Source organism: Nicotiana tabacum, chromosome 15 (genome assembly GCF_000715075.1).
Source record: "Nicotiana tabacum cultivar K326 chromosome 15, ASM71507v2, whole genome shotgun sequence".
Classification (NCBI taxonomy): domain Eukaryota; kingdom Viridiplantae; phylum Streptophyta; class Magnoliopsida; order Solanales; family Solanaceae; genus Nicotiana; species Nicotiana tabacum.
Window position 1 is genome coordinate 134,882,316 of NC_134094.1, and position 143,875 is coordinate 135,026,190.

Here is a 143,875-nt window from a genome sequence, read left to right on the forward strand (position 1 = left end):
GAACCTGTGTGGATGACAGAATATATTACTCAGAAGCCATCTACTAATTCAGTTTTGTATCCTATTGAGAATGTTGTCAACTATGATAGGTTATCCTCATCTCATCACATCTATCTTGGAGCTTTTTCAGCAATCACAGAACCTCAAAATTTCTAGCAGGCATCCCAAGATAAGAGATGGGTTGAGTCTATGCAGGCTGAAATTCGAGCTCTACAGGAGAACAACATCTGGGAACTGGTTAAGCTACCACCAGGAAAGAGACCTATAGGATGCAAATGGTTCTACAAAGTGAAGCTTAAAGCCTGTGGTAAGATAGAAAGGTTTAAATCTGGCTTTCATCAAAGCAGTCTGGATCACTCTTTGTTTATCAAACAATAAGGGTCAGACATTGTAGTAATTCTAGTCTTTGTGGTTGACATGCTAGTAACAGGAAGAAATTTACAACTGATTGAAGCCACCAAAAACTCTTTGCACCACGCATTCAAGATCAAAGACTTGGGAGATAGTTTTTCTTTGGAATGGAATTCAGCATATCTAAGGGAAGTATACCGATCAACCAGAGAAAATATGCATTGGAGATAATCTCTAAGTTAGGGCTCACAGGTGGTAAGCCACCATGGACTCATTTAGAGTCAAATGCAAAGTTGACTGTGCCAGAGCTTGATAAACTGATAGGAGTTGAGAATGATACTTTGCTAACTGACATTGGACTATATCAAAGGCTCATTGGAAAGTTTTTGTATCTGACATTAACTAGGCCAGACATAGCATTCTCAGTACAAACACTTAGTCAGTTTTTACAGAGTCCAAAGAAGTCTCATTGGGATGCAACATTGAGAGTGGTAAGATACATCAAGAGAGAATCAGGAATGGGAATTCTGTTAAGTAGCAGTAGCAGTAGCAGCAATAGGTTGTGTGTATACTGTGATGCTGACTGGGCATCATGTCCCAATACAAGAAAATCAGTGTCAGGTTAATAAGAAGAACACAATATCAAGGAGTTCAGCTGAATATAGAAGCATGGCAAGCGCAGTATCAGAAGTAGTATGGTTGACAACACTGCTGAATAAGTTGGGGACAAACGTAGAGTTGCCAATTAAAGTATACAGTGATAGCAGGACTACATTGCAAATTGCATCCAACCCAGTATTTCACGAAAGAACGAAACATATAGAAATAAATTGTCACTTTATCAGTCAAAAGATTCAGGAGGGATTGATAAAGATAGAATGTGATGACCTAAAAGGTCATCTTATGTTTTAGAACTCGGTCAATATTTTTGTAAACGGGCTCGGATCTATGTTTTGATAGTCCCGGTGGGTCCGTATCTAATTATGGGACCTAGGCGTATGTCCGGAATCAAATTCGGAGGTCCCTAGCTTGAGTTATGAATTTTTGATGAAAATTAAAAATCTGAAAATTAATTATTTTTAAGAATTGATTGATGTTTGGCATTATTAGTGTCGGATCCATATTCTGGTTTCGGAGCCCAGTACAGGTTCATTATGATATTTAAGACTTGTCTGTGAAATTTGGTGAGAAACGGAGTTGGTTTGACGTGATTCAGACGTATAGTTGAGAATATTGAAATTTTAAAGTGTTCTTGAGAATTTCATTTGATTTGGTGCTAAATTCGGAGTTCTAGATGTTATTTTGGCGATTTGATCACGCAAACAAGTTTGTATGATATTTTTAGACTTGTGTTCATGTTTGGTTTGGAGCCCCGAGGGCTCGGGTGAGTTTCGGATAGGCCACGGGATGTTTTGGACTTTGGAACTCTGGTTTTTCTGCAGAGTCTATGTTCTGGCATGTCCTTCTTCGCGTTCGCGAAGGTACTCTCGCGAACACGAAGAGTAAACTGGGCAGCTGAGGATTTCTTCTTCGTGAACGCGAAGCGATGGGGGTATTACCATTCGCGAACGCGATAAGCCCATCGCGAACGCGTAGCGTTAGGCACTGGGGAGGGGCAGATAGCTTTTTCTTCATCACGAACGCGAACAATGACTCACGAACGCGAATGTCATGACTCAATTTCACCTATAGGTCGTGATGGTGCCCAACACTACAGCTAGGCAAGCCAACTAATAAGTCAAACGTACATTGGTTAAACTTTTATTTCAAGAAAATAATAAAATACCAACTTCTACCAATGTGTGTGCCAAGACCCGGTGTCACAAGTGCATGAGCAACTAGTAGATTATACAAAACTTCAAATATTATCTGAAATAAAATAGACAGAATATAAATATAAGAAGAGACATTGGTAACTGCAGAACGGCTCAGAAAAGAAACTCACCACTATGCCTCGGGATGACGTGGGTATGTGATGATAGGTCCTCCACTAGTACCTATCTCAGGTCCTGCACAAAAAGTGCAGCAAGTATAGTATGAGAACGTAAACAACGTGTACCCAGTAAGTATCAAGCCTAATCTCGAAGTGGTAGAGACGAGATGGTCGACTTTGACACTCACTATGGGTCAATAATAACTGAAATAAAACTAGGATATTTAAATCAGCATGATTTACAGATTTCACAATAATTTATTTAATCAGCAAAAATAATTAAATTCCTTCAAATATAACAATTCTCAATATATTATTTAAATTTCTTCAATTCAAATAGTTTTCAATTTATCAATTAAACCTCATTTACAGGAGTCACAATTAATTCCTTAACAAGAAAGAATAATAATTTATTAAATTCCAAGGATTTTTTAATTTATTAATTAGCTTCACAAGCTGAAATAAATTATTAAAGTATCGTGTAATTATTATTATTAAGCATGATTTTTGCCGAGGACGTACGGCCCGATCCACAGTGTCGTGTACACTGCCGAGGGACGTGCGGCGCGATTCATAGATGCATCTATCCTGCCGAGGCGTTCGGCCCGCTCCACAAGAAAGGAGGACATTTTCTTATGTGCCTCCGGAAGGAGAGTATATTTATTATAAGGTAAATTCAGGAGGAGAATAATTTCTTTTAACAATTAATTGATTTAAACAGAAAATCAAGCCTATGATATTTTCATCCTTTAATATCTTTATCTAACAATTCACAATATATTCATATAGATATCAATTAATATAAATAAATCAAAGAATATAATTTACACAAGTAAGGCATGCTTTGAGTCCTAAACTACCCGGACTTTAGTATTAATAGTAGCTACGCACGGACTCCCGTCACCTCGTGCGTACGTAGCCCCCCACAATTAGCAATAATTATTTAATTTTAATCACCTATGAGGTAATTTCCCCCTCACAAGATTAGACAAGAGACTTACCTCGTCTTGCTCCAATTTAATCCCCTATAAGGCCTTTTCCACGATTATCTAACTCCGTCTGGCTCGAATCTAGCCAAAATAATTCGATACAATCACTAAATATTATAGGAATTAATTCTATAAGAAAATACTACATTTTAAAGAAAAGATCCCGAAATTAATTAAAAATTCGCTCGCGGGGCCCACATCTCGGAATCCGGCAAAAGTTATAAAATCTGATAACCCATTCAATTACGAGTCCAACCATACCAGTTTCACTCAAATCCGACTCCGAATCGATACCGAAATCTCAAAAATTCGTTTCTATGAGATTTCTAAAAATTTCCCAAATTTAAATCTCAAAACACTAATTTATGGTGAAAACAATGATATACTTGTATATGTAGACCAAATTCGAGTTAGAATCACTTACCCCAATATTTTTCCCTTGAAAATCTGACAAAAGTCGTCTCTGCTCAAGCTCAAGTTCGTCAAAAATGACAAATGGAACAAATGCCCTCTTTTTATAAAACTGCCCAGAAGCCTTCGGAACTGGTCCTCGAACTGGGCCTCGATTGCGGCTTCGATCACAGGCTCAAGCCTGGACCTCGGTCATGGCCTCGATCATGGCATTGAGGTTGGGCCTTCGATCATAGCTTCAATCATGGCATCGAGCTTGAGCCTTCGATTGTGATCCTCGATCTTTAGTCTCGATCCTGGCTCTCGAGCCTTGCCTTCGATCATGGCCCTCGAGCTGGACCTTCGATCATGGCCCTCGAGTTGGACCTTCGATCATGGCTTCGATACACTAGCTCGAGCATGTACCTCGTCAACCCTGGGCTCGATACCTGGGCTCGATATCTGGGCTCGATCACAGTCCAGAATGTCCAACAGAAGAGGAAAAATTGCAGCAGCTTTTTAACTCAAATTTTTTATCCGTTAACCATCCGAAACTCACCCGAGGCCCTCGGGACCTCAACAAAATATACCAACATGTCCTAAAACATCATACGAACTTAGTCGAACCTCTAAATCACATCAAACAATGCTAAAACCATGAATCATATCCCAATTCAAGCTTAAATAAAAATAAGAGTTTTCAACTTCTACATTCGATGTCGGAACCTATCAAATCAACTCCGATTGACCTTAAATTTTACACACAAGTCATAAATGACATAACGGAGCTATGAAAATATTCAGAACTGGATTCCGACTCCGGTATCAAAAGTCAACTCATCGGTCAAACTTCCAAACTTAAATTCTTGTTTGTAGCCATTTCAAGCCTAATTTAACTACGGACTTCCAAATAAAATTTCGAACACGCTCCAAAGTCCAAAATCACCATACGGAGCTGTTGGAATCATCAAAATTCTATTCCGGGGTCGTTTTCTCAAAAATGTTGATCGAAGTCAAACTTAGCACTTTAAGGCCAACTTAAGGAATCAAGTGTTCTGGTTTCACCCCCAAACACTTCCAAATCTCGAACCAACCATCCCCGCAAGTCATAAATCATTACAAGCACCTACAGGAAGTTTTATTTTAGGGAACGGGGTTCTAAAAGTTAAAATAACCGATTGGGTCATTACATTCTCCACCTCTTAAACAAACGTTCGTCCTCGAACGGGTTTAGAATTGTACCTGGAGTGCTGAATAAGTGTGGATATCTGCTCTGCATGTCTTTGTCGGCCTCCCAAGTCGCTTCCTCAACTGGTTGGCCCCTCCACTGGACTTTTACTGCAGAAATCCTCTTGGACCTCAACTGGCGAACCTGTTTATCAACAATGGCAATTGGCTCCTCTTTATAACCCAAGCTATTATCTTGTTGAACTGTTCTGAAGTCTAACACATGTGATAGGTCGGCATGATACTTCCGGAGCATAGATACGTGAAAAATCGGATGAACTCCCGATAGGCTGGGAGGCAATGCAAGCTCATAAGCAACCTCCCCAACTCGTTTCAACACCTCGAATGGGCCTATAAACCTTGGGCTTAACTTGCCCTTCTTCCCGAATCTCATAATTTCCTTCATCGACGAAACCTTCAAGAGAACTTTTTCACCTACCATAAATGATATATCACGCGCTTTCTGATCCGCATAACTCTTTTGTCTGGACTGTGCTGTACGAAGTCGCTCCTGAATCAACTTTACCTTTTCCAAGGCATCACTTACCAAATCAGTACTATATAACTTAGCCTCACCTGGCTCAAACCATCTGATAGGTGAACGACATCGCCGACCATATAAAGCCTCAAATGGAGCCATCTCGATGCTGGATTGGTAACTGTTATTATAAGCAAACTCGGCCAAAGGCAGGAAACGATCCCACTAACCTCCAAAGTCAATCACACATGCCCTGAGCATATCCTCCAAAATCCGAATTGTCCTTTCTGACTGTCTATCGGTCTGCGGATGAAAGGCTGTGCTGAGCTCTACACGGGTCCCCAACTCACTCTGTACTGCTCTCCAAAAATGTGAAGTAAACTGAGGACCTCTATCTGATATGATGGAAATTGGCACACCGTGCAACCGAACTATCTCCTGAATATAAATCTGGGCCAACCTCTCTGAAGTATACGTAGTCACAACAGGAATAAAATGTGCCGACTTAGTCAACTTATCAACAATCACCCAAACTGCATCAAATTTCCTCAAGGTCCGCGGCAACCCAACTACAAAATCCATAGTAATTCATTCCTATTTCCACTCTGGTATGGTCATCTGCTGAAGTAGGCCACCTGGACTCTGGTGCTCATATTTAACTTGCTGGCAATTTAGACACTGAGCTACATACTCAACTATGTCCTTTTTCATTCGTCGCCACCAATAATGCTACCTCAAGTCACGATACATCTTCGTAGCACCTGGATGAATAGAATATCGAGAACTGTGTGCCTCCTCCAGGATCTTTTTCCTTAGTTAATCCACATTAGGAACACACAGACGATCCTGGAGTCATAGAACACCATCTGCACCAATAGTGACTTCCTTGGCACCACCTCATAGTACCGTTTCACGAAGAACCCCCAGGTGTGGGTCATCATACTGGCGAGCCTTGATCTGCTCAAATAGTGAAGATTGGGTCACAACACATGCAAGAACTCGGCTGGGCTCTGAAATATCCAGCCTCACAAGTCTGTTAGCCAAGGACTGAATATCTGAGGCTACTGGCCTTTCCTCTGCTGAAATGAAATCCAAACTACCCATACTCTCTGCCTTTCTGCTCAAGGCATCTGCAACCACATTTGCTTTGATACAAGATAGTAATATCATAATCTTTTAGTTGCTCCAGCCATTTGCGCTGCCTCAAATTTAGATCCCTCTGCTTGAACAAATGCTGCAAACTGCGATGATCAGTGTAAATATCACAAGACACCCCATAAAGAAAATGCCTCCAAATCTTAAGAGCGTGAACAATCGCAGCTAACTCCAGATCATGTACCGGATAATTCTTTTCGTGGGTCTTCAGCTGACGTGAAGCATATGTAATAACTTGCCCTTCCTGCATCAATACACAACCCAAGCCAACGCGCGAAGAGTCGTAATACACTGTATACATCCCCGAACCGGAAGGCAACACTAACACTGGTGCTGTAGTCAATGATGTCTTGAGCTTCTGAAAGCTCACCTCACAATCATCGGACCATCGGAATGGAGCACCCTTCTGGGTTAATTTGGTCAAAGGTGCTGCAATAGATGAAAAACCTTCCACGAACCGACGATAATAACCTGCCAAACCCAGAAAACTCCTAATCTCCGTCGCCAAAGTGGGACGATGCCAATTCTGAACTGCCTCAATCTTTTTGGGATCAACTTTAATACCTTCACCCGATATAATATGTCCCAAAAATGCTACAGACTCAAGCCAGAACTCACATTTAGAGAACTTAGCATATAACTTTTGTTCTCGCAATGTTTGAAGCACTACTCTCATATGTTGCTCATGCTCCTCCTTACTACGTGAGTAGATCAAAATGTCATCAATGAAGACAATGACAAATGAATCAATATATGGCCTGAATACCCTATTCATCAGATCCATAAACATTGTCGGGGCATTAGTTAAACCGAAAGACATTACCAGAAACTCATAATGACCATATCTAGTACGGAAAGCAGTCTTCGGAACATCCGAATCCCAAATCTTCAACTGATGGTACCCCGACCTCAAGTCGATCTTAGAGAATACCCTAGCACCCTGCAACTGGTCAAATAGATCATCAATACATGGCAACGGGTACTTGTTCTTAATAGTGACTTTGTTCAATTGGCGATAATCAATACATATCCGCATTGTTCCATCCTTCTTTTTCACAAATAATACTGGAGCACCCTAAGGCGATACACTCGGTCTGACAAACCTTTTGGCTAGTAACTCTTCAAGTTGTTTAACTCTTCAAGTTGTTCTTTAAATTCTTTCAATTCTTTCGGAGCCATGCGATACGGTGGGATAGATATAGGCTGGGTATCTGAAGCCAAGTCAATACAGAAATCAATATCACGATCAGGTGGCATACTTGGAAGATCTGACGGAAATACATCGGGGAACTCCCAAACTACAGGCACTGAATCAATAGCTGGAGTCTCTGCAGTAGTATCCCGAACATAGGCTAGATAAGCCAAACAACCCTTCTCAACCATGTGTTGAGCCTTTATAAAAGAAATAACTCGATTAAATGAACTAACAGGCGAACCCTTCCACTCCAGCTTAGGCAATGCTGGAATAGCCAAGGTAACAGTCTTGGCATGACAATCTATAATAGTATGATATGGAGATAACCAGTCCATACCCAGAATAATTTCAAAATCGATCATCTCAAGCAATAGGAGATCTGCTCTAGTTTCATAACCACAAAATATAATAATACAGGACCGGTAGATCCGGTTCACAACAACAGAATCGCTCACAGGAGTGGACACATAAATAGGAGTACTCAAGGACTCACAAGAAACGCCCAAGAATGGAGCAAATAGAGATGACACATATGAATATGTAGATCCTGGATCAAACAATACTGAGGCATCTTTGCCACAAACAGAAATAATACCTGTAATCACGGCATCTGAGGCCTCTACATCTGGTCTAGCCGGAAAAGCATAGAACCGAGCTGGAGCGCCAACTGGCTGGCCTCCGCCTGGCTGACCTCCACCCCTAGGACGGCCCCTACCCACCTGTCCTCCACCTCTGGGTGGTCGGACCACTGGTGGAGCAACTGGTCTGGTAAGCATAGGCTGTTGACCCTACTGTACTGGTCTACCTCGAAGCCTGGGGAAAAACCTCTGCATGTGACTGGGATCCCCGCACTCGTAACAAATCTTCGGTGCGATGGGCTGCTGACTAAGTGTCTGGCCCTGGGGACCTGAATACCCACTGTGAGGACCCTGAATAGCTGGTGGGTGGTAAGAACTCTCTGGGATAGCACTGAAATAAGGTCATACTGGAGCACCTCGAGGAGGTGGTGGTGCTGGATATGGGGGTCTGCTGGACCGCCCCCTCACGAACTGACCTCTGCCCCCGGACGGAGCACCTCTGAACTCTCCAGAGTACCTGAACTGCTTATCTCTCATAATCTGCTCTCGGCTCCGCTGACGTACACCCTCAATCCTCCGGGCTATCTCCACAACTAGCTCATAAGAAGTACCCATCTCAACCTCTCGAGCCATAGTGGCCTGAATACCAGTATGTAAACCGGCTACAAACCTTCGCACTCTCTCCGCCTTAGTAGGGAGTATCATTAGTGCATGGCGAGATAATTCAGAAAACCTCACCTCATAATCAGTCACTGACATCTGACTCTGCTGGAGCTGCTCAAACTGAAACCGCAACTCTTCCCTCTGGGAGGGTGGAATATACCTGTCCAAGAAGTCCAAAATCACCATACGGAACTGTTGGAATCATCAAAATTCTATTCCGGGGTCGTTTTCTACAAAATATTGATCGAAGTCAAACTTAGCACTTTAAGGCCAACTTAAGGAACCAAGTGTTCTGGTTTCACCCCCAAACACTTCCAAATCCTGAACCAACCATCTCCGCAAGTCATAAATCATTACAAGCACCTACAAGAAGTTTTGTTTTAGGGAACGGGATTCTAAAAGTTAAAATGATCGGTTGGGTCATTACAGTGAAGACCAGGGAAGGGTAGCCTACGCGAACGCGATCACTGTCTCGCGAACGCGAAGGCTTGGCAGCCCATACACTTCGCGAACACGACAGTGCTCTCGCGAACGCGATGAACAATGTCGCCCAGCACTTAACAGAACCCAAAAACGGGATTTTACCCAAAATCTCCTTTTTTGCAAAAACCAAACGGTGAGAGGCGATTTTTCAAGAGTCATTTCTTCCCCAAATTGTTGGTAAGTGATTCTAAACCATTTTCTTTCAATTACCCATTACATTTCTTGAATTTTTAACCTAAAATCTAAAGTTTTTATGGTAGAATTAGGGGTAATGGTATAAACTAGGGATTTCGAAAATTTGGAGATTTAGACCTCAATTTGAGGTCGGATTCCAAAACTAATTACATATTCGGGCTCAGGGGTGAATGGGTAAAAGGATTTTGGTCTGAACCTCGAGTTTTGATCAAGCAGGCCCGGGGTTGATGTTTTGACTTTTTGGAGGAAAATTTGGAAAATTTAATTTATGCAATATAATTGATTTCTTTAGCAATATTTGATATTATTGAGTCATTTTTTAATAGATACAAGTGGTTTGGAGGTGAATTCCAAAGGAAAAGCTTTGATTGAGAATTAAGTGGCATCCGGAGTGAGGTAAGTGTTGTGTCTAACCCTGACTTGAGGGAATTAGGAACCTTAGATTATTTGCTAAGTGAAATTCATGTGAGCGGCGTATATGTGAGGTGACGAGTATGTTTGCGCCGCCAATTTACCTGTTTTCCATGTTTCTCTATTTTTCTAATATTGTCTCATTCCTATGCCAAATTGCTACGTGTTATACTAGTGTTGTTCAATTTATCGTTCTTATCATGTTTACGGATTTTCTGGTGATAATTGAGTTTTTATTTCAAAGTTGAGATTGATGTTATGGAACCAAATGTTGAAGTAAGGTTTGTACTTGTTATTCTATCTCCTTGTTGTTATTTATGCATTGCATTATGGTAAGGGAGAGTGTTAATGCACGAAGGGTGATGTCGTGCCATATTGTGAGTATTAATGCACGAAGGGTGATGTCGTGCCATATTGTCAGTGTTAATGCACGAAGGGTGATGTCGTGCCATATTGTGAGTGTTAATGCACGAAGGGTGATGCCGTGTAATATTGTGAGTGTTAATGCATGGAGGGTGATGTCGTGCCATGATATGAGAGTTAATGCACGAAGGGTGATACCGTGCCGTTTCTATTGATTTTATGGTGAGATTGAGAGTAAAAGCACGAAGGGTGATGCCGTGCATATTTCCTTACTGTATTCACTATTCATGTTGATTCATGGTATATTGACTGCTCTGGTGATTATTTTGTTGTAGTTCTTTATCTTGTATTTCCTTCAGTATGTCCCCCTCCCGACATTTCCTGTTTAGTTCTTTATTTCTGTTATTTGCATATACACTGTTAAATTGTACAGGTTAAATTGTAGGTACCTTGCCTTAGCCTCGTCACTACTTCATCGAGGTTAGGCTCGACACTTACCAGTATATGGGGTCGGTTGTATTGATGCTGCACTCTGCACTTTGTGTGCAGATTTTGATACCGGCTCAGGTTGATCGAGATTGGCTACTGGTCCGCTGTCCGGAGACTCAAGGTAGATCTGTCGGCGTTCACAGACCTTGAAGTCCCCGACTATCTTTTATGTCCTACTGTTTTCTTTCATTCAGACAGGCGTATTTCTTTCACACTATTACTTGTAGTTAATTCTAGAATGCTCGTGAATTGTGACTCCAAATCCAGGTAGTAGTAATTAATACAGTTTTATGATATTCCGCACTTATTATATTTCATCTTAGTTAGTTATTGTTATTTACTGAATGGAAATAAGGAATTGGTTTAACGATTTTCTAACGTTGGCTTGCCTAGCAAGTGAAATGTTAGGCGCTATCACGGTCCCGCCGGTGGGAAATTTTGGGTCGTGACAGTTGCTATCAGAGCCCTAGGTTACATAGGTCTCACACTTCACGAGCAAGCTTAGTAGAGTCTGGAGGATCGGTACGGAGACGCCTGTGCTTATCTTCCAGAGGCTATGAAGTTTAGGAACAAGTTTCACTTCTTTTCTTCTCTGTCGTGCTATTTTGCTTTCTCAATGTTGATTGAACTCTTATTCTCTCGTAGATGGCGAGAACACATACTGCTTCCTCAGCTGAGAAGCAGCCAGAGCCTCCAGTGGCAGCTCCTACGCGGGGCAGAGGTCGAGGCCGAGGCCGTGCCAGAGGCCGAAGCAGGGGCACGGCGCAGCCTAGAGCCCGAGCAGCAGCCCCAACAGTGGAGCCTCAGATAGAGCTTGACGAGGAGGTTCCAGCCCAGACTGTTCCTGCCGGACCAACTCAGGTTCCGGAGGGGTTCATTTCTACCCCAGTACTTCAGGACGCTTTGGTCCGTTTGGTGGGCCTTATGGAGAGTGTGGCCCAGACTGGCACGTTTCCCATGGCACCAGCAGTCTCTCAGGATGGAGGAGGAGCCCAGACCCCCATCACTCCCGCTCCGGAGCAGATAGCTCCCCAGTATCAGGCTCCAGCAGCTCAGCCAGTCGGATTAGTTTAGCCGGTTATTGCGGCACAGATCGGAGATGGGCCAGCTATGTCTTCTGAGGCTTTATGGAGATTGGACAGGTTTACCAAGCTTTTTCCTGTTCACTTCAGTGGTGCTCCTTCAGAGGACCCCCAGAAGTATCTTGACAGCTTTCACGAGGTTCTACGGAACATGGGTATAGTGGAGACCAATGGGGTTGATTTTGCTGCATTTCAGATGATTGGTTCCGTCAAGAAATGGTGGAGAGATTACTTGTTGACCAGACCAGCTGGGTCGCCTGCTCTTACTTGGGACCAGTTCTCTCAGCTCTTCATAGAGAAGTTTCTGCCTATCACATTAAAAGAGGAGCGTCGCCCTCAGTTTGAGCGTCTCCAGCAAGGTAGTATGGTTGTTACTCAGTATGAGACCCGTTTTGTGGATTTGGCCCGTCATGCCATTCTTATGATTCCCACCGAGAGAGAGAGGGTGAGGAGGTTTATTGATGGACTTGCTCAGCCTATCAGATTGCAGATGGCTAAGGATACTGGGAGTGAGATTTCTTTTCAGGCGGCTACTAATGTCGCCAGACGAGTCGAGATGGTTCTTACTCAGGGAGGTCAGGGGTCTGACAAGAGGCCTCGTCGTTCCGGTGAGTTCAGCAGTGCCTCATCTAGAGGCAGGAGTACTTTTGGTAGAGGCCATCCTCCCAGGCCGTTTCATTCAGCGCTCTAGGCATCCCACGGTGCCTCAGGTGGTCGTGGCCCTCAGATGCATTATTCTGACCAGCTAGCATACAGTGCACCACCAGCTCCTATTAGTGCACCTCCACTCCAGAGTTATCAGGGTGGTTATTCAGGTCGACATGGTCAGTTTCAGGGTCAACAGTCACAGCAGCTCACAGCATCAGAGTTCTCGTGCCATGGTTCCGGCACCAGTTGTTGCACCACATGCTCAGCCAGTCAGAGGTAGGGGTCAGGCAGCCAGAGGTAGGGGCCAGACAATTAGAGGTGGAGGTCAGGCTAATGAGCTTAGTAATGAGCTTAGTAATGAACAATATCTTCATCCTAATGAGCTTAGTAATGATGGTCGGGCTAAATTAATAGTAGCATACATTATCCTAAGTTATAAATAACCGATCTAACCAGAATTTGTTATAAATTTTAGTGTCTTAAGTAGTCCACTCTAAATATAAATATTTCTAGTAACCAAACTAACAAATTTGAACTTTTTGGTTTGTAAAGATAGAAAAGTTAGATTCCTTGGATTATATAAAAATAATTTGATAAGATTAAAATTAGGTTTCAATAATTATTTGACCCAATTAGTTTTGGATGATAAAGAGAAACAGATAACATACTAATTTGTGAAGATGTTACTTGTTAGTCCTATTAGGATTGAAAGTTCATAAAAGTTAATACTCCAGGTAGAATTACTATTACGTGGGCACCATGTCTCGTCACAAAATTTAGAGAATTTTACTTTTAGTTGATTTCAAGTCCTATTATTATCAAATTTTTAAAGATTACGGTTTTATCCAACATTAATTATATTTTAAGACTATTTTGGTCCATCAATATTGTATTCATGCTTTTATAATAAACTAGTATCTATAAACGTGCATTGCACGTTAATAATGACACATGATGGTTTAAATATTTATTTATATGAAAGAACAGTAAATTTAATTAATGAGATAAATTTTATATATAATACTACAATATTTATCTAAATGTCAAAAAATATTGTTAGATTAGCATAATACGTGAATTCAAAATGAAAGGATATCATTAGAACTTACATAAATGATCAATTTTAGTCATGTTAAGTAGATGATTATGTATTGTAGTTTAAAGGTATCGAATGTGATGGTATCTTATCGAATACTTCTTTATAGACAGTATTTTTTTGTATATGTTTCCTTCTAATGCTTTGGTTACTCTGCCATAACCAGAACTCTTGCTGTCGATATTGATATCTCTCTTGAAACTACAACATATAGTTATTCTTATAAGAAAATATATTGTGGTAAATATAGTTCAACTAGTAAACTTGTCGCACTTTGTGTGATTATAAAGAACTCTTATATTTAGAAATAAATTGTTTACAATATTTAAATGGTTAAAAGTATAAAATAATAGGTTGTGAGGAGCTATTTTATTTATGTCCTAGTTCTTTCATATCATATTTGGTTTAACAAAGGAAAGGAGAAACATAAATAAAAGAGAAATTCATTTATTTATTTGTTTCGCATATGAAATTCAAAATTTACTTTGTTGATTGTTTGGTATAGTGCGATGAAAATAAAAGAGCAGGTTTCTCATATGGGCCTAATTTAGAAGTAAGATAAAAGTTTGAAAGTAGTAAATAAATGAGCTTCTCTTCTGCTCATCCTTCCTTTTTTTTTTTCACCCCTACCAAAGATGGTTCTAATTCATATGACTATATGATATTCGGTAGAAATTTATTTTAAGCAAGTTTAGATCTCATTGCATCTCTTAATTTTGAGGTTTTAACCTTTGAGATTAGATTAATGCTTTATTAGCACGTTTATCAATAGCAACAAAAAAATCAATAGCAACAAAAAAATCAATAGCAATCAATATTTGTTCCCCAAAGAATAATTGCTTATTGTTGGCCAAGAAACCAAAGTGTTTTTCATAAATAAATTAAAAAAATCTCAAAAAAAGAAAGCCTATTGTGTTTGGGTAGAAACTAGAAACTAAACAATTCAAACACAAATTATTTCCAAAAGTTCTTTGAAATTTTTCATTCTTTCTTTAGCGAAAGGTCTATCGGGAATCGCCCATCTTACATCTTACCCTCTCTAAACCCCACTCGTGAAAATTAACCGGTTTTTTTTGTTGTTGTTGTCATCTTAGAAACTTTTCTAACAAAATATTTTCAAAAATCAGTCCAAACACTAATATGTGGAAACGGTGATTGAGGTGGTGAAACAGGCAATGGCATGTGTTTTCAAATTGTTCTTCCTCCTTGTTCTTAAAAATATTTCTTCGACAAAACATTTTCAAAAAGTTCTCCAACGCTAATAGAACAGCACTCGTGTCCAAACGGTGATTGGGACAACAAAATAGATATTATCATGTGTTTGTTCTAAATAGTTACTTGCTCCTTATTCTAATTAATACTATATTTTTTTTTATTCTCATTTTCTTCCCCTTTTTTTCTCATTTTGATATCATTTTCTCACCTGTTAGTACCGGTTATTTATTAAGAAAAAACTAAAATCACTTCTCTAAATAGAGGAAAAAACCTTTTTCCTTCAAAATCAAAACAACATCCTAAAAGTATTCTGCCGTTTCATAAGATCATTTCTACCAATTAAAATGTTCATCATTTTCTTTTGTACAAGACCCACAAAAGCAAAAGGGTAGAAAACGAAGAGACAACAATGAATAAGTTGATTGTGCAGTCAACAACTACATTTAGATGAAGTTTAAACATCGTTTACCCGAAAAAATGGATAGAGCTGAATTTACACGTAGTTCTAAGGATACGTGATATAAATTGATACAAATCGAGAAAAATATGTAAATGAATATCAAAATTAGTTATAAAAGAAATGAATGCAAACCGAATGAACTAGTTAGCTTAAGCCTGAAAGTTCACTTGGGCGAGAGGAGAAAAATGTTAAAGTATAAAGAGAAAAAATTAATACCCCACTTCAGTTCCATCAAAATTTTAAGTGGAATTTTCTTGTTCAACTTACCCATTCTTCTTGTCCCCTTAATTAGTTTAAAAATTATCATTTAAGATTCTAGTTCTAGCATAATGAGACTATTTACCCGAAAAACGGATAGAGTTGAATTTATACGTAGTTCTAAGGATACGTGGTATAACTTGGTACAAATCGAAAAAGTAAGTAGAAATATATCGAATATTGATTGTATAAAGGAATGAAATACAAACCAAATTGAGTAGAGAATGATTTATAAACAAACAAGATGAATCAATGTCTCAGCTCAAAAAGGATAATCTCTACTATATATCAATGTAATAATCTTTGTGAGTGTATCAATGTTTGCTTCTCAGGATGTTCAATCTGCCTTTACAGAAACAATACTCACTCTTAATATAGTGGAAGAATTCTACTTTGGATATAATGAAAAATACATAGTGGGATCCCATGATAGATTAGTTGATTAGTTTTTCCTTGATTCCTGCTGAGATTCTCTTCCTGGTGCGGCTACAAGGCCTTTTTGTCTCTTAGATCGATCTTGGTCGGTCTCGGTATCAGTCAATATCTGGATCTCGAGCTCGATATTGACTCGAGCTCAATATTGACTCGGGCTCGGTATTGGTTGGTCTCTGACTTTTGAGTCCGATAACACTACTTCATGACATAGCTCGATATTGACTCGAGCTCGATATTGAATCGAGCTCGGTATCTTGAGCTCGATAACCTGGCTTTACTTCTGATCTCGATGTTACAATGACGACCTTTGATTCATCACGTTCCAGTCTCGACTAATTATACGAAGTGCAAACACGGATTTGACCGTATACAGATAGTCCCCTCGTTTCTCGGAAAGAATATGGCGAGAAAAGATATGATTTTTCAACGACATGACTAGATACACGCTGACGTCTGCATCGAGCCCGACTATGACGTACGTGATAAATGTCCCGTCGGTTCAGTTACCAAGGCATTAAATGTATGTAAGACGATGGTCGGCCACTATTGATATTGAACCGTCATCGCCAACTCTATAAATAGCTCCTCTGTTTACCATTTTTTACTTTTAAATTTCTAATCTCCAAATCTGCTAAGTTCTTTTTTTGCATCTTTTGAGTTTTTTATTTGCAAATCTGCGATTTTCACTGCTAACCCCTTCTTAGAACACCAAATCTTATCATATCCCTCTATTTTTAATCTTCAAATCCAAAATAGCGAAAACGTCAAAAGTTGTTCCTCAAAAAGAAAACGCTTCTTCATCGTTGTCGGCCGGTGATAAAACACCGGTGGAGCCACGACTTGAGGAGTGCGTTCCCGGGGTGCGTTCTCACTTCTGATTTTAAGACCAAAAAAGCCTCGCCGGTTTCCGGTCGATGCGAGCCAGTATCGAGGTATATGTGCTCGATAACTGAGGGATACCTTAAACAGGTAAGGAAAGATTGCAACTGGGAGAACAAAGAAGTGATAATCCTAGCTCCCGAAGAAGATATTACTACTCATGTGAAAGGGTTTTTAAGTGTTTACACTTACCCTTTCACGTTGGGCCCCTCGACCCTGTTGGTATTGATTTTTGCCGCCAATACTAAATAACCCTAGGCAAATCTATCCTTCTTTTTGGCGAAGAGTTATTCTGATCCACTTCTTCGTGAACAAAGTCGAGGGGATGCCTTTCACCATCTACCACCTCATCAGGTTAAACAGCCCCAGTGTCACGACCCAATTTCACCTATAGGTCGTGATGGCGAGCAACACTACAGCTAGGCAAGCCAACTAATAAGTCACTCGTACATTGGTTAAACTTTTATTCCAAGAAAATAATAAAATACCAACTTCTACCAATGTGTGTGCCAAGATCCGGTGTCACAAGTGCATGAGCATCTAGTAGATTATACAAAACTCCAAATACTGTCTGAAATGAAATAGACAGAATATAAATATAAGAAGAGACACTGGTAACTGCAGAACGGCTCAGAAAGGCAGCTCACCACTATGCCTCGGGATGACGTGGGTATGTGATGATAGGTCCTCCACTAGTACCTGTCTCAGGTCCTGCACAAAAAGTGCAGCAAGTGTAGTATGAGTACGTAAACAACGTGTACCCAGTAAGTATCAAGCCTAATCTCGAAGTGGTAGAGACGAGATGGCCGACTTTGACACTCACTATGGGTCAATAATAACTGAAATAAAACTAGGATATTTAAATCATCATGATTTACAGAATTCACAATAATTTATTTAATTAGCAAAAATAATCAAATTCCTTCAAATGTAACAATTCTCAATATATTAATTAAATTTGTTCAATTCAAATAGTTTCCAATTTATCAATTAAACCTCATTTATAGGAGTCACAATTAATTCCTTAACAAGAAAGAATAATAATTCATTAAATCTCAAGGATTTTTCAATTTATTAATTAGCTTCACAAGCTGAAATAAATTATTAAAGTATCGTGTAATTATTATTATTAAGCACGATTTCTGCCGAGGACGTACGGCCCGATCCAGAGTGTCGTGTACACTGCCGAGGGACGTGCGGCGCGATCCATAGATGCATCTATCCTGCCGAGGCGTTCGGCCCGCTCCACAAGAAAGGAGGACATTTTCTTATGTGCCTCCGGAAGGAGAGTATATTTATTATAAGGTAAATTCGGGAGGAGAACAATTTCTTTTAACAATTAATTGATTTAAACAGAAAATCAAGCCTATGAGATTTCCATCCTTTAATATCTTTATCTAACAATTCACAATATATTCATATAGATATCAATTAATATAAATAAATCAAAGAATACAATTTATACAAGTAAGGCATGCTTTGAGTCCTAAACTACCCGGACTTTAGCATTAATAGTAGCTACGCACGGACTCTCGTCACCTCGTGCGTACGTAGCCCCCCACAATTAGCAAAAATTATTTAACTTTAATCACCTATGAGGTAATTTTTCCCTCACAAGATTAGACAAGAGACACCTCGTCTTGCTTCAATTTAATCCACTATAAGCCCTTTTCCACGATTATACAACTCCGTCTGGCTCGAATCTAGTCAAAATAATTCGATACAATCACTAAATATTATAGGAATCAATTCTATAAGAAAATACTACATTTTTAAGAAAAGATCCCGAAATTAATTAAAAATTCGCCCGCGGGGCCCACATCTCGAATCCGGTAAAATTTATGAAATCCGACAACCCATTCAATTACGAGTCCAACCATACCAGTTTCACTCAAATCCGACTCCGAATCGATACCGAAATCTCAAAAATTCGTTTCTATGAGATTTCTAAAAATTTCCCAAATTTCAATCTCAAAACACAAATTAAATTGTGAAAACAATGATATACTTGTATATGTAGACCAAATCCGAGTTAGAATCACTTACCCCAATATTTTTTCCTTTGAAAATCTGCCAAAAGTCGTCTCTGCTCCAGCTCAAGTTCGTCAAAATGGCAAATGGGACGAATGCCCTCTTTTTATAAAACTGCCCAGCAGCCTTCAGAACTGGTCCTCGAACTGAGCCTCGATCGCGGCTTCGATTACAGGCTCGAGCCTGGACCTCGGTCATGGCCTCGATCAGGGCATCGAGGTTGGGCCTTCGATCATAGCCTCAATCATGGCATCGAGCTTGATCCTTCGATTGTGACCCTCGATCTTGGGTCTCGATCCTGGCCCTCGAGCCTTGCCTTTGATCATGGCCCTCGAGCTGGACTTTCGATCATGGCCCTCGAGTTGGACCTTCAATCATGGCTTCGATACACTAGCTCGAGCATGTACCTCGTCAACCCTGGGCTCGATACCTGGGCTCGATATCTGGCTCGATATCTGGGCTCGATCACAGTCCAGAATGTCCAACAGAAGAGGAAAAATTGCAGCAGCTTTTTAACACATATTTTTGATCCGTTAACCATCTGAAACACACCCGAGGCCCTCGGGACCTCAACCAAATATACCAACAAGTCCTAAAACATCATACGAACTTAGTCGAACCTCTAAATCACATCAAACAACGCTAAAACCATGAATCATACCCTAATTCAAGCTTAATGAAACTAAGAGTTTTCAACTTCTACATTCAATGTCAGAACCTATCAAATCAACTCCGATTGACCTCAAATTTTACACACAAGTCATAAATTATATAACGGAGCTATGAAAATTTTCGGAACTAGATTCCGACTCCGGTATCAAAAAGTCAACTCATCGGTCAAACTTCCAAACTTAAATTCTTATTTTTAGCCATTTCAAGCCTAATTTAATTACGGACTTCCAAATAAAATTCCGAACACGCTCATAAGTCTAAAATTACCATACGGAGCTGTTGGAATCATCAAAATTCTATTCCGGGATCGTTTTCTCAAAATGTTGATCGAAGTCAAACTTAGCACTTTAAGGCCAACTTAAGGAACCAAGTATTCTGGTTTTACCCCAAACACTTCCAAATCCCGAACCAACCATCTCTGCAAGTCATAAATCATTACAAGCACCTACAGAAAATTTTATTTTAGGGAACGGGGTTCTAAAAGGTAAAATGACCGGTTGGGTCATTACACCCAGCCTCTATCGAGATGGGTTAATAAAACTCCAGCGTCGGGCTACCAAAGTGCAGTTCTCGAGCATAGACGAGGACAAGGACCGAGGCTGGATGGACCGGTTCATTCGAGTGAGGAATTCCGACCTAATCCCGGCCGAGAAAATGCCATTTCCCAATGGAATTTGAAGCGTAAGTACAATCCCCAGTTAGTTCCTATTAATTGTTTTGCTCATTTGCTTCTTCTAATTGATATCCTTTTCCGTGATGTAGCGATCGCTTGGATGCCCGCTGCAATTCCTAACCTCAAGAGCTAGGTTCGGGACCTAGCTTTGACCTCTACGTATGTCGAGCGCTCATGGCGCGATCTATCAAAGGGCCGATGGGAGGCCAAAACTCATGGTAAGCCCCTTTTTTTGTGTCTTTGACGATTTTGTTTGAAGCATTTCTTACTTAATTTTCTTTCATACAGGTATTGGCAAAGATGCTGTCATGAGGCCCTTATCTAGTGAGGGGGAGACTTCGATCCCGGCACCGAAACCGGCAAAGGACATAGAGAGGAAAACAATCTCAACCCCCGAGGATCCTGAACCTAAGAAGAGGGCAGCTCGTAAGCCGAGGAAGAATATCATCCTCGTGACCGAAGACTCTGTTCGGCGTCTAAGGGATGAAGACGAAGGAGAGGAAGAAGATGACTCTGGGCTAGTAGCCCAGTAGGAATGAGCACCGAGGCCCCAAAAGCCATTGAATCGGTGAACTCTGTAGAGATTCCGTCTCGAGATGAGGGGGTCTCGGGAAGAGACTCGGGCGAAGTCCCCGAGTCTTCGAGGATTGAATATGCCTCCCACCATAATGAGCCAACGGTGGGAACGGCTGTAGGGGTTGGTCTCGAGGCCCCTCGAGATTCAAAGAACGCCTTAATTGATCCACTTGGGGCAATAGAAATTGGAGGCTCCCTAATGCTTCCCTCGTTTTCCAAGGAGATGATTCAAGAGGCTTAGACCTTGAAGACGCTCTCTATCGGAGGGGTCCACGGAAGGGAGGATCCCTTCCTTGATTACTTTACTGGGATCGAAGATGCTACCGGTCTAAGTGACTTGGAGGTCTCGAGGAAAGACCCGGGCGAGGCCTGAGCCTCTTCAACGAAGCGCAACAAGCTTTGAACCGGGTAAGCCTTAACTCTCAATGTTGGTATTACCCTTGTGTTTGTTTTTCTCTTTCTGTCTAACTTCTTTTCTTGTTTCTGCGTAGCCCTCAGCGCTTCATCGGGAAGAATTTTCTCGGTCTCAAGCTGAGATGAGTCGGTACAAGGCCGACCTTCGAGGGCTCAAGGAGGAGAGAAATGCCCATAAACTTCTCTATGTGCAAAGAGAAGAGGAAATCAAGGACCTCTGATGTAACGACCCGACCTATTATTTTTAGAATTAATGCCCCGTTCCACGACTTAAGGTCTTAAGCAACTTCGTATTATGTGTATTGACTTACGTGCGTGGTTGAATTCAGTTACCGGATGATTCGGGGTGATTTGGGACACTCGGTCCCTAAAACGGAAGCTTAAGTCTTAGGATTTTGACCATAGTCGGGAATGTATGAAGACGACTCTGTAATGGAGTTCCGTCGGTTCCGTTAGCTCCGTTGGGTGATTTTGAACTTAGGAGCGTGTCCGAACTGTGAATCTGAGGTCTGTAGCAAATTTAGGCTTGAAATGGCGAAGGTCGAATTTTCGGAGAATTGGACCGGAAGTAGACTTTTTGATATTGGGGTCGGAATACGATTTCGGAAGTTGGAGTAGGTCCATAATGTCAATTATGACTTGTGTAAAAAATTTGAAGTTATTCCGGATTGATTTGATGTGTTTCAGCACAAGTTATAGAATTTAAAAGTTCAAAGTTCATAGATTTTGAATTGGGGTATGACTCGTGGTTTTTGAGTTGTTTGTGGTGATTTGAAGGTTCGAATAAATTTGTATGATGTTTTGGGACTTGATGGTATGTTTGGTTGAGGTCCAGGGGGGCTCGGGTGAGTTCCGGGATGATTCCAGATCATTTCTCCTTGTTTTGTAACTGCTGGAACTGATATCTGGTATTGTTCTTCGCGAACGCGAAGGGTCTCACGTGTCCGCGAAGAAGGATTTTGGACGGCTAGGATTTGCCCATTGCGAACGCGATGAAGAAGCCGTGAACGCGAAGAAGGAGATGAGGAAAGCCTATGCAAACGCAAGTGGGCAGACGTGAACGCGAAGAGGAAATGGAGTTTGGGGCCTGCCTAGCGTTAAGCCTTCGCGAACGCGACTCGTGTCTCGCGAACGCGAAGGGCAAAGGTTGGAAGGCATCGCGAACGTGAAGAATGAATCTGGGTAGCACATTTTTGTGCTTCGCGAATGCGAAGCTATGCGCGAACGCGATAAAGGCACTTCTGGGCAGAATTAAAAGTCCCAAAACGGGGGTTTGAGTTCATAACTCAAAATCTAATTGGGAGCTCGGTAGAAGGCAATTTTTGGAGAGATTCTTGCGTGGGTTTTGGGGGTAAGTGATTCTTATCCAGTTTTGATTAATTTCCATGATTATGTCTTTGAATCCATCATTTAATTCGAATTTAATGGAGGAAAAATTAAGATTTTTGTAAAATCTTCCAAAAACGAAAATTTAAGATTTGGAGGTCGAGTTGTTTTTGGAATTCGATAATATTGGTATGGTTGAACTCGTATCGGAATGGGTATTCGGATTTCATGAAAGTTATGTCAGGTTCCGAGGGAAGGGTCCCGCATTGACTTTTGTTGACTTTTTGGAATAAAATTTTAAGTCGACGTATTATTATCCGGAATTGTTTCCGATGAATTTTAATGAAGTTATGCAGTTAATTTGGTTAGATTTGAGCCGTACGGAAGTCAATTCAAGCAAGAAGGCTATTTTGGAATATCGGCCTAACTTCAAAAAGGTAAGTGTCATGCTTAACCTCGAGTGGGGAAAATTCCCCTTAGCCATTGAGTCTTATGTGCAACTTGGGTAATTGAAAACCATGTACGCGAGGTGACAAGTACGTACTTGGTCTATATGTGCAAATTTTATTGAGTTAAAGTCTTGAGCATATTGTGTAGTAAATTTGATAATTGTTGGCATATATTTAATCATCTACTTGTCATGCCTAAACCCTTGTTGTTGACTCTGTTGTTATATGACAATGTGATGTGATTGTTATTTGATTATTTATGAAATTTCGTGAATCTGCTGGTTTGATAATTATTGAAATTTAATTTTATTTTGGATTTTCCCCTCTGCAAATAATTAATTAAATGAGCTTAAGAAGAGGTGTTTGTATAATTATTGAAAAATTGTTCTTTTATGAATACTTCGCTTTATGTTGAGTAATTTCTATCTCAATTGATTGTTTTTGGGTATTGTACATATTGTGTGGAGCATTTGGCTATTTGTTGTGAAATTAATTGACTTGTTTGTAGCTTTGAAATTTGATTTTGGCCATTGGGCAAATTGTGAGATGAATTGATTTTTGTTATGTTGTTGTGATAATTTCCCGTGTAAACTGTTGTATTGTATGAGTTGTCATTTTGGGGAGATAAGGGTGGCATTTCACCGTTGATATTATGTGGTTATAAGGGTGGCATTTCACTGTTGTGTTTGTTGGCTATTGATATTGTCTGGGCGGAGCGATAAGGGTGGCTATAGGAGCGATAAGGGTTGCAATATGAGCGATAAGGGTGGCTATTGATATTCTCTGGGCGGAGCGATAAGGGTGGCTATAGGAGCGATAAGGGCGGCAATAGGAGCGATAAGGGTGGCTATTGTCAGGGACGATATGTGATGATGTGGGGTTGTGGTGTTGACAATATTCATGTGATTTTATGATGTTCTTATATTTATTTTTATACCTTGTGCAACTTGTCTTGTTGTTAGTAAATTGATAATAATCTGATTTATGTTGAAATTGGGAGCTTGTGGCTATTGTCAGGCGGTTAATAAAATAAAATGTGGGCACGAGGTGCCGTGAATTGTGATATGAAATGGGGATATTGGCACGTCAATTGTCCGTGCAGTTGTGATATAAAATGTGGGCGAAAGATGATGTGATAAAATGATAATGATATTTGGCACGTGAATTGTCCGTACAGTTGTGATATGAAATGAGGGCACGAGGTGTCGGGCAAATACGATGATTTAATTATGGGCATGAGGTGTCGTGAAAATATGAAAATGGGCTGAGACCCGTATTTTGATAATTTTGAAATGAGGTGTCACATGGTGTTAATTTCATTGTACTGTTAATTTTTAATCAACAGTATTGTATATTCGGTCCTCGTGACCATTCCATGTATTCAGTTAGAGTTCGTAACTCAGTACTACCAGTCTTGGTAGATTGTATATTTATATTTAATCCGTTGTTAGTTTTGGTTACTTATTTAATTTTTTTTTAAATGGCTTCAAAATGTAATAGAAATCGGCTTACCTAGTCTTAGAGACTAGGTGCCATCACGACGCCTATGGTAAGATTTTGGGTCATGACATCTGAGCCAAGTTGGGCAAAGCTCGTCAAGATCAGTTCGACCTGATCGAGCAGGTAATGAAAATCTTTAAAGCTCATGGGCTCGATTTGGGAACGGCGGCTAACATTTCAAGCTCACAACTGCAGTAGAAGAACGAGGTGATCGGGCAGCTCCGCGAGGAGGTCGATATGATAAAGGCAGAGACCTTGGGTTGGAAAGAAGGTATGGACCGCTTTGCTGCAGAAAAAGGTACTACTTTATCCCAATTGTCATCGGCCGAAAGTCAGCTTCGAGGCATGAAAGAGAAGAGCTCGGCTCAGGAAAGAAAAATAGCGGAGCTCGAAGCTCGGTTGGCTTCCGAACTTGCAAAGGCCAAATCTGAAGCCGAAAAGGCTAAAGCCGAGGCAGATGCGATCGTGGCCGTCTACCGAGCTGATGCTGAAGCAGCTCAAGTACAAGAAAGAGAGGCATCCGAGATCGCTCAAACTCTAGCATATTGGATTGCAGAACTCGCCAAGTGCCAATCTCGGAGGGAAACCCTCAAGGAGATCCACGCTCGAGGTTTCGATCTTGTCGACGAGATAATAAAGGCTAAAGAGCGTAAAATCGAAGCTGCAGCATTGGCCTCCGACGATGACGACGATGATGACGAGAGCAAAAGCGGGTTCAAGAGCGGGGAGGACCTCGTTGGAGAAGAGACTGCCCCCGAAGAAAATCAGGAACCTTAGGATTTTTTATTTTTTATCTTTTGTGTAGGTTCCTGATCGGATCATGTAAATATATTCATATATATAAAGATCTCTTTCTTTTCCGTCTTGCCTTTATTTCATTCTTTTCCTTGTGAAAATTTTATTTCATTCATACCTTATGATTTTTTTTTCATAAGTTCGAGGATTTATGTAATTTGATCGAAGTCGGACTGGTCGAGTGAGTACTTGCTTGAACTCGAAGTAGGGTAACCCTTAGGGTTTAATTGAGCGAGGATGATTTCTCGAACTCAAAAATAAGATAGCCCTTTAGGCTCTCGAATTAGGTCGATACGGCCATTGTTTGATCGTATAAAATTTGTTGTGCCTTAGCAATGAATAAGGGATTTGCTTGATTAGGATTTTCAAGGGTCGATATTATCCACCCTTTGTCTCAAACGCGAATTAAGAGTAGCCCTTAGACTTTATAGTTGAGTGAGTGTTTGCTCGAACTTGAAGTAATGTAGTCCTTAGGCTTTACATTTGAGTGAGAATTTGCTCGATCTCGAAATAAGAATAGCCCTTAGGCTTATTAGTCTAGTGGGGACTTGCTCGAACTCGAAATAAGGTAGCCCTTGGGCTTTGTAGTCGAGTGAGAATGATTTCTCGAATCTCGAATTAAGGTAGCCCTTAGGCTTTTTAGTAGAGTGAGAATGATTTCTCGAAGTCAAATTAATGGCAGCCATTGGGCTCGATAGATATTCCCCGAGTGAGAATGGTTGCTCGAACTCGAGTTAGGGTAGCCCTTAGGCTTTATAGTCGAGTGAGGATTTGCTCGAACTTGAAATAAGAATAGCCCTTAAGGTTAGTGGTCGAGTGAGGACTTGCTCGAACTCGAAATAAGAGTAGCCCTTAGGCTTTATAGTCGAGTGAGGATTTGCTCGATCTCAAAATAAGAATAGCCCTTAGGCTTAGTGGCCGAGTGAGGACTTGCTCGAACTCGAAATAAGGTAGCCTTTGGGCTTTGTAGTCGAGTGAGAATGATTTCTCAAATCTCGAATTAAGGTAGCCCTTAGGCTTTTCAGTCAAGTGAGAATGATTTCTCGAAGTCGAATTAATGGCAGCCCTTGGGCTCGATAGATAGTCCCCGAGTGAGAATGGTTGCTCGAACTCGAGTTAGGGTAGCCCTTAGGCTTTATAGTCGAGTGAGGATTTGCTCGAACTCGAAATAAGAATATCCCTTAGGCTTAGTGGTTGAGTGAGGACTTGCTCGAACTCAAAATAAGAGTATCCCTTAGGATTTATAGTCGAGTGAGGATTTGCTCGATCTCGAAATAAGAATAGTCCTTAGGCTTAGCGGTCGAGTGAGAACTTTCTCGAACTCGAAATAAGGTAGCCCTTGGGCTTTGTAGTCGAGTGAGAATGATTGCACGAATCTCGAATTAAGGTAGCCCTTAGGCTTTTCAGTCGAGTGAGAATGATTTCTCGAACTCGAATTAATAGTAGCCCTTGGGCTCAATAGATAGTCCCCGAGTGAGAATGGTTGCTCGAACTCGAGTTAGGGTAGCCCTTATGCTTTAATGTCGAGTGAGGATTTGCTCGAACTTGAAATAAGAATAGCCTTTAGGCTTAGTGGTCGAGTGAGAATTTGCTCGAACTCGAAATAAGGTAGCCCTTGGGCTTTGTAGTCGAGTGAGAATGATTTCTCGAACTCAAAATACGAATTTCCCTTAGGCTTAATGGTCGAATGAGGACTTGCTCGAACTCGAAATAAGGTAGCCTTTGGGCTTTGTAGTCGAGTGAGAATGATTTCTCGAACTCGAAATAAGAATAGCCCTTAGGCTTAGTTTGCATAATATATCACGAAATAGAGGAATTTTTCTGGGATATAAAATATCGGTAAAGAAGAAATTTCTCTTTATAGGTCATTATACATACGTTCATATTTTATGCTAGGGCTCGGGCAAACTACATGGGCAAGGCTCATTTTGACCATTTGGCCCTTATAATTTTTTCTATCAAAACCCTGTTGTCATGAGGTAACTTTTTTGCATCGAACTCGATGTATTCGAGGGTAATGCCCCCCAGTATTCGAGGTTGATTGTAAAGAGGCTTCAGATACTGTTGAATTGTTCTAAGTTAGTACGATCAATAGTTGCCTCATTAAAAACCTAGCCTAAAAACCCATTTGGGGATAAAATCGGTCTAAGGAAAAAAGAGTGCAACGCGTGCTTTCAGACCTAAAGGCTTCGAGTTGAATAATCCATCCTTGTTTCTGGTCGAACACCTTCAAGGGTTAATTTCAAAATATAAATGAACATGGGAGGGTCGTACGTTTGCAGTAATATCATTTTAGGTGCGAAACATTCCAATTGCTCGGTAGTTGTTTGTCGTTTATCACGCCGAGCTTGTAGGATCCCTTTGAGACGATTTTGAGGACCTGATATGGTCCTTCCCAGTTCGGACCAAGTTTTCCTTCATTCGGATTTCGGGTGTTGAGGGTGATTTTCCTTAGTACCAAGTCCCCGATTTTAAAATATCGAAGATTGGTTCTTCGATTGTAGTATCTTTCGATCCGCTGTTTTTGGGAGGCCAATCGGACGAGAGCGGCCTCTCGTCTTTCGTCCAATAATTCAAGGCTCGTGTTCATGGTCTCGTTATTCGACTCCTTTGTTGCATATCAAAACCTGGTGCTAGGTTCTCCGACCTCTACCAGGATCAAAGCTTCGGCGCCACAGACCAACGAGAATGGCGTTGCTCGGATACTGAATTTTGATGTTGTGCGATATGCCCATAGGACCTCGGACAGTATTTCTCTCCATTTTCCTTTGGCGTCGGTCAATCTCTTCTTAAGATTTTGGATGATGGTTTTGTTGGTCCGATTCGGCTTGTCCGTTTACGCTAGGATGGTACGGTGTTGATAGGATCCTTTTGATTTTGTGATCCTCGAGAAATTTAGTTACTTTGCTGCCGATGAATTATTTTCCATTATCACATACAATCTCGGCTGGCACCCCGAATCGACATATGATGTGGTCCCAAATGAAGTCTATCACTCCTTTTTCTCTGAATTTCTCGAAAGCCTGTGCTTCAACCCATTTAGAAAAATAATCAGTCATAAGAAAAATAAACTGAGGTTTACCTTAGGCCGATGGGAGGGGGCTGATGATGTCCATCCCCCATTTCATGAAAGGTCATGAAGATAGGACCGAATGGAGTAGCTCCCTGGGTTGATGAATCACGGGCGCATGTCTTTTGCATTTGTCGCATTTTCGAACGAACTCCCTCGCATCTTTGCTCATATCGGTCCAATAATGCCCTGCTCTGATCACTTTGTGGACTAGCGAATCGGCATCGGAATGGTTTTCACAAGTGCCCTCGTGAATTTCCCGTAGTATGTAATCGGTATCTCCTGGTCCCAAATATATTACCAATGGTCCATCAAAAGTCCTTCTGAATAGCGTTCCGTCTTCGGATAGGGTGAATCATGCTGCCTTTATGCGCAAAGCTCTCGATTCCTTTGGATCTGATGGAAGCTTCCCATTCTTGAAGTACTCTATATATTTGTTTCTCCAATCCCAGGTTAGACTTTTGGAGTTTATCAATTTTTAAATCTTCTTGTCCCCTCAGTTTAAAAATTCTCACTTAAGATTCTAACACAATATTGAGACCATTCCAGAACATTCTATTAAAATTGATCATCAATAATGTGATGTTAAGAATGTAAAATATTTTTTATCCAACGAAAAGGCATCCAAATTAAATCAAGCGGGAGTCTGTGATAATAATTGTATTACTGCACACTTGACAATTTATAGAAAGATTCTTGGTTTGACAATTCATAAAAAGCCACAAGTATGGTTTGCATTCCTGTAACTCATCATCCCATGCTACACGATCAAACAAATATATCATGTTGCTAAAGGAAATCACATGGTCCAATTAAAAGATGCCATATAAAGTATTGCAAAAGTTTGTGTATTGCTGAAAACATCTCCTACTTTGTATTTTCAAAGAGTTTCTTGTCCTATACAAAAAGAGAATAAGAAATTAAATATTTTTAAATATAAAAACATTAACTTATAAAAATCTCATAGCAAGAATATGAAAATTAGCATGAGAGAGAGATCTGACCGAAACCAAGAATCTGAAAATCAGCATGAGGGACAGAGAGAGAGAGTATATGTGGATGCAATTATACTTTTCATTTATAAATACACATCAGCCTTATAATTCTTGGACATTCTCGCACTGAACTAACAGAAGAACAAACCAAACCATCAAGAAGTAATTAACTAAGTACTGGAAGTTGTTATCAATAAGACTTGGATAAAAGCAAAAACAAATGGAAGAAAGAAGATCAGATGTACTGAAAATTGTTGAGCCTCACCATATATAACATCTTTGATCTTCAGCAAGAACTGATCCAGAAGCACAGAAGCTACAAAAACCTTTTGCAGAATAAGTCTAGTAACATAGATATAAGAGAGAGAGAGAGAGAATTATATCATAGACAGAATCATACAATGTAGAACAAACAAATTTGAGGATTTCTTTATTGTCTTGGTACAAACACGATTAATGGCAGTTTTTGAAGAATTTTTTGAGAAACTGATTGATTTCTTAGGGACATTAATTGAGGATTTCTTCAATTTTGGTACAAAAGTGATGCTTTTTGTACGACTTATTTGCTTGTTTAGGGGCGTTACTTTTGTTTGGAATTGTAACTTGTAAGAATACCATAATTGCTCACTTAATAGTCGCCTGAGGTGGTGACTTTTGGATTTTTTTAGAAATAGCAGAAAGTAGTAAAAAATAGGATAAAAGTCAAAAAATTGACAAAATAGATAATTAGGTTTTCTGCGCAAATAGGTATGCCACATCAGCTTGTCAATTCCAAACTTTATATATATATATATATATATATATATATATATATATATATATATATATATATATATATATATATATATATATATATGATGTTTGTCCTTGTGCTTTATTTATTATAACTATAAAAACATAAACATACTGAAAATTATTTTCACACAAATTTTAAAAGATATTCTTTAGTTTCGAAAGACGAAAGTTAAATTCGGGGATAAACACATACTTAGAAGCATTGATCAGTATAATAAGTTCTGCATATATGACGTTATTATCAAAACTTCTATATATCATATGTGTACTATTACATAAGCTATTAAGTGGATCTAAGTTTTCAGTATTATGACAGACATATTTTTCTTTAAAATTAACCTATATGCAATGTAAGATCAATTTTAACTTAGTCTATTATATATATGGTGACACTGACATACGTAAGAAAAAATGAACTTGATAACAAACATGTACGGTAGAAGACCATTTGGTATTGAAATATTTAAGTATTCTTCTTGGTAGTTGTTGTTGGTATCATCTTTTGTTGAGTCAAAACTGAAAAATATTTTACTATTACCATAAAACTTAGCAATCGACCTTTTAGTTGATCAACATATTTATTTTGCTAGCTAAGATAGCTCTTTAATTTCTATAATGTAATTTGCAGAAATTGCGTTTTAATCTAATGATGAAAATATTTTCCTTACTAAATGCATTACTATTACCATTGGGGTTGATAACCAAGTGTTCTAGAAGAACCAAATCATCTTTTATTTGATGCTCTTCTTCATTTCCGATACGAAGCAAGAAGTCACTGAATGTTGGATCTATTTTTACTTTTATATTTCTTGTTATTTGAATATTTTTTATTTGAGATCATAAGTATAATTTTGGCAGGCTAGCTTTCACAGTTTCCGCTTTGATCAATTTTGGAACCGCTGATCGTACTTGACATAAATCACCTCCCAAACTCTTACTTTTCCACCAAACGGTTCATCAATATCCAATATATCCCTAAAACTCAAGACGATTATTTTTATCGTTTGACACTTAGCCAAAAACACTTCATCCTATATTATCACTTTTGCTTTCCTTATAAATTTAGCACTATTGTTCTGATTTGATATATTTGTGATGGTTATTTCAGTTATTTGAAGAGGTATATTAAATCTAAAGTGAGTTATACAACCTCATAATAAAATCTTTGCTGGTACACCACTTGTTGTTGCTGCTAACAATATCATGCCTCTTGATATGACATTTGCAAGTAATACATGACATATGAATATTATTTCGATTCCGCCGAAGGCATCTACAAAAGATAATCCCGCTATACCAGAGTCGATTTTTTATAATATAATCTTGAAAACTTATTCTTGATCAGGATTAGCTTTGATTGTGCTTCCTCAAATATTTGTATGGGCTTCTTAATACCATACTAATCTTTTTTACTTTGTGATCTATTTTTTAAAATCTCTAACACTGTTTTTATGGAATAAATTTATGTACCCTATAATTTTTTTAACTTGAAAAATAATTTTACTAATATGATGAATTTAAAAAATAATTTAATTGGATTCTCTTGCTAAATAATTAATTAAAAGATTTAATTATTTGGTTTTAACATAAAATATAATTTATTTTCTGTTGATTTAGATTATTAATATTAGTTCATCTCATGTTTGAATATTTAATCGTGATTATAATTTTATCCACCATAAATTTTATTTTTAAAGAGTAAAAAGATCGATGACATTCCACTTTTATATCTTTATGTTTGCAAAATCATTAGTGGTATTGGCTCTAATCAACCTTTTTATTTCTTTTCTCACACATTTATATTCTTAAAAATTTCTTAGTTATTTTTTAATAATTGGGTATATTTTTATATATTACATAAAAAATTAATAATAAAAAATTATTATTTGAGTAAGAAAACAGTTCAAATATAATATAATAATATATTATCTTGTGGATTTTTTTCTCAATTTTAAAGCTTTATGCGGTCCGTTTAGCATTACTTTTATTTTTTTTGGTATTTAATATTATAGAGTGGTAATGTATTACCAATATGGATGATTCTTATGAAATTGATTTTATTAAACATTCATACATATTTTAATAAGAATTCAATAAACGTATTAATTTTATAATTTTAAAAAATCAACATATTTATTACATCTATGTCCTTTCCATTTGAGTTCTTCTGTTTAGTATTTTAGAGCTATTTTGGTCTATCAATATTATATTCATACTTTTATAATAATATATAGGCTCTCATATTTCTAAATGGATTTGGACAATATAATACATTTTCAAATTAAATTAGTAATAAAAATTTCTTCATAAGTATATCCTAAAAGTAATAGGATTACAAGGCTAATATCTATGCCCGAAAATAATTATACTAATAGGATTCCTAAAGATAATCATGTAGGATTCCTAACGTGTAGTATTATGTCCTAAAACTAATAGGATTACAAGGCTAATGTCTATAATTTCGATTATGTCCTTTTATTGTGAGTTATTATGCTTAATATTAAAAGGTTATTTTTGTAATCCAATATTTTATTCATATTTTTATAATAATATAGATACGAATATAGATATGCAAGTATGACAATTTTCTTTTGGCACGGGAATATAAATTTTAAAAAGGGAAGTCTTGGAGCAACAGTAAAGTTGTTCATGTGTGATCTATAGGTCATAGGTTTAAGCCGTGAAAGCAACCATTAATATTTGTATTATGGTAGGTTGTCTACGTCACACCTCTTAGGGTGCGACCTTTCCCTGGACCATACGTAAATGTGAGATGCCTTGTGCACCAAACTATTTTTTTATTGCTGATATTGTGCTTATCTGACCCGATGGTTTATCAGAAACAACCTATCTACCTACACAAGGTAAGGTTAAGGTGTGCGTACATATTAACTTCTCCATGCCCACTTATGAGAATATAATGGGTATGTTATTGCTATTGTTACATATATATTTTTTTTTTCTTTTTTTTTTCTTTTGCTATTGTTATATTTGAATATAAATTTGCTATCGTGTGATATTTATCTATTACTAGTACCAACTAGTAAAATGGACTGAACCAATTGGATTTTTAAAAAAAGATAAAGAGTATAATGCCATAATTGGGTAAGTGTAGCTTGTTAATTCTCAAACTAGCCATTCATATCACATACATCTTTCATTCTCTTTACTACTGGACACACATAAAAAGGAAAAGGCCAAAAAGGCAAAATATAATTACTTAGATACCCTCAGCCTTGTGCTGCAAGTAGTCCTTTCCTCTTTGCTAGACTAAGGGTATTATACGAGTATTGTACTACATGGTTTAACGTTTGTACATTAATATTGCAATTGGCAAGTGACAAGTCATTCAACTTGCTAATTGTATGTAAGCATTTATTTGTTTTAGAATAAAACAACAAAACAATTGTCTTTAGAAAATAATTCTTGAAACTATAATAACTTAACTTTATCAATATTTGCTTAAAAACAACACTTAACTTTATCAATATATGTCTCTAATTAAGCAATTTATGGTCGAAAAGTCACAATTCAAATCGCACTACAAATTATGCATTAGAATCTTAGTGATGTTTTTGTATATTATTCAATCGGACTTTCTTTATCCACATAATAACTGCATGAATTTTTTTTATCAGATTAATATAAAAAGAAATTCTTACTTAATTCATTAAATATTACCTGAAATTCAAATTGATAAACAATTCTTTTACATATGTGAGAGTCGGGAGATAACATGCACTTGATAGAATAATCGAGATGCACCTAAACTGGATCGAACACAACCATTATTAAAAAACATTGCACTATATGCTTAAATGCTTGTACCTATTGGTAGGTATTGGAATTTGGCATTGTCAATATCAAATTTCTCTCCATCCTTCTCTTTTTCTCAATCTATAAAATCAAATGTTAATACACATTATATATCACTAATCACCTTACTACATACATACAAACAAAGATAAAGAAAAGAAAGGAAAAGAGAAGAATTACTCTCAATATTTTCCCCTGAGGAAATTTTGCTTTTTTCCTCTCTTTCTCTCTCTACAACACCCACATCTCTCTCTAAAAAAAGCTATCAAAATTCATCAAAAAAAACCACGCCGGTAAATCCGATTCACCTTCATCTTCATCGTTTCGATTTTAATCGATTGTGTTAACCTTAACCTTAGGCGCAAATTAGAATAACATCCCTTTAACACATTCAAAAAAATTCCACTAAAACGTCGCCGTAATACCAACCTTTTTCCGCCGCCGCCGGGCTCTCGTTTCACCGGTAACGTAAGTTTCCGGTGAGAGTCCGAGTACTGTACTTTTTTTAAAAACGACTCCGTCTATATTTGCGTTTTTATTGCTTTATATGCTGAGTTTTGAGTTTTTAAATCAATCTATGCTATAAGCGTATGTGTTCTGTATAGTATTGTTTTGGTTAATGGATTGGAGCGGAATTAGGGTTTTGTGGGTCGTAGATTTAGTTTTTTGGGCTTGTTTTAGGGCTAGTAAAATGGATTGGGGAGGTTTTTGTATCGATTTGTTTTGGGCTTCACTTAGTAGTAACCGATCCATTGTTTTTAGTGTAAAACACTGTGTTTTCTGTTTTCATTGACTTTTACGACGTTATGGATAATTTTTTTGGTGATTTTAAGCAATTGAGTATTTGAATTTGAATTCACAGCGCTCTTATTTCTTCTCAAAATGAATTTTAGTTTATTTTACTATATTAATTCACTTTCTTTGAGAAATGTGACAAATATTGATTAGTTTTTTGCATTTACTTTTTCTGCTTCAGAGGTTTTTTGGAGGGAAGAGAACTGGCAGTAATACATCTTCAAAAGAGTTACCTTTTTGGGAAAATAAGAGCAAACTGAAATTTTAATGCGAAGAAAGTGTATGGCTTTTTATAGGAATTATTCGAATGAAACTGTTATATTGGATGAGAAAAGCCAGGGGGAACAGAGTATGCAGGGTATACATCAGGATGTAGGAAATGAGGAAGTGGGAGGTAGTTTGAGTGAAAATGATGATAGCGGTCAGTTACAAGATGAAGTTGGTGTAGAAGTGGAAGCGACGGTAGGGGATCAGGTGCTGCCTGGAAGAAGAGTTAATTTGGCTGGGAAATGGGGTTCTGGGTTTTGGAAGGATTGTCAACCGATTGGCCCCTCGGGTAGGTCAGGTTCTGGAGAGGAATCAAAGAGTGGATCAGAATATAAGAATGAGGAAGAATCAGATGAGGTATCTGATGGTAGGGAAGATCAGCTAGAGTCGGAAGATGAAGGAAGGCAGAAAGAAATGGGGAAGAGTCGAAGTGTCCCTGCGGATGAGATGTTATCTGATGAATATTATGAACAAGACGGTGATGATCAGAGTGACTCGTTACATTACAGAGCTGCTAATCCTTCAAGCGGGTATAGTTCAAAGCCACAGTCAAGGTCTATTGCCGCCAGCAAGTATGCAAGTCGGAAGCCAAAAGCTTCAAAAGATCAGTACAACGGCGAGTATGCTGATTACGACGATGATGATAGTGAAGATGGTAAATTCTATTATTTTGAGCATCTGTATCATCTCCTAACATATTCGGTCTTATATGTGCGTTGAGTGAATGATGAATTTTCTAGATAGAACATGATGGGAATAGCGTGGTTTGCAATTCTTTCATCTTCCGTAATGAATTGTTAACGTGATTGGGGAAAAAGGGGGAAAAATAGAATAAAACTAAATAATTACCCATTTAGTAGACCGTCTCTTTCAACTTCTTCTCGTTTCTTGCTAGTGTGTGGTCAAGAAGTTGTTATTGGAATACAATTGCGAGCTTCACAGTTGACTTTCACCACTACCTTTTTATTAATTGTTTTCCTACTATTTGCAGAAGATGATCCCGCTGATCCTGACTATGGTAGCACAGGTCGTGGAAGGGGCATTAAGGTGTGTTCTTATGCCTAGTGTTGTTCATAATTTATATGCTATTACTGATGTGACATGGTGAATGTTGTGATTTTTCTATAGTAGTTGCCGGCATTTGACATACCTTTTAGCATGTCCACTTTTAGCATATTTCGCAGTAGGAAAATTTTGGTTCTTATAATTCATGTAGTGTTTGTTGCCTATTATCCTTTTTTTTTTTTTTGCTGAAATGGACCTATTATCCGAATTATAATATTTGAAAATTCCTGTACGTAGTCATGTGTATAATGTATCTGATATATTGATGGGGTGAAATTGTTAGTAGAATTCCATTGAGTAGTATGATTTAAATTAGGGTGCTGTACGCTTTATATTGCATGAAAATAGAGATGGAGGTACTGAAGATTTGAGATGTTTTTAGATGAAAATTAAGCTAATTGATAGGCAGCAAAATTTTGTAGCAATAAGGTCCTTGTCAGTTGCTATGGCAACAAGTGTAGTTGCAGTGATAATACTGGTCATTTACAATATATGTTAGGACCAAGTAGTATCATATTACAATATATGTGAGGACTAAGTAGTATCATACGGGATGATTAATTAGGAGAGTTGGATGAAAGCATGTTAAAATAGCACACTTGATTCTGATGGTTGTTTTCCATGTTGTAACTTCCTAGCTTGGTCTTTTCATATGAAACTGCAAAAGTTAAGATTTATCATCCTGTTGAATTTGATGTTAAGAGAAATTAGAGCCTTTTACGGAGATGTTAACTTGAGATTTGGGACTCAATAAAAAGAAAATGCAACGACAGTAATCTATTAATTTCACCTTGATTTGCTTAGGTAAGCTTGTATCTTATGATAGGGTGAGCTTGTATGTTAGGTCTTTTTTACTCGAAAAGTGCCAAAAGCAGTATCTTATGCTTTATCTAGTACTTGTCCAATAATCATTTATGTTTGTATGACCTTAAACGTACATGAGAGGAGTAAAATCAGAATCATTTTAAGTTTTCTACTACTTTTTTTGAAAACGGTTGTGACAATCTAGCACACTTTGACTATTCCATCCGGTACTTGTTACCTCCCACCACCCACCAGTACCAGTGTCGATGACTCTACCCTCCAAGGCTTAGGCAAATGGAAAGAAATGCGGTCTCCTGTAGTTTTCACCCACTTCATTGACCAATAGTCCACACCCTTGAGTGCTAAATTTTCTACTTGTTATTACGTTCATCTAACTTGATTATTGAATCCTGCAATCTAATTAGTTTTTTTTAGCGTTGTTGGTTAGTATCATTTGAGAAGTCAAGATAGTGAGTTGACTGTGCTATATTGGGAAGATCTGGAAGGATAGTAAATCCCTGTATTTGTTCTTGGAAAAGTTGCGAAAATGGTAAAGAGGACTTTCTTCCCATTCTTTGCATAAGTAGGAGTTATATATAATATAAGTTGTAACAATAATGTCACTTATGTGGGCTATATTAAACACCACACTTTACTTCTCATAACATTTTTGAAGAATGGTGATGTGAGTTGTGTGGTCTTTTGTGGAGTTTTTCTTGCTTATTTGATGCTTCATGCAGCCTTTTATTCATATTGATTTTTATCTCACATTTATACGTTGCTCCTTATTCTTGTTCCTTTTAACTAGTTTTTTTTTGGGGTTACAAAACCAACATTTTTCATATCTAGCAGTGTTCCTTAGAGTGCGAAGCGAGAAAAAGCGACAAGGCCCAGAATCAGTTAAAGCATGAAGCGTGAAGCAAAGCGCTCGCACATTTAAAAAAAGAAAACCAAAATAAACCTTAGAGCACATGAAGAAAAATAGTGAGAAGAAGAAAAATAAATAAATAAATTCAATTAAATTAACAAACTGAAAAAAGAAATAGAATAATTTAAAAATTCAATTAAATTAACAAAGTGAAAAAACCAGTAGAGCACATGAAAAAAAACAGAGAGAAGAAAACAATTAAATAAATTCAATTTAATTAATCAACTAAAAAAAGAAAGAATAAGTAAAAGTTAAATTAAGATTAACAAAGTAAAACAAAAAGACAAACAAATTAATAAAATAAAAGCTGAAGAAGCGAAAGAATAGGAGAAGAAGAAAAGAAAAAAATTGCAGCAGCAGCGATATCATACAATGAGAAACGAAGAAGAGATAAAGAGAACGAGAAGAAGAAGAGAGAAGACGAAGAAAAAGAAAGAAGCCATACCTGGAGCTTGACGAAGAAGAGCAATAGAAAGTCCCAACCCTAGTCGTAACTCGCAGAAGAAAGTTGCTCCAATGTTGAGAAATATTTCGATAGAGGTCTGTTATTTCTTTTTCTTTTTTAAAAAACTAAACAGTCCACCTTTTAAAAATAAAAAATAAGAAGTGCACGCCTCCCTCGGTTCAGTCGCTGCACACGATTCATGCTTAAGTGGAGAAAGCGCTTGCTTCATTAAAGCCGCTTCGCCTCAGTCATCTGAAGCGGGCTATCCATCACTTCGCTTCACTTCTCGCTTTAAGCGATGAAGCGCTCGATTCCCTAATGTGATATCTAGGGAACTATTAGCAACTAATTAAGTGTGCTGCATCATGATCTATGAGGACCCTAGCTGTGTTCAATTTGTAACTAATAAGGTTCAGGCACAAATTAGACCTATGCACACATACACACACAAATTGGAAGGGGGTGGAAGTTGAATTAAGAAGGAAAAAAAACAGATAGGAGAAAGTAGATCTATGTTGTTCTGCTATGTAACTTAAATTGTTCCGTTCTTTAAATCCGCAGTTTGTTGTTAAACAATAGATGGCTGGACGAGCTCCTTGTATACACTCGACACACTGTATGTGATCATTAAAAGAAAAAGTGTTATTTCTGAAGTGACATCTTGGATGATATTTTTAGGAAAGTCTTTAGCATTGGGTCTCCGTAGGTTCTCAAGTAGAATCAATGTTTATTTTATAATCCTTGGATTGTAATAATAGCTTTTTTGGTTGGTAAATGAAAACAAGTATTTGAGATACCGTGCTAGCCACTTCAATAAATTTCGTACTTGTTGAAACAATATACCTTGTAATCAAGTTTGTTTAAGCAAACTCTGAACCAAGCTATTGAAAAGCTTTAGGTTCTTAGATTCTTTTTGATAAGTGTTAATTTATTAAACAAAAGTACCTTAAGGATGTGCTGGAAGTTACAACACTTTCGGTTCTTTATCATTTTTTTATAAAGTAATAATTTCATTAAAGAAAGGGCATAAATGTTTATGTGCCGTATACAAGAAATATACCAGAAAATAGAAAACCTTACAACTTTCGGTTCTTTATATGTATGTGGTAGAATGAACTTTATATTGGGATTGTTGTCCTTTTAGCAACTGATTAAAAAGAATATTATTGTTCTCTATGTTACCTTTTCAAAAAAAAATATTATTGTTCTCTAAGCTGAGATAGTTCAGAAATGTTTCTCACTTTTCATTTGTTCAGTTTCTTGTCACCTTGCAGTAAGTTGGGAGTCGAGTGACAGTGATTTTGTTTCCTTTTTTTTGAATTTTTTTTGTCACACACTTATATATATTATTGGACTCGTCAAATGACCTGGTAATTATCTTTTACCCCTGCAGGAAAAGGATGAAGACTGGGAAGGTGGAGAGTCTGATGAGTTAAACAGTGATGATGATGATGTGGGCATCTCCGACGAAGATGAAGAATATTACAGAAAGCCTCAGGGCAAGCAAAAGAATAGGGGTGGGCATAGTGTAAAATCTACCAGAGAAATTAGGTTTCTTGCTACATCTGCTCGACGAAAAAGGGGTAGAACATCATATGAAGAGGAAGAATCATCAGAACATGATTCTGAAAATGAGAGTGAAGAGGATTTTGGAAGTAAACCTAGAAGAGTTGCAAATCTCCGCCCGAAAAATGGTGGTAGATCTACTGCGGCAAGTGTATCTGGCAGGAATAATGAACTCCGAACTTCGAGTCGTCGATCTATTCGGAAAGTATCATACGCTGAGAGTGACGAAAGTGAAGAAATTGATGAGAGCAAGAAAAAGAAGGGCCAAAAGGTGTTATCACGAGTCCCATGCATACTATGCTTTTCTGTGTATCTACTCTTTGGACTTGGATGTCTTTTATAGCTTGAATCTTATTTTTTCTTCCTTTTTACGGAAATTTCCTTATGTGCCATCTACGTCAATGATCGTTTCCACTGGACAAATACATGTGCCTTTTGCCCTTTATACAAAAGGCATGTGCCTGGTGAAATTGCTTCTTTACCTTTTCATCAAAAGAAAAAAAGGTGCCTTCTTGATGGTTGCAAATTTGCATTTCAGTATTTAGATTTTGTTAGCTCCTGAGCATAGCCTAGCATATTTGTACTGGAGCTAACTGTACCGTTTTGTAATCGCTTGTGTATCTGTTAGCTTCTTCTTGATGCCTTTAATGAAATGAAACTTCTTACTTCATCAAGAAAAAGTTCCTGGTTCATAGTGGTTGAGAGAGTGGTTGAGAGAGTCCTCTTCAGGCCACTAGGTCAAGAGTTCGAGGCTGGTAGGCTGCCAACCCAAAAAAAAGTGCCTGGTGAAATTGCTAGTGCTTTGTGTATTTGGCTTTTAATATGTTTGCTTATTATATTACATCAGCAAGTGTTTTCATGGCCTTTTTGTCTTTTTTACCCCTGATTGAGAATGTTTAACTAAATTATTTCCTGCAACAGGAAGAAATTGAAGAGGAAGATGGTGACTCAATTGAGAAAGTCCTGTGGCATCAGCCAAAGGGCATGGCTGAAGAAGCTAGAAGGAATAACAAATCAGCTGATCCTATGTTGTTAAGTCATTTGTATGACTCTGAACCAGATTGGAATGAGATGGAGTTCTTAATAAAATGGAAAGGCCAGTCTCATTTGCATTGTCAATGGAAGTCGTTTGTTGAGCTACAAAATGTAAGCTTTTCCAGATCTGCAATTGACTTATGTTGCTACATTTCTTATGATTGGCTACGTATTCTGGTTCAATAGCATCATATTAAAGTGATTAATTTCAGTTTTATCTTGATTTTTTTCATGCTTGTGCAGCTTAGTGGGTTTAAGAAGGTTTTGAATTACACCAAAAGGGTCATGGAGGATGTGAAGTATCGGAAGACTGTATCCCGTGAGGAGGTGAGTGAGAATTTTATACACTATTTCTCAAAATCTTTGAGATAAATATTTCTTTATCTTGTAAAAAGGACTTGACCTGCATGGGTTATTTTAGTTTCTCAAGTGTTTGGTTGTTTAGTGGAAATATTTTTAACCCAAGTTTTATCATAAGGGAATGGAGTTATGTTGAGATTCGACTTGTGAATGATTTTTGCATGGTTCTCGGCTTTTCAGCTAATATGAAATGAAAAGCTGACTTGTTAGAGACCATTCGAAATTTCTGGTATATGAGAAAGAGGAATCACTGATTTACTCATGGAGCCATACGTTTTGGTTCTCTTTTAATTTTATTTCTGGGTTTTTTTTTTTTTTGGGGGGGGGGGGTAATATAGCATACCTATTTTCCTCTTAAAATGAAGCAACTCAAAGCACCTGTGGGACTTTGGGAAAATTGAAAATTATTTGGGTCCACAGTAATACTAGAATCTTAGCTGCTGGACTCTCTCTCTCTCTCTCTCTCTCTCTCTCTCTCTCTCTCTCTCTCTCTCTCTCTCTCTCTCTCTCTCTCTCTCTCACACACACACACACACACACACACTTTATTTTTTGCCATGGGAATACAGAATTTAAAGAAGATCAGATATCTTTACGTGTCTTTGGCAAACCCAAAGTGGAATTTGAGTATTCACTTGAAAGGAATATCGTCTATTACTCTGCTTCATTAGTGGAGATTTATTTCAGCCTTGGCATATGTAGTGATTAGTATGAGTGGACCAACTTTCAGATGGGCTGGAAAAGTTATGTTTCCATAACTGTTGATGGAGCTCCTTGCAGTTTAACTGTATAAGTGTTTCCTCTAAACACCCCCATCCCCCAAAGTTTGGCTTGCTTCAAAGAGATTTATCTGGATCTTAAAGTATTTGATTCTAAGAGGATACGGAGAGAAACGACTGATGCTTTATTGCTGTTGATATTTTGTAGTTAGCTGCAGGATTTGCTTTACTTATTTGCAAAATCCTCTCTTATGGCCCATTTTTCTGTTGTCCATTAGATCGAGGTAAATGATGTGAGCAAGGAAATGGACTTGGATATCATCAAACAGAACAGTCAGGTTTGTTGTTTCTAGAGACCTCTGTCGCCTCAATGCACAGTTCACTATGCACAGTTCACACAGCTCTTAATGTTTATTTTGGTCAATTAATCCTTAGGTTGAGAGAGTTATCGCAGACAGAATCAGCAAAGATGGTTATGGTAACGTGGTGCCAGAGTATTTAGTTAAATGGAAAGGGCTATCTTATGCCGAAGCAACTTGGTAAGCAGATTTTTGTGCACTTGTGTCATTCTATTTGTTCTTTTGACCTGCCTGTTGATTTGTTCATGGGCAATGTTTCTTGAGGTCTACCTGCAGAAGAATGGTTTATTAACTGTGTGTACTTCTGTCTTTTCTCACCTCTCCCTGCCTTGGATTGTTTGTTATTTGTTTTATCTGCAGAACATATTATGTTTTAGTTTTAGCTGTATAAACTGCAAGTGCTTAGTGGGTCTCCTTCATGTTATCTCAGGGAGAAGGATGTTGATATTGCTTTTGCTCAAGATGCCATCGATGAGTACAAGGTAGCAATTCGGTAGCATATGCTTTATGGTTATGCCATATCACTCTTTGATCAGTCTCCTGTTTTGCAGTATTACTGAATAGTTCCTTCATTTCCTCAAGTAATGCTGTAATGTGTTGATATGATTAATGTATATCATCTTATATAGTTTACTGTTAGCGTATAGTATGAAACCAATGATTGAACAAATTTGGAATACCTATTGTTTCTGGAGAAGTGTTTGAGAAACTTGAGCATGCAGTATTTGCTGCTTTAAATTATCTGATGAATGAAATCAGCATGTCACCAATTTTATTTATGGAGAAGATCACATAGGAAAGTTTGGTCTCTCAATAACAGGTAAGGTACTTTTATATTCTGGTAAATCTTTGTTAGAGTACCCATATTGGTTAAGTGAATGGGCTGTTGACCTGTTGTCTCCTTATACAGTCTTGGGAAATCCTTACCTCATGAGCTAACTTTTGGGTTGAGTTGGACTGTTCATTTCTTTTCATAATATAAGAGACACCCATTTTTCTACTTGTGTTTTCCATTGTTGGACCCCCCATGTTATGTTATCCACAATTTAGATGCAGTTTTGGAGTACAGCAAGGTGGTGGTGGGTGTGTGGGTGTATGTGTTAGAGCATTCCACGTAGGTTGAAGCTGTAGTTTCTTTTTGGTCGTGGACAATTCTCACCTCTTGATCTATCTTTTAGGATTGGGTTAGGCCAAGGTCCCCTCTCGTATCATGGTATTTTGAGTCAAATGCATCCCTTTTCTTGGTTTATTCAATATTGTGTCCCCATGTCATACTGTCCAGCCCCAGATGTATAGTCCAGGCCATACGGAGGGGGGCGGGGGGAAGTGTTAGAGTGTGCCACATCAGTTGAGGGAAGGGCTATTGTTCCTTATGGTTTTGAACAATTCTTTACCTCATGAGGTCTATTTTCTTCACCGTCTTTAAGGTCAAGAAGGTTGATTTACTACTTAACAGTTTAATCTTGGCATCCTGAGAACTGATATTGGGATCTTGTTTCTTTAAACTGTGATCGAAATTGGGGTGTAGGAATAGAAGTCTTCTGTGAGGAAGCGAGTAATGTACTTCTTTTCTGTTTGCATCCTATCCCTGATAGTATGTTACTTTGCAAACTTTTGTTCTTCCACCACATCTTCTTATAATTAACTAAAAGCTGTCGGTCATATTCATTTTTCCTTTTCTAGATAAGTCAATTTAGTGCCTTCATGTCATATCTGCCTTTTAATGGTTATTTATTTTCATGGTTTCTTTGTTATCTTTTATATGTATTTGATCTAGTTTGTTTTGGTCATGGTGAGAGTACTTCCTTCTTCAATGTTTTAAATTCAATATTTTTAACCGTTATACAAATTGCAGGCTCGTGAGGCTGCCACTATGGTACAAGGGAAATCAGTGGATTTCCAGCGGAAAAAGAGCAGAGGTGTTTACTTCTTCTTTTCTTTTTTCATATGTCTACTCTAACCTCCTCTTAGCCTGTCATTAACGTCAACCGTATCCAATTTCAACTCGTCATTCCATACTTCTATATCTCAGTCTCTGTTGTGTCGAGTTCTTAAAGGCAAAATTGGAACAGGCCTCTCCTACCTCATCTTTATTCTTTACAATATAGTTCATTGTGTTCCTTGTTACATGTTTATGGGATTACACTGGGTTTTTTGTTGTTGTTGTTGTTACCTGTTGAATGTCGATGTCATTGTCAATTTGAAACCGATACCTTATTAGGAAGTTTGAGGAAGCTTGAAGAGCAGCCTGAATGGTTAAAGGGTGGGAAACTTCGAGATTATCAGCTTGAAGGCTTGAATTTTCTGGTTAACAGGTAATGAAGTTGGCTCTGCGTTATGGTTAAATATGTATGCAATATGTTTCCTTCCCACTAGTTTTGGCCTCCTGATATGTCTTTTTCACAGCACAGTTGGAGGAATGATACTAATGTTATATTAGCTGATGAAATGGGTCTGGGTAAAACTGTTCAGTCTGTTTCAATGCTCGGTTTTCTACAGGTGCTGGCTTCTCTATGCTTTATGCTCTACAAAATATTGCCACTTCTTCTTTGGTAAACATGGTCGTTATATTGTCCCTGCAGAATGCTCAGCAAATTCATGGACCATTTCTGGTTGTTGTCCCATTATCAACCCTCTCCAATTGGGCAAAAGAATTTAGGAAATGGCTGCCTGATGTGAATGTGATTGTCTATGTTGGAGCACGTGCAAGTCGTGAGGTAAGTCTGGGTTATACAGCAATCACGCTGTATTTTGTTTTATTAGGTAATTATCTAGTTACATAATTGTTAACTTTAATGGCTCTACGGAAATGATATCTGTATTCTTTTTCCAGGAAAGTTATTTGATGATATTCAGGCACATTTTGTGTGTGATTTTTCTACTACTCTCTGTTCATACTTAGTTTACATGTCTGTATGTCCTTATTTTACTTGATATGCTGTCTGCGCCAATCACGTGGTCTTTTTTTGTTGGTTGTGAAGTGTGATGTATGCCTCCTACTACAGAAGGATATGGATTCTTTTTTCGATGTAATTTGTATTTTATTTAGATGATGGAACAAGTCCTGACATACGAGCTAAATGCTAAAGGTTGATGATCTTATACAAGCTCGACCCTCTACCAAGTGCATGCAGTAACAAACATCTTGTCTGTGCTCCTTGAATTATCTCTTAGGTTGGAGATTGAGTATTTTTGCATAAACCCCCTTTTTATATGGTAATGTAAAATTCATTAGAAGTCCGTGCCAAGAAGGTACAAGAAAAGTACAATAAAGCAGGGGAATTGCAGGTTACTACGGATTACAGGACCCATACGATCCAAAAGTCCAAACTTGTTTGCTGTCTATCATATGAAACTTACACCACAAGTATAAGTTCCGTAGACATATATGCTTAACAAAAGAAGTGTGATCTATCTTTCCCTCAAAACATCTTTTCTTTCTTTCCAGCCAAACCGCCCACAGAATGCAAAGATGAGCACTCTTCCATAGCATCTTCCATCTTTTATCAACCCTCTCCCCCTGCCAACTCTGTAGTAAACTCTTAACGTCTCCTGGCATGACCCGAATTACCATAAAGAGGTAAAAAAACAAAAGACCAGATGAACCAGGCTTGGTGACTATGGAGAAATAACTGACAATTTCATTCCTAAGAGCCTTCACAGAAAAAACATCTACTGCAAAGGGGTAATGTTCTTCTTTGGAGTTTGTCCTGCATCAAACAAGCATTCCTAGCTGCAACTCACCCGGAACAGGACACTTTGAGCTCGTGATTTCCAAATAATTTTCCATGGCCAATCAGCATCCCGGCAACCAGCTTGTCTTGCAGCAGCTTGAATAACCTTTATTAACTGTGAGATTGCTCCGTGTTTCTCTCCAAAAGCTATTGTCAGATATCTTGACATTCCTCATTTATGATAACTGACTTAGTGTGCGCTTGATTTGTTCTCATTTTTTTATATACTGCAATGTGGGAGAATCTTCCGTTTTATATGGTTTTCCTGCACCGTGCTTCTTATACTTAATTACTTCTTAGTTTAGTTGAACAGATATTACGTTCTGCTGTTGCTCATCAAGATCATATTATTTGATTTGCCTGTGATCTCTGCAGGTTTGTCAACAATATGAATTCTACAATGATAAGAAAGCTGGCAGGACTATCAAATTTGATGCGCTGCTTACCACTTATGAGGTACTATTGAAGGACAAGGCAGTGCTTTCAAAGATAAGGTGGAATTACCTTATGGTTGATGAAGCACATAGGTTAAAGAATAGTGAGGCTTCTCTTTATACAACGCTTTTGGTATGATAACTTCTCCTGCTGAGTTTCTTTCAAATAGGTATCTGTTACTTGCATATCTGGGCACTCAAATATTTGCTCTCTTTGCTTTTTGGATTTACTTTGTATCTTTAGGAGTTTAGCACGAAAAACAAGCTGCTCATCACTGGTACTCCATTGCAGAACAGTGTTGAAGAACTATGGTAGGAGCTTTTTCTTCATATGTTGTATTTCTATATTTGATTTTACTTTGAGGTTTTATCGATTAATTCATTGTGTGGAATATAACTGTTGTTTGTGAGCAGTGTCTTCTTGTTAATCTGGTTGGGATGGTAATAGAATGATCTTAAGCAGCAGATATAACAAGTTTTTCAGGACTATTATAAATGTAATGTAATGTCTGAGTTTTCTTGCGACTCTGATTATGTTTAGAAGTTCTTTATCCAGCAAGAGTTTATTTGCCCTGAAGCGCATAGGATAACGTTTCGTTACCTGTATCTTACTAGTGTCCAGTACTGCTGTTTTTAATGCTTATTATTATTTGAATGGGTTGGGATAAGCAGAACCAGAACAGCAAGAGGTCGAGAGAATGTGCCTAGCTGAATGGTTTGGAGAAGACCAGGTTGAAATTCGAGTCTGTATTACCTACATTGTTTCAGCAACTACTCCTCTAATATCCATTGATCCATCAAAACTTAGATACTCTCTCTTGAACTGATCATTACTTGCAGTCTACCACCTAATGGCATTAGCATTTAGACACAGTTCTTCATCTTTTTTTGATAACCGAGAAATTCCCGAGGGCCAGTGGCTTACCTTTCGAAACTCAGTGGATAGTGGGCCCGGCTCTCTACCCTTCTCCACTTAAATACCAGGCTTTTGTCTGGTATTTAGACACAGTTCTCCACTTGCTACGCTCTTACCACTAGACCGAACACAGCTCTTCATCTTTTAAGCATAGTATAACACTGAAGTCAGGGCATTGACTCAAAACTGCCCCTTTCCCCGCAATAAAAAAAGAGGAGAGAATGTCAGAAGTGTCAAGTAGCCTCTTAAAACTGATTATGGTATTGCCTCTATGCAATGGATGTGATAGGTCATAGGTATTAGAGATGAGATGGAATGCTGAGACAGTTTCAAGTTCCGTTCTCCAAGAATGTTCAATTGTTTCAGCTTCAAGTATCTCCAAAGTCATTATTTCACATTCTTTAACACGTCGTTGTCTCACTTGCCACAGGGTGTACTTGTGTGTTCCTTGTATAAATTAAGATGTTCTTTTAAGCATTTATAGGACACAACTTTTATATTTGCTCTTTCTTTTTTGAATAAATATTTTTGTTGATGACTACTCAAAATAAATATTCTTTTCTATGTTGGTTGGTGGAAGCCCAATCTTGCATTTTTCTGTCAAAGAAGTCCTTTTTGCTTTTACCCTATCTGTATAAAGAAATAATCAGCCCTCCTAAAAAAACAGAAGGAAAAGTAAAATCCATACAAGCACTTTTGGCTTGCTTTAGAATTGAATATTGAGGTGGTATTCTCCTTCTGTCAAGAGTAGCTAATCAATATGCCTTTTTTTTTTTGGCTTATTCTGTAACCTCCAACCTGTCTCTTTCTGTTTCTTTTGGTGTAGAAATGCATTCAATTCTTTTCTTGTTCATCTTTCTCTCCTGTAACATCTACAGTGTCTTATTCCTGCCTGTTCGTTTTGCCTCTGCATACTGGTTAAAAGAGAATATCCGTTTTTACCCCCCCAAAAAAGAAATAAATGAACGAAACATCTGTCATTTTTTGAAGCTTTTGTGAGGTTATATATATCTTAAGTTGGTTAATGTGTCTATTTGTTCATGACCTTGGCAGGGCCTTACTCCACTTCCTTGATCCTGATAAGTTCAAGAGCAAGGATGATTTTGTTCAGAATTATAAGAATCTTAGTTCGTTTAATGAAATGGAGGTATCTTTAGAAATGTTATTATCCTAGTTGTCTTTTCTCTGTTGATGCAATTTTGATAGTCTGGTGACCTTTGCATTGGTATACAACTTTTAAGGGGATATTATGTTGTATTGTAGCTTGCAAATCTTCACAAGGAATTGAGGCCTCACATTCTCAGGAGGGTCATAAAAGATGTGGAGAAGTCACTTCCTCCTAAGATTGAACGAATTCTTAGGGTTGAGATGTCACCGCTTCAGAAACAGTAATGCCTAATGACTTAATTTATACTTAGTTAAAATTGTTGTTGTGCCTAGTTTTCGTCATTCATTCATTTTCAATGTGCTATATTTGGTAGGTATTACAAATGGATCTTGGAACGGAATTTTCATGATTTGAATAAAGGTGTTCGCGGGAATCAGGTTGTTAAAAGAGTCTCATGAATCTTCTATTCCTTCATACGGAATGGTTATTTTCCTTGCTGTATTATCTTAATTCTTTTCTTATATTTTTCTTCAAAGTTTTGTAACTACTTACCTTGTCTGGGATCATTTAAATTGATCATCATGAGTTTACATGCACAATTTGTAGATAAACAACTGAAACCTTTGATTTTTTGGGTAGTGGTTGATGTGGTCCAAACACCAAATCTTTTTCTTTCGTTTTGTGAGGGAGAATAAATAATAGCATTACCAATATGTATCAAATTTAATCCTCCCAAACTAGAGATCTTGATTTAAATGAGCGGCAGCATGGGTTTTTTTTTTCTCCATAAACATGAGTTTTCATGACCAAGTATGGCAGAAGTAGGAAGAGAAGTTACATGATCTTCTAGTGAGTTCTACTTATACGTTCGCTAATATTAAGTGACCTATGCATAATGCATACTGAAGTAATTGTCTACATTGCAGATTATTTTCTTGTATGCAACATAAAGAACTACGTATTATTTTGCTTATGTTGGCCTTGTGATTTTTCTAGGTTTCACTTTTAAATATTGTGGTGGAGTTGAAGAAATGTTGCAATCACCCATTTTTATTTGAAAGTGCGGACCATGGGTATGGTGGGGATGCATTTGGCAGCACAAAATTGGAAAGAATTATACTCAGCAGTGGTAAGCTTGTTATACTCGACAAGCTGCTGGACAGATTGCATGAGACGAAGCACCGAGTGTTGATATTTTCTCAGGTAGGTAACTTCTTTTAACTATGGGGTTGCTTTAAATCTAGAGAGAGCATTTATCTTTTTACTCTCAGGGAGAAGCATAATGTAGCCGTAGGAACTGTTGTAGATGGCATGTTCAAGGCTTACCCTAAGTCATGGTGACGTTCACCTGTGCAATTAACTAGCTGAGTAAGTTCTGTCAATCATCTTCTGATTGCAGATGGTTAGGATGCTGGATATACTGGCAGAATATTTGTCTATCAAAGGGTTCCAATATCAGCGACTTGATGGTAGTACTAAGGCTGAGTTACGCCATCAGGCTATGGACCACTTTAATGCACCTGGTAGTGAAGACTTCTGTTTTCTTCTCTCAACACGAGCTGGTGGATTGGGTATAAATCTTGCAACAGCAGACACAGTTATCATTTTTGATTCTGATTGGAATCCCCAAAATGACTTGCAGGTTCGGACAAACTTGTTATTTATGTGTGTGTTGAATAAAGGTTTACCATGAGCCAAATCAAAAAATGGATTTTGTGAAAATTGCCTTGTCTAACATGCTCTTTTATGCTATATCATCTTTGTTTCTCCTAATAGGCAATGAGTAGAGCTCATAGGATAGGGCAGCAAGAAGTTGTCAACATCTACAGATTTGTTACAAGTAAAAGTGTGGAGGAAGATATTCTGGAACGGGCTAAGAAGAAGATGGTATGACAAGATATGGGTGCCTTTGAATGTTTGAAATGCTCTTATTTTTCGATGTTACATAATATGTTGTTGAGAGATCAAGTGTGTCTCGTTAGTTATCTAACCTTTTCATTTTATATTTATTGGTGGTATGATGATTTTATTGGTCATGTTTTACTTTCAGGTTCTTGACCATTTGGTGATTCAGAAACTGAATGCGGAGGGTAAATTAGAGAAGAAAGAAACCAAGAAAGGAAGTCTCTTTGATAAGGTAAGGATATCAGTGGTAGAGTCACTAATATCTTGATGACTTAATGTTAAGTTTTGTTAGGTATGATATAGACGGAACTCAAATAATATGGTGAAGATCAAATTAGATTAGCAAGTTGACTGTTAGAACTTATTTGACCTTTTAGATAGTTTATATATTACTGTTTGCCTGGTGTGTTTGTAGAATGAGCTCTCTGCAATCTTGAGGTTTGGGGCTGAGGAACTATTTAAGGAAGACAAGAATGATGAAGAGAGCAAGAAGAGGCTTCTTAGTATGGATATTGATGAAATTCTTGACCGGGCTGAAAAGGTTGAAGAGAAAGGAGCTGAGGCAGAGGAAGGAAATGAGTTGCTGAGTGCATTCAAGGCAAGTAAAGATTTGCCTTCTGGAACACATTTTTGCTGTTCCTTTTTTCTGATTCTTCTGTTTGGATTTCTCCTACTTATGTGCCACGTCTTTTCTTTTGCTTTTCCTTTCTCTCCTTTTCTTGCTTTTTCTTCCTGTTAAATTTTGTTTATTTCACTTAGATTGGAGGTCAGGCCTGCTTGAGACTTCACCTTTTTTTCCTTCTTTGTTCCCTGTATAACCTGTGTTTGTCCTGCAATTTCTGTATGCAGGTTGCCAATTTCTGTGGTGCTGAAGATGATGCATCTTTTTGGAGTCGGTGGATAAAGCCAGATGCTGTTGGACAAGCTGAAGTATATAATTTTACTTTCATAGTGCTGTGTGCATTTCTGTAGTGGTTCTTATACTGATAATTTTTTTGGTGATATTTTCTTTAAATAGGAGTCTTTGGCTCCTCGAGCTGCTCGAAATATAAAGAGTTATGCAGAAGCTAGCCCTCTGGTAGAAACTAATAAAAGAAAGAAGGGTGTTGATGCTCAGGAAAGGTTCCCAAAACGTCGCAAGGGAGATTCTAACTGCATGCTTCCGGCAATTGATGGTGCTACCGCTCAAGTGAGAGGATGGTCTTACGGGAACTTGCCAAAGAGAGACGCCACTCGTTTTTCCCGTGCGGTAGGGTTTATTAATTATGTGCTTATGTTTATTGTAAAATGTATTTGTTGGAGTAGATAGTTCCTCTGTTCCCTAAATTGTGTGGTTAAGTTTCTTTTCTTTCCGTCTGTATGTGTTTTCTTCATGGTAAAATCTCGTCTTGATCAATTATTTGATTGTGTAGATATCAGAACCATTAATCTGTTATTTTCATTGATTTAGGTCAAGAAGTTTGGGAATGATAGCCAAATTGGCTTAATATCAGCAGAGGTTGGTGGGGCAGTTGAAGCGGCGCCAACCGATGCTCAAGTTGAGCTTTTTGACTCATTAATTGATGGTTGCAGAGAAGCAGTTAAAGGTGAAGTTGTTGACCCAAAGGTCTGTATATTGGTTCATAATGTAATTTTGAGAATTGAGCAATGACGCTCTTGAGCTGACGTTTCGTGTGCTTTCACCTTCAGGGGCCACTTTTAGATTTTTTTGGTGTTCCTGTGAAGGCTGATGAACTACTGGGCCGTGTCGAGGAACTTCAACTTCTAGCAAAGCGTATTTCTCGGTATGAGGATCCCGTCTCACAGTTCCGTGCTTTGTCTTATCTAAAACCTGCAACTTGGTCTAAAGGTTGTGGTTGGAACCAGAGTAAGTTGAAGCCTTTTTTGTTGTTCATCTCTTGTTCTTTCCGTTTTCATTCCCCTTTCTATCTTGGAATATTCTCTATGGTCGCCTTAACTCCTTTATTTGGTAGAGGATGATGCCAGGCTGCTTTTGGGAATTCATTATCACGGATTTGGCAATTGGGAAAAGATACGGTTAAATGATAAACTGGGCCTCATGAAGAAGATTGCTCCAGTGGAACTTCAACATCATGAGACTTTCTTGCCAAGAGCTCCGCAGTTGAAGGAGAGAGCTTCTCAACTTCTGCAAATGGTATAGAAAACTCACTTTTGAGTCCCTATATTCAAGAAAATTGCTTGTTACTTCCATCTTTACATTATTATGCATTCTTCTTCTTTCTCCTTTTTGGTGTTATGCACTTATCTGCTTTCAATCGCTGACGAGAGCATTTTATAGTTTGCTACTGAGACGGATCAGACAAATAATATTTTATGCTACTGAGAAGAAGCAATTTATCTAGTCAAAAAAGACATGGAGATGACAGAGAAGACATGAAGATAAATGATCAAATTACAAAATCTTGGTCTTTAGAACTGAGAATGTACTTCATTTTTAGAAGGCTTGTGTAAGTGCTGCATGGAAATCAGCATGAGTTAGCAGACTTTTATGGGTCTAAGGGGGACTAATACATTTATCTGTTAGCCGTAGTATCTTGAAATTTTCTTGTGTGCTTTTACTGGAAGTACTAATGGCATGTGAAGTTTTGCTCTGTGTCAATGAATATTTGGAAACAAATTCACCGTGTCCAAAATATAATTGGAGGAATTCAACCTGGATTAGAGTGCGTCTTATTTGGAATGTTAAATTTAATATGCTTCTAGGAGTAAAAAAGTGAAATCATTTGATCAAATTTACAAGGGATCCCTCCCTTCTCCCTATCTCATGGGTTAAGCAGTGTAATATATAATATCAGTAATAAGTAATAACTTCAGTAAAGTACTACTTTGTGTCAGCTTTTATTAATCAGTAAAGGTAAGTGTTTTATTGGTGTGAACCAGCAAAGGTGGAGAAAGTACATCCAAAAAGTTACTTTACCAAGAATGGAAAGAACTAAAAATCTGTCATGGCAGAAGGCTCTAAACATAAACCATGACCATGTTATGCCAAAAAGTAAGCAAAAGAAGACATTTGTGCTTAAGCAAAAGAAGACATTTTCATTGTGTAGTTAGGACTAAAAGGGGAGGCAGTTTCCAAGTCCTCCACATTAGCTTCATTGGTCCATTCAAAGTTTAACTGTTTGGTATACATACATTCCTTACCTCCCAAGTTGTACTTTTTATTGGTATAACCGAGAAATCCCCGAGGGTCAGTGGTGCATAGTTCGAAACTCAGTGAATAATGGGCTGACCATTCTGCCCTTCTTCACTTAATTCCAAGCTTTTGTTTGCAGCAGAGTTTGAACCCGTGATGTGTGCACAATCACACGTTGCGATGTTACCACTAGATCAAAGCCTCCTCAGTTCAGCTCCTCCAATTGTACTAAACAGCAACCTTAAAAAAATATAGCTATGCGTATCAGTATGTTCTGGTCTCGTCGTGTCGGAGTCACTGACATAAATTAGTGAACTCATCCACGTGTGTGGACCTTCTTCTGCTTTATATCAGTCATGGCAGGATCTCTATCTTTACAATGGTGAACTGTATCAATATCTTGGACTTATTCAACCGTTAGGTCATCATTTGCTTCCTAGTGACTTGATATGTGCTTCCCCAGCAAGTGCAATGATGCGTAGAGTTGCCTCTTCTTGAAATTCCTTGTGTTTATGGTTGTACTTTTCTTCCTCTTAGTTTGTAGATGTTCTTCCAGCTGTAGGATGTGGAAGTTCACTGATCTTTTTGTCTTTGTTCTGTACTGATTCTAAGAACTTTAGCTTTGCAGTTCTTGTATAACTCACTCACCTTAGTCTTGCCACCAGGAAGTTGCAGCTGTTGGTGGGAAGAACATAAATTTAAAAGTGGGCCGTAAAGCTTCCAACAAGCAGAAGGAAAGCCTTCCCAGTATCACAACACCTCTTGGAAAGGGTAAACAAGGTAAACTAAGCTCATCCGGATTAAATGTTAAAACAGGTAAAGTCAGAGCTTCAAAAGCCCAGAAGGTTGAACCTTTGGTTAAAGAGGAAGGGGAAATGTCAGACAATGATGAAGTTTATGAGCAGTTTAAAGAGGTGAAATGGATGGAATGGTGCCAAGATGTGATGGCAGATGAGGAAAAGACGCTTAAGCGTCTTCAAAGATTGCAGACTACTAGTGCTGATCTCCCGAAGGACAAGGTTAATTTAATTACATCAGTTCTCTCTCTCTCTGTTTCTCTCTCCTTCAATGGGTCTGAATTTCTCTTTCACACCAGGTGTTAGCCAAAATACGGAACTACTTGCAACTTCTTGGTCGCAGGATTGATCAAATAGTTATTGAATATGAGAAGGAACCGTATAAGCAAGAAAGTAAGCCCCTTGTTTTTTAATTATTTGGCACAAGCTAATAGTTTATAACCTACTGCCCCTTGTTGAGATCTCTCTACCTGACATGGAGTGTGGTTGCACGGGTGTTCCTTTTCTCTTAGTTATGAAACAGTATACAAGTGTGCCAATGAGGCTATGTTTTCTCTCTTAATTTCTCTCTTCCTAAACGCATTCAGTTAACAGGCTCATTTAAAATCTTTGCTACAGGGATGACAGTGCGGTTATGGAATTACGTATCAACATTCTCAAATTTGTCTGGCGAGAAGCTTCGTCAGATTTATTCTAAACTTAAACAGGAGCAACACGTAGAAGCAAGGGTAGGACCTTCACAATTTAATGGTTCTGCACCTGGGCATCCAACGCCAGGGTTTATACCCCGAGGTTTAGATGTGGCAAAATTTGAAGCATGGAAACGAAGGAAAAGAGCTGAAGCTGATGGTCATTCCCAAGTTCAGCCCCAACAGCAAAGACCTTTGACTAATGGGACACGCCTATCTGAACCGAACTCATCTTCAGGGATTCTTGGCGCAGCTCCTTCAGATAGCAAACAGTTGGGTAATGGTAGGCCTTACAGAACACTTCAGTCTGGCCTTCCCCAAAGACCAGGTTTCTCATCTGGTCCCAGATAGTTCTACTGGACATAAACTGCCATGGTGCCCCTGCAGGGAAGCCATTCAATTTTGTCTCAGTGGCTTTAGCTGCTTCAGTCTACTTCTTTATCTGGAATTACATTGGCCCATGGGAATACAATTTTTTTGCTGATTCCTTGGCCACACATCTGCTATTTCTGAAGCAACTGGAAACCAGAGGACTGCATCATTTAAAAGCCAGAAGGAGTGAACTCGGAGGCCCTTTCCCAGATCAAGGAGAAGAAGATTTGAATATATTAAAATTTCTAGGGCACAAATTTCTTCCCATTATAGATAAAATCCCAGTCTTTTTCGTTTTTGTCGTATATAGTGGATAGTGAAAGAGCATTTCCCCTAGATCATCTGTGACAGCATGTCACAGTCTGTATGTATTGTGCTTTTCACAAAGTGTACATTATCAAATTTTGCTTATTCAATAACTCAACATTATTCTTTACACCAGTGACTCCACTTGACTCAGTTCCTTTTTTGTCTACTTGTTTTCTGCATTTAGAGATTATTTTTGTCTTGTATTACTGTAGGTACAACTCACTTAAGATATAGTCATCAGCAGAGCTCACATTCAAATTCTTTACTGTGCCGAGGGTCTTTGTTTAACTCCTGATCTTGTTACTGATTCAGGTAATATTAACACTGGTGTACTTTCCACTACTTTGCTATCGATTCTTTTCTTAGTATGGACTCAGCAAGATTAGTTTTCAGTAGTTGTAGTGCTGATGAAGTCACGGACAACTGTCATCAGTAAGATTGGTTTTCAGTAGCTGTAGTGCTGATGAAGACATGAAGTCATGAACAACTGTCATCAACGATAATCAGGTACTTAGATGCCATCATTGTTATTTCTGTAAGTGTTCAAATATCATTTGATGTATTTACATTTTATAGCTTTATGAAAAGGTACACTTTTTCAGTTTGTTAGGGATGGTCTTGAAATTAAGGTGACAAAGCTAGTCTTGAGAGTTGTGGCAAATGTGTTGGCTTCTTGCACTAGTTCTCACTTTTCGTGGTAGTAATGGTTTCTATTCCTTTGGAGAACAAATTGTGATAATGTTTGTCATTTGCTGGAAATACAGTATTACATCTTCCTGGAATGGGTTGCATTTGGCAAAATGCCAGTCATACTGAGGGTATCTTTATGCATGTGTTTTGAATTCATGTGATGTTAAGATGGATATGTTGTTACGTGATGTAGGATTAGAAATGATCACATCTAACAAATGGTGCAAGTAGCACACATAGATGATGAAGTGAGATCGCTTTTGCTTCAGATGGGTTAGTTTTGGTGATGCACACTGCCGTTATGATGGGTGGATGTGCTGAAATTAGAGGAAGCGTACCTAAAATCGCATAGAGAAAATTTGGGGACAAAATACCTATGATCTCTGATCATTGATGTTATGATGATTGAATGTGCTAAAATAAGAGGAAGCCGACCTAAAATTGCATAGAGAGATCCAAGAAAAGGCAACCATTGAGACAATGGATGGAAAAGGAAAAGAACATGACATATTTTGATTGTTCATTCGTTGCCATTTGCATTCTGCACTAGGGGTTTATGAATGCAACACTGCAAATGATATAGATTCAGCCTCCCCTTTTCATGGATCTCCATTAAGGATTCATTACATTGTGTCGGGAAGTCCTCCATTATGGATTCATTACATTGTGTCGGGAAGTCCTATAATTCTTAACGCTTATTATTATTACTGTGTATGTATACATGTATATAATGCACGCAACGAGAGTAAGCATTGTGGAATTGGATGCCCTTGGTTTATTGCTTCACGTCCATGTTTTCTGCTTTCAGTCTGTTGAGAAACCTCTCTGCTAAAGCGCTTGCTTTTACCAAAACTTGGAAGTTAGTTGTGTGTACAGGTTGGAAACTGATGCTGATTCTTTTTGCTACACCATGTTAAATCCACAAGGTCATTAGAGCTAACATATTTTCGTGGGATGATCTAGTATGGCATGTGTGCCAGTTTATGCAATCTATTTTGTTTCTTTTTCCTACTGGGAAGTGGATGTATTGTATTTGTAGTTATTGGTTAGAATGTGTATTTTGTTCTTTGAATCATCCTGATATAAGCTTCTGAATTGTCTTTGTTTTTTTATTTTTCTCAAGCATTTGTTAGTCATGCTTTCCTTGAGCCGATGGACTACCAGAAACCACCTCTCTACCTGCACAAAGTAGGGATAAGGTCTGTGTACACACTACTCTCCCGAGATCAAACTTGTAGAATTACACTGGGTGTGTTGTTATTATTGTTGGACAACCATTTGTTAGTCTGGAATCATTCAAATCATGTATAATCGTTAAGACGTTCATTTAAAAAGATTCTTGTGAATGTACCCACTATTCTATACGTTACTACCTTCTCTAACCACCATCGTCAACCACTTCCACCACTTGTCATTTCCATAACTTATCACCTGTACAAAGCGCATCTACCATCAACATTAGTTGCACCACCGCAACCGTCAATCACCGTTGGATCATCGACCATCGCCACGACTAGCCAAAACCACTAATCACTCTCACAATTAGTCACTTTCATCATTAGTCACCATCACCAATCACTCCATCACCAACCTCCATTGTACAACCACCACCACCACAAATCATCGTCACCAATACATACCAACTTCAACTATACAACCAATGATACTAATCATCACCGCCAACCACCACTATTAGCCATCGCACATCCATCACCTCTGAGCACCATCACTCAACTACCATAGGTAAATAGGTTTACTAGCAGTGGCGGAGCCAGAATTTTCGTTAAGGTGTGTCAAAATATATAAAAGTAAACATATCAAGAAATTAAGGGGAGTCAATACATAATATATATACATATAATTTATTTTTTTACCTAGCTACACAGTGTATTTTTTCCTATAAGGTGGCTCTGCCACTGAGAAGGGACCCCTTCCTATAAGGTGGGTCCGCCACTAAATATAGCAATCACAATCCTAGCCTCCTCCGCATAACCACGACCACTAGCAACCACCATCTTACAACTATCATCGTCATTCGCCACCATGCCTGCCAGTGCTGCTAGCTTTTAGATGTGAGTCGTCAAAGAAACAATTCTTACAACACCATGTAAATTAATTTTCTTTAATACTTATATTAATCTATTTGAATTCTGTATTTATTATTTTTTTAATAAAAGTTGATAAAATAAACAAACCTTAATTATCTAGTGAGCAGATCTAATGCAATACTTAATTTAGATTTATGAATTTAAATAAATTGCGTCTTAGTTTGACTTTGTCAAGAAACAAACAGACCCAAAAAATTTATTGCTTGCAAAAATCATTTTGCAGCTTTTGAGGCGAATCTATTGATTGAACACTGGCGTATCTCAATCATGGAAATTTGTTTTGGTCTTATGGACTTGTGCTAAAGTTCTGTTTGCAATATTTTTTTGTAGGTATTGTTAGGATAATAAATAACTTTCAATCATTCCAATGAAAAAATAGAATGTCTAAAAAAATTATTTGATTTTGTTAATAATCAGAAATTATAGTAATCTTGATTTACACTCTTATACTCTTTTACACTCTTACGACAAATTCATAAGACCAAAACAAGTTTCCATGATTGAGATACGCCTCTGTTCAATCAATAGATTCGCCTCAAAAGCTGCAAAATGACTTTTGCAAGCAATAAATATTTTAGGTCTGTTTGGTTCTGGACAAAGTTAAAAGTATAATATATGCATTATAATTTTTTTTAAAACTAAAATCACTGAATAATTTTAGTGTACACCTTTTTCTTTTTCATATATTTGATGAATTGCATTGAAGCTGATATACCCTTGTGTTAAATAATGTAAACTGAAAATAAAATTAGTTTGGATAGTTATTATCCTTTTCTTACATTTACAAAGCATAGTCTATAATCATACAAAATCATATGTTCGAATCTTGTCTATGACTAAAATTTTGTTTTTCTTTCTTTTATCTACTTTCGTTCCAAAAAATTTGCATAGAGATTTTAGTAATTAAAAAGGAATTACAACAATTAAATATACATGAAAAGAAAAGAAGAGAATTGAATCACCAAGCATACCCGTAAAGAATAATTCAAATAAAATTAGGATTTGGAATTTAAAGTTTATGTGCTTAAGTTCATATATTATAATAACAATTGAGTTTATATTAATTTTTTTATAAATATTTAGTGAATCTAGATTAGTCAACAAAAATAAAATAAAAATTAGAAAACACATTCCCCACTCTCCACCACCCCCCACCCCCACCCCCACCCCCACCCCCCACCCCAAAAAAAAAGGGCATAATTAGAAAAAGTTCAGTAAAAGTTGGATCTTTTTTTTCTCTTCACAGAACTAATTACAGAGCAGCAATTATCTGGCATTGTCATTCTTCTTCTTCTTCTTCTTCCGCGACGGTGAGCAGCCAATTAGATTATTCCCTTTTCTTTTTCTTCAGCTTCTACTGTGCTAAATTAGGCTCATTAATGGTTAGTTAATTTATGGTGTTGTTTTATAGGTGATGTATATAAGTCTCTGTTTATCTTTTCGAAAAGTGACATACATATAATCTGTATATATGCATTTGGGTTTTTTGGGTATTCGAAATCTTGGCTTTTAACAGAATCAATTGAAGATGATAAAAGCTTTGAAGCTAAGAGAGGACAGAGTTTTATTTATTAATTATGTCTTCAATACCTCGTATCATGTGATTTTGTGTATTTTTTTTCTCCTTTTTATAGCTTTTATTTGCTTATTTATGTTTTCACTATGTCCTATTGTGTGATTATTTTTGTTGGTCCACAAATGCATGTCTTAAAGCGTATCAGTTAGAAAGATCCTTTTTTTTTTTAATAATCTGACAATCCCAGAGCATCCAGGATTTAAGTTTTGTAGGTTTAACCTTTAAGGTTCTTAGCATTGAATGTATTTTTAAAATTATGGGTTCAGACATGCTATTTGTTTCAATTTTAGTTTATTTTTAAACATAAATTTATGTTACGCATCAATGTACCGGGTTCAGACGAACCCGGCGGTACAACACTCCATCTGTCCTTGTCCCCGAGAACCAGGGGCAGGCTAAAGGGAGGCAAGGGGGTTCAGTTGAATCCCCTTCGAAGGAAAGTGGTACTACGTAAATAGGGGCAAAAACTAACTTTTTTTGGTTAGATATGAACTATTGAATCTACTTGACATGAGGAAAGTTTCTGGTGTAGTGGTAAAGGCGTTCAAAAATTGCTTTAGGTCGCATGTTCAATTCTAGGTGTGACACTCTAGTATTTTTTTCGGATCTCCTTGTATGAATTCTAGCTCCATGAACTCGATGAATAATGGACCAGACTCTCTACCCTTATCCACTTGAATACCAAGCTTTTGTCTGCTGCGGGATTCGAACCCTGACGTGCGCCTAAAACAATTCACGTGTTGTGTTCTTGCCACTAGACCAAAGCCTTTGCGGCTAGCAAATACTCAACAGCAAGAGAGATTATACTTTTACTTATTTAATTATGTGTTCAATGTTCTTTTTCTTGAGCGATATATGTGGATTCTCATACCATGTTAAATCTATTTGTATTACTACTTCATCCAAAAGTTTATGCTATTAGAAAAGGTGTACTTTATTTATTTAGTTATCTCTTTAACCAAAGTTATGATGGGTGGTTATTGTTCTTTAAAGTGATGATGTCCTCTTTATAGAGTATCAAGTGTTAAGACTTCAGAGAAAGCTGACTCTTTTCCCCTTCAACAATTGAACAATGAATTCAGCTGGATGTTATGGAACTTTTAACAAGTTATAGGTTTTTGTAAATATTGATGTTGTGTGAATGTTAAAGTTCAATGTTACTAGAGGGCAACATTGACACAATGAAAAAGTTGCTCCTTTGGTTAGTTGCAGGTCATGTGTTCCAGGCGTGGAAGAATCATCTTAGCATAAATCCAAAGGGAAGGCTGCTTATATTATATGCCCACTCTCCTCCTACCCTACGGAGCATTTTCTGCATGGGGTAAGCCTTTTCTTTTTTTGGTAAAAAATATCTTTAGTTAACTCACATTGAGTATATTCATTTTCGTTTGCCTCTGATCGTTGTTTCAGCAGAGGTCTTGACATTGGTAATGGAATTTAAGAAGCTTCAAGATAGGTAGTGGATAGGTAGTGAACTGATTTGTTTGTGGATGTGGGGAAGGGATAGGAGTGAAGCTGTTGCTCTGATCTATTCGTTTTAAAAGCTGAATCCCATTAAAATGGGGCGACTGGGATTGAAGGGCTCTGATATAATGTATGACATATCCCGTTTACAGAGAAAGAGGGCCCACTATTGCAATAATGGTTCAGAGTTTGAGAATAGTGATGTTATTCGTTTTAAAAAACAGATTAGAAAGACTAAGAATGTGGATGAAGACTATGTACAGTTTTTGATGCTTCTCTATAACTATGATAAAGATTCTCAGTCATACACAAATGGAGGTGGAAATGAAGGTTTTACTGTTCCTAGGGATAGGCTTAATCATGACGAGGACGAGGATGAGGGCGAGTGTGAGGATGAGGATGAGGATAAGGATGCGAATGAGGACGAGGATGAGGATGAGGATGACCCAGAATACATGAAGTTTTTGGCTAATGCTAAGCCAAATGGGAAATCGTATGTGGTTAAAATTGATAGAGAGGATGGGTTTCCTGTGTTTGTAGAGTATGAGAAAGAGGATGGATCTGATGAAGAGTGCGAACTTTCAGGACAGAGAAAACAACAAGATGCTGGGGATGCGAAGGATTTAGGTAATGTCAGTAGCAAAGATAAAGTAGAAAGTCAGCCATTTTCAAGAACTGTCCTGGAAAATGATAATGATGGATCAGCAGGAGATAGCGATGTGATATTTGAGCCTTTTGATTCTCAGAAAGAAAAGAGGCTTATGAACCAGAAACTTAGCACGGGGGAAAATGGTGCATTCAAGAGGCGTCGGAGGGGTGAGACAAAGAATAAGTCAAATAAGAAGTGTAAGACAGAGAAAGGGAGAAAACCAACTAATATCATTACCAAAGAAGAGGCATCTGATGTAGATGAAGACTATTCCTTACTTCTGGAGAAATTTATAAGCAAGAATTGGCGCTTGAAAACCTCATTTATTAGGAAATATAAGGTAAAGGGGAAAAATGATGCATCCAAGGAAAAGAAGAAAAAGAGGTTTACGAGCCAGAAAAACAGCGGGAACCAGAATGATGCATCCAAGAGGCAGGGAAAGGATGAGAAAAAGAAGAGGTCAAGTAAAGAGAAGACGACTCGAAAAGGGAGAAAATCAGCAAATGTCTCTGTCAACGAAGAGGTAACGGGGGCAAAATCAGCAATTGTCCCTGTCAAAGAAGAGGTAGCTAATGTAGATGAAGCTTCATTTAAAAGTGGTCACGATTTTGAAAGCAAAGCTGATGAAGAAGATCTTGAAATACTTGTTAATGATAATGGTAAAGTTGGGAAAGAAGGAAGCTCTAGACTCATGGAAGCTTCTTCAGCTAAACACTATGGAAGTGTATGATCCTCGTTCTCTGTGTCTCCTCCCCATTTTATTTTACCCTCCCCACACCTCCTTGCTTTCTTAGTTAATTTGAAGTTTCTGGAAAATTTTCCGCTCTGATGCTTGTATATTGATGATATAATGAATTTTAAGGTTGAGGATAGCTGCCCAACGGAAACCGTGCATTCTGATTTCTGGTGGAAAGTCAAGGCTCTTCTTGAGAAGCCTTACGATCAAAAGGAGTTTATAGGACTGTGGAAAGCTGTCAAAAGTAAAAAGTTTACTGTTAGGAATATGGACTTGCGTAATGGGGGAATATCTTACCCGACAAGGATAATGGGAAAATCATATTTGGATCACTATGAAGGTGAGATAAGCATCTTAAATTATTATTATTTTATTGCAGTGTTGTGATGCGTTGCTTTACATTTCAAAATATTGGTACTACTCCACTTGCCCCGCTTCCTTAGGGAAAAAAAGAAGATCTAGGATGCGCTTCAAGCTTTTGGTATAAAATTTCAACGTATCTCTAGTGTATAGATAATTAGTCATGAGCCTAAAAGGTTGTCCTAGTATGAATACCCGACTACCCCTGTGTGCAAGGGTTGGAAAAAAAGGAGAAAGTTGCCATTTAATTATTGAACTATCCAAGAGAACAGCTAAAGAAGTGATACCTTTGGCTAAGTATCAAATTGTTGAAAAGGTAATATGCTTGAGTTGGACTTTAACCAATAGAAAACTCCCCAGTTTTCTCCTTCCTGAAGTACCTGGCCACCTGTAAAGGTGAATTATAGCCAGATTACAGATATTTTCCAAGTTTTCTATCAATTTCTAGAAATTCTTTTGAGATCGCTTGGTGTAATAATGTTGTGGCAGTAATTGAAAAATTATTCCTGCGAGCCTCAAACATATTAAAAGCCAATATGCATGCATATGTTATCTCTAAGAATTATGTCATGATCTCATTTGGTTTTTGGACAATTTTCTCGCAATCCAAAAAAAAAAAAATTCGAATCAATTTTCTATTCTGAAAGTCCTCAATTATTACTGTCATCTAAAGAAGATTTTACCTCTAGCATATCGATTTTGCACTCTATGGTAAGTGATTTTCTTTCCGTCTTACAGCAATCTGTATCTTGGTTAACAACAATAAACAAGCTTGTGATATTTGGGATTTTTGGCATTTTGATTTTCTAAACATATACATTTATAGAGGAGGCTTCTTTTCTTACTTCCCTTACTCCTTAGCATAATTGAAGGTTGTTCAAAAGTTAATTCCACGGGGCCCCCCTTCACCTTAATCAAAATTTTCTTGGACATTTTTGCTTTGTGTTCTCTGCAGTTGACACTGTAAACAGCATTTGATCTCTGTGCTTCTGTTAATCTTTATTTTAGTTTCACTTAATGACATTATGTAATGATTGTCCGCTTTAAATGTGCAGACCTTCATGAAAGACTTAAAGAAGTTGATGACGACAACAGAAAAAAGTTATACATCTTGCGTGGCTTTTTCTTTTGGTTACAGGTTAGTTGCTCAAACAAGTGAACTAACTGATACTGATCAATATAAAAAGTAATTACTTTATGGATATCAGTTTTATGTACACGGCTTAACCGTATTTCACAATCATAAAATGCTAGTCCAATTAGATGTCTTTAGAAAGCAATTAATAACCTAATCCTTTTAGTAATAATAGACAACATAATAAATTCCTTTGACCTCATTAATAAGTAATTATGTTTAGTATTCCAGCTTGAGTTATGTCTCATATGCTTAAAGTAGGTAAGGATCAGATCAATCAACGTATCAACAAGTGACAATATAAATGAAGCACTCTATGGAGTACTTTTGTAGCCAAAGCCAAGCTTCATCGTCCTCGATTGTTTTCTGGATAATAAAATATCGTAGCTTGTTCCTTATAACTTATTACGTAAGCAAATCATTTGGTGTTATTGTTAGATGAACTGAAGTTTACAAAACATTCAATATGCCTATATAAGACAGACCATCCTTGCTGTTTATCTCTTGTCTGACTTTATTATTGGCCTATATTTAAACTTTCAAGTGATTGGCAGAATCAAATGTTTGGAAAATCGATAACCTGATCCAATTGAAGCTAGCGTTTTCTCTTTTTTGGTTTTTCATTAGGCTTAATTGAAGCTTTAAAAAAGCCTCAATTTTTATTCATATGCTGGTTGCTTGCAACTCTTATAAAAGTGACTTGAGCATTGATCTCATTCGGCTAGTGTGAGGAATTTCAGCATGAGGGAATGAGAAGATAAATTCTATGCTTGCATTGAAACAGCATTTACGTTAATCCTATATTCAAGGCAATAGCTCGGATTCATACTATGTTCTGTTCATCTCATTTTTTGTGCTTTACATAAATTTAATTATACAATATAAGCTCCAAGTGTCCTCTTCTGTGTTTGCTAGAATCTCACACAGGAAGGAGCCTTCAGGCCTTGGACCAATCCGGATTGGCTTTCATTGGTGGCTAAATCTAGCTAAAAGCCATGTGTTGTACTTTTTCTGATTAATCAAGTTAGGACAATCTGGTGGAAAGTATTACTGAAGTATGCCATGGTGAAGTCAGAACTTATACGGTCATTATCCGTTTTGTTATAATTTAGTAAGATATTGAAGTCCATGTATCATTCAGGGAAAAAACCGAGTGGATTATCCTGCTATTTTTGTCCTTTTTTGGGGGGCTAAGAACATTTTAGTACTCTTATGGATGATTTCCCACCCCTCGCAGCCTGGTATAATCCCCTGGACTTTTGTTATATTAAACTGGCTGTTGTTGATTTACCTGTAGATACTGTTTACTAAGGATGTAAAGGGATTTGAAGTCGATGTATGCGAAGAAATTGGATGAAATCTTCATCTGCGTATGTCTGTTTTCTTCTTTTTCTTTTTTTGTCTGTTCTGTTGCCTGTTCACTTTCTCTTGTTGTATTGCGCTCTGAAAAACAACATAAGGCATAGGCGAATGAGACGTTCCTTCGCTCCTGTCTAAGGCAATAAGACTTTAGACGCACCTAAGGCCTTTGGCCAAAGAAATATCACTCTGGAATGTCCATGTAGATGTTGTGACCAAGTATTTTAGGACTATGCAGTTTTTGGAGTTTTTTCCTTTATTTGGACTGTCATTTTCTCATTTACCTTGCCTGAAAGAAGGTAGTACTCTGTGTAGGTAGAAAGGGGAAGAAGGTAAATGTTGCTTTTGCATATTTAGGAGTATAATTTTAGGAAAATTCTTGAAAAGGGAATGAGGTTCTAAAAAGAAAAAACAGAGGTTCTATAAAGAAAAAACAAGCTTACAGCACAAACTTTTTGGAATTCTCAAGTGTGGAATAGTGTACTAGCTGTATTGCTAAATGGAACAATAAAAAACATGGCACTTTATATAAGTATCATAATGTGCAATTTCCCTATTATGAATCTCAACTGATTCATTCTCCAAACTATACTTTTGAGAGTTATATTTGTCTTTCAACTTTTCCTTTCTTCTATAGCATTTGAAGTTGCAGTTGTTATTTTTTTTGACTTAGGGAAGAGGTTGAACATGATTTTATCTAACGATGATATTCGGGGTCAATTTGTATGCACCTTAGTTAATATATCAGGTATTTACTACCTTTCATGAGCACATGTACCAAGTAATACCTCTTACAAGATTAGACAGATAAAAAAAAATCACCTAATTTTTTTTTTTAATAATGCAGAAGTTTTTCTCATCTTACTGACTACTAGGCCATACTCTTGAGTGCGTTAGGCGTGAATACTAAAAGGTAAATAAAGAAAGAAAAAGAATTTTTTTTTATGTTGCAGAAGCTTTTCTCATCTTACTAACTACTAGGTCATACTCTTGAGTGCGTTAGGCATGAATACTAAAAGGTAAATAAAGAAAGAAAAGAAATGAAAAAAAATCCTAGTAAGATTTGACCACTTAGTAAGGGTGCAGGGTTGGACAAAAGAATGGATGAGAGATTGGAACAAATGGCCAAAACATAGAAATAAAAAACAAAGCAATGAAAAGGAAGTAACAAGAAAACAAAAATAAGAAAATGCTAGGTATAGCTATTGCTTCCCACAAATTAGGGAGTGGTTCATATGCCCCTTTTTATCTTCTTATCTTTTCACAAATTCTTTCTCAACCTCATGCTCTACATTTAATGTTTCTGTGGTCTGTATTTAGTTCGTATGATGTACAATTTTAATGGCTTTCTTTACGCTTCGTCATTGTTTTCTAGTCTATATGATAAGCTTTATTTTTCTCATATTCCACTATAACCATGTATTTGTTAAAGTTAATCCATCAAATATAACAACGAGCTGAAAAACGTTAGCTAACGTAAGATGTACAAGAATTTTCTCATGATATATATATTATTAAACTCGAGTTTAAGTAGGGAGTAATGTAATATTTTTAGCATAAAATGTATTATAAAAAGAAGTTTCGACAAAATTATTAGTGCTTCGAAACTTTATCCTCAAAAAATAAATAGCTTGTGGTACGTCAAGTGGGGAGGGGAGATGTGTGGTGTTTCGCAATAAACTCTAATTATGCAGAAGATCTTATTTTTTAACTATTCTCACGTGTTTTATTCTTTTGCTACGGATTTAAGTTATACACACTAATATTATAAATAATAATCAGCTATACTAGGTTAGTTACATATTACACTTGCTACAAAGAATTTCATGAAATATTTATACTTCTGTATAGAGTACATAACATTTAAACTCTACGTGTATGCAAACTATAGATTATTCGAAAATATCAATAGAGAAAGTAAAATTGCAAGGCTGTAATTTTTTAAGTAAATTTTTAAAAAATCTTTAAATCTTTTGAACGTAGGCTTTTTTGTAATCTATCTATTCTCGAGCATGGTCAAGTATTATGGGATCACTTAAAAAAGAAAACACTTTTACAAGAGTATAATATAGCATACAAAATCAAAGTTAAAGTACTTAGAAAGTGAATGTTTAAGTAGGAGTTCAAATCTAAATTTTTGAGGAAAAAAATATTACTTTGAAAAAATAATTAAGGTAAAAAGAAAATTGGACGTATCAAAATTCCCAAAAATCTTAGCCACAAGATTACCATCCACGTAAGTCACTTATCTGCCACGTCAAATCCAAGGTGGGACCCACAAAGAAGCTTGAGTGGTCTCATGCTGCTCTTATAAGAGATTGTATTTGTTGCTTTGGACTTTTCATATTGCCTTTCCTTTGCTTCTCTGCTCTGCTCTGTTCTGAGCCATTTATAGTTATTTAACTGCATTCCAGGTACTTGCTCTTCTAAAGCCACTTGTATCTTACAATATATTTTTGTATATGTATAAATGTTTATATATATATATATATATATATATATATATATATATTTTACTTTGGGAGTTTATGTTATGTAAACTCATAGTGTAAATGTTGAGTTGACATACAACAACATTTAACTCTTCGTATCAAGCCTGATATGATACGATACCCTACAAAATAGAGTAGTAACCTGTTATAACGGTTTAAGTTACAACGATAGTGTATAAGTTCTTACTACTGGTTATCATGTTTATAACTTAAACTCATAGTATATGTTACACTATGTTTTTGTATCCACTCATGCCTAGTGACGGAGCCAGGATTTTCATTAAGAGGTGTCAAAATATAAAAAATTAAATATACCGAAATGTCAAGGGGATTCAACATATGGTAGATATACATGAAATAAATTTTTTTATCTAGCAATACAGTATAATTTTCCGGCGAAGGGGAGTCCTGGTTTCATGTGGCTCCGACACTGCAGTCATGCCATCTCATTTTATGTAAGTAGTGTTTGACGGAACACAAAGTTTGAGATATTAATTTGATATTATGTTACTGGTATAGTGGAAGATATACTAAGTAACACTAATTGAAAAAATTAGCTTGATCCAAAAAAATAAACTGGATTCTGGAATCTTGAAAAGTTGTGAGGTTGTGTGGAATAATACTATTAGTGAATTTGTTTCAAACATTTTGGGACATCCTAAAACGTGTAAAAAGTGTCTTATAAATTGTTTTACCTTTTCCTTACTGATTACCTAACATCTAGGCAGATATTGTGCAGAGTGCTTAACTGAGTCAATTAGTGGAAAGAAAATTCCATTTTCCATAAAACTAAAGTAAGTTATTCTTTGTCGAAATGAAGGGAGAAAGGATGAGAAAAAAAATAAATTTAATGTATTATTTAGTGTCGCGTTTGAGCAATATGAGTGGTACAACAGCAATAACAAACTCAGTGTAATCCCACATAGTGCGGTCTGGAAAGGGTAGTGTGTACGCAGCCTTACCCCTACCTTGTTGAGATAGAGATATTGTTTCCAATAGACCTTCGTCTCAGGGACGAGCAATATGAATGGTACAAATTTTTTTTTTCATTTTCCTATTTGGTAAAAATTGAGATCCTATTGGTAATGAAGTACCAGTAATTGGAATTTTCAAGATTTTTATATGAGGAATTTTTTTTTTTTTTGTGTGTGTATATGGAAGGCATTAGTTGAAATCTCAAGGGGGAGAAGATGGACTATGTTAATGGACCTGGAAGAAACCATTTGTTTGTTCCGGGACCTGTTAATATCCCGGAACAAGTTCTCCGTGCGATGAACCGGAACAACGAGGATTACAGATCCCCAGCTGTTCCAGCTCTCACAAAGGTCTTGCTTGAGGATGTCAAGAAGATTTTCAAGACAACTAGTGGAACTCCATTTCTGATCCCAACTACAGGTATAGTAATATGATTGGTATCTTACTCTTTATAGTCTTGATATTTGCATGTGAATGAGTTTGGTTTAATTAAAACATTAGTTCCTCAAAATACAAGTTCCCTAGGCTCATAGGCGGATCCAGGATTTTGGGTATATGGGTTCTGGAATCTAGGACATGATAAGTTACTAGGTTCGGGATAGATTATTTACATATATTAAATAGATTTCTTAACACAAATATATGGTCTGAGTCGAAGTTATTGGATTCTAGCGAACCCTGACTTGTATCTCCGCCACTGCCTAGCTAGACTTAATCCTCTTGATCATCCACCTTGAAGTTAAAATGTAGAGATGAGATTTTGTTTAGCATTAGAATGAATCTTTTGCCCGAAAATGGGATTAAGTTCTAGTCATGTTAGCACGTTTACTTATGATCCAATACTTCTCGAGGACTCTTTTAGTCCTATCAGAGATTTATATGCCAGTGGAAAAATATAGAGAAGAGCTAGGACTCTTTTAGTCCTATCAGAGATTTATATGCCAGTGGAAAAATATGGAGAAGAGCTTGAAAGGAGCGACAAGGATAGTGGAGATTTATATATCCGAACCCAACTTGCTTGTGGTTGAGATGTAGTTGTTGTGTTGTCATTGTTGTATTAAGATGAAACTTTTCAAATTGATTTTATCCCTCTTCTGTTATAGCATAAAAAGGAAAATCTTGGCTTTGCAGTAATATGAACAGCATCATCAGTAAATAGTTCTTGATTTTTTGTGGCTCAAATATTGAACACAAGATGGCCAAACCTCATAACTTTTCCATGTGGCAGGAACTGGTGCATGGGAAAGTGCACTCACAAACACGTTGTCTCCTGGTGATCGCATTGTATCTTTCCTCATCGGTCAGTTCAGTCTGCTTTGGATTGATCAACAGAAACGTCTCAACTTTGATGTTGATGTTGTTGAGAGTGACTGGGGCCAAGGTGCAGACCTTGAAGCTTTAGCCTCCAAAATCGCAGCTGATAAGTCGCATACTATTAAGGCGATTTGCATTGTGCATAATGAGACAGCCACTGGAGTTACCAACAACTTGGCTACTGTAAGGAAAATACTCGGTAATGTATCCAACTGTTGCATATTTACTTCAAAAAACTGAATTCAGATTTCAAAAAGTATGCGTTAATTTTGCTATCTTTCAATTTTCGTGCCAGATCACTACCAGCATCCTGCTCTCTTACTTGTTGATGGAGTGTCCTCAATTTGTGCACTTGATTTTCGCATGGATGAATGGGGCGTTGATGTGGCGCTTACTGGTTCGCAGAAAGCACTTTCCCTTCCCACCGGACTCGGGATAGTCTGTGCTAGTCCCAAGGCTCTTGAGGCCGCCAAAACTGCAAAATCAGTGAGAGTTTTCTTTGACTGGAGTGATTACCTTAAGTTCTACAAGATGGGAACTTATTGGCCATATACTCCTTCAATCCAACTTTTGTATGGACTCCGAGCTGCTCTCGACCTTCTTTTTGAGGAAGGTCTCGAAAATGTTATTGCAAGACACGCTCGCCTGGGCAAAGCAACAAGGTAATAGTAAAACCTCTGTTAGTACCTGTCATGTTTTTGTCAACTAGTGAATCGCAGCTTAATTTGCACTTTGCTAAGATAATATACTTACTCTGTCCCGTTTTATGTGGAACTCTTTCTTAGTCTGTTGCGAAAAGAAAGGCACCTTTCTATATGTGAAACTCGTTAACTTTAATGAAATTCTCATATAGACACAGAAATGTCATGCATAGCATGTTCGAATCCATAAATTCTAAGATTCCTTTGTGCATGTAGTACAAATCTTTCTTTCTTAAACTCCGTGTCAAGTCAAACACCGTCATATAAAATGAAACACAAGGAGTAGTATTCTACGTCAACTTGAGCATTATAGCTTACCAATCTTGGTAAAATCAATGTATATCTAGGAGATGCATCACTTTCACCAGGATTCCGCCTTAGCATACATAATTGGAGAAATGATACAAATTTTTTGAATGAGAATGCAGACTTGCCGTGGAGGCATGGGGATTGAAGAACTGTACTCAGAAGGAGGAATGGTTCAGTGACACCGTCACAGCTGTGGTTGTTCCTCCATATATCGATAGTGTTGAAATCGTGAAAAGGGCATGGAAGCGATACAACTTAAGCTTAGGTCTTGGCCTAAACAAAGTGGCAGGAAAGGTTTTCAGAATAGGACATCTTGGCAACTTGAATGAGGTAACCTTTCTCTTTTACTGCAGATTACATATTTGATGACACATTTTGTGAAGTCTAACAAGATAAAGATTACGCGATCATTCCTCGAGCATGTGACTGCTACTATGGAATTCAAGATCATTCTTGAACATGTGACTGTCACCAAGTTTCTTTAGATTGTGGTTTGGTTCAGAGAATTAGGAGAATTTGTGTAGAGATAGCAGTTGACATACAACCATATGCATAACTGCATAAGCTCTGGTTTGTTTGTCTATTGGCTCTAGATATTCAATATCATCAAGTAAAGGGCTGCTACAACTTACAACTCTATACTAATTAGCCAAAAGCATAAAATCTCCATGTTTATTTTCTTGCTCAGAGGATGTGTTTGGTCAACTTATAATGATTTTCAGAGTTCAAGAACCAAATTAACTCATAATATTTAGTGTTAAGAGTTTCCATTTGGTTTTAGACATATATTTAAGAGTCATATCTCAATATTTTTGTTCTCTTTGAATTTGCCACTCCATCCCTAATCCATTCTAATTTCCGAGACACAATTTCCTTTTTGGGACGTTCCAAAATATTTTACACCATTCTATTTCTATACAACGTTTAACGTTGTTATACTATTTACACTTCAACTGAAATATGATGTTTGCTCTCTTTCATCATCACTGCTATATTTTATAAGTCAAATTAACATCTTAAACTCATGCCCAGTCAAATACCGTCACATAACTCATTCTCTGTTAATTTGTGCTCTCTTACTTTTATAGGTTTGATATAATTCCTTATTATAGTATAACTTACATAACAAAATCATGTTTTTTTTTTCTGTGTAGTTGCAACTACTGGGATGTCTTGCTGGAGTGGAAATGGTACTTAAGGATGTTGGTTATCCAGTGAAGTTTGGTAGTGGAGTTGCAGCTGCTAGTACTTTCCTCCAAAATTCCACTCCCCTTATCCCATCCAGGATTTAATTCAATTATTATAAGTATACAAAAGCAATGCTTGTAATTATTGTCACTTTTGTTCATTGTCCAGATACTGTTTGAGAATACTTTTGTAAAATTGCAGAATTTGTTGTTTCTTTTTTCTTCTTTTGACTGTATGTATTTTCTTTCTTTATTTTCTAGCCCCCTTTGCATCCAATAAGTTGGTTAATACATGAATAAATTGCATCAAATAAAATGACACAAAGATTTATAGATCAAGCTAATCTAGACGTTACACCCCATGTTTTTGTACGTGAAAGTACGTCGTAAGTCAATTGATGTAAGCTTGAAAATGAGATCCTCTTTGAAAGTATATAAAACGATTTAATGATGTTACGTCCCATTTTCGCAAGCCTTTAAGAGTTATCATTCGGGGACAAATGTTTCTAATGGGACATGTTGTTATACCCCGTACTTCAGACGTCACTGTCATTATAGGATTATCTAATGTAAGCTCAAAAAGGATGAAATCCTTCTACAAGGATAAGAAAGGTTTACCAAAATTTTAAGTAAGTTAAGATGAATATGAGACTTGTTAATCATGATTTAAATGAGTTTAAAGTCATGATATGACTATATATGATGTTTGGATATGAAATATAAAGTTTGGAAAAAATCGGATATAAGTTGCAGAAAAACCGACTAAGGATTTGCCTTGTAATGAAGCTTTTTGAGCAATATATTTCGTAAGCTTTATGATGTCTTTTTGGGATATATTATATACCAAATTGAAGGTATTTAAGTCTAGTTTCTAACTCATTTAACCGTTCATCAATACGATAATGGAGTAGAGAGATATTTGCGTTTTCGCGAGACTGCACAAGCAACATCCGTGGGACCCACAAAGTCGGGGGAAAATTCTAGCTTGTATTTAAGTCAAATCTCCGTCGTTTTAACTCATTTTTCTAGTCCAAAACAGTTCCTAAATCCTCCTAAATTCTCTCCAATGGTCCCTCCGTGATTCTAGGGTGAGAACCTAAGATGAAAACATGAATCCAACGCTAGAAATCCTGTGGTGCTTGCTAGATCGTAGTTCTTCGTCCTGTGGCTGTTTTGGGGGGTTCTTCAAAGGTAAGTAACCTCAGCTTTCGTGTTGTTCTTATTGATTAAGGTAATAATCAGTCCCTCTTTCATATATATTAGATTTTCAAGGTGAACTACAAGTGTTTATACACCAACTTGAACACCAAAAGTTGATTCAAGAAGAGAATACAACACCTATAGTGTTGTGGTGTTATTGAGAATAGTTGTGGGCCGTGCTTGGCTGAAATTTCATGTTGTTTCTACTTTTTAAAGTGAGTATAAAATCCTACTATATGTACTTAAAGTTGTTTGTGTGCTAGTTGCATTATTTGAGCAAAATACTACAAGGGGAGACCTGAAATAGTTTGAGATGTTATGGGTTTTAATGGACTGTTTTGGAAAGGTTGTTTCCATGAACTATAAATGGCTGAAAATGGGGAAAATAACTTGATTATGATATGGTTTCTGTTGTTATGCATGTCTATATGTTTATCAAGTGAATTGTGAAAGAAGCATACAAAACTTGCGATTGGAAGTGAAGATTGGCTTAAGTCACTTCTATGGTATTTTATTGCTATTGAAGGTTGTTGTAAGCTAAATATAACTTATATTTCGACTTGAAGATACTGTAAGAGGTATGTATATTGTGTTCTTGCATGTGCTTAAGGTTATCTTGACATTGATTAAGTTAAATGGATGGACAAGACATGAACTAGTGAATAAAGTTGCTAATTGAGGATAATTGGAGTTATAGATTGTTTTTTTTGTTATAAATATATGGTATAAGGCTGAAATCATTGATGAATGACTTCATTATCATGTTAATAATACTAGTAAGTTAAAGTAAGAAGTCTATAAGGGGTGATATGGGGTATACGGGTTTCAATCGGAGCTTACCGCTCGTCGTGAAGTAGTTGTGACTTGTTGTTGTTATATGATGTCTTGTTATTGATAATTATGTATTTCTGGATTGCTCTGGTCATTATTGTTGGTATATGGTATAGATGCTGCCCAAATTTGCATAAATGAATTACTAGTTTAAGTTGCGGACTTAGCCTTTACTCAACACTGATTTTGAATCTCTTTATGCTATGGTAGATTGAGTTGAGTTGTTTGAAGAATTGCTTGGACGTATTAAGGACTGAATGGAATTAAGGTATGTTAAGGCTATCCCTTCTTTGCTTTTGGCATGATCCATATGATACAACGAAACGAGCAAGCACGCCACTTTCACGAATGATTCTATTCCTAGAAATACTAGGGTTACCTATGTTCTTGATTCTCCATATGTCCTACTATCATATCGTCTGTTCACGGGTCTCATGACATTTCAAGAGATCTTATTGACTTATTTCATTATGCACTGCATGCATTTATACATGTATATTGATCCATGACCAGATGGCGTTATATACATGTCACGCCCCAAAACCGAGGAGCGCGACCGACGATCAACCGAGTGAACCCGACTGAGCAAGCCTGTTAGATTTTATTCTACCCAAATTCATTCGTGAATAAAGAGGAGATGTACTCCGTTAATCAAATACTGAAGAGGTTTCATTAACCACTTCCATTTCATTCCCATTAACAGCATTATTTAATATTTCCAAAATAGTACGAGTTTATAGATTTAATGAAAAACATGTTGCCAAATACCAACAATTCTATCCAATTCCCAACATCAAGTACCACCCACATCCTGTCTACGGAGCCTCTAAGTACAACTGAAGAGTAATATGGAAATGCCGGAAATAAGGCCCCGGCTATACCTCAACCACAAAGTACATGAGAAATAAAAGATACATGACCCCAAAATGAAGTGGGGCTTACCAAATCGGCTGAAAGGAGTGTACTGATATCACTGATCAATGCCACCTGTTGTAGAACCACCTGCATCCATTAAAGATGCAGCGCCCCCGGCAAAAGGGACGTTAGTACTGTCGAATAACACTAGTATGTATAACTAAACACCCTCTCAATAGAATGACAAATAATACAAACAAGATTATCATAATATCAATGAAAACCTTAATCAACATCAAACCTCAATTTAGGATCAAGACAATGTTCAAATTAATTTCCATATCTCATATTGGGAGATTTCTTTAGTTGCTTCATAGACCGTCCATAGTGTTTATTTATATCGCACATCTATACCTCTTATACACAATGCACCTATGTGTTTCATAGACCGTTCACAGGATTTCATATCACCATGGATTTTATAACACAATGTACCTATGCGTTCACAGACCGTCCACATGATTTTATAACACAATGTACCTATGCGTTCATAGACTGTCCACAGGATTTCATATCACAATGGATTTCATAACACAATGTACATATGCGTTCACAGACCGTCCACAGGATTTCATAACACAATGTACCTATGCGTTCATAGACTATCCACAGGATTTCATATCACAATAGATTTCATAACACAATGTACCTATGCGTTCACAGACCGTTCACAGGATTTCATAATAAAATGTACCCATGAGTTCACAGACCGTCCACAGGATTTCATAACACAATGTACCTATGTGTTTCATAGACCGTCCATAGGGTTTCATAATATGATATACCTATGCGTTTTATAGACCGTCCATAGGGTTTCATAACACAATATACCTATGCGTTTCATAGACCGTCCATAGGGTTTCATAATACAATATACCTATGCATTTCATAGACCGTCCATAGGGTTTCATAACACAATATATCTATGTATTTCATAGACCGTCCATAGGATTTCATAACACAATATACCTATGCGTTTCATAGACCGCCCATAGGGTTTCATAATATATTGGAAACAAAAGTACAAATACGTACATCTCATAACCTTTCACACCCCATATCACCTAATCCGTACTTTCAACCACTAACAACATTATTATTTCATTGGCTCTCTTAGCCATACATATGATTCTTTATTCATGACGCAATGGCCGTATTTCATATTCTACACTTTCATTTCTTCCCTTTCATAGATCATCATCGTAATTATCAAGAAGTAGAATATTTCGGAAATCAAAACTTTAAATTCATTAGTAATGAAGGCTTTAAACACAATCAATTTCTTTCCAATAAATGGAGTAAAATGATTGGCAATCGAAGTACAAGTTAAAATCATACACAATTTCCACTCACAAATATGTAAGAACGCAAAACACATTGAAAATTACTTACAAATCATATCATTAGCTAAAACAGTCACATATGGGCATCACTTGAGTTCATAAACTCTTAGCCGATTATATTGTCGAAGTCAATTTGGGAATCGTTGAGTCAAAGCTCATTTCATAATCTTTCTCATCTTATTTCATTTCATTGGCACCATTTGTCACAAGTATAACTTTCATTATTAGCACATTGGCCACACTTTATATTCCCAATTTATTGATTTCACTTCCAACCATCTTTATAGGTTATCAACAATAAGACATTCCCAATCAAGACTTTAGGTACACATATGAGCAATTAAAAGTCTTAAGAATATTAAGATTTTCTCACACAATTTGGCATACTAACTTTCATTTGAAATACGATTCAAGCCACCACATTTTAATACGCAACCCATACTTTGAAACTCATGGAAACATTATGGAATTCAATTCCAAAAGAGAAAGTTTAGCCAACATAACTCAATTGAGCTTTCCTTAAATTACTACAACGTTCCGAAAATTCTAGCAATCCTAATCTATTTGAGACATAACAAAATTAAACCATAATTAGGAAGATATTCATGGTCTCAGCTCATTTGAGCATTTTATCAAACACTAATTGTGAATTAAGGTTCAAGGTCCTTTTATGGAGGATTCCATCATCCCACAACCCAATCTTTACCATATTTAGCTCAACAATCTTTCTATACCCTTTGATAACATATGCATGTAAAATAAACAACCCTCTTGCCCAAAAATTATCTTGCTTATTACCCATTTCTAGACAAAATTCGAAATTAAGGGTTAGGGTGTAGAATCTTACCTCTAGGATGAATACCTAGTAAGTTTTCCTCCTTAATCTTCCAAAGCTTGAGCAAGAATTGAAGAACAATAATTGAAGAACACCTTCTCACTCTAGGGCACTCTTTCTCACTCTAAAATGTGAGATTATGTCTCAAAAATGGCTCAAAGAGTGTATTTAACGAAATAAGGTCGGGTTTTAAAAACCCAAAAATGGAGCTCCGGAACAAGGTATGCGATCGACCGCATATCGGTCGCATAATTGGTTACAAAATGGCCAAAAGAACTGCTTGGGTATACGGTCACTATGCGGTCCGCATAACTGTTCTGTGGTCGCATAGTGCACCGCATAACGGTTATGCGGTCGCATAGTCGACCGCATAATTACTTCCAACTGACCCAGTTAACTGCGTCACTCTGCGGCCATTATGCGGTCCGCAGAGTGATTCTGCGATCGCATAATGGACCGCAGAAATGCATAGTTCCGCCAAATATATTCCTTTACTTTTTCGTGCATTGTTCAACCCAAAAGGTCCGAGCCACGGCTCGCAAGCTCGCCGCGAAGAATTTCTACAATCCTCAAATACGTAATCCTAGTCCGGCACCATGAAACATTATTTTCTTTGCAAGTTTTACCAAGCCTTACACTTAAGTACTTCGAAAATTTTCGGGGTGTTATAATACACGTATAATATATGTATATGGGGTATGAGAAAAATGTTATGACGTTTTATGTTTTGAGTATACAAATGATCATGTCGTTCTTATAGGCCCGTATGTCGCATGCATAAGCTTCTATATCATGTTGGGTCATCCCATGTCGAGTATTCTCTTATGTGTAATTCTAGTTATCTCATGACAGCCTTTCCAGTTCATTTACCCATGATACTATGATAAGAAGGATACGTTACGTTGGTACTCGGTTGAGTTAGACACCGGGTGCCCGTCGCGGCCCTACAGTTTGGGTCATGACATAGACAAAATTAACTTAACTTTTTAACAATAAATTTACAGTTTCATCCCACAAGGCTTGGCTGAGTTGGTTCAGTGAGTGATTTCCCATGTGGAAAATCTGAGATGATTCCCCTTACCAACAGTCTCCTCAGTCAGAACTCGTTCCACCGAATTTGCTTAGTGCGATTTACATGTCCTGTGTGATTTATGAACTATTGCACAGTAAATAGGTCACCTAGTGCATACCCTAAGAGTAGCGGACACATGTTTTCCTGTGATTTGCAGTTTCAGACATTATGTAGTAATTATCATGTTAATCTAACAATATAACTATCACAATATTATGTCTAACTTCAAAATTTAGTGGTGTCAATAAATAAAACCAAAACTAGACGATCAAGATAATAGATTAGGAATTGTCAAGAGTGTGTTAGCTTTAGCTTTCATTTTTTTCTTTCTATTTACTATAAAAAATGAGAAGAAAGAAACTACTAATCTATCTATACTATATTAAAAGCACGAAGGTTCTTAGCGAAATATCGTTCACCTTTTTTACCCTTTAAAAATAGAGTTCACACTAGATAAAATAGTAATTAAAATATTTTCCTAATATATAGTAATGGTCATTTAATTATTTTTCTAATATCTGGGATACTCAAATAAACTATAATTCTGATTATTAAATTTTCATAACTGAATTATGTAGAGAATCTTATATTTAGGATTCCAAAAGCAATTAAATTTTATTTTATATAGTTTTCCTTATTTCAAGCCCATTAATATTAAAGTTGTTGTAAACTATAATATATTTTTATCATTCAAAACTTAGAGCTACTAAAAATAGGTAAACATAAGTTATATATAAAACAAAAGTAGAATACTCATTGTATTTGAAACAATTAAAAGGAATATCGTATTATTAATAAAAATTAAAGAACAATAATTGTAATTTCTTTTGTTCATCAATTGAACTTTCTCATGAAATTTTAAAAGATATTAGCCAATTTATTTTTTGACAAGTTTGTCTAAGTATTTTTTTTACATGTTGAACGTAAAACGTAGGACTCAATTTAAAATTGAGTTTGAAATGTTTACTTTAGTGTCTTACAACTTTTGGGGGGCTATTTTCCTTCTAATGCATTTTATAATATGACATATTTCAGTGATTTAGATTCTTATTATACATTAGCACAGTAAAATCAGGAATTTAAATTTTCATCATACATTCACAATTTTATAATATTAATAAATAAATTGAAAGATATAATTGAATAGAAAGAAGATTAACTTATCTCATTTCTAAAGATCAATATTCACTTCAGGTAAATAAATATGCAACATGAAACATCGAATAGGTTAAATTCGAGCTTGAGATGAAAGAGTTCTAATCCCAGCTTTATCATTTTGGAAGTGCAAATACTTTTATTTTGTACTAATGTAAAGAATTTTATATTACTAAATTAGTGTTTGATATCTGATGCCATTGAAGGATAATTTGAAACATTATATAGATGTTATTAGATTTTATCATGTAAAATTTATTTTGTTATAAAAATAAAAATAAGAGATGTGAAGTTTGTGTTATAAATAGGATTTCGAAGGAAAGTTTTCGAATTTATCCCAAGTTGTAATTATAGCTAAATATTAAAACTTGGGATGAGTTAATATTAAGTTTTAAATTAATAAAAAAAATATTTTCTTTAATGTGTAAAATAAATAATTAAATTGGTTAAGTTGCAAAAGAATGCGATTCAATTCCTCCCCTGTAACGACCCGACCAGTCGTTTTGAGCATTTACGCTCCTTTCAACTATTTGAAGTATTGAATAACTTCCTACGAGGTATTATGACTTGTGTAAATTATCGGTTTTGGTTTTAAGGTATTTCTGAGTTAGCTTAGAAGAATGAACTTTCATGTTGGAAGTTTAAGTTGAAATAGTTGATCGGATATTGACTTATGTGTAAACGACCTCGGATTTGAATTTTTTAAAATTCCAATAGCTCCGTATGGTGATTTTGAACTTAGGAGCGTGTCCGAAAAATTATTTGGAGGTCCGTAGTGGAATTAAGCTTGAAATGCCGAAAGTTGAATTTTTAAGAAGTTTGACCGGGGGTTGACTTTTTGATATCGAGGTCTAAATCCAATTCTGGAAATTGGAATAGCTTCGTTATGTCATTTATGACTTGTGTGCAAAATTTGAAGTCATTCCGGATTGATTTGATGTATTTCGGTACAAGATATAGAATTTGAAAGTTCAAAGTTCATTAGGCTTAAATTGAGGTAGGATTCGTGGTATTAGCGTTGTTTGATGTGATTCGAGGTTTCGACTAAGTTCGTATGATGTTTTAGGACTTGTTGGTATATTTGGTTGAGGTCCCGAGGGGCTCGGGTGAGTTTCGGGATGATTTCGGACCATTTTTAGGCCATTCTTAGTTGCTGGTTTTTGGCCACAGAGGTATGCATCGCGATCGCGGACAATTGGTCGCGATCGCGAAGAGCAATTTTGCTGTTTGGGCAGTGTGAATCGCGATCACGGAAGCCTTTTCGCGATCGTGTAGAACAAATTTCTGTTGCACTGACCCGATTTTGGAAGCTTATATCTCGCAATCTATAAAGAATTTGGAGATGATCCAAAAATAAAAGTTGTAGCTCTTTGTGTCTAATTTTCGGAAAGGTAAACTAATTGTCATTTAGAGTTGCGTACAAAAAGTTATGATGGATACACTATAGGCTATCTGGGAAGAGTTGGAAATTATTTGTTGCACAAGACTGACTTTGGAAGCTTATATCTCAGAATATATAAGGAATTGGGAGGTGAGCAACAAATGAAAGTTATAGACCTTGGTGTCTAGTTTTTATAAAGCTAAACCAATTACAATTTGGAATTTTGTACAAAAGGTTATGACCATTATACTAGAGGTTATCTGAAAGAGCTGGACATTTGTGCTTCGCGATCGCAAAGCATTTTCCGCAATTGCGAAAGGCAAATTTTGGGCGGGAAATTTTTGTGCTTCGCGATCGCGAAGAATTTTCCGCGATCGCGAAGAGTAAATGACTGGACAGAGATAAAATCGTGAGTTTTGGTTTCTTTCTTCATTTCAGATTTTGGAGCTCGGATTGGGCGACTTTGGAGAGGAAATTTTCCACAAAACTTGGGGTAAGTGTTCTTGATCCCTTGTGATTATACTCCATGAATTAATCTTCATTTTTTGCGTTAGATTATTGATTTTTCAAGAGAAATCGGAGGAATTTCTACAATTTCATAAAAATAAATTTTCGAGATTTGAACACCAATTCAGAGTCGGATTTGAGTGAAATTAGTATGGTTGGACTTGTAATTGGATGGGTTATCGGATTTTGTAAGTTTCATCGGATTCCGAGACGTGGTCTCCACGGGCGATTTTTGAGCTAAATTTCGGATTTTTATGAAAAATTAGCATTTTGTTATGAAATTAATTCTAATAAATTTTATTGACTGAATCGAATTAATTGTGGCTAGATGTGAGGCATTTGGAGGCAAATTCACGAGGCAAAGGCATACCAGATTAAAGAATTACACGATTTGAAGTAAGTAATACTTCTAAACTTGGTTCTGAGGGTATGAATTCCCGAATTTAGTATGATATGAATTGTTTGGAGGTGACACACACGATAGGTGACGAACATGTAGACTTGCACCACCGAAAGTGTATCTTGAATAAATCCTGTGAAGTAGTAAAATTAAAGAATCATGTTATTATCTGAACATGTGGCACTTGATAGAGGAATTAAGCCGAGACTAGTAATAAAGATCATGTTTAGGCTATGTGCCGATATTTTTGGACCCATGGGGTCGTGATGCTGTTGAATTAATTATTCTAAAATAGACATTTCACACTCAGTAATAATTGTCCATTGTGAGGATATTTATGGGATTGAGCTGTGCAACGCAGCAAGCCATTTGACTTATAAGCTTTATACATTATTATTGTTCTGGATCGGGGCTGCCCGCCTGCAGCAGGCCTTATAAGCTTTACTATTTTATGGATCGGGGTTGCCCGCCTGCAGCAGGCCTTATAGGCTTTGTTATTATACGGATCGGGACAGCCCGCCTGTAGTAGGCCATATTGGCTTTGTATTACGCTTGGGCTGAAAGAGCCCATCCGGAGTCTGTACACACCCCAGTGAGCGTAGATGATCATCGATATTCGGGATGGACTTGCCTTACTTACTACCTTTATATATATATATATATATATATATATATATATATATATATATATATATATGGGATGGATTTTCCCAGGGCATGGACTTGCCTTACTTATTTGTATTGTAATGAGTTATGTGGACATGGATCTTGTCAGTATCATTTATATTTAGGGATAAATTATCCCAGGGCTGGATTGGTCTTATACGGTATTGGGTGACTGATTATCAGTCGATGTGCATATATATACGGGTTGGAACACCCCTGGGCTGGATTGGCCATAAACAGTACTAAGTAACCGGATAATTTATGACCAGTATGTACTTGAGGTCTTTCTACTGAGATGTCATATGCCTCATATCATGCAATATTAATCTATTTCACTTGTACTGAGTTTACTGTTGAACTTGAAAGCATGCCTATATTTATGTACCATTAGTTTTACTGGACTGTACCTGCGGAGCTCATCATTTCTTTCAGCCCAGAGGTTAGTCTTGTTACTTATTGAGTTAGTTATACTCATACTACACTCTGCACCTCGTGTGCAGATCCAGGTACTTTCGGACACAGAGATTGTTAGATTTCAGAGTACTATCAGTTGGAGACTATCAAGGTAGCTGTTTGGCGTCCGCTGACCTTGTCTCTCTTTCCTTCAGTTATTGTACTATTCTATACTTTCAGACAGTGGTTTTTTATCAGTCAGACATTGTATTCATATTAGATGCTCATGTACTCAGTGACACCGGGTTTTGGGAGTGTTATATTTAAAATTTGAGATTTCTTCCGCTGAATTTAACTATTTTGTTCTCAAATTTAAAAGAAATGGTAGTTTATTGGGATTTTGTTTTTGGCTTGCCTAGTATTGAGATAGGCGCCATCACAACAGGTGAGATTTTGGGTTGTGGCCCCCCCCCCCCCCCAAATTATCATATAAGTAAAAGTATTTTTCAAATGAAAAAAACTCCTAGCATTCATATATTTGTTCCATAAGAAGTGCATTAACGTTGAAAGAATAAGAAATAGAGTAAGATCGGTTATTGTGAAATATTAAGAGTCAAATTGGTAAAAATGCAAACTTGAAACAATAAAGATGAAACAATAGAAGAAAAATTATATTCTATATGATTTGTCATTAATTATTATTATTATTATTATTTTGTAAATATTCTTACAAATTGAATTCCCTATATCTTTTTAATATATTTAGTTGTTTGTTGTAAAATATTAATTTAATATTAATCATTCTTAGACTTTATTCACATTTACCTTTTTTCTAAGACCTATAGGGCAAGTCTTTTATTCTCGAATCTCAAAAAGATCAAGAGATAATATTTTTAAATTTGTGCTATTTGCCAAATCTTTGATCGATCGTGGTAAGTAAGTTTTGTGTTACTTTTTTATTTTTGATATTAGATACAAAATAATAATAATTTTTACAAGATATACCACATAATTCTAAGGACTTCTGCGATGCATAATTTTTCTTTTTATTGAACTAGCTAAAGTGAAATTAACATTCTATCAAGTTTAGGAACTCACTTTTTTTTGTATCTCAAACACTTTCTTTAATACTACTTATTTTAATTCTTTAACACGATTGTCACGACCCAAAATCCCACCACATGCGTCGTGATAGCACCTAATCTCTAAGACTAGGTAAGCCGATTTCCATTACATTTCGAAACTATTTTTTTAAATAGAAACTAACAGCGGAAATAATTACAGATATAACAACCTCCCAAGACTGGTAATATTGAGTCACGAACTCTAACTGAATACATAAAATGATCTCAAGGATCGAATACTTCATACTGTTTGAATAATAAATAACAGTACAATAATATGGAAAGACTCCAAGTAACTGCGACGACCATGCAGCTCTACCTTGAATCCTTGCGATCCCACTCTAACTCTGTTTCGAGTCCGATATCTTCAATACCTGGCTCTGCACAAAAATGTGTAGAAGTGTAGTATGAGTACACTACGGTTGGTACCCAGTAAGTATCAAGACTAACCTCGGTGGAGTAGAGACGGGGTACAGTCAAGATACTCACTAGTCTAATAACCTGTGCAATATGATATACAAAATAATAGGAAACAAATAACAATAATGGCAACACAAACCAACCAATGATATGCACAACGGCAACAAGAACACCATTAATATCGCTCAACAAATAATAAATACAAGTACACTAAATTAAATCAAGTCCTTCAAATAAATATCTTTGAAATGTAATTCTTTCCATAAATCTCTTTCAAACATAATTTCCTCAAATATGTATCTTTCAAATATAATTCTTTCAATAAATAATTTTTGAAAAAATCCTTCCAAATAAATATTTTGAATATAATTCTTTCGATAAAAAGTCACCATGTGACACCCCATTTCATAATCATAAAAATACGGGTCTCAACCCTTTTTATATTTTTCGTAAACACGGGTCTCAACCTACTTTCATATTTTTTACGGCACTTCGTGCCCATAATTAAATCATCATATTTTCCCAGCACCTCGTACCCATTTTTCATATCACATCTGCACGGACAGTTTACGTGCCAATAATAAAACCATCATATTTTCCCCGGAACTTCATGCCCACGTTTCATATCTCAACTGCACGGACAGTTCACGTGCCAATATCATCATTATTTACTCACGGCACCTCGTGTCCACATTTCTTTTCATAACCCACCTGGCAATAGCCACAGGCTCCCAATTTCAACATAAATCTGACTATTATCAATTTACCAACAATAAAATAAATTGCACAAGGTATAAAAATAAACACAAGGAAAATCACAGCATCACATAAAATCACCAATGCAACTACTTCACATCATCACATATCATCTCTGGCAATAGCCATACTTATCTCTCCTATAGCTACCCTTATCACTCCTATAATAGCCTCCCTTATCCCTCTGCCCTGACAATATCAATAGCCACCCTTATCGCTCCTATAGCCACCCTTATCTCTCCTATAGCCACCCTTATCTCTCCTATAGCCACCCATATCGCTCCGCCCAGATAATATCCCAACACACATAATAACAGTGAAATGCCTCCCTTATGCCCACATAATGTCAACAGTGAAATGCCACCCTTATGTCCTCAAAATAATAACTCAATTAACACAATAATTTACACGGAATATTATCACGGCAACGTAACAAAATCAACTCATATCACAATTTGACCAATGGCCACAATCAATTTTAAGGATATAATAAAATCAATTAATTTCACAAAACATAGCCCAAGGCTCCACATAATGTATATAAAACCTCAAAATCAATCAACAGAGATAGAAAATAGTCAGCATAGGGCAACACCTTCATTAATCCAAATTTAGATAATTATATTAACACTTCTTCTTAAACTTGCTTAATTAATTATTTGAGACGGAAAATTCATAATAAAATTAAATTCCAAGAAATATCGAATCATCAAATTCACGAAATTCACATAATTATACAAGTAATAATCACCTCAAATTGTTATACAAAAACAAATTCAATAAATGTGAATTGAAGCATGGCAAACAGATGATTAAATAAATGCCGACAAATATCCAATTTACTATACAATATGCCTAAGACTTTAATCCAATATATTTTACACATATAAGTCCGAGTACGTACTCGTCACCTCGCGTACACAGCTTTTTATATTTCACAAATGGCACATAAGACTCGATGCCTAAGGGGTAATTCGCCCACTCGAGGTAGGCAAGATACTTACTTTTTTGAAGTTAGGCCGATATTTCAAAATCGACTTCTTGCTTGAATTGACCTCCGGACAGCTCAAATCTAACCAAATTAATTGTACAACCTCATTAAAATTCATCGGAACACAATTCTGGATAATAATACGTCGACTTAAAAATTTATTCCAAAAAGTCAACAAAAGTCAACGCGGGACTCGCCTCTCGGAATTCGGCATAATTTTTACGAAACCCGATCACCCATTCCGATACGAGTTCAACCATACAAAAATTATCCAAATCCGACTCTGAATCGGTATTCAAATCCCAAAAATTTATTTTTATGAAATTTCTACAATTGCCCCCAAATTTTCATCTCAAAATACTGATTAAATGATGAAAGCATTGATATATTCATGTATGTTAACCAAATCTGAGTTAGAATCACTTACCCCGATGAACTTCTTGAAAATCCCACGAAAAATCGCCACAAATCGGGCTCCCAAAGTCCAAAAAATAAAATAATACCCTAACCCTCGATTTTATAATACACAATCTGGCCCCTCATTGTGCTGACTGCACAATATTTGTGCGGTCCGCACATTCCATGTGCTGCGGCCGCACTTCAATACTCTGCACTGCCAGGTTTCAGTAAAATACCCATAACTTTCTGTAAAAATGTCCAAATAATTCGTACTATATCTTTCTGGAAACTAGATTCAAGGGGCTACAATTTACGTGTTTGAATCATCTCCAAATTCGTTGTAGATTAAAAGAGATAAGCTTCCGAAGTCGGACTAGTGAACCCGCGAAAATCACGAGAAGTGCGGCCGCACACAAAATTGTGCGGTCCGCACTTGTCCTCTGAAGTGCCGAAATTCCCGGACTCGCTCAAAACTCACCCCGAAACTCATATGGAACCTCTCGGACACAAATCATATATGAATTTTAATCATAAAATACGCTACGGACCTGCTCGCGCACTGAAAATACTGAAAATAGGTAGTCTTGACCCGATATTGACCATGGCCAAACTCCCAAATTTCTTAACTTTACTAATCTCTCAACCAATGATCTAAAAATACACCCAAGCCCTTCGGTACCTCAACCAAATATACCAACACGTCCCAAAATACAATATGAACTTAGTGGAGGCTTCAAATCTCGTCAAACAACGTCAAAATTACCAATCGCGACTTGAATCGAATTATGAGTTTTCGAATCTTCAAACTTCTATGTTTTGCGCCGAAACGTATCAAATCAATCCGGAATGACTTCAAATTTTGCACATAAAGTCATAAATGATATAATGTAGGTATTCTAATTTTTAAAATCAGATTCCGGCCCCAATATCAAAAAGTCAACTCCCCGGTTAAACTTCCAAATAATTTTTCGGACACGCTCATAAGTCTAAAATCACCATACAGAGCTATTGGAATCATCAAAACTCTATTCCGGAGTCGTTTGCTCAAAAGTCAACTCTCCGGTCAACTCTTTTCTTTTAAGCTTCTTAAATAAGGATTGTTCTTTTAATTTAATTCAGAATCTCCAGTAAATCAAATTCGACCATACCCGCGGGGTTATAATACATATTGCGAAGCTGCTCGAGACCTTAAGTCACTGAACGGGGCGTTAATTCTTACAATGACAAGTCGGGTCATTACAACGGTATATTTGTTGATATAGGAAGCACGCGCAAAGCGCGTACCCTAAGAGTAGTATAACACCCTAAGAGTTGACAATCTCGAACGTGTCTATAGACCAAAAAAAAAATAGACTTATAGAAGGAGGCCATTGTGGTCCGGCCCTTCTCCGAACTCCACGCATAGTGAGAGTTTAGTGCACGAGACTGCCTTTTTATTTTTATTTTTTATATAGACTTATAGAAGGAGAGACATGAAAAGGTCAAAAGTTATTAATTTAAAGGCAAATAAATTCTTTATATCGAAATTTACTCTTGTAATTACATCTTTCTGAATTATTTCTTTTCTAAACACTCGTATAAGTTCAAAATTTACTACTATTTCCTTCCACAAAGAGATAATTACCTTTAGTTCAAGTGAATCCCTTTATTGACCAATTGCACCGTCTAAAACGATAAAACAACTTTTTTTTGTATATGTATAAATAGTTGAATTCATTTGATGTAAGCTAAAATCTTAAATTATTATCAGAAAATCAAAAAATAAGTCCACATTGGCTGCATAAAAATGTCAATATGTAGACCCTACTTAAATTAGGAAAGTGGATAAAGTGGATATATATATTTATCCCATTTATTTATTTTTTCTCACTCTTTCCCTAATTTTTTTTCCTTTTGTGAGGGAACAAATGGATAGATAGTACCTACACAAGGAATAGTACTGTTGACCCTCTCTCTTTTTCCTTTAATACTCTTTTTCTTCTCCTCTTTCTTAGGGTCTCAAGAAAAAAGTTTGAATCTTTCCCAGGTGATTCAACAAGAAAAAGGAAAAGAAAAAAAAATGGAGTTGAGAAGTAAATTTTTGCCTCAATTCAAGATTCAACAGCCTGAACTTACTTGGGTTTTCTCTAAACAAGGGAAAAATAAACCCCTTTTTGTTCTCAACATTTTTAGCAGGTATTATGATTTCCCTTTTTTTTATAAGGGTCCAAATTAGTTTGTGATTTACTTAAATAAAGTTGCATTTTAAATATATTTTTTTTTTATTTGTGATTCTGTATGAAATTGGTGGATTGGGTGGAATAGATTTATAGAATTCATGTAGCCGACCTGAACTAGCTTGTGATTTGCTTAATATCAGGAATTGAATTGGTTGATATATATGGAGCTAATGGTTTTTTAGAACTTAGTATTTCTTTACAAGGTTGAATGTTCAATAAAGTTTATTTTTTTTATTTGTGATTCTGAATGAAATGGGTGGAAGTGGAATTAGATGTAGGGGATTTACTTAATACCCAGATTGAATTGGTGGATATATATGAAGTTAATGGTGGTTTCAAAACTTGGTATTTATTTAAAGGTTTGAGTGTAAATAAAGTTGGTTTTTTATTTGTGGTTCTAAATGAAGTTGGTGCAATGGAGTGGAATAGATAGAAGATTTATATAGCTGACTTCAACTAGTTTGGGATTTGGTGATTTAGTTAATACCCAAATTTAATTGGTGAATATATATGCAACTATGTGGGATAATATTGGGTATGTTGTTGTTGTTGTTGTTGTTGTTGTAATATATATGCAGCTAATGGTTTTCTGAAGTTCGGTATCTATTTAAATGGTTGCTTGTAAATAAAGTTGGTTCTTTTATCTGTGATTCTGAATGAAACGAGTCCAATGGAGTTGTGTAGTCATAGAAGATTTATATAGCCGAGCCAAATTAGTTTGCAATTTACTTAATGCCAAATCAAATTTGTGGGATATACATGCAGCTAATAGCTTTCTTAAACTTGGAAATTTTTTAAAATGGTTGCTTGTGAATAAAATTGGTTCTTTTTTCCGGTTAACCAGATTGCAAACAGAGTGGTAGCAAAGAAGTTCTTTTAAATGATTTTATGTTTCCGAATAATTAAGGTTGGGCGTTGGACCATTTTTATAAAACGCTTGATACGACTTTGACGTGTTGTTGAACATTTGTGCAATGTATGTGAAAATCTCTAAATTTGTTTTTGGGGATAATGTTGTTGTCAAGAACATACCAAGAAAAGAGGCTTAAGTTCTAAAGATATCTTCTTCTTCATCCTATGAAAGGCAAAAGATTTATTGAGCTATATTCTTTTCGGCATCAAAAAAATCATCTAACTTCTGCCTTTTCTCTTCTCTTTGATGGTATCCAATTTGTTCCTAGGGAGGCTTTTCCCGTTTCATATGATAGATGGAAAAATATTGAAGTACATTGCAATAATGACCAAAGTATCCGGCAGACACCCCTGTCAAAGCAGGACAATGCAAAGTTACCCGAGCTATCTTTTAACCGGCTGCAGCAGACTGATGATGGGTACTGTGGATTGCAAAAGCGGAACTTTGGTCGTTTCATTGCTCGTGAGGCCATGCTGGATGAAGAATATTGGGTTTGTTCTGCTGCTTCTATGCTCCTCTAAATAAAAATGTCATGGCTCTTGTTTGTTACTTTTCCTAAAAGTATTTCGTATTTTCTTGTTTCTGTCTTATTGTCAATGGTAGACGGCAGCCTGGCTACGGGCAGAAGCTCATTGGGAATCTGTGTCCTATATGAGGTTAGAGCTTGCTCTTATCACTTGTCCCTCATATAATTAGGACTAGTTTAAAATTGTTTTCTAGATGTAAGTCTGAGTTATTATATGGTAAATATTAATTGTATTTTTGCTAATTTTAGGCATGTTGACGCATATAAAAGAAAGTATGCCGAACAGGTCAGTTGCAGTAAAAAACAACTTTTTGTTTGTTAGCAGTTAAACTTTTATTTGGTTGAAGTTTAAATTTTACCATCAAACATTTCCCCCTTTCCCTACGACTTAGAATAACAGTAAGCAGTTACATAGTTGTTTTAAAAATTGCCCCGTCTCATGGCTTAGCTCCAATGGTCTGTCCTATCATTACTTTTATCTATATCTTTAGGTTGGCAAGTTAGTAATAACTTCAGCGGGCCCTCACATATTTCTCGATGGAACCCATATAGAGATCACTGCATTATATCTATTTCTTAGTGTGAGAGCTCCTTATCATAAACAGTTTCTTATTCTGAGAGCTATTCTTCTCATGCCAACTCGTGGTTTGTATCAGTTGCGTGAGGCTGAAGTTTCAGTAATTGTTAGGCGACAAATGGAAGTTGTATCCTCTGCTATAAGAAGCCCGGTTCTGTAAAAGCGTTAGGAAAAATTCACATGTAAGATCGTGTGAGCTTGCATTTTCATGTTTCCGGCATTGGTTCAGTGCTTATGTGATTTTACTTAGACTTGACAAAAGAGGAAAAACAGATCTTTGCCTACTTCGAAATTTGAATAGGGTAATATTTAGCATTTGGGACTATAGGTTTCATTTGACGTCGAGCTTCAATGCCAATAAGTGAAATATTTTTCTAGGGTTGCTATTAGGACATAAGTTGGTAATTTTAATTGGAGAAAAGGTGTTTCACCTGGCTGATGACCTTGCATTTGATTAGACATGTAACATTTGATAATGACATATATTGGCATATATAAATAGCAACACCTTTGCTGTAATGTTCTTCTCCATTTGCATAAATATTGATCATCGCATGTTGCTCTAATTTCTGCGGCTAGTATTGCTTAACACCCTCATTTTTCTTTGCTTTTTTTCTTTTTGTTCCACTATCTGTGTGCAGGAGTTTTATGCTTTAAAGAGAAGATGTTCTGGTCAGGATGGAAATTGCTTGAAATGCTTTTGTTTTGTTGCGGTATGTATAGTGGCTTCTAGACAATTTCCTTGTTCTTCCTTAGTGTTGCATATGCACAAGTTGCAACCGGTCTGTGATAGTTGATTTAAATGGCTTTCTAACTTTCAGAGTTGCTTTCATTTTGCCATTGATTTTAAATGTAGTGCTTTGCATTTAGTCCGTCAATCTTTTGCATGTTGCCCATTTAATAGTATCTAATGTTCTTGGTGCATAAAGTCTGACAAACCAAGCTAACAGCTGAACTTTTCCGGTCGCCTTTGCTTTAGATGAGACCTCTTCATGTCATTAAGCTATCGAATACCTAAGTGTCTTATATATCATTATCTAACAACAACAACAACAACAACCCAGTATAATCCCACTAGTGGGGTCTGGGGAGGGTAGTGTGTACGCAGACTTTACCCCTACCCTGGGGTAGAGAGGCTCGGCTCCCTCCCTCCAAGAATTCCCCACCTTGCTCTTGGGGTGACTCGAACTCACAACCTCTTGGTTGGAAGTGGAGGGTGCTTACCACTAGAGCAACCCCCTCTCGTCTTATATCATTATCTAGAGTAAAGGAAATATTTTTCAGGCTATCAGCTATTTGTTACGTGTTCACTAATTTCCTGCTTGGACAAGAGTTAACTGCTTCTGACTTTAACAACTATTTTCTGATTAAAGAACTGCAAAAACACTTAAAGCTTGGATGTTTCTGGCAGACTTCAAATGTAGGAGGTAACGAATCTGCTCATTTGAGCAATTCCTTCATCCAATGTGAGAATGGATATGTTTAAATTTCAAATGTATTCGTACATTTTGAATTTTGATAGAAGATTCTTACTCTTTTGAGCAATTAAACTCCACCACTTTGTGCCAAGTGGCCTAATTCTTCTTCCAACAAGGTCTACTTCACGCAAAATATAATGTTCAAAGTGTAATAAGCATACTTAAGAATGTCTATTATTTACTTAAGATGATTGTCATATGATGTTTATTCTTTTAGAATTTGATATTTGCTTTCATATAAGTAAGATGATTGTTATGTGATAGTTATTCTTTCAAATTTGATCTTTATATTGGATATTCCTCAGCCTTCAAATATTTCAGGTCAAAAAGGAAGAGAAAAATGTTAGAAGAACAGTACTTAACAGCGTGGTGGGAACTTTGGACCTGACAATCCGACAATTTGTACAAAGGGAGAGATACCCAGGGGTACTAACTTAACCAAAATTTTAGCTGAATATTAAAGTTTTAATGTGTACTAGGGTAGTGTGGAACCTACTGAATTCCTTTTCGTCTCATTCTCTCCAGGAAATCAAAAGGTTATCAGCTGTCTTGGCATGTCAAGATCCCTTTGATTCACATAAATACGCTTACATTGCAAATGTCTGTGTTGCAAAGTTTGCTCGACGTCAGGGTATTGCTTCAAATATGATACATTTGGCTGCTGATGCGGCCGCCTTACAAGGTGCCTCGTTTCAGCTTTAAACTATTTAAAATGCTCTTCATACAGATTTACCTGTTCAGAATTGCCGTCCCTCTTAATTAATTTCGCTGAACTACTAATCTTATTTTCTGCGTGTACAAGCAGGTTTCAAGCAACTATTTGTTCATGTAAATGCAGACAACATACCTGGCCAGGAACTATACAAAAAAACTGGCTTTACGGTTAGCTTTCAATCCGTTTTTCCATATACTGAGCATCTGATTGCTAGTGTGTAGTGCCGTATATCTGTGTATGCGAATGATTATCTTTTATTAGCCTTTTTTTTTCTTTTATGATAAGCGAACGATTGTTTTCGTTAGTGTGTTTTTTCTTTTCAAACATCTTAATGTCTACATTATGTCCCTCATAATCATCCGAAGAGTTGAAGTGCTATTTGTGACCGTAAAACATTGTTAATAGACTGTTAAGCTATCCAATTTCAGTTGTGAGGGACCAGAAAATGAAGGTTTACGTTTATCTAATGAAACTCTTTCTTGGCACATTTTTAGAGAAAGTAATTTGGAATATGAAGGATGCCAGATGGAATGCCGAAACTTATGGAAATAAAGCCACATGAGACTGGGTGGATAAGAGAAACCCAAATTTCCTTGTTAATAGGAGCTATTTTACTTGTCACATGGCAACACATAATGCTCAAAAAGTCGAAATAGTATAGCATAAAACAGCTGTTCATGGAGTTCTATTTTGTGATTTCCTCCTCGTCACTTCAAACAATAGATTTTGGTTACACTTAGTTTGACAGTTGTTATTTATGAACGCTTTCTTAATGTTTGAACCGTTGTTTGTCTTCAGCCTCATAATTCATGATCTATGCTCCAGATAAATTCATTTGGAGATGTATTCTGGTTGTATCAGTTAGTTAACAGTGTTATTCATTCAAGGAGCAAAAAGAGTTTATGTAATCTATATGAAACGAGCTCCTAATAGTAACACTCATTCAAGGAGCAAAAAAATTTAAGACTTAAGACATAGTAATGTATATGGAATCAGCCCTTCGCGCTACATCACAAAACCTCTTCAGATGAGTTTAAGTTTTGTGGACTGATTATGTATATATTATTTACACCATCAGGTTAAGCCTATAACAAAGGGAGCTCTTCGTAGAAAGTCATAGCAAACCCAATACAATAACCTGGAAAGTAGAGTAATAACTTGCTATAGCCGGTTAAATTGAATTTATTGTGTAATTGTTTTATACTGTATAACTTAAATCCTTTTGAAATTGCTTACTTCTTAGCCTTCTTTTATCTTATTCTGTTTGATAATTAATTCTATGCAGATTGTTGAAGAAGCTTCATCATCTCTATCAAAAGAACAGAGATTACTTATGTCCTTGGAATTATAAGTTCCATTGCTACTTCACTGCCTGACTAAAGAGGATGTGTTAGTTTGTATATCTTTGAGTAGACAACTAATTGTAATATATATGTTTAGAAAATTGTATGATTTGTATGAGTTGGGGCTAGCTCAATTAGTAGTGAGTGAAAGCTATGTTACATGGACTAGGGAACGGGTATGTATTGGATACGCGTTATTTATGTATCCAATACAAGCGCGTACAGTTAAATTTTTAGTGTATTTTAAAGAATTCAAACTATGTATTTTGTACTCGTATCAGACATTTCAACATGAATACGTCAAAGACAAATGAAGAACTCATGTAACGTAGGTTGAGAATTATTGTTATTATCTTCTTATCTAAAAGGATCTTTATCATTTATTTTCTTACAATGCTGAGATTGATATGAGATTCAAATACAACACCAATTATGAAAAATGATTCGCCAGATTAATCATGTTTACAAATTAGTTTGCTATATACTTGAATTGGTAATTGAGTAAATCTACACATGTACGATACTCCTAAATAAATACTAGTATGACTTTTTAATAAAACATGCTAGATTTTAATTTCAAATTTAATCTTATTATTCGACTTTTAACCTGCATAATCTTTGACAAGTGTTTTTCCATATGTTTATAAGAAGCAACTTTATATAAATTCTTAAGCATCCAAAAAATATATTTTTAATTTTCTAATTTTCTCTAAAAATAGATCTAATTGACAATCAATAGGACTAGTTTTTCAAGTCAACTCTCAATCAATGGACCAATACGCATATGCTTAAACTATTCAATCTAATATAAGAAGGAACTGTAGTGTAATTTGCCCCAAATATTTCCATTTCCCTCTCATAAAACCCAAACCCCTTCCCTTATCCCCTAGCTACAGCTTCAACAGTTCTTTATAATTTCCCCCGCTGTTTTCTCCGGCAATTGTATTCACAGGTATGGTATTCTATATCTGAAGCAATAAGGGTTTTGTTTCTTTTGACTTTCTATAAATATATGTATATATTTGAAAATTATACAGTCGAAAGCTCATGTATTTGAATGTCCAATTATTCTTGTTTCAAATTTAGTCATGAAATCATATCTCTATGTATCCTTTTATTTTGTAGTATAGATAATATATGCCAGTACCACTAAAATATGTGTATGCTTCTTTATTACTGTATTTCTTTTTCTAAACTGCTGTGACTATGCTTGCCTGAGCAGACAATCTATTGAAAACAAACTCTCTACCCAGTGGCGGATCTAGTATTTAAACTTTACGGGTTCAACCTTTAAGTTTTTTAGCAGAACTCATTGTATTTTTAAAGTTACGGATTCAGAGCTACTATTTATTGCAATTTTATTAGATTTTTACGCATAAATTTATGCTCAGCGTCAAAAGTACTGGGTTCTACCCGGTACTAATATGTTGCATCCGCCTCTGTTGCCTGTACAAGATAGGGTTAAGGTCTGCGTACACACAATCGTCCCCAGACCTCACTGGGTATGCTGTTGTTGTATGGTAGTACTCCTTTATAATGTTTTAATTTGTATATCTGCTGATTGGTGCAGAGAAAAATCGTTATGAACATTGGACAGAAATAATGTTGATCCCTTCTCGTATTGTGACTTGATACGGATTAACTTTCTTTGCTTACCTGGTTAATGAGCCTAAGTTTGCTCACTTTTAGTGGCTCAAATTTTGTGGATTTAACCTTAATTTGCAACTACGTCCAAAGGAATTTTTATCATATGTTAAATACAGCATAGGCATGTTTTTGTTTTGGGAAAAACGGCATGTTTTGTGGCTCTGGTAGTTCTATGTCCCCAGTGGAGGAAATGATCCAAAGGGAGTATTGAGTAGAATAGTAATCTTAGAAATGCAGTATTTTTAAATGCTTGTTAACTTCTATACGGTGAGCTCACCTAATTATATCAGCTTTGTAGTCATTTCCAAAGGAAGCTGAAAACCGGTGTTAATCCGTTTGTTCATAGATTTGGTTTCAAAAATTTGAAATAATATTTGACTATATTTTTCATGCTGTGCCTGCAAGAAAATAACACTAAGATGAATTTCTTTTAGCATTTATAATTGATCAAATTCAATTTCACGGCTGTTCCCCTCTGTGTGTGGCCTCTTTATTTCACGAGTCAAGTGGAAGTTAGCTTTGAGATTGGGTATCTTGTGATCTCGTGACTTTATTGACTGGTTCAGTGGAAATAGCACTTGTATGAAGTATTTTAAATATTTTATTCAACAATTTTTCATGTCTGCTCATTAGAAGGTGAAACATATGAGTTGTTTGATGGGGATAAATGGTCTCTGATCAACTGCCATACTGGTTGCTGGTCAAAAATGGCTTTTTTGAGATTCAAAATATTAATCGTTGGGCTTGTTATTTGTCCTGCATTAGTTTTTAAATAAAAGGAGCTAGGCCGATTGTATTTACATAATCTGCTTTTGATTTATAGGGAAAGTTCGTATCGTGTTCAGAGAAAAGAAAAAGGAGAATCTGATTTTTGTATTCACTTGGCTTGTGCTCTTACTTTGTGAGTGGTTTTTACAGTATCTTATTTTTTTGCCGCGCTCTTTCCTGTTCTCTTTATCTATGGCCGCACTTATGTCTGCAGTTTTGGTCACTTTATGTCAATGAGAACTTTCACCTGTCTATTTATTTAAGTAGTTAGTCATTTATTAATTATTATTAAAAATAGGCTATGATATTACTTCTTTTGTATTATACATTCTTACCTGGAATATGATTTGTTGCCTACAGAGAGTTGTTTTCAGACATTTGTTTTGGGTGTACTAATTTCATTGCTATGCTTCAATTTGCTAATTTGCTTGAGTTTTATAATTGCAGTGCCAGCCTCTTTCTATTAATTTTCTTTCTGCCAGTTGCAGAGGCTTAATCTGAAACTGTTTGAAAGATAATGGCAAAACCTTCCCAACCACCTCAAAATGGGAAGGAGGAGATCAAAGAGATTGATACTGCGACCGCCAGCAACGATAATGAGAGCAGCAAAAAGAAGGTGACAAGAAAGTTGCCAAGCCCGAAAGAGCTTGTATCACACTATGAATCGCAAGGTATGGACTCTCAAGAAGCTTCCTTTAAGGTTATTGACGATCTCCAGGGTGCTCTCTTCAGGATGATCAGCACTTCTCGAAATGATAAGAATCGCAATAATAGGAATATGTCATCCGAAACCTCCAGAAAGTTGGATGTCATAAACGCTCGACTTCTTAGCCTTGATATGAAAGTTGACTCCAAGCCAGGCTACCCTCAAGCCCTTGCCATTGGATTGGCCGCTGGTGGCCTTCTTCAAGTGCTCCCTCGTGTTGCAAATTCGGTTGTCCAAATTTGGAATACTGTTAGAAGTGCTTCAAACTCAAGTCCTAAATCTTGTTGATTAGCATGTTTGCTTCTAGTCATGGTACTTCTACTTTTGAAGTAGGAATTTTGTTGAATTATGATTGCCGGAAAATAGAATATTGTAGGGGCCTTTCTTCATTACGAATGTTGTGCAACCTTTACTGACCCGAGGGTCCGTCGGAAACAGTCTCTCTACCTTCACAAGGTAGAGGCAATGTCTACGTATACACTGCCCTCCCCATACCCCACTTGTGAGATTTTGTTGTTGTTGAATGTTGTGCAACCTAGTGCCATGAATCTTAGCATGTATCACATTTTTGGCTGTTAATGCCAACTACTAGTTCCATTCTTATTCTATTGTCAGGCTACTGGAGTATCAGTCAAGGTATTGTTGCTGGAGTTTGTAGGTCTCTGCATCTATCACTTGTTTTACTTGGCAAAGGGCATATTGCTAGTTGGTTTTTTGAAGAAATGTCCATTGTGTTGAAAATGGGAGCTTGGCCCTAACTAGTAAAGTTACTGTCATGTGACCAGGAGGTCACAGGTTCGAGCTGTGAAAATAACCTCTTGCAGAAATGCAGGGTAAGACTGCGTACAATAGATCCTTGTGATCCGGCTCTTCCTCGGATTCCGCGCATAGCGGGAGCTTAGTACACATGACTGCCCCTTATGCCCATTGTGTTGAAAATGTTCATATAGGTTTGCCACTGCCTTTGTAAACTAGTAATTTGAAAGCAAGATGAGACACATTCTTCATTCTTGCAAAGATATTTGATGGAGAGAGAGCCATGGGCGGACCTATAAGTTATAGTTTCATTCGAAATCAATAACTTTGCTCGGACTCATACATGTTAAGGAAGATAATTTTGTAGGAAGAGCTACTCCCTTTCGAGGATAATTTTGTAGTATTTTCCACATTATTAATTGCTTATATATTCGGGGGGGTGTCGCTATCGTTTCTCTAAAACCAACGTAGGCACACAGCCAAAGGGGATAATATAAGCACGCCGAAAAGTACCTTCGATTTGACGGTTTTGTACATACACTAAATTTCAGCAAATCTCCACTTTCCATATTGTAGTTATCCTTGGTCAACGTTTCTGATCTTTCCACGTCATCCATATTTATCCTCTAAATTTTCCATTTTTCGTTTTTTTTTCTTTCTTCTCACTTTCCATCTCTGCCCTTTTCTGCTCCCCAGCTTGTTTTTCCAGCTTTTTTATATATATAAAAAGTACTCATAATCAATATGATGATCGTACATTAATTTAGATAGAAAGAAATTCATGATTTTAACTTAACATATTCAATTTTTAACAATTTTTTCAGAAGTTTTCACATTAAAATTAATACATATTATATCAAAAACATTGAATTTCAATAATCATGATATAAAAGTAATGAATTCGTCTTTAAATTAGATGTCCGAACAAGAAATCAGGAGTATTAAAAAAAAAAAAGATAAATACTTATCAAACTTCGTCTTTTATCAAATTAAATAATTTAATCTTATAGTTAAAATTAAAGTGAAATGTTATACGTTTTATATATAGAAAATAATAAATGTGCATATAAAATATTAATATATATTGTATTTATTAATGTGGCGTAAATATGAAAGTTTGTACGTATTAAAAAGAAAGTTATCCTTAGCTCAATGGAGGGCAATGATGGTAAATAACTCAAAATAGTGTGTCTTATTATTTTAAGCCACCTCCAATCTCACCTTCTCCATTAATAAGTCTGACAGGATACTATATAAACCCAAAAGAGAACGTGACTCCTATTACTTTCTCTCTCTATATATTTACGTACACATGTATATTCAGTAGCATTATTGGTGAAGACATGGGGAATGCGAACGGAAGAGAAGACGGCGCCGTCGTTGGCGGAGGAGGTGGCGGTGTTGATGAGGTGTCGGGAAGAAGATCCAGTAATATTCAATCTGCAAATATTGGTGAAGATCACGCTCGGACCACGCGCGTGGCTTCAGCTGACTTAATGGTCAATTCTCCTCCGCAAAGTCCACATCGCTCTGCTTCACCTCTCTTGTTCGGACCTCAGGTTTCCATTTTTCTGTTACTTTTACTGTTATATATGTGTGTGTGTTTCTTTTTGTGTGTGTATATGCGTGTGTGTGGTGGTAGTTTCGGAGGCGGATTTAGGATTTGAAGTTGTTGTGTAGTACAAATGATTTGAATTTAAGCATAAATATATACTTGCATTATAGGAACAGTGCGTGTTTGAGTGTTGGCCACGAAGCATTAGAGTTTAAATTTGCAGTTTAAAACCATATACAGATAATTTTGTGGCTATAAATCATGTAATTAATGCTAAAATAAGAAGTTCAAAGTTAAATTCTTTCTAAATATAGTAAGGTATTATTTTTTTGGGACAGACTAAAAAGTAAAACATCACATAACTATGTCTCTCAATGACAATATTCTGTAATAATGATGCTTAATGCATTCCGGAGCAAGAGGCGGTTGAAAAAAATTTATGCTTCAATCATAGTAGGATTATTGAAATCTTTTAGTGAATCCTTAGTCAAGTGGAATTTGGAGTTGATGCGAGCTTTGCTCTGATTAAGGCAATTTTTCTTCACAATAGTTGATTTTTTATTTTACAAACTGATACTTGTTGATGAAATTAGTTTAAATTCTTCTTGGTGAGGCTCATACACTGGAGAGATGTAAAGGTTCTAACTCTTTTGTCTTAGCTCTCTTCACTTAACAGATTTGAAATTCTGTTCATCTGTCTAAACAAAGGCATAAAGCTTTAAATTTTGTGCTCATGCATTTTGATTTGGAAATAGGAAGTCGAGTTATTTAAGATACATGGATAAAATGGTAGTAATAGATAAGAACATTCTGTTTTTAACAAATTTAGAATAATAAATCATGAACGATAAAAATTCAAATAGTGAATAGTATAATCGTCAAATTAGGCTTATATATGTGTTGCTTGATGAGTAGGGTAGATTTAGGGATGGGGAGGTAGATGAGATAAATAATTCACTTCAGAAATCCCTTATGGAATCGCTTACTATTTTTGAATTTCAAAAAAGAGATCTGAGGATGGAGCTAGAGGAGAGGTGTTTTATGGATATCCCTAGTTACTAGTCCAGAACTATGTTCATTTTATTTGCCTATATGTACCCATGTCGAGCAGGAGTGATGGTATTCATATGTTCCGTGTGGAAACTTCGGAATACAATAGAAATTTGCAAAAAGTTCCTGTTACTTGCACCTGTATCAGCTACGTACGTAATTGAGTCCATGTAACATAGTTCATATTGCTTTAATATGTGGTAATCATTGCCATGTAGAATCAGATCTTCCCTAGTTGGGTTACATGTTATTGGCTTCTTGGAAACCAATAAGCTACTGATTGCTATTTGTTCACTTATGCAATTCAATGGGTTTAATATCCCATTCAGATGGAGATGGAGATGGTGCTGGAAGATAGAAAATAATAGAGTTTTGCAGAAAACAGTGGAGTGAATACATTCGGAAAGATTGATAAAAAACTGAGATGGACAGATATGATAGATGGAAGAGGGGATGGTGGGCTTTGCTATGGGTTACATGGATCATTGGCTAATTGACACATCTACTGCTGCCTCTTGAAATCTACTTATGTATTTGGCTAGAAATTTGATAGAATCTGATACCCATAAGTCACAGGGAATTGGGTTTTTTCACAAAGATTCACAAAGATTTGAATCAGATTCATTCCCAGACCCCACGGTGTGGGATAATACTGGGTATGTTGTTGTTGTTGTTGTTGATTTGAATCAGATTCATTATTGTGCATTTCAGATCCCTTAGCCTAAGTGAAGCCTTAGATCATATGTCCTTCATTTTTAGACTTGTCATAATATCATCTGATGCATCTGGGTGATAATCCCTGCAGTTACTTTTGGTGCCTATGGACTGAAAGGAATCGAAGATGGTTTGATGGAACCTCAACTCCAAATCACTCTCTCAAAGCTAGATGTTTGATTGATCTTTCTTGTTGGACTAAGTCAACCCCTGTAATTAGCACCGACCATTTTTTGGACTTCGTTAGCTCCCTTGTTTTAGATTGACACATTGGAAAGGGCTAACAATATTGTACTTCTGTTCTTTTGTGATTTTGCATCTCCTTGATGCCTTTTAATGAAATACCTTCATCAAAAAAAAAAACATCATCTGATGCATCTGACTATGTGGCCACTATCCCTCGCATACCTTTTTCCTCCAGTTGGATATCCCATTGACTTGGGGTAATTTGTGGGTATGGCTGCACGCATTGCATGAGTAAGTATGTGGACCTTGGTTGTGACAGTACTTTTTACCTTTTTCCTCCCTTGTCTCCCCTAATTTGAGCTCTTCCATTCTTCAGGAAAGCTTTTCAGTTTTGGGGGTTCCTGTTAATATAATTTTTTAACGTTTTCTTTTTGGGATTTGGTTTGTATTTTTTATTATCTTGGTTTGGGGGGGGGGGGGGGGACATAGTTCGAAGAATTGTTCTAGGTCCATTCAGGAGCTTGCAGTAATGCTTTTCCCGTTTCATTTGATTACTTGTATGACTGTGCTTTGGCTCTTCATGTATTTTGTTTCCTTTAGCTGAGAAGCACTAAGAAAGTGCATCTGTATACAAGTTTTCAGTATAGTGGATATACAAGTTTTTCCTGAGTTCCTATAAAGTATTTAGTAACTCAAAAGTGTTTCCAAGTTGTATACATCTTTCAATTTTCGTCCAAAAAGCAAAAAAGTATTAGTATATATGTTACGGCACGTGATGCAGCTTCATTCTTCTCAAAACACCTACTGTTTCTTTCTCTCAAAATGAACCATAGTATGCAGGCATGGGTTGTAATCGCAAAGGCTCTACGTGATATTTGGTTCTTTTCTTCACATCTAGCTCCAGACTGCTTCCCTCGAATTATGTGGCATTCGCCACTTTACATTGGATAAGTAAGAGAAAATAACTCTGAAGCTATGGTACAATTTGAATAGGTGATCTGTATATTCTGATGAACATATAACACCTCGTGCACATAAGCAATAGTCTCTTCTGGAGGCTTGATTGGGTGAGACAGCCATCTGGAGTTCCAGACAAAAAAACCCTCTATTTTTAGTGGGAATTTTCTTCCATACCCTGTTCCAAGGACAAAACTCTGTTGCATTCCTTCCTGCCGTTAGATATTGATAGCAGGACTCCATAGTGAAGTTAACATATTTTCTGGCTTTTCATCTCAAAAATGGTTCTGTGGCTGATGAGTTTAATTTCCTGTTTGCTTATGTGGTATTATTAACATTTATGCTGTTATAATCAACATTGTCGCTCCAACTATGCCTTTTTCTAAATGGCCAAGAAGGGAGACATGTGTCTTTGAGGTTGGCCAATAACCAAAAGCAAGCACCTTTTATTTGTAGTTAACTTGGAGATAGAGCAGGAGAAGTTAATTGCTTCTTTAGGCACCCCAATAAACCCCATAGGTACTTAGGACTGTCTGATTTCGAGACTTAAATCCTCTCTTTTTATCCTCCTTTTCAGGTCCCAGTAGTTCCTTTACAAGCAGGGGATGGCCATCCTGCTACCGACCAAATGTGGGGCGATGAATCTCAGGATGCCTCTGATCATTCTCCAGAGAGTGGCATACCTATTTTGATAACATGGAGTTATGGTGGTAATAATGTTGCTATCCAAGGATCTTGGGACAACTGGAGATCAAGGTAAACTCTGGCCTCTTGTTCAGGAGTTGATCCAGATTCAACCAAGCACTAGCTGCTGTGACAATTCCTATTAATGGAGTTTCTGAATGTATCCACCAATGATATTTGCTTGCAGGAAGATTCTCCAAAGATCAGGCAAGGACCACACCATTCTTTTGGTCCTTCCGATGGGTATATATCATTACAAATTCATTGTGGATGGAGAAGTCAGATATATCCCAGATCTTCCATGTGTAGCAGATGAGACAGGCGTTGTCTTTAATCTTCTTGATGTTAATGTAAGTGAGTATTCCGCCTCCTGCTTAGTTGGTTGGGAAGCTGATTTACCTTTGGCTAGAATTGCTAATTGCATTATCACAGCAGTGGCATCTTGATAACTTTAGCACATTTAGCAGTCTTCATTAAAGGGTAGGCAGAGTTTGCAATGTTGCAGCTTGGCATTGCCATTTTATTTCGTTTTGTTTTTCCTTGTCCTAATTAAAGAGGAAATGTGTTTCTCTCTTATTTAGGGGTAAAAGTGAAAATATCTCTTCAGATACTAAACAGTTTACTATAACAGTAGTAAACATGTTCTGGGTAATGTGTAAGCTAGTAAATTAATGAGAATGGACGCCTGTGTAGCTTTTCAAACCTTAGGTGGTGCCAGTGGTATGAAACTATCCTAATTAATATTTTATGCATAAATGGATTATTTTTCAGTAAGACCACGAAAGAGAAATTTATCTCAAGGGATTATTCACATATAGCTTCCTTAAATGTATGCACAGCTAAACGAGTTTGGTTGGTAGAGATAGGGAATCAAGAGTTTTTAAAAGTGAAAAGCTACTGAACAAGGTAATAAAACCACTGAGATATACAAGCTACTGAAAAGCTACTTAAGAACAAGGTAATTCACTCTATACATATATGCAGTTTGATATATTACTCAGAAAGGTAAGGGGAAGACTTGTCTAAAAGAAAAATGATTCTCATGGAAAAAATGCGTTGATGGCTGATTAATGCATAAACATGTGACTGGGAGGCTTGCAAAGTTACTTAGAAGGAGCATTCACCATGTATTTTCATGTGTGAAATGCGCAAATGCTGCGGTTGGTATATTTGGTTAGGAGGCTAAAAAGAATATCTTGCTATGCCTGCTGTTTCTTAAGGATATCGGCTCATGTACATGGATAAAACAATTTGCATCCTTCCTACAGGATAATGTGCCGGAGAACCTCGAAAGTGTTGCAGAGTTTGAGGCCCCACCGTCACCTGACTCTAGCTATGGGCAAGGTTTGCTGGGAGATGAGGATTTTGCAAAGGATCCAGTGGCAGTTCCCCCCCAACTTCATCTAACTGTTCTTGGTTCTGAAAACTCAGAAGAAGCACCTTCTTCTCCGAAGCCCCAGCATGTAGTGCTTAATCACCTCTTTATAGAGAAAGGATGGGCTTCTCAATCCGTTGTTGCTCTTGGTCTGACGCATAGGTTCCAGTCCAAATATGTTACTGTTGTCCTCTACAAGCCACTGAAGAGGTGACCCCGTGTTTATGTTCTAATCTTTTTGGAGCTTTCCGAGTGTGGTTGCTTTAAGATTCCACTGTTAATAGACCTGCTCAAGGTTCAACTTTCTTTAACCTCTGCTGTTGTACAATAGTTTCAAGTTTATCAGCAATGCATATGTATTCTCTGTGCAAGTAAACATCTTTAGGCATTTTTGGCGATTTTATGTTCATAAAGTTTTTTATTACAAAACTTAGAAGGATTAGTGTGCAAAATGAGAAAAGAATATACAGTTAGCTATATTGCATGTTAAATCCCCCTGATTTCTGAGAGAAACTATTGGGATGTTAACTCGAACCTTAGCTTGTTGTTTCTTTTCTGCCATTTCCCTATGACATAGACTTGTAATAACAACTATGCATTTATCCCATTTCATTACAATGCCATGTTCTTTTGTGCAAGTCCCTCTTCTGTGCATTTATTAGCACTTACATTCTTCATATTGAGAACAACTTTGAACATGAAGGATGAAAGGAGCAATAGCGTATTTGCATGTGCTTCTGCACTTTTAGGTAAATGCACCTGTACATTCAAGACTTCAGTGATCCATACATTAGCGGATTGATCATCCGTGCGATAAGCTGAAAAATTAGTATCTAATGCTAGGAAGGAATTAGTAAACTGGTTCTCAGAAGATTGTTACAATTATAACGGATGTGAAATCGTCTTTTCTACTGCTGGTCAAGGGAGAGGATCTTATTCGAACACTAGTAACTATAGTGTTTAGTCTGAATATGCTGTAGAAGTTGCAGGATTGTGCATCTGTCTCATGAATTTCCTTACATTGCTATTCGAGTTAAAAGACGAGTGGGTTGCTCTAGTGGTGAGCACCCTCCACTTCCAACCAAGAGGTTGTGAGTTCGAGTCACCCCAAGAACAAGGTGGGGAGTTCTTGGAGGGAGGGAGCCGAGGGTCTATCGGAAACAACCTCTACCCCAGGGTAGGGGTAAGGTCTGCGTACACACTAGCCTCCCTCAGACCCTACTAGTGGGATTATACTGGGTTGTTGTTGTTGTTGTTGTTGCTGCTGCTGCTGCTATTCAAGTTAAAGTTGTCTTTCCGCGTTTGTTCTATCCTCCTTTGATGTCTTCTGTATGTACAATATGAAATTTGTTCTTTGTATTACCATTTCATCTTGCGACGCTCACTTAAACTCGCAAGATGAAATGGTATTTCAAAAAAAAATTTAAGAGAAAATGGTATTTGAAAATTAGAGTTGTGTTTGGATATGAATATAATTTTGGGTTGTTTTTGAAGTTTTGTGAGTGATCTGAGTGAAAATTTTGAAAAATAACTTTTTGGAGTTTTTCATATTTTCGAAAAATTCTAAAATTCATCTTCAAGTGAAAAATGAAAATTTTATGGCCAAACGCTTATTTCGAAAAAAAATATAAATTTTTCGAAAAAAAGTGGAAAAATTCGTGTGTCCAAACGGTGCTTAGTCTATTTCTTTGTTGATTTCGATCCAAATGAAGCCAAATCTTAGACTTGTAAACAAGATGAAAGGAAAGTGTATTTTGCATCTTCTATAGCAAAAGAGGTAGAATATTTAAAATCACGAAGAAAGCTTCTGTTATCAACTCATATATTTGACAAGAATGACACCTTAAGTCACATCAATCTTTTAATTTGCATCATTTTCATGCTCTCAAATACGGTGCGACTCACGCTATCAATCATGTCAGCAGAATGTGTCGAGCTGGTACACCTTTGGGCCTATTAAAGGTATTCAATTGGAACGAGGCCGACTTGCAACGTCTAAATTAAATATAGCAGATACTTCATGTCTCCGTATCCAATATATTTTGTGATGGTATTTTCAGTGTCCTAGAGAAAGGCGTATCTTGCAATCGAGATAGAAGGTTGGATTATCATCAAGCTCTTACATTTCTCTCATAAGTTAGTACAACCCACCCCAAAACCCAAATATTTTTTTTCCACATTCAGTGAAATATCCCAAGTAGTATTTTCGTCATGTCCACTTGTTTTGGCGTAGAATTTAAGCTGATTGAATAAAGTCAAACTTTTGAGATCTTTCTTCTTTGTCGCCACAAATACGCTTCTAGTCAACTTTATTAGTATATCTTTACTGTCAGCTTTCTTCGCTATAATAGCTCCAAAAGTACCTATTAGCTGCAACTAAACTCGTCACGAAAAAACAACAAATACACTACCAAAAAAGGTTCCACATCATAGACTTCTATGATGACCCAATATGTCATCTTTAAATTTAATATTTATTTCGGTGTTCTGAGCCCTCAAATAGCACCTTTCAACATTCCGGAAAGTTTTTATGTGAAAAATTGATTTAAATGTGAAATGGAGCTTCAAAACTCATTTGAGTTGACTTCGGTCAACGTTTTGAGCAAACGGACCCGGATCAGTATTTTGATAGTCCGGTAGGTCCGTATCGTAATTTGGGACTTGGGCGCATGCCCGTGATTTAATTTGGAGGTCCCTAGCTCGAGTTATAGCCAATTATTGAAAATTAGAAGTTTGAAAGCTTAAAAATTTTAAAGTTTGATCACAAATTGACTTTTATCGATATCGGACTCGGAATGAGATTCCGAGAATTGAAATAGCTCTGTTATGTCATTTATGACTTGTGCGCCAAATTTGAAATCATTCTGGATTCATTTAATACGTTTCGGCACGAGTTTTGTAAAGTGAAAAGTTTGAAACTCATAAGTATGAATCGAGGTGTTAATTGTCATTTCGACGTTATTTGACGTGATTTGAGACCCTGAGTAAGTCCGCGTTATATTACGGGACCGGTTGGTATAATTAGACGAGGTCGCGAATGGCTCGGGTGAGTTTCGGACGTGTTTCAGACCATTTTGGTAAAAAGTTGAGGTCTGGTTCTGGTGTTTCGCACCTGCAGAGGCAGTGTCACTTCTGCGACTTTGAGGCCAGGGGAGAAGCTTCGCTTCTGCGAAGCTTGGGACACAGGTGTGCGCCCGCTTTGTGGTGCCATGATCGCAGATCCGATCGTCCTCACTTTTGCAGCTACCTTCGCGCTTTTGCGCAGTCGCTTCTGCGACGTGATGGTCCGCAGATGTGGTCCTTTGCTTGGCTGCCCTGTTCCGCAAATGCGAGTCTGCAGATGCAGAAATTTGTCCGCATATGCGAAAATGCTGGACATAATGCTTAAAAATTGGGTGTTAGTCATTTTTACTCATTTTTGCATTTTGAGTCTCAGATTTGGGCGATTCCAAAGGGTTTTTTCACGACTTCGATTTTGGTAAGTGTTCTATATCCGAAAGTGATTATATTTCATAAATTCATGTTTATATTCATCGTTTATTTCGGATTTAGATGGAAGAAATTGGATTTTTTGTAAAACTTTCTAAAAATGAAAATTTAAGATTTGAAGGTTCGTTTGACATCAGAATTTGATAATTTTTATATGGTTGGACTCGTCTCAGGACGGGTGTTCGGATTTCGTGAGTTTTTCCGAGATTCGAGACGTTGGCCCCACTGTTGATTTTGTTTTTTTGTTGAATTTCTGATTTTATTTCGAAAAATTAGTAATTTCATATGGAATTAATTCCTACGATTCGTGTTGAGTATATTGGATTGTTTGTGACTAGATTTGAAGCTTTCAGATGTCAATTTGCGAGGCAAAGGTTTATTGGAATCTTGAATTCGGTTGCGAAGCAAGGTAAGTGTCGTGGTTAACCTTGACTTGAGGGAATAGAACCCCTGAATTATTTGTTAAGTGAATTTCATGTGTAATGATGTATAGGCGAGGTGACGAGTGGCTATACGTCGTCAAATTGATTGTTTGCATATTTATCTGAATATCATAAATTATTTTAAATCATGAATTAATTATTATATTAATTAATTATCTCATATTCCTTGTCCAATATTATGTCTTGGATTCATGCTATAATTGCTACATGCTTATTTGAATTATGTGTTTTAATTGCTACTTCACATTTAGTATATTAAATATTAAATTGCCTATTTTCTCCCTGATTTTCACAATTAATTGCTACTTGTCATTACTTGTTTCCTAAATAAATCATAATTATTGTATGCTTTGTTGCCTAATAATTTCTTATTAAATGTGATATTTATTAGAGTATTTTTACATTTAAGAGTTGTTTAATTATATTGATGAAACGGGTTGCACGCCGCAACAGATTTATTTTAAGTTTATATTGTTGGATCGGGTTGCACGCCGCAACGGAATTAATTGAAAGTTTATATTGTTGGAGCGGGTTGCACGCTGCAACGGAATTAAATTAAAAGATTTTATTGTTGGAACGGATTGTACGTTGCAACATATTTTATTCTAAGTTTATATTGTTGGAGCGGGTTGCACGCCGCAACGAAAATTAATTGAAGGTTTATGACTGCTGAATTGACTTCAATTATTGATATGATTTACCTGTCTTACTTCTATTCATGTTATTATTATTATTATTATTATTATTATTATTATTATTATTATTATTATTATTATTATTATTATTATTATTATTATTATTATTATTATTGCGTACAGGTTAATGTAAGCGACCTGCCTTAGCCTCGTCATTATTTCGTCGAGGTTAGGCTCGGCACTTACAAAGTACATGGGGTCGGTTGTACTCATACTACACTCTGCACTTCTTGTGCAGATACCGGAATTGGTCCCAGCGGCGCACTGTAGATTTGCTCGGATTCAGATATCATAGGAGACTCGAGGTATAGCTGCACAACGTTCGCAGCTCTGAAGTCCCCTTCTACTTTATCTTAGCTGTGTGCTTTCTTTCAGACAACTTTATTTTTATTCAGACCCTTGTTTGTATTATTCTAGAAGCTCGTGCACTTGTGACTCCAGTTCTGGGATGGTATTTAGACATCGTATTTATTTTGGTTTGTTCACCTAAATTCATATATTATTCCAGTTGTTGATTTCATTACTATTTAATTAAGATGAATTGTTAAAAATGGTTAAAATTATTCTAATGTTAGCTTGCCTAGCAAGTGAAATTTTAGGCGCCATCGTAGTCCCGATGTGAGAATTTCGGGTCGTGACAAGTTGGTATCAGAGCACTAGGTTACTTAGGTGTCACGAGTCACGAGCAAGCTTAGTAGAGTCTGCAGCATCGGTACAGAGACGTATGTACTTATCTCTCAGAGGCTATGAAGTTTAGGAACAATATCACTTCTTTCTTATTATGTCGTGCGATTTTATTCTATTATCGATGATGGAACCATTCTATTCTTATTCTCTCGCAGATGGCGAGAACACGTAATATATCTACTGACGTACAGGGACCAGAGCCCCCGGTAGCAACTATGACCAGGGGTAGAGGCTGAGGCCGAGGTCGTGTCAGAGGCAGGGGCAGAGCCCAGCCTCGAGCTCGAGCAACAACACCTGTTGTGGAGTCTCAAGTGGATTTCGAAGCGGAGGTTCCAAATTAGATTGTACATGTTGGACAAGTTCAGGTCCCGGAAGGATTCATAGCTACTCATGTACTTCAGGACGCTCTAGTCCGTTTAGTGAGCCTAATGGAGGGTGTGGTCCAGAATGGTATATTTCGAGTGGTACGATCCCTATGCAAGAACTTCAAATAAGATTATCATCTCGGGCACGGAATAAAGAAGCGATAACATTAAAACGATCCCTACGATGTAAGTATCGCTATATCGCCTCTCTTTTTCTTTGTAGTTTGAGTTTTGAAAGGTACTTCATAGTCAAGAAAAGGTGTACTTTCTGTATTTAAGTGTTTAAATATTAAGTAATGTTGATAAATTCGTTTCCTAATAGTTAGAACTCACGGGAAGTTGATCGGAAGCCGTGAGTTCGAGTTATTGACTTGTAGTGGACTATTTTGTGGGCAGTTTCATGATGCCTTTGGGCTGCATATTTTTCTACTGTTTAATGGAGTTTTGGAGGACAAATAGTGTGAAGAAACACCACATAATGACGGAATGGTGGGCTGGTCGTTCGTTGTTATATTTTTTAAGTTGTTTGACACTACTTTGATTGTCCTTTTATGTATGAAGTGATTAGGGTGTGTGGGATATTTTGTGGTATATTGTGATGGAGATAAGGTTGGAAAATGATTCTTACATTTTGTTATTGTTGTGTTCTTGTTGTTTTTGGTATATGATATTGGAGGAGGGCCTAGTTACAGGGGAGATGCTGCCCAAATTTACGTAAACGAGCTACTAGTTTAAGTTGAGGACTTCGCCTTTACTCAGCACTGATTTTGAATCTCCTTATGATGTGGTAGATTGAATTGAGTTGTTTGAAGAATTTCTTGGAAGGTATTTAAGGACTCAACGAAGTTAAGATATGTTAAGGCTATCCCTTCTTTCTTTTTGGCATGATCCAAATGATACAAATGAAACGAGCAAAATACGCAACTTTCATAAATGACTCTATTCGTAGAAATACTAGGGGTGTCTATATTCTTGAATTCCCATGTGAATTATTATTATATCCTCTGTTTATGGGTCTCAAAAAAATACATAATTGATAAAGTTTGCCCGAAAGGCATATTGATTTTAGATATTCGAGAAATCTTATTAACGTATTTCTTATGCATTTCATGCATTATACATGTAAATTGACCCATGACCAGAAGGCGCTATATACGCGTATATTATATGTATATGGGATATGAGAAAAGGTTATGGCGTTATATACGCGCCACCACCTGATCAGCTGGTATACGTTGATGATTTTGCCAACAGTGGCTATATTATATGATATGATCGGATGCCCTCAGAGGCTTGATGATGTTATGTACACATATAACTATGCATGGTATGACATTCATACGCACATGCATGACATTATAAATTTTCATGATTCATAGAGCTATTCAAAATTTTCGGTTGAGTTCTTTACTCCATGTTTCTTTCATGTCTTTTATATACTACAGTCATGTCTTACATACTCGGTACTTTATTTGTACCGACGTCCCTTTTGCCTGGGGATGCTGTGTTTCATGCCCGCAGGTCCCGATAGACAGGTTGAGAGTTCTCCTAGTAGGCTATCAGCTCAGCAGAAGGTGTTTGTGCACTCCACTTGCTCCGGAGTTGCCTATTTGGTCAGTATGATTTGAATATGTATTGTTTGGTATAGCGGAGCTCTGTTCCGACCTTTATGATATTTATGTACTCTTAGAGGCTTGTAGACAGATGTCATATATACGGATACTGGTATGGCCTTATAGGCCAGTACGTCATATGTATAATTTAGTATATCAAGTTGGGTCACCCTATATTGAGTATTTACTCATGTTTTATTCTACTTATCTCACAATAGCCTCTCCGGCTCATTTACCTATGATAGTATGATATGAAAGATACGTTACGTTGGTACTCGGTTGAGTAAGGTACCAGGTGCCCGCCGTGGCCCATCGGTTTGGGTCGTGACAAAAGTGGTATCACAACAGTTTTGTCCTAGGGAGTCTACAAGCCGTGTCTAGTAGAGTCTTGTTTATGGGTGTGTTGTGTACCACACTTATAAGCAGGAGGCTACGAGGCATTTATGACTGTCACTCTTTCTTCTTACTCTAGATCGTGTGGTAGAGCTTAGTTGTAAGAAGTTCAAACTCCTAAGTTCTATTTTATTCGTTATACAACGACATCTACATCCAAAAAGACAGTTGGTAAGAGATTGAATGTGGTTGTGGAAGAGTTGAGTCAGAGGAACTTGACTTTGCATCATGCTTATGATGAGTAAATGTAAGGCCTTCAGTAGATATGTGTGTTCTACGACGTGTGAGCCTCTTGATAAGGAGCCCTAAGGCATGAATATATATATATATATATATATATATATACCCCCTATGGTAAAAAGCAACTAGAGAATCAAAAGGTAGATACAAGTTTCAACAAGTAAAAGAAGCTAGGTGAAGAAGGATACGAGGTACCCAGTTAGTGAAGATTATCTGTATTTACAATTCAGGCAGAGAAATATAAGCATTATGAGTTACTTTCAACAATAACAAAGATATATTCACTTGACAACACCCATTTCAGTTATGCCCTGTGGGAGATAACATATATAATTTAAGAGAAGGATGGGATATCAGCATCCAGCTGGGGTTAGAGTAACCCAAAATTGTGGATGGATTGTTATCATTAGCTCACATTTCTGAAGAATATTGCAAACGTGGTATTGGTTCTCCTTGTGAGGCACCCAGATGGTGCATTCTAGAATAGTATAATCAGATAGAAACACTAGAATGTTCAGAAATTTCAGAAGATTGGTATTGGAATCCTAGAAGGGATAAATATTTACCTTTGTATGGATCTCGTCCCTAGTAAAGAGAGAGTGTTAGGCGACCCGAAGAGCCAGTGAGTTGAATCAAGGGGGCTAAAAGTGAAAGAATGTTTTAAAGAAGTTTTCATAATAAGGTGATAGACAGAAATATTAGCAAGAGAATAAAAAGAAAGTAAATGAAGCATTATGAGTAAGATGTGATAAATGGATGATAACGGTAAATCAAAACATGACAAGACTACAGATTCTATAGTCAAGTGAAGGAAAATACAAGAAGTTACAAGCCTTGAGATAATAAAAGAGTATAAGCCATAAAGTCATGTCCCTATTTCGAGAAATGAGTTGGTGACTCATACATGATTACCAGAAGGAAAAGTTCGACCCCCAGAGTAATAGAAATTAGTATGGGCTAGTTAATTAGATAAACTGAACATGAATTCGGGACCGAAGGATTTGATAATAGTTGACATTGTGAGAATTTCAGAGATTGCGTTCTGGGCGATAATTGAATGGACAACAGAAGAATAACTTTTAAAGGTCATTCAGGAAGACGGTTCCCTAAAACAAGCGCTGTAAGCAGAGTTAAGCTTAAGGGACTAAGTGTGCGAGTTACACTAGGTGTCACCTTTGTGTGTAAGAAATTAAATTATCCCTGGTACAGAAGAGTTAACACAAGTCAAGTAAGAGTCCGTGAAGATGTGAAAAGACGCCAAACATGAAGAGATGAAACATGTATAGGTAAATCTTCATAGCAATAAATGTTAGTACTCCCCTAAAAGGGGGAGATGGTGTGATATGGTATTAAGTCGGAGTTATGTGGTTAAGGTAACTATGGAATAGTAAAGGAAGAATGTGGTAGAAAGGCAAAAGGAATGAGATTGCATTTATTCAGAACCTACGTATATGATACGACTCCAGAACATTATGTAATCATGACAACGGGGAGAGGAGAAAGGGTTCCATCACTAGATGTTATTGATAAATAAGTGTAAATGAACACTGGATACATAAGGAGCCAGTGTGCGGGGTAAGTTAAGACAAAGGATATAACCCAAGAGAGATTACACAGAATATAGATATGAGAATGGACTAACGTGTAGATAGTAGTTGATTCAGGAAGAGCCTAGCCATGGCTAAATAAGAGGATATAGACAAATCAGCAGGTTGTGTAAGATAAACATAGTGAAACCCAACATAGGGAATTCAATCTCGCAAATATGATGACATCATAATCCTTGAGAAATATTCAGATAGGAGTTGGGTTGTTAAAGGTACCGTATAAGTGTTACGAAAAAAGAAAAACAAAATGGTGCCACTGAGAAGACTGTCCAAACATTTCAGTTCAGAATCAACCTTACGAGCACAAGGGCGCGGAGGTAAGTAATTATGGATAATTATAGGCGAGTAAGAACGTCAAAAAAAATAATTCTTTCGGGTATACGATGTAATAAGCTCACAGCTTTACAGGAGTCAAAGGGTCTCTCTTAAGTACTACAAAGAAAGACTAGCTGAGAGAATAAGGAAGAAGTCTTCAACTTAAGCACAATTACATAAGGAAGAAATGGTCTTCTAACAACAGTCTCACAACAACATTGTACGCACTCCATAAGAAAGTGGCACCTATCGTGGCTAATGAACGGGAATAAAAAAAAATCAAAAGATGATATTTGAGATCATATGAGTTACAGGAAATTCCAATATTTGTGGGCAATGAGATAAGCCATGTATTCATGCAACAAGTAGCAGAACGACCATGAAAAGTAATCGCTTTTATGTTTAAATACAACTAAGAAAGCACAAGAAGAATTATCTGACCCACGATTTAGAGTTAGCCGCGGTGATTCATGCACTAAAGATATGGAGGAACTATAAGATGTGGAGGTACTATTTGTATGGCCTTCATGTTGATATCTATACGTATCATAAGAGCCTTCAATATATCTTCAATCAAAAGGAATTGAATTTACGCCAAAGGAGATGGTTGAAGCTACTGAAAGACTATGGCGTTGATATTTTATACCATCCGGGGAAGGCGAATGTAGTAGCCGACGCCCTCAGCCGTAGTTCTAAGGATAGCATGTCATATTTACAGCCAGAGAAGTGTGGGATAGCCCATGAGATTCATCAGCTAGCTAGTCTTAGAGTTCGATTACTGGACTCAGGTGATACCAGAGTTACTATTCAGGACACGATAACATCCTCTTTAGTAATTGAAGTGAAGGAACGCCAGTATGAGGATCCTGTGCTAGCTCATTATAGAGATACATCCCCTCAAAAGGAGAATACACCATTTGAGATTACAGGAGATGGAGTCCTCAGATATCGAGGTTGGTTATGTGTTCTAATATGGCAGGGTTGCGCCAGCAGGTTATGGGAGAAGCTCACTATTCTCATTAATCTATTTATCCAGGAGTGACGAAGATGTATCATGACATCAGGGGAATATACTGGTGGGATAAAATGAAGAAGGATATAGCAGAGTTTGTTGCTCAGTGCCCTAATTGTGAGCATGTTAAGATTGAGCATCAGAAACCTTGTGGATTATTACAGGCTATGGAGATTTCGACTTGGAAATGGGAAGTGATTAATATGGATTTCATCATAGGCTTACCTCATACCCAATGTAAGTTCGATGTTGTATGGGTTATTGTTGATAGACTTACAAAAGCAGCCTATTTTCTGCTGTCATGACTACCTACTCAACAGAGTATTATGCAAGGCTTTACGTTAGAGAGATAGTACGACTTCATGGTGTCCCTATATCTATTATCTCAGATAGAGGTGCTCAGTTTACAGGTAATTTCTAGAGGTCCTTCCAAAAAGGATTGGGGACTCAGGTAAGTCTTAGTACAACATTTCATCCCCAGACAGACGGTCAGGTTGAACGTACTATTCAGACATTGGAGGATATGCTACGGGTTTATGTGATAGACTTCACGAGTAGCTGGGATGATCATCTTCCACCTATTGAGTTTGCATATAATAATAATTATCATTCTACCATTCAGATGGCTTCATACGAAGCTCTTTACGGACCAAAGTGTAGGTCTCTTATATGATGGTTCGATATTGGGGAAACTAAGTTAGTAGGAACAGAGTTGCTATAACAGGAAGTTGAGAAGATTAAACTTATAAGGGAAAGGCTATTAGCAGTACAGAGTCGTCAGAAGTCCTATGCAAATAATCGACGACGAGACTTGGAGTTTCAGGTAAATGACTGGGTATTCCTAAATATGTCACCGATTAAAGGCATTATGAGATTCGGTAAGAAAGGAAAGCTTAACCCTCGGTACATTGGACCTTATAAGATTATACGCAGAGTAGGCCAAGTAGTATATAAGTTAAACTTGCCTTCCAAATTGGAGTCTGTACATCCAGTATTTCATGTGCCTATGCTTCGTAAGTGTATTGGAGATCCCTCTAAAGTCATTCCAATTGACGATGTTCAGTTTAAAGAGCAGCTATCATATGAGGAAGCTCTCATTGCTATACTAGATAGACAAGTTTGGAGATTAAGAACTAAGGATGTAGATTCGATTAAAGTACTTCGGATTAACAATAATGTGCAGGAGATGACTCGGGAAGTGAAGAAGAAATGAAGACTAGATATCCTCACTTGTTTCCACTTCCGGAGAAGGATCAGACTAAGACATCACAGCCTTTAGGTACGTATATGGTACTTGATTATTATGTTAGATATTGTTATTGGTCGTGTGAGGCCATTGGTGTTATTGATGATTATGGCCCTGTGTGGATTTGTATTGTTGGATTTGCTGTTTGACAAGTTGGTAGTAGTACTCTTACATAGAAGACTCTGCCAAAATTTCTATAGATTTCTGGGAGTTTAACATTCGAGAACGAATGTTTCTAAGGGGGGAAGATTTTTACACTCTGTGCGTTCCAAAGTGACATAATGAATATGAGACTTGTTAATAATGATTTAAATGATTTTAAAGTCATAATATGGCTATATATGATGTTTGTATAGAAAATATGAAGTTTGGGAAAAATCGGATTAAAGTTGCGGAAAACCCGACTAAGGATTTGCCTTGTAACAGAGCGTTTTGAGAAATAAATTTCGTGTGCTATATGAGGTCTTTTTGGGACATATTATATACCAAATTGAAGTTCTTGGAATGTAGTTTCTAGCTCTCTTAACCGTTTGTTCATACGATACTTGGATAGAACGTTATAAGCGTTGGAAAAAGGGCCAATCATAGGGTGCCAAGTAGCACCTTTTTTACTTTTAAATAAAATGGAATTTTTGCATCCCATCTCGTCTCTTTCTCCATATTTTCCGAGAGCTCGCCCAAATAACACCCCTAACTTTACTATTAAGCTTTATGCAAGAGCTTCAAACAAGATTATCATCTCGGGCACGGAATAAAGAAGCGATAACATTAAAACGATCCCTACGACGTAAATATCGCTATATCGCCTCTCTTTTTCTTTGTAGTTTGAGTTTTGAAAGGTACTTCATAGTCAAGAAAAGGTTTACTTTCTGTATTTAAGTGTTTAAATATCAAGAAATGTTGATAAATTCGTTTCCTAATAGTTATAACTCACGGGACGGTGATCGGAAGCCGTGAGTTCGAGTTATTTGACTTGTAGTGGACTGTTTTGTAGGCTGTTTCGTGTTGCCTTTGGGCTGCATATTTTTCTACTGTTTAATGAAGTTTTGGAGGATAAATGGTGTGGATAAACACCACATAATGACGGAATGGTGGGCTGGTTGTTCGTCGTTATATTATTTTAAGTTGTTTGACACTACTTTGGTTGTCGCTTTATGTATGAAGTGATTAGGGTGTGTGGGCTGTTTTGTGGTATATAATGATGGAGATAAGGTTGAAAAATGATGCTTACATGTTGTTATTGTTGTGTTCTTTTTGTTGTTGGTATATTGTATTGGAGGAGGGCCTAGTTACAGGGGAGATGCTGCCCAAATTTACGTAAACGAGCTACTAGTTTAAGTTGAGGACTTAGCCTTTACTCAGCACTGATTTTGAATCTCCTTATGATGTGGTAGATTGAACTGAGTTGTTTGAAGAATTTCTTGGAAGGTATTAAGGAATCAACGGAGTTAAGGTATGTTAAGGCTATCCCTTCTTTCTTTTTGGCATGATCCAAATGATACAAACGAAACGAGCAAAATACGCAACTTTCATAAATGACTCTATTCATAGAAATACTAGAGGTGTCTATATTCCTGATTCCCCATGTGAATTATTATTATATCCTTTGTTTATTATATTATTATTGCGTACAAGTTAATGTAAGCGACATGTCCTACCTTCGTCACTACTTCATCGAGGTTAGACTCGGTACTTACAGAGTACATGGGGTCGGTTGTACTCTTACTACACTATGCACTTCTTGTGCAGATACCGGAGTTGGTCCCAGCGGCGTACTGTAAATTTGTTCGGATTCAACTATCAGAGGAGACTCGAGGTATAGATGCACAATGTTCGCAGCTCTGAAGTCCCCTTCTACTTTATCTTAGTTGTGTGCTTTCTTTCAGACAGCTTTATTTTTTTCAGACCCTTGTTTGTCTCGTGCACTTGTGACTCCAGATCTGGGATGGTATTTAGACATCGTATTTATTTTGGTTTGTTCACCTAAATTCAGATATTATTCCAGTTGCTGATTTCATTACTATTTAATTAAGATGAATTGTTAAAAATGGTTAAAATTATTCTAAGGTAGGCTTACCTGGCAAGTGAAATGTTAAGCGTCATCACGCTCCCGAATGTGGAAATTTCGGGTCGTGACAACTTCGGACCCGTTTTGACATAGATTCCAAAATATTTTTTGAAATAGTTGATTTGAAATTGAAATTATGTTTGGACATGACTTTTGGGGCAAGTTTTGACGTGTTAAAAAAAATTCCGGCTAAAAAGTCCCAAATGTTCATGATTTGGCCCAAAAAGCGGTCTTAAACTAGTTTTGGAATTTAAAGTTTTGATTTTCAAAATCTCCCAAAAACTAGATTAATTCTATAAACAAACACATATTTCAAAAAATAAATTTTAAAAAAAACTTCCAAAACTTATGGCCAAATGCCTACATTGAGTAGGTCAGATGTTTTAGCGGCAACTAGTGGGTCGGTTGTTTTAGCGGCGACACCATCTCCCTAGATACGATTATATCTTCACTAGCAACTTCCTCGCCACTCTAATTTATTTGTATTATCTTTGACTGACGAGCAGTTTTATACACCGGTTTTGCACTAGTCAAAAACAAATAAAGTTATTCTACCACAATGTGTAAGAGGACCCCTTGGAGCATGGAAGCCAAAAGTGTTTACACAAGACAAAACCCAACTGTTTCCACAAGATGAATCTTGCTTTGCTTAAAAAGAAAATTGAATATTCTAACATAAAATTGAAAGGCAAATCGACACGAATCAGAAGTCAGAAATAAAGAGCAAACATACACAAGAATCTGGAATATAAACAAAATTGGTCACTTAGAATGGAACACATAAAATCTCCAATTATCATAGGTTCAAAATGTTGAAATTTAAGAAGAAAAAACCAGTACTTACTGACAAAACAGAGCAGACAAGCATATACTGAAGAGTAGCACTACAAAACAATGCGAGTAAGAAAAGAGGAAAGCACCCAAACAAAGCTAATAACGTAAAAGAACGTATCCTATCCAAATATAGAAATCTCATCCAATTTATCTGCCCCGTTTCCAGCTTCTTTTTTTTGTAATTTTTCAGTTCTAAGAATTAAGTTGAGTTGATGTTCTCACTTGGCCATCATGACTTTGACGAACTCCTCATAATTGATCTGTCCATCACCATCCACGTCAGCTTCACGAATCATCTCATCAACCTCTTCATCGGTAAGCTTCTCGCCTAGGTTTGTCATGACATGGCGCAGCTCGGCTGCAGAAATAAATCCATTCTGATCCTTGTCGAACACTCTGAAAGCTTCCTTGAGCTCCTCCTCAGAATCAGTGTCTTTCATCTTGCGAGCCATCAAGTTAAGGAACTCGGGGAAGTCGATGGTTCCATTTCCATCAGCATCTACTTCGTTGATCATGTCTTGAAGCTCAGCCTCAGTTGGATTTTGTCCCAACGACCGCATCACTGTCCCAAGCTCCTTAGTGGTGATGCAACCTGTAGCATATTTGGCAATAATTACTAAATATGTACAGACATTATGTTAAAATCATACAGTACTTAAAAAGGCTTTTTTTCTCATCTTATTCATTCTACAAGCAAAACAGTGGTCCGGATCAAACTAGAAAATTAAAGACAAGTACAAAATAAAGAGAATAGCCGAACATAGATTTCATCAAAGAGACTGAAAGAGATGAAAGATGTACGATAAAACCAACACATCATTAACCGCCTCCACGACTTCAATTTATAAAATATAAGGAAGAAGAAACAAAAGCAGCTTTTCAGGTTTGGTATTACAAACAAATTAGCTTATGTAATACTGCTAAATCTGAAACTTCAGTCTGCACCAGAATAATGAACTAACTGCTGTATACAAAAAAAAAAAACAGGGTAATCCCACAAGTGAGGTCTAGGGGAAGGTAGTGTGTACGCAGCCTTACCCCTACCTTGTGAAGGTATAACTGCTGTAACTTTACAAATATAGATAGGGAACATCAGTAATGTCTCGAGAACGGTGACTATGCCAAAAAATGTCTAAAGATTATTGAAGTCAGAACATTTCATTTAACCATATGAGCGAACATCCTTCCCTAAAGACAAGCATAAACTTTCTCACAAATTAAAGCATTGTACGAAAACTTACACAGCCCCACTACCAACAAGTAATCATATTGAACAAAATGGATTATATCCATCGTTAAACCAAACATATCATCAATCAACAGAAGGATCCTAGTTAGGAAACGCTTAAGAGGTTCAACCGTGCTAAGAGATGTTAACTGATTTCAGCCAAATACAATTTCAACAGCACCATTCTGATGCAACCCCCAAATTGCTCATTTGTCAAAACAAAAACAATACTCAAGTTCCCACAATCAATCAAACAAGTTAACAATACCAACAAGAACTGCTATTGACCAACACTCAAAATCGACCAATTTCGCATAGATCAAACTCACATCCATTTCTACCACAAGTTGAAGCAAAACCCAGATTCAAAATCAAATCTTTATCAAATATATTCCAAATAAAAACAAAGAAAGAGCATCACCAAGGTCATTTTGAAGTGTAAGTTCTCCACGTAGTGACACAATTTGACTACCATCCTCACCATGAAAAGATGCTAGGTTTTGGCCGTGGGTGCATTTGTATCAATGGTCTCCATTCCAACTATGAGGGTCTATCGAAAACAAGCTCTCTACCTTCACAAGGTGGGGTATTACGTATACACTACCTTCCCCAGACCCCATTTACGGGACTACACTGGGTATGTTGTTGTTGTCGTCTCCATTCCAACTATATATATTGAATGGAATAATCTTCCCTAATATTTATAAATTTATAATAAGTTTACACTCATTTTCACAAAGGGGTACACTTCGTTTCAACGGTATTCCACACTCATTCACTTAAAATATTGGATCCACCTTTTTCTTAAAGTGGTATCCGGTCACCTTGTGAGCACCTTGACTATTCCATCGAGTACCTACTACGTCGGATCCAGTTAACTCACTCGACATCAACTCACCTCATAGATCACAAATTGGTCAAGAAAAGGCAACACTAGATGTGGATCTCGCCCTTAAAATCATGTTAAACCAAATCCACTGCTTTTAGCTTTATATATATATATATATATATATATATATATATATATATATATATATATATATATATATATATATATATATATATATATATACACACACACACACATATATATATAAAGATAGAAAGCAAGGATTCTGACCCATTGACTCTAAACCTAGGATCAAATTTAGGCAAGGCCAAGAAAATATAATCACATAAATAGGAGAAAAAACAACAAATTTAAGAATTTTGGCATCTGGGTATTATCAAAAGTGATTAAAATTTTAATTTTTATTCAAAAGAATGTTAGGAATAGTGAAGAGCTGACCATCTCCATCCTTATCAAAAAGGCTGAAAGCTTCTTTGAATTCAGAGATCTGATCATCTGTGAGCTGATCTGCCATTTCTTCTTCTTTTAGGATATTCAAAGGGAAGTTTGCAAAGTGGAAAATGAGAGAAAAATGGGACAAAGGTGACACAGAAGAAAAATGAACAAGTGCGTGGCAACTTGGAATTATGGGGTGGCAATTATAAATGGTAGTAATGGTCCAAAAATTTGGAGGGGTTGTGAGGTTGGGGTGGTTGGGCATCTGATACTTTTCCTTTTACATTTTTTTTTTCTTAATAATAATAATAATAATAATCGAATCAAATTGCTCGCATCCCAATTACGTCAAACCTTGCAATCTTGCATTAATAGATAACTCTATCAATCAACTTTTTTATTTCTTATATAACTAGTAAAAGATGCCCCTAAGCATGGCCCAAGTACTATATTACATGTCGAGATTTTTTCTAAATTCTTACATAAAAAGATAATTAGATTTACAGTTTATTTTTTCGATCCCGTATAAATAAATTATACAGGTTAACACAGACACATGTATATATATCATTGGGTGGACCATTAGAATCAAAAGTTAAAATTTTAAATAGCAAAATAATAGAGAGTAATCATCAAGTATTAAAATTTTCAATATTACACAAAATAATATTAAAAATATTCAATAGCTGAAAAGATGCAAGGCTCATTCTTACTTATCATTCTCATTTTATGATATTCTGGACTTTCAGTTTAATTTGTTTCTTTTTGTTATAATTTTATATTTTTTCTGCTTAAGCATATGTAACGACCCGACCGGTCATTTTGAGAATTTACGCTCCTTTCAACTATTTGAAGTCTTGAATAACTTCCTATGAGGTATTATGACTTGTGTGAATTGTCGGTTTTGGTTTTAAGGTATTTCGGAGTTAGTTTGAAAGAATAAATTTCATGTTGGAAGCTTAAGTTGAAATAGTTGACCGAATGGTGACTTATGTATAAACGATCCCGGAATAGAGTTTTGATGATTCCAATAGCTCTGTATGGTAATTTTGGATTTAGGAGCGTGTTCGGAAAATTATTTGGAGGTACATAGTGGAATTAGGTTTGAAATGTCGAAAGTTGAATTTTTGGAAAGTTTGACCAGGGGTTGACTTTTTGATATCGAGGTCGGAATCTGATTCTGAAAATTTGAATAGCTTTGTTATGTCATTTATGACTTGTGTACAAAATTTAAAGTCATTCCAGATTGATTTGATGTATTTCGGCACAAGATATAGAATTTGAAAGTTCAAAATTTATTAGGCTTGAATTGAGGTACGATTCATGATTTTAACATTGTTTGATGTGATTCGAGGCTTCAACTAAGTTCGTATGATGTTTTGGGACTTAATGATGTATTTGGTTGAGGTCCCAGGGGCCTCGGGTAAGTTTCGGGATGGTTTCGGACCATTTCTAGGCCATTTAAAGCTGCTGATTTTTGGCTACAGCAGTGTGCTATGCGATCGCGTGGAATTGGCCGCGATAGCAAAGCACAAAATAGGAAAAAAAGGGCCAGTGAATCGCGATCGCGGAAGGCCTTTCGCGATCGCGTAGAGGAAATTTTCTGCTGCACTAACCCGAATTTGAAAGTTTATATCTCGTAATCTATAAGGAATTTTGAGATGATCCAAAAATGAAAGCTGTAGATCTTTGTGTCTAGTTTTCAAAAATGTAAACAATTTGTCATTTGAAATTGTGTACAAAAAGTTATAACCATTATACTAGAGGTTATTCGGAAGAAGTTGGACAAGGTTATTGGGGAATTTGTTCTTCGCGATCGCGGGAGAATGGCCGCGATCGCATAGAGTAAGAAAGGGCTAGAAAAATTTTGTGCTTCGCGATCGCATAGGGTAAATGACTGGGCAGCAGATTTAAGTTCTGTTCCACTTTTTGACGGATTTAAACTCGGGAAGAGGCGAGTTTTGGGAGATTTTCAAGGAAAATAATGGGGTAAGTGTTCTTAATTCAATATTGGCTAAATTACCCGAATCCATGGTTGTTTTTAACAATTAAATGGTGAATTAAGTTGAAAATTTGTGAAAACCCTCTTGGTTTAATTTGGAGATTTGAGAGTCGAGTTGATGTCGGATTTGAGTAAAATTTGTATGGTTGGACTCGTGGTTGAATGGGCGTTTATATTTTGTAACTTTTGTTGCACGAGCGATTTTTTGAGTGTAATTTCGGATTTTATGGAAAAATTAGTATTTTGATATGGAGTTAATTCTTATAATTTGTATTGACTTAACCAAATTAATTGTGGCTAGATTCGAGGCGTTTGGAGGCAAATTCACGAGGTAAAGACATACCATAGTAAAGAATTACACGGTTTGAGGTTAGTGACACTTCTAAACTTGGTTCTGAGGGTATGAATCCCCGAATTTGGTATGATATAAATTGTTTGAAGGTGACACACACGATAGGTGACGAGCATGTGGACGTGCACCATATAAATTGTGTCTTGAATAAATCCTGTGTAGTTGTAAGATTAATGAATCATGTTATTACCTGAACATTCTCCACGTGTTAGAGAAATTGAGCCGAGGCTCCTATTAAAGATCATGTTTAGGCTATGTGCTAATATTTTGGGACCCATGGGTTCGTGTTGCTGTTGAATTAATTGTTCAAACAAATATACATTTCACACTCAGTAATATTTGTCCATTGTGAGAATATTTATGGGATTGAGCTGCGCGATGCAACAGGCCATAATGGCTTTATACATTATTATTATATGGATCGGGGTTGCCCGCCTGTAACAGGACTTATTGGCTTTACTATTTTATGGATCGGGATTGCCCGCCTGCAGCAGGACTTATTGGCTTTACTATTTTATGGATCGGGGCTGCCCGCCTGCAGCAGGCTTTATTGACTTTATTATTAAATGGATCGGGGTTGCTCGCCTGCAACGAGCCTTATTGGCTTTATTATTATACGAATCGGGGTTGTCCGCCTGCAGTAGGCCATATCGGCTTTATATCGCGCTTGGGCTGAATGAGCCCCTACGAGAGTCTGCACACACCCCTAGTGAGCATTGTTGATTTATAGCGCTTGGGCTGAAGGAGTCCCTCCGGAGTCTATACACATCCCCAGTGATCGTAGATAATTATATATATTCGGGATGGACTTCCCAGGGCATGAACTTGCCTTACTTACGATGATTATATATATATTCGGGATGAATTTTTCCAGGACATGGACTTGCCTTACTTATTTATATTATAATGAATTTACCAGGACATGAATCTTGTCCGTATCATTTATATTTGGGGATAAATTTTTCCAGGGCTGGATTGGCCTTATACGGTACTGAGCGGCTGACTGTCATTCGATGTGTATATATATAGGGTTGGAACACCCCTGGGCCGGATTGGCCATAAACAATACCGAGTGACCGAATGATTCGTGACCAGTATTACATGAGGTCTTTCCACTGAGATGTCATATTCCTCATATCGTGCAATATTGATCTATTTCGCTTGTACTGAGTTTAACTGTTGAACTTGAAAGCATGCCTTCATTTCTATACCATTATTTTTATACTGGACTGTACCTGCGGAGCTCATCATTGCTTTCAGCCCAGAGGTTAGCCTTGTTACTTATTGAGTTAGTTGTACTCATACTACACTCTGCGACTCATGTGCAGATCCAGGTGCTCCCGGATGCGGCGGCTGCTAGATTTCAAAGTTAATTCTGTTGGGGACTATCAAGGTAGATGCTTGACGTCTGCAGACTTTGATTCCCTTCCTGTTTAATTATTGTAATGTTCTATATTTTCAGACAGTGATTTTGTCAGTCAGACTTTGTATTCATATTAGATGCTCATGTACTCAGTGACACCAGGTTTTGGAAGTGTATATATGTATTTGTGAATTTTCTTCCGCTAAATTTAATCATTTTGTTTTTAAACATGAAAGATATGGCAGTTTATTGAGATTGCCAACTTGCCTAGTATTGAGATAGGCGACATCACGACAAGTGAGATTTTGGATCGTGACAACATATTTACAAGAGGCAATGCATGGTTGTAGTACTTTTGGTAATTAGAGGATCAAATAGCATAATTATACCATCCAAAGTACCTCAAAGTTGTAGAATATATTTTTCTTTTATTTTATTTGCAAATGCACGATAAAAATTCCTTTCTTTTAATGTAGTATTTAGAAAGTAATTTCTGATAATTTTCTTGAAGTCTAATGTGACCTCAAGCATAAGCATGAAAATTTTCTTTTTAACTGAATATCAAATATTAGATAATCCACTATTTGTAACAACGGAGATTTGGCGTGCAAGAATAAATATTATATGCAACAATTATTGTTGTATCATGAAATAAACTATGTTAATTTAAAATAAAAATAAAAAATTCATCTTTGAACTATTACGGCTTATCGTAACTTTACATTGCATTGTTAAAGTTATGTTTTTAAAAATAAATTATCATTTTAAGCAATAAAAATCAGCTTGCTACTCTAAGCTCCTTTAAAACATTGAGTATTTTCCGTTTTAATACTCACAGGTAGATTTAGTCTTTATTTTTTGTGTAGATAGATTTTAGTCTTTCGCTATGGTTCAACTGTGTATATCAGTACATATATAATTTGTTATAAATTATTTTTTTTCTTGGTTCTTTATATTACATGTTGTGCCATTTGTTCCTATTATATTATTGTTGGTACTGTTTGTCACTTAATTTTTACTGTTCCTTGAGGCGAAGGTCTATCAAAAATAACATCTCTATCTCCACAAGATAGGGGTAAGGTCTGCGTACACACTACCCTACCCAGACCCTATGTCTGAGATTACACTAAGTTTGTCGTTGCTCTATTTATTTAAAGTAGAGGTATAAATAAAGAGATTGTATGTCCAATAAGAAAATAAAATAAAAGGTCGTGTGTTCCTGCAATTTTAAAAAGTTAAAAACTAAGAATACATTAGTCTGTGAAAAAGAGATTGGAAAAAAGAGAGAAAATATGTGCATAGAAGATTTCACAGACAATTGCTACTTGCTAGGTGTTTCTTCGATACCACATCTTGCTTTTCTGGATATAAAGTATGCTCAAACTTTGCTAAATTTACAAAAAAACCTACGGACAAATATGCAATAAAAGATGAAAAAATGGGCAAAAAACTTCAAAAAGTTCGGACACCACATCTGGTGCTTTCACTATATAAGATGTGCTCAAAGCCTCAAACTTTGCCAAATTTACCAAACACAAAATGCAGGCAACTACGTAATAAATGATGAAAACAGGGGCAAAAGCAAAACATAAAAAAGTGGGGTGTTGATTGTTGATGAGATAAGCAGAGGGTAGTTTCGTCAAGGCAACGAAAAATTTATGTTATAGGCTTATAGCTACAGTAAAATTGCTTTTCGGCCAATTATGTTGCTCAATTTTCATGAAATTACTGCAATACCCTCAGCCATTACAAGCTCCCGTATGCTTATTCTCCCTTATTAATAGTTAAGAAATATTTTTGTTTATTCTTAACTTACCATAGAAGGGAACAAGAATTTGCTTTTATAGTTGTTTATTTATGACTTTTTGGAAATTTTTGTTTAGTCAAAATATTACACTTTTTTCTCTTATTATTGCCACTGCCATCTCAATTTACTTGGCACTGTTAGCACTTTTTTTATGTTTATAGAGTAGCTGGCTATTTTATTCTCTGTTTTTCAATGATATGACTTGTTGTGTCCATTTGATTAAAAAAACCAAGTTGTTTCTTAGTTCTTAGTTCTTACTATGGCATTCTTTGCAATATTTTCATATTTAGTTTTTGTATAAAAACAATATTTTTTTTCTTTCTTAAACTTTATATCCGATTGAATAACATCAAACAAATTAGGCCGAAAAGAGTATAAACTAAAGAAAGGAGTTCCTGTGAAGCAAGAGAAAACTCTGCCACTTATTTACTAGGATTCTTTTACCTTCTTTTTTTCCTTCTCAGAAAGCCGAGATTAGAACTTCTCTCTACCATAGGACAAAAGAAATCTAAATGAACCCACTAATTTAGGAAAGAAACAAATCATTCGACAAAATCAGTCTTTCATCTTGAATGACATATTGGTTGTCTATTCTAATGATGAATGTACTACATCACAAAAAGTACTCCGTAGTAATTCATCTGTCATGTCTTTAAATTGAAATTGGAGAGTAGAGAATTTTATCAATTATTCATCACCCCTATGGTTTGACTTGAGAATATCATGAAAAGAGTTGAAACCCATGTTGTAACTGTTTATTTTTATAACTGAAAAATTTGCGAGCAATCGGAGCACGACTCACAACTCGATTAATAGTGAACCCGCTACTCTAACCTTCTCAACTTATATGCAGGGGCAGAGCTAGGATGGCGGAAGGGGATTATTCGAAAGATCAAATTTATTTTTTATGCATAAATAGTAGATATTGAATACCCTTGACATGTTCAAATAGTGTAGTGTCATGGTAGCGTTAGCTATGCTTTTGACTAACAGGATGAGTCATGTGATTGACTTACATTTTATTGAGATGAACTCCGAGTTCACTTTTTAATATTCCGAATCCCCTTAGTAAAACCTGGCTCCGCCACCGCTTATATGACAGGCTTTTACATGTAAGAGCTAAAAGGTTGCAAAGGACTCATCCATGCCTCTGATTATCCATACCTTACAGTTCAGAGCTAGCAGAATTCTGTCTGACTTTCTGTGAAAATAAAGTGACAAACTCTTTGGATCAGATAGAGTTGTGAAACAAACTCAGGTTAGACTCTAAAGGCACCATAAAAATATGCCTTATAAGCCCGAAAACCACAACCAAGAACTGATGGAAGCTTCTTTGATCACTTCCTAGATTTCTTTCTTGATTTCGATGAAGGCTTGGATTGCTCAGTGCTTGCATTCTGAGAGGCTCCTTTGGAATTGGCTGGCTGGTTCGATTTTGTATCATTACTAAACGCTGCCTCTTTAGCAACTGCTCCCTGAGAACCTCTAATTTGCGCTGCTCTCTTGTCCTTTCTCTTTGGTCTATAACTAAACCTTTCCCTCTTCGGAAGCCACCTCTCTGGATCAGGTGGAGGCCCTGGGTTGGCTGGATCGAAGCCCTTTGGGTATTTCGGTTTTCTCTCTCTCTTTTTCTTTGCCTTATCTTTACTCTTGGCTTCAGTGACACCGACATTAGGAACAGTCTCAACATGCTTTGCACCAGAAGTTTTCTCCAAACTATCGACATCAATAGATTTCAAGGTGGGTAGTGGTTTTAGTTGCTTCTCATAAGCTTCTGCTTTCTCTACATTTCCATGGGCAGCAGTCTGGATCAACCCAACCAAAGCCTCAATACTCCCATGGCTTTTTACAAGCTCCTCATATAGGCGTGCTGCCTCCTCCTTTCTTCCATGCCTCAACTTAAAAGCAGCAGCCTCCTGCATGATGCTACTGAGCTTATTGTTTTCTGTCATTGCATTTGACCACCATCTGATGGCAGAATCAAACACAGCATCGGCACCATCAATATCTCCTGCCCTTTCCTTTAGAGAAACGAGGGTAGCAACAGTTGCAGGTTTGTGTTGAATGTCAGGAATTTTTGCCAGAGACTCGGCTGCAATCTGAGGGTGGCCAGCAGCGGCAGCAACCTGTGCCCTTGCAAGCAGGATGACTTTGCACTTGTCAGGAAACTTATCTGCAAAATGTCAGCTTCACCAGCTTTGTTCTCTCGCACGTGCACAGCAGCTTGAAGAAGTACTGGCATCAAGCTACCAGGAAATAAATCCGGTAAAACTGCAACAAGTTCTCGTGCCTGTAATAATCCATGAACTAAAATTAAGCATCTAAAGAAGAACATGCAATAACCAGCCGTATGGTTTGAACTATTTTTTTTTAATGAAGTAAATTAGATTCATTAAAGGGCATCAAGAAGATGCAAAGAGTACAAAAGAGAGGATAATTAGCTCCATTTACAAAAGCCTATGCTACTATCAGGGAGCTAATGAAATCCACAAAAGCTTGGGGTCCTCTTTTTTGCTTCTTATGTATTGCCATTTAACCTTGAAAAAAGAAAACAAGAAACAAAATGAAACATTAAGGTTTCAGATTAATTACCTGATCCATCTTATTAGAATGAAGTAGCAGTAGCAGTAGCATCCTATTGGTGTATATAGCTTCCCTTTGCTTTTGAGAAAGCTTCAAGTCCAGTCCACGAGCAAGCTGGAACTTTTGTGGTCCATCACTTTTCTCTACTAGCTTATCAAGTTTCCTTAGGCCATCAGATACATCTTTAGGACCTTTCAAAGCGATGAGGTTATTTACTGCCACCGCAAGTGACGACTCATCTGCCAAATTTCTTTTCACAAGGTTGGTATAAGATGCAACGGCTTCTTGTGTGTTTCCTAGAATTTGGAATAACAGATAGATATTCATGTATTTGCAACACATCAAGGCAAACAGAAAAGTCAAAGTCGTGTTATAAAATAATTTCACCTGTTGAACATATGCAAGTTGAACAGCAATGGGTGCCAATTCGATTTCAACCTCATCATCAGCTAAATTCTCCTCCATTAGTGTTTCCCGACCAATTCTGTTATTTCACCAGCAAAATTTGCAAGTTATCTCATTTGTGTCCAAGCACAGATTAAGCTCTGGAAGTTCCAAACCCTACAGTCAATACAGCACAGACAAGCACCACATGGAAAAAGAATAGGCAATCTCTTATCACAGTTATTAATATTTGTTTCAGACTTGTGGTACTAGGCATACAGTGTAGATCCTTGATTCAAGGTAATTTCCCTTCAGCAGCACAATGTGTAGCTTGGGTTATATTAATCAGCTTAAAAGAACATGTTCTCCGCTGATTCCACACCACTTCTTGATGTTGAATTACTCTTAACTGTTCCAAATCAAGTTTGTCACATGGAGTTCATCAAAGAGAAATTAATTAAGAATCTCATACTAAATACAAGACTTAACAAATTCACTAATCCTTAGAAACCATGCCAGTGATATGTATGAACTTGTAAACTATAAGCTTCAAAAATCTCCTACCTTCGAGCTGACAATAACAGTTGCTCAGCATCCTTGTACTTCTGCCTCTCAATTAAAGAGCAGGCGGTGTTATATGCCAATTCAAAACTGCTAGTTGCTTTAACTCGGATGGAATCCAGAGTTCCCTGCACATCAGAAGCCCTTCCAGCAGAAACCAAACCAGCAACAAGATTAATTTCTAAGGAGTCTATCTGGGGCTTTTGGAGCTTTTGATATATATCCACAGAAGCTTCATCTTTCCCAAACGATATAAAATCTGAGATTCCAACAGCATTGACGCAGTACTTCCTTCTTGCCCCTTTAAGGACTCCAACGCTTGATCCAGTTTATTTTGCCTATATAAGCAATAAGCCTTCGAAAGAGCAACATCACAATGAAAAGGAACATGTTAATGAGAGATAACTTCCATTGCTGAAGAAAAATGAACTTTTTTCCTGGTAAACATAGGGGTTTGCAATAGAGGTGAACAAAGAAATCATATTGCTAAATCTCCTTACAATTAAATTCATAGCGAAGTCTTGACTGAGAAACCAGATATTTCAGAAAGTAATTTTTATAAGGATTTTAGAAAGTAACTTCATCGCTCAAGTTCTAAAACATATTAATAGAAACAAAAACTGTGAGGGTATAAGGCAACTGGAAATCCATAAGCATTGACATGCCTTGGTTTCCTCTTTATTCCTCAACACTTTCCAGAGAAAACTGCTCACAGAAAGGCTCAACAACTACAAATATCTCTTCAGTAGCAGAAGCTTCTCCTGCCTTCTAAAATTCATTTGAAATGTCCAATTAAGCACTCAAACTCCAAAATTCCAAATGTTTATTAAGGTCTCTTCATTGTTCCAACATTTAAATTAACTAGGGAGTCCACTGCACAAAGGCAGCTCAACTAAAAGCCACTCAATAGAGCGTCTGAAGTTGTCACGACCCAGATTATCCCTCCGTAAGGTGTCGTGATGGCACCTAGTCTTTACGACTAGGTAAGCCTAATTTTTGCGAAAAATATAAAGAAACACAACATTTTAAAGATAAACAACATATTATAAATAGCCAAGAGTAGTACCACTCGGCATATACAAAATAGTTTTCCAAGACCCGGAATATCACTAAGTCACAAGCTGCTATAATCTATGTAGCTTTATACAAAAGTCAAAGATAATAAAGAAAGTCTCTAGGCGAGGGAGTAGAAGGGGACTCCGAAGATCTGCGGACGCAAGCAGAAGTTGAAGTCTTCTAGAATCAGCAGCACGCACTAACCCCAAGGTTGATAGCTCGTACCTGGATCTGCACACGAAAACATGTGCAGGAAGGGCATGAGTACACCACAATGGTACCCAGTAAGTGCCAAGCCTAACCTCGGTCGAGTAGTGACGAGGTCATGTCAAGGCCCTACCGGAGTAAATATAATAAATTAAACAGTAAAAGATATAAGTGAAATTTACGGTAACATAGTTAAAGAAATTCTCGAAAATTTAACAGTTAAGGGAGCCCTCAGTTCAAAACAAGGTAAACACAGTGGGAAAATCTCTCGGGATACCGTCTCGTAGTTTCAAATGAATATGCAGTACAGGGGGAATCTCCCGGAATACGTCCGTAGTCCCAAAGTAAATATGCAACGCAGGATGAAATGACAGGTATGACATCGAGTTATACAGTTTATACTGGACACAGATAGGGCAAATGAGGACTTAGCTAAACATGACGCACAAAATATCAATTACGCAGTTAAAACACGTAAACATGCTTTTTTAGTCTAAACTACACAATTAAACATATTAGTACGACTTAATAAGAAAAACAATTTATGATTTAAGAAGGTTAAACAGGATTTTGGCAAAAATAGCCGGTGTACGTACTCGTCACCTCACGTACACGGCACCCACAAACCAAATAATATCAAGATATCCTAAGGGGGAAGTCCCCAACACAAGGTTAGGCAAGCCACTTACCTCGAACCGCTCAAATCACCTCGATAACACGTTCTTGCCACGAGTATCCGACTCCAAATGGCCCGAATCTATTCAAATAAATTGCATAATGTAAATATAACTCCGAGTAACTAATTTAGCTAATTAATTCGAAGCTGAAGCGTGAAATTAGGAAAAACACCCAAAAAGTCACCCCGGGCCCACGTCTCGGAATCGGGTAAAAGTCGCAAAAATACGAACACCCATTCACTCACGAGTTACTCGTACCAAAATTGTTCAAATCCGATACCAAAATCTCGATCAAAACTCCAAAATTCGGCCTAAGAACTTTTTCTCAACTTTTCACCCCAAATTCGAAATTTAACGATAAATTCAAGCATAGATTAGTGGAATATAACCATAAAAGAGTTAAGAATCGTTACCCAATCGATATCTCTGAAAAATCCCTCAATCCCTCGTCCAAAATCCGAGCTCCCAACTTAAGTTTTTGATAAAAATGGCATAACCTCCGTTTTTGGAACTTTAATACTGCCCAGACACGTCCTTCTTCGCGAACGCGGCCACACCCTCGCGTTCGCGAAGTACAATATACTTCAGCCCAAAAATCCTCCATCGCGAACGCGAAGCACGAAATCTCGCTTGCCTCCAGTTCTTCTTCGCGAACGCGTAGCTTCGAGGTTCCACACCTTCGCGAACGCGAGAGCGACATCGCGGACGCGAAGAGTAATTTAACTGCCCTTCCCATATACCTTACGCGAACGCGAGGACTCCCTCGCGAACACGATGAAGAAAATGCCTGCAACAGAACACCAGAAATCTGCTGCTTCTCTAAGTCCAAAGATGACTCGTTGAGCATCCGAAACATACCCGAGGCGCCCGGGACCTCGACCAAACATACCAACCAATCCTAAAACACCATACGAACTTAGTCGAGCTCTCAAATCCCATCAAACAACGCTAAAATCACGAATCACCCTCCAATTCAAACTTAAAGAACTTAAAATTTCAAAATTCTACAACTGATGCCGAAACCTATCAAATCACGTCCGATTGACCTCAAATTTTGCGCACAAGTCATAATCAACATTACGGACCTACTCCTACTTCCGGAATTGGAAAATGGCCCCGATATCAAAAATTCCACTACATGCCCAAAACTCCAAAAATTCGACTTTCGCCATTTCAAGCCTAAATGAGCTACGAACTTCCAAAACACAATCCGGACACGCTCTTAACCCCAAAATCACCTAACGGAGTAAACGGAACCGACGGAATTTCATTCCGGAGTCGTCTTCACACAGTTCCGACTACGGTCCAAATCCTAAGGCTTAAGCTCTCATTTAGGGACTAAGTGTCCCAAAACACTCCGAAACTCAAAACCAGTCATCCCGGCAAGTCACAATAGCATAAAAAGATTTGGGGAAAGCAGTTAATAGGGGATCGGGGCTATTACTCTCAAAACGACCAGCCGGGTCGTTACAGAAGTATATTTTAATGTAAATAGAATATCCAAAGTCCCTTAATCCCTGCCCTTAAGATAATGTTTTTCTGATTGTTACCAGTTACCATTCTCCAAAAAGAAAATGTTTTCTGATAAGACAGTTTGAGATAATCTAAGTGAAGTCATCAAGAACTTACAATACTTCGCCAAATAATCCAACTGTTGTGATATCCAAAAGTTCAGTCATAATGACTCTAGATCCTTTTTTGGGGGGGTGGGGAGAATAAGTAGGTAATGCATCTGGATCCTAGGCTCATTATCTGGTCTAATAGTGAAATACCAACATTGTATTATATAATTTATATGGACATGACCCTTCCATAAAGCAAGATATCCATAGACATTACACAGCCAATGAGGGTATGAGTGATTGTGTTCTAGTATGAAAGTAGTAGTATATGAATATACCAGAGCACTCTTCTATATGTATGGTATGTCTTTGTCTAATATAGAAACATCATTCCAATACTTTTACTTTTAATTAGTTTGGCTTATATGAAAGAGAGCAATGTCAATTTATAAAGCTCTTACCAGACATGTAATAGAATCCTTTTCTTGGTTGTCAGTTATCACCTGATCTGCCCATTAACCATTTTAAGCCTTTCTCACTCAATTATTTTAATTTCTGATCAGCTTCTAAAGCTTTAGAGTACAAAGAGAGTTGCATCTACCTACACGGCTACTCCATATTCATGTAAAACGAAATGTTTTGGAACTGATATTAGCAGATATCTTATGTCACAGCAGAAAAAAAGTGCGACTACGATCACAAAAGTAGCTCAGATAATCCAAATATTAAAGTTCCCTTTCAGGTGAAATTTCCAAGTTAAGAAACTCGAGTAATTGCTCTCTGAACTGAAGTTACAACAACATTTCAATCACGAATTAGTTAGGTTTTTCTATTAAAAATCTAGGTATCCATTCCCCTCTATCCAGGCCCGTAAAATTAAGATCTGTGATAGTTAGACTATTTTTAGTCTAGCCTTTCAACCTGCAAACAACCCTTCTCATTTATCTGAACTCGGCACCAGCTATGTTAGGCAGAGTTCAATGTTCAAATATTTATCTGGAAAGTTTCTTATAAAGTATACATTACCTTGAAAAATCTAAGATCAATAGCAGCTTTTTTGGACTCTTGAATAGCAACTAGCGCTTCTTCAATACTATCAGCTTTGATTAATGCCACCACTTTACAGCGAATCGCGTCCTCATCTCCAGGCGCAACAGCAAGAACTTCAAAACAAAATTCATAAATTTTCATCAAACGAAGTTCACAAATTCTTTGTGTTCAAGATGGTATGCACAATCAAGCAAACAAATGACAAAACTCGGAAATGAACATGTTAAATATAAGAAATTGAACTAGTTATAATCAAAGACTTAGACTGCTTGTTCATAGAAACAAAATTCATCATATTTCATCACATTACACACACTTAAAACCTACAAGTCGCATTCCTTTTTATGCAATTTACAAATTTATAATATACCACAAATTATTAACTATTTTAATTGTCTCGTTAATATGATACAACAGAGGACATTAAAATGATTATACCGAGGTTAAAAGAGTAAGGGAGAAAAAAGAATTAGTGTTGACATCAAATCACATTGGCTTATTATGATTGTTAACGCCAAACTTTGGGAGGTCAAAAGTACATTTTATTTGAAAAAATATTATTTTTTTTGGTAGAATTGAGGTGTTTAGCCAAAAATAAAAAGAAACATATTTTGTGTTATTTTAGTAGAAGCTATAATTTTTTATATACTCCAAGAAGCAAAAACAAATGAATAATTCTTTCAAGATAAAATTATCCTTACAAAATATATATTATCAAACTATCTATCACTAGTTGAACCCACATATATCTCATATATAAATACAACCCTTTTCTTCCTCTCTTTTTTTTTGTGTTAACTATATTTATATTTATGAAAAATCTTAATATATATTTATTTTATTTCTTAAAATATAACTAAATAAAAATAAAAAGTTTATAAAAGCATTTCAAAAAAGCATTTAAAATTATTCTACTATATTTAAATAATAATAATTGTAAAATAAAATTTAAAACTTTTTTTTTCATAATTTGACACTCAAATAATTATTTGTCAAGATTGATCAAACACAATGTATTTATCAAATACTAAAAGAAGCACTTTGTAAGTGAATTGACCAAACACAAACTACTCTTACAAAATACTTCTCTAAAAAGCTATTTGTTCAAAAGTGTTTATCAAAAGAAACAGTTTTGAAGCATGGCCCAACAGGAAAGTAATAGATTGAGGTGAAAATAGTTAATAACTAATATTGATTAGCGCTAAAAGCGTATATAAAAAATACATATATTAATTTAATATATAACACATAATGCGATAATATTTTTTCCTGAATAATGTCTATTTTATATCATCGGTTCTCTCTTAAGTGCTATTAATTATATGGTATATTCTAGTCAATTGGCTTTTCTATAAAAAGTTACTGATCATTTCCAGCAAATAAAATCACCTAGTAATAGCTTAAATAGCTTAGATACTTGAAAACTTCTACTTGAAATTTTGCACAACTTAAATATGTAAATCAACCAAACTAGGGGAAGGTAGGTGTAAATAGTATTAGTCTTCAAATTTATCTTTTTAGAAAAAAGTCGAGAGCCTCAACAATTTCATTTCTAATATAACAACTACTTACTGAAACTTTATTTGGAAATAATTATATTAAACAAATAATATTTCAACAATCTCACTACATATTCTTTTTAGTTACTACAAGTTTGAGTAGAAGTTGGATAAACAAACGTGAAAGATAATAAAGAGCTGCTAAAATTTGTTTATATTTGAATAAAAGCAACACATTACATATTGGTATGAACTTAGATTTTAGTTTTTTATAAGCAAAATTTACTTTCTAAGAATTGCGTAAAGAGTACTACAATAAATACTAACAAATTTTATAATTATTAAGTTGAAATAATCTAATAACATTACACCAACAACAATAACCACCAAGGTGTAACACCCGGAAAAAATTTCTAAGTGTTTTAAAACTATTAAGAAGATTGACGGGTGCTAATTATATCAATTCGGGTATGAACAAGACTGGTAATTTGAATGATATCAATTGATCATGATAATATATGTATGAGATGTATTAAAAATGGTTTAGGTCTAAGAAGAGCCCTAAGGCTAAGTCGAGTTGAAAATTATATGATAGGATAAAGTTTCAAGTGAGTTTGCACAAGATCTAACTTCAAACAAGCATAACTCTCAAGATATGAAGAGTTATATGGTGTATAACCTATCAAATTAAATCCCTTTGAGTCTAGTTTCTAACGCATCAAACCGTTTGCCATTTGGAGATTTCTACAAGAAGTTATGGTCTTTTTACTAAAGAGTGACAGAACAGCTACGCGAGTCTTGCGTAGCCTACACAGATTTGCGTAGGCAAAATCAGTATGGAAGTGAGGGGAGGGTTAAGCTGCGTAGCCAATCTGCGTAGGCTACGCAACCAGCCTACGCAATTTATTTTTTTATAAAACAGGGGAGGTTCGGGGAGAGAGAAAAACATAACAATTTTGGCTAAGTTTTGGGTTCTAGAGAAAAGGTGGAGCATCCTCAACCCAAATACACATCAAAGGTGAGTTTTATGATATTTTTATAATGGATTAACACTAGTTACTGGTAGTATTAACATCTACATGGATTGAAATTCATAAGGACTTCTCTAATCTTCAAGAATCATTCAAAAAGGTTCAAGATTGGGTTTGAACTACAAGAGGTAAATTCTCCACCCTACACTTAAATACAACTATGGATTAAGTATTTGGAATGTATTGTGAAGTAGAAAGTACCAATTGGTTGAAGAATTATGCTAGTCCTTGAAATGTGTATTGTGAGTTAGGGTTCTTAATGGAGAAGAAGATGAATAGTGAATTTTTGAATCTTGTTAGGATGGTTGGTGATTCTAGTGCTTCAATAGCTTAATAATGATTAACTATTGAGTCATATAACCTACATTGGGGCTTAAAGGTCAAGGATGAAATCTATTAAGGATAAAAAAGATATGTATGGGTGAATTGGGCTTGTTGAAGACTTTAATTGGAGATCTGAGGGTCAAGTTAATATCGGAATTTGGTGAATTTTGTATGGTTGGACTCGTGGTTGGATGGGCGTTCATATTTTGTATGGTCGGATTTTTATGAAAAAATTATATTTTCATATGGAATTAATTCCTACAATTTTTATTGATTGAATCGAATTATTTGTGGCTAGATTCGAGGCGTTTGTAAGCCAATTCACGAGGCACAAGCATAGCGGAATAGGAAATTACACAGGTTGAGGTAAGTAACAGTTATAAATCTGGTCCTGAGGGTATGAAATCCCGGATTTTGTATCATGTGATTATTTTGGAGATGACGCACATGCTTGGTGACGGGATTGTGTGCATGCACCGAGGGGATTGTGACTTGGTACGTCCCGTGAAAACTGTAAAGTTGAATAACTTGTTGTTAGCATGTCCGTTCTATGAGACTGGGGATCATCTGAATGAGATTTAAGGCATAATGACTCCGTTCTTGTTTTTTTTTTTTTTACTGTAAATGTATTACAGATAACAAAGAGCAATTCAGCAGTGGAAGTTTAGATGTGATGCCATGATCATAGATCCCTTGAAACTGTGTGGTTATGTCCTATATGATGTTGATTGACAATACTAAGCTGAGGTGATAGAAACTAAGACGGGCTTCAAATATGAAACTGCTCTTAAGTTTAGCTGCAGTCATGTCACATGTGTGTGTGCGTGCCCGCATACACAAACACATATTGCTGACGTTATTTATCAATGCAATAAATTGACCATATATTTTATGTGATTATCTTTTGTCATTTATGTGTCTTATAGGACGGGTTTTGTGCTTGGTTCAGGTAACTGAGGATTACTACTTTTGGAGTTGACCAGGTGCAATGGAGATGTCATTGTTAGAAGTTCTTCTCAACAACATCTCCCAATTTTTCCATTTATCATCAAGTGAAAGCATAAGTGATGTACTGGTTCAGAGGTATTATTGCAAGAATGAGGATGTGCTGAAGATTTTAAAGCCGATTCTTGAGGCCATTGTTGATGTTGAAGCAGCTTCCAGCGAGCTGCTTCAGAAAGCATTTGCCAGACTAGCTCAATTTATTGATGAACTGAGGGAGCTGTATGAAACCTGGCAACCATTGGGCAGTAAAGTTTATTTTGTATGGTCTAATATTTATGCTCTTTATTTATTGAATAAGACAGATGATCCATTTGTTCTTATTCATAATCAGCATACTGAATGAGAATGGGATGTAGTGCAATTAATGAATTTATGGTTTACGGTTAAGGCATTTTAATACTTTGAGCAAATATATTTATATTGTTGATGTGTTGATGATCTATAGGTCCTGCAAGCTGAATCACTGATTGTAAAAATCCGGACATGTAGTCTTGAAATTCTCGAGCTACTTAAATCTTCTCATCAATGCCTTCCTGCTGATTTAACTTTGACATCTCTTGAGGTAGGGAGCCAAAAACAGGTCATTTCTGATCTTCTTCTCCCTTCTATTTGCCGTATTCCTACGCCAGCTGTAATGTTCCTCTCTACTCTTGTTGTTGGTTAGAATTTGTCATCCTTATGGTGATTTAACTTCCTGAGTATTTGGATTGCAGCACTCTATACTAAAAATTAAGTATGTGGATTATGAACTGATGTCCATGACTATCACAAAGGCTGTTAAGGCTCAAATGGAAGGCTTGGGAGCAAGCTCAGATGGCTTTGCAAAAATTACTGATTGCCTAAGATTGAACTCAAACAAAGAGCTTTTGATTGAGTTTGTGGCCCTTGAACAATTGAAGGAGAACGCTGAACAAGCTGAAAAGAGCGAGGAAGTTGAATATATTGAGCAAATTATAGCGCTTGTTTCCAATATGCATGACCGCTTTGTCACAATGAAACAGTCTCAGACCTGCACGCCTGTGCCGATACCTCCTGATTTTTGTTGCCCCCTCTCACTTGAGTTGATGACTGACCCTGTAATTGTTGCTTCCGGACAAACTTATGAGCGAGCTTTTATAAGGAAATGGATTGATCTCGGTCTTACTGTTTGTCCTAAGACAAGGCAAACGCTGGGGCACACAAATCTCATTCCTAATTACACTGTTAAGGCACTTATTGCAAATTGGTGTGAATCAAACAATGTAAAGCTGCCTGATCCGATGAAATCTCTGAGCTTGAATCAGTCATGTTCCCTTCTAGCACATGCAGATTCTGGTGTGCCCAGGGATACCCTGGGTTTTCCCCTTCCGAGGGGCAATCACTCTTCGTCACCAGATTCTGCTCGCTTTTTAAGTTCTCCTAGGAAGAGTTTGATTTCATCAAGTATAAACCAAAGAGAAGGATCATCTCCATCCCATCCCCATTCCTCTTCGGATGATTCTTTACCTGGAGTTGCTAGTAATATGCTAGCTCTGGATGTTGAAAGGATATCTATTAAGAGTTCTGAAGAACGTATGGCCCACTCTGGAGAGATAAACTCAACTGGTCATAGTATGTTAGCAGCCGATGAACACTCCCTTGTAGGTCATAATCGAACTACCTCGGCACCCAGCACACTATCTAATTCAAACTTTTCACCTGCAATTTCTGGTGATGGAAATGAAGTGTCTTCAAGGTCAGCAGTGGCTGCGACTGATGCTTCAGGGGATGTGTCAGAATCCTGTCCTGCTGCTCCATTGTCTGTCCTACGAAGGGAGCCGGAATTCCCATCCATGCTGGAGACAAGAGCTCGAAATCAATCCATCTGGCGTAGACCTTCTGAGAGGTTTCCTAGAATAGTTTCTTCTGCTACAGTTGAAAGAAGGGCTGATCTTTTGGAAGTTGAGGAGCAAGTTAGGAAGCTAGTTCAGGACTTGAATAGCGATTCCATTGATGTGAAAAGAGATGCCACAGCTGAACTCCGATTACTTGCCAAGCACAATATGGATAATCGTATTGTAATTGCAAGCTGTGGTGCCATCAACTTGTTGGTCAACTTACTTCATTCAGAAGACATGAAAGTACAGGAAAATGCTGTTACTGCACTTCTCAACTTATCAATTAATGACAACAACAAGTGTTCGATTGCAAATGCCGATGCAATTGAACCTCTGATTCATGTCCTCCAAACAGGGACTGCTGAGGCTAAAGAAAACTCCGCCGCTACACTTTTTAGCCTTTCTGTGATTGAGGATAACAAGATGAAGATTGGGAGGTCTGGGGCTATAAAACCTCTTGTGGATTTATTGGGAAATGGAGCTCCTAGGGGAAAGAAGGATGCAGCAACAGCTTTGTTTAACTTGTCAATACTTCATGAAAACAAGGCTCGCATTGTGCAGGCTGGTGCTGTAAAGTTTCTCGTAGAGTTGATGGACCCCGCTGCTGGGATGGTCGACAAGGCTGTTGCTGTTTTGTCAAATCTTGCAACCATTCACGAGGGAAGAGCAGCAATTGGCCAGGAAGGAGGGATTGCTGTTCTGGTTGAGGTTGTTGAGTTGGGTTCCGCAAGAGGTAAGGAGAATGCAGCAGCAGCTCTGTTGCAATTATGCACTAACAGTAGCAGATTCTGCAACATGGTTCTCCAGGAAGGAGCTGTACCTCCATTAGTGGCATTGTCACAGTCTGGAACCCCTAGAGCCAGAGAGAAGGTACAATTTTGCAGAAACCGCACACTTCCTTTTCTATCCTTTATCAAGTATTCTAAAATGTACATGCCGGTATATGCAGGCTCAGGCACTTCTTAGCTACTTCAGAAACCAACGGCATGGTAATGCAGGGAGGGGCTGATTTATACATTGGACATTGAACATATACTTTTCTTGAGGTAATTAATTAACTGATTAAATGATGTGTGTAAATTTTATATTGAAAGTTATTCATGTAGAGATTCTGCTTATTGCTAAAATTTGTGATCTGAGAAAGAAAAATGATATATGGAGGCTCTTATGAGTCCATCCCATTAATAACTTTGCACTTTATACTTGTAAGAAGTTTCATATTGCATCAGTTATAATGTTACAGTGGCGAGATCGATAATGAACTATTCCTTTTTTATTTGGAAATGCAAGTAGTTGGTTGCGATATATTTTGCAGATTAAATTGGCTTTCCTTGAAAAATAATGGAACAATTCTAAAGAACTACTTTTTTTTAATATACATGTGCTGAGTTGGTTGTCTCTTTCACCTATTCGAGTTGGTTGTTTCTGCAGTTCTTTTGAGATTATGTTCCAGATATCAGAGATATAGTAGTGTTTTTGGGAGAGTGTTGGCTTGGTAATCTGTATAGTCCATTTGATTACACCACTGTGAACTTTGTTTACACCTATCCAATATATTGGACAGACCTGTTTCAGAAT

At 36.8% G+C, this 143,875-nt stretch overlaps 7 protein-coding genes, 3 long non-coding RNA genes and 1 pseudogene across 19 annotated transcripts; 9 read left to right on the forward strand and 2 right to left on the reverse strand.

The window, feature by feature from the left end:
* The first annotated feature begins 34,245 nt into the window (after window positions 1-34,245).
* LOC107795803 (protein CHROMATIN REMODELING 5) lies at window positions 34,246-55,977 on the forward strand. 3 transcript variants are annotated; one of them, XM_016618503.2, is made up of 31 exons: window positions 34,246-34,378; window positions 35,062-35,802; window positions 36,139-36,194; window positions 39,783-40,226; window positions 40,877-41,101; window positions 41,234-41,317; window positions 42,348-42,407; window positions 42,505-42,608; window positions 42,859-42,910; window positions 44,284-44,347; window positions 44,650-44,743; window positions 44,840-44,927; window positions 45,011-45,145; window positions 46,538-46,729; window positions 46,841-46,908; window positions 48,566-48,659; window positions 48,776-48,900; window positions 48,994-49,057; window positions 49,617-49,823; window positions 50,020-50,262; window positions 50,397-50,507; window positions 50,671-50,757; window positions 50,941-51,123; window positions 51,375-51,455; window positions 51,544-51,774; window positions 51,976-52,131; window positions 52,215-52,392; window positions 52,499-52,680; window positions 54,345-54,698; window positions 54,776-54,869; window positions 55,095-55,977. In XM_016618503.2, the coding sequence occupies exons 2-31, from the start codon at window positions 35,148-35,150 to the stop codon at window positions 55,514-55,516; spliced, it is 5,133 nt and encodes a 1,710-aa protein (XP_016473989.1). In that variant the 5' UTR covers window positions 34,246-34,378; window positions 35,062-35,147; the 3' UTR covers window positions 55,517-55,977. The 3 variants fall into 3 exon arrangements, with proteins under 3 accessions (XP_016473989.1, XP_016473990.1, XP_016473992.1); XM_016618504.2 differs by lacking the exon at window positions 34,246-34,378 and adding an exon at window positions 34,425-34,564; XM_016618506.2 differs by lacking the exons at window positions 34,246-34,378; window positions 35,062-35,802; window positions 36,139-36,194 and adding an exon at window positions 38,351-38,484.
* Window positions 55,978-56,025: 48 nt separating this feature from the next.
* Window positions 56,026-56,571, forward strand: LOC142169513 (uncharacterized). Its single transcript, XR_012699482.1, has 3 exons — window positions 56,026-56,158; window positions 56,240-56,353; window positions 56,449-56,571. It is a non-coding gene; the product is annotated as an uncharacterized LOC142169513 (long non-coding RNA).
* A 3,286-nt stretch (window positions 56,572-59,857) lies between these two features.
* LOC107795802 (uncharacterized) lies at window positions 59,858-65,923 on the forward strand. Of its 4 annotated transcripts, none has more exons than XM_016618502.2 (6): window positions 59,858-59,954; window positions 61,433-61,541; window positions 61,631-63,057; window positions 63,196-63,409; window positions 64,485-64,567; window positions 65,480-65,923. In XM_016618502.2, the coding sequence occupies exons 3-6, from the start codon at window positions 61,780-61,782 to the stop codon at window positions 65,552-65,554; spliced, it is 1,650 nt and encodes a 549-aa protein (XP_016473988.1). In that variant the 5' UTR covers window positions 59,858-59,954; window positions 61,433-61,541; window positions 61,631-61,779; the 3' UTR covers window positions 65,555-65,923. The 4 variants fall into 4 exon arrangements, with proteins under 4 accessions (XP_016473988.1, XP_016473984.1, XP_075087479.1 ...); XM_016618498.2 differs by having other exon boundaries at window positions 59,863-59,954; window positions 61,634-63,057; XM_075231378.1 differs by having other exon boundaries at window positions 59,868-59,954; window positions 61,427-61,541.
* A 2,286-nt stretch (window positions 65,924-68,209) lies between these two features.
* LOC107795801 (serine--glyoxylate aminotransferase) lies at window positions 68,210-73,116 on the forward strand. 3 transcript variants are annotated; one of them, XM_016618496.2, is made up of 6 exons: window positions 68,210-68,337; window positions 69,577-69,810; window positions 70,619-70,903; window positions 71,000-71,366; window positions 71,834-72,044; window positions 72,869-73,116. In XM_016618496.2, the coding sequence occupies exons 2-6, from the start codon at window positions 69,606-69,608 to the stop codon at window positions 73,004-73,006; spliced, it is 1,206 nt and encodes a 401-aa protein (XP_016473982.1). In that variant the 5' UTR covers window positions 68,210-68,337; window positions 69,577-69,605; the 3' UTR covers window positions 73,007-73,116. The 3 variants fall into 3 exon arrangements, with proteins under 3 accessions (XP_016473982.1, XP_016473983.1, XP_075087480.1); XM_016618497.2 differs by having other exon boundaries at window positions 68,266-68,337; window positions 69,584-69,810; XM_075231379.1 differs by lacking the exon at window positions 68,210-68,337 and adding an exon at window positions 68,344-69,445.
* A 16,041-nt stretch (window positions 73,117-89,157) lies between these two features.
* LOC107774960 (GCN5-related N-acetyltransferase 6, chloroplastic) lies at window positions 89,158-95,317 on the forward strand. The gene is made up of 9 exons (XM_016594653.2): window positions 89,158-89,464; window positions 90,690-90,912; window positions 91,025-91,077; window positions 91,197-91,233; window positions 92,166-92,237; window positions 93,324-93,428; window positions 93,528-93,684; window positions 93,808-93,884; window positions 95,003-95,317. The coding sequence occupies exons 1-9, from the start codon at window positions 89,349-89,351 to the stop codon at window positions 95,066-95,068; spliced, it is 906 nt and encodes a 301-aa protein (XP_016450139.1). The 5' UTR covers window positions 89,158-89,348; the 3' UTR covers window positions 95,069-95,317.
* Window positions 95,318-95,750: 433 nt separating this feature from the next.
* LOC107775045 (uncharacterized) lies at window positions 95,751-98,789 on the forward strand. 2 transcript variants are annotated; one of them, XR_012699479.1, is made up of 2 exons: window positions 95,751-96,012; window positions 97,923-98,789. It is a non-coding gene; the product is annotated as an uncharacterized LOC107775045 (long non-coding RNA). The 2 variants fall into 2 exon arrangements; XR_012699480.1 differs by having other exon boundaries at window positions 97,958-98,789.
* A 1,402-nt stretch (window positions 98,790-100,191) lies between these two features.
* LOC107775402 (SNF1-related protein kinase regulatory subunit beta-1-like) lies at window positions 100,192-105,871 on the forward strand. Its single transcript, XM_016595156.2, has 4 exons — window positions 100,192-100,496; window positions 103,977-104,155; window positions 104,271-104,433; window positions 105,352-105,871. Exons 1-4 carry the CDS (start codon window positions 100,281-100,283, stop codon window positions 105,670-105,672), a joined length of 879 nt encoding a protein of 292 aa, XP_016450642.1. The 5' UTR covers window positions 100,192-100,280; the 3' UTR covers window positions 105,673-105,871.
* Window positions 100,503-103,125, forward strand: LOC142169512 (uncharacterized). Its single transcript, XR_012699481.1, has 2 exons — window positions 100,503-102,198; window positions 102,348-103,125. It is a non-coding gene; the product is annotated as an uncharacterized LOC142169512 (long non-coding RNA).
* Window positions 105,872-120,373: 14,502 nt separating the features above from the next.
* Window positions 120,374-123,174, reverse strand: LOC107775488 (calmodulin-7). Its single transcript, XM_016595256.2, has 2 exons — window positions 122,982-123,174; window positions 120,374-121,057 (listed from the first exon to the last, which is right to left on the reverse strand). The coding sequence occupies exons 1-2, from the start codon at window positions 123,055-123,057 to the stop codon at window positions 120,684-120,686; spliced, it is 450 nt and encodes a 149-aa protein (XP_016450742.1). The 5' UTR covers window positions 123,058-123,174; the 3' UTR covers window positions 120,374-120,683.
* Window positions 123,175-129,379: 6,205 nt separating this feature from the next.
* On the reverse strand, window positions 129,380-137,033 carry LOC107775573 (uncharacterized; annotated as a pseudogene).
* Window positions 137,034-138,709: 1,676 nt separating this feature from the next.
* Window positions 138,710-143,501, forward strand: LOC107775661 (U-box domain-containing protein 4-like). Of its 2 annotated transcripts, XM_016595437.2 has the most exons (7): window positions 138,710-139,099; window positions 139,735-139,931; window positions 140,072-140,183; window positions 140,386-140,700; window positions 140,887-141,003; window positions 141,155-143,167; window positions 143,247-143,501. In XM_016595437.2, exons 4-7 carry the CDS (start codon window positions 140,425-140,427, stop codon window positions 143,304-143,306), a joined length of 2,466 nt encoding a protein of 821 aa, XP_016450923.1. In that variant the 5' UTR covers window positions 138,710-139,099; window positions 139,735-139,931; window positions 140,072-140,183; window positions 140,386-140,424; the 3' UTR covers window positions 143,307-143,501. The 2 variants fall into 2 exon arrangements, with proteins under 2 accessions (XP_016450923.1, XP_075087481.1); XM_075231380.1 differs by adding an exon at window positions 139,180-139,240 and having other exon boundaries at window positions 139,735-140,700.
* Window positions 143,502-143,875: the final 374 nt, after the last annotated feature.

What these genes read in the sequence shown, in the direction of transcription:
- LOC107795802 (XM_016618502.2), top strand. Translation starts at nt 61,780, where the DNA reads ATGGGGCGACTGGGATTGAAGGGCTCTGATATAATGTATGACATATCC. An exon ending in CAGCTAAACACTATGGAAGT is followed by an intron (nt 63,058 to 63,195) that starts GTATGATCCTCG and finishes ATGAATTTTAAG; the next exon opens with GTTGAGGATAGCTGCCCAAC. An exon ending in GCTTTTTCTTTTGGTTACAG is followed by an intron (nt 64,568 to 65,479) that starts GTTAGTTGCTCA and finishes TGTGTTTGCTAG; the next exon opens with AATCTCACACAGGAAGGAGC.
- LOC107775661 (XM_075231380.1), top strand. Translation starts at nt 140,425, where the DNA reads ATGGAGATGTCATTGTTAGAAGTTCTTCTCAACAACATCTCCCAATTT. An exon ending in TAACTTTGACATCTCTTGAG is followed by an intron (nt 141,004 to 141,154) that starts GTAGGGAGCCAA and finishes TTTGGATTGCAG; the next exon opens with CACTCTATACTAAAAATTAA. An exon ending in CCCCTAGAGCCAGAGAGAAG is followed by an intron (nt 143,168 to 143,246) that starts GTACAATTTTGC and finishes CGGTATATGCAG; the next exon opens with GCTCAGGCACTTCTTAGCTA.
- LOC107795801 (XM_016618496.2), top strand. Translation starts at nt 69,606, where the DNA reads ATGGACTATGTTAATGGACCTGGAAGAAACCATTTGTTTGTTCCGGGA. An exon ending in CGCCTGGGCAAAGCAACAAG is followed by an intron (nt 71,367 to 71,833) that starts GTAATAGTAAAA and finishes ATGAGAATGCAG; the next exon opens with ACTTGCCGTGGAGGCATGGG. An exon ending in ATCTTGGCAACTTGAATGAG is followed by an intron (nt 72,045 to 72,868) that starts GTAACCTTTCTC and finishes TTTTCTGTGTAG; the next exon opens with TTGCAACTACTGGGATGTCT.
- LOC107775488 (XM_016595256.2), bottom strand. Translation starts at nt 123,057, where the DNA reads ATGGCAGATCAGCTCACAGATGATCAGATCTCTGAATTCAAAGAAGCT. An exon ending in TTTTGATAAGGATGGAGATG is followed by an intron (nt 121,058 to 122,981) that starts GTCAGCTCTTCA and finishes AATATGCTACAG; the next exon opens with GTTGCATCACCACTAAGGAG.
- LOC107775402 (XM_016595156.2), top strand. Translation starts at nt 100,281, where the DNA reads ATGGGGAATGCGAACGGAAGAGAAGACGGCGCCGTCGTTGGCGGAGGA. An exon ending in TGGGACAACTGGAGATCAAG is followed by an intron (nt 104,156 to 104,270) that starts GTAAACTCTGGC and finishes ATTTGCTTGCAG; the next exon opens with GAAGATTCTCCAAAGATCAG. An exon ending in TTAATCTTCTTGATGTTAAT is followed by an intron (nt 104,434 to 105,351) that starts GTAAGTGAGTAT and finishes TCCTTCCTACAG; the next exon opens with GATAATGTGCCGGAGAACCT.
- LOC107795803 (XM_016618503.2), top strand. Translation starts at nt 35,148, where the DNA reads ATGCGAAGAAAGTGTATGGCTTTTTATAGGAATTATTCGAATGAAACT. An exon ending in GTCGTGGAAGGGGCATTAAG is followed by an intron (nt 36,195 to 39,782) that starts GTGTGTTCTTAT and finishes TTACCCCTGCAG; the next exon opens with GAAAAGGATGAAGACTGGGA. An exon ending in ATGTCACCGCTTCAGAAACA is followed by an intron (nt 48,901 to 48,993) that starts GTAATGCCTAAT and finishes TATATTTGGTAG; the next exon opens with GTATTACAAATGGATCTTGG.
- LOC107774960 (XM_016594653.2), top strand. Translation starts at nt 89,349, where the DNA reads ATGGAGTTGAGAAGTAAATTTTTGCCTCAATTCAAGATTCAACAGCCT. An exon ending in AATGCTTTTGTTTTGTTGCG is followed by an intron (nt 92,238 to 93,323) that starts GTATGTATAGTG and finishes CAAATATTTCAG; the next exon opens with GTCAAAAAGGAAGAGAAAAA. An exon ending in TGATGCGGCCGCCTTACAAG is followed by an intron (nt 93,685 to 93,807) that starts GTGCCTCGTTTC and finishes GTGTACAAGCAG; the next exon opens with GTTTCAAGCAACTATTTGTT.